Genomic DNA, 144,179 nt, shown 5'->3' with positions numbered 1-144,179 from the left:
GCAACAACAACTGTTGCATGGCACAACACTTATAAGGTCCGAAAGGCGAGTCCTATTGGCTATGCCAATGCTTGTTGCTGTTTTTGTGGTACTGCAATATATAGGGATGTTATTTGTCACAGTTTACACTTTGGATTAGATCATTGATGACACTATTGTTCATAGGATCACAATGTCTCCAGTGACAACTTCTTGCTGCCCAGGTCGTGCCGAGGGGTTCCTTTTCCGGTGGTTCTGCTGTCCTGATCGAGCCGAAGGTCCTGCTGCAGTTGTCTCCTCCCTTTGTGTGTGTGGTTGTGATTGTGTGGGTGGTTGTGTGTCTGTGTGTGTGTGTGTGTGTGATTGTGTGTGGTTGTGGGTGTGGTTGTGGGTGTGGTTGTGTGTGGTTGTGTGTGTGGTTGTGGGTGTGTGTGTGTGTGGTTGTGTGTGTGGTTGTGTATGTATGTATGTATTTACACTTATAAAGTGCACTGTAACCCTACGGGCATCCTGGCACTAAGACACAGTAAAAAGAGAAGGTAAAGAGCAAGCTGCAGAAACTAAGCTGGCCGGCTGGTTACACTCTAGGGAAGAGCTAAGTCTTAACTTTCTTACGGAACAGCAACAGATCCTGTGTTTGCCTCAATTCCGGGGGGAGACTATTCCATAGGCGAGCGGCTGCTACGCCGAACGCTCATCCCCCCCCATTGTGGATCTCTTAATCCTCGGGATTATTGCCAAATTAGCTGCCGAAGAACACAGGCTACGTACAGGTGCATACCATCCAAACCTAAGCTGGAACGGTTTGGGTCCAAGTCCATGAAGCGCTTTTAAAGGCAATACACAAGGACTTGAACATTATTCTTTGTCTCACCGGGAGCCAATGCAGCTCAGCTAATGCCTGAGATGTTGATGACCCACGAGTTCTCATTGAGACAAGCTTTGCTGCTGCCGCCTGGATACTCTGGAGCCGCAAGATCAAATAACTTGGAGACTCCAGTAGCAAAGCATTACAGTAATCCAGGCGGACAACACACCTAACCACTGTGCCTCTTACCTGAGGAGGCAATAGTGGTAACACCTTACGGGTGTGGTTGTGTGTGTGTGGTTGTGTGTGTGTGTGTGTGTGGTTGAGTGTTGAGGGTATGGTTGTGTGTGTGTGGTTGTACATGTGGTTGTGTGTGTGGTTGTGGTTGTGGTTGTGTGTGTGGTTGTGGGTGTGTGTGTGGTCGTGGTTGTGTGTGTGGTTGTGTGTGTGACAGGCAAACATGGCCGACACAGAATGGGCGCCAATGGAAGGGTTAATGGTTGTCTCCTGCAGACAACAGAGCCCTTCCTTCAGTATGTTTCTATTTCGAGAGGCGGTCTTCTTTCTGTTATTGTCTTTGTAGCAATACTCCTGCAAATACATGTGTCCAAACATGCATTAAAGTTGATGACTTCAGCACTCCCCTATACGTCTGTTGCATACCAGCCAGCCCCCTGAAAGGAGCATTTATTAGGAAATGGGGAATCAAATGTAAATATTGGATGCACGCATTATAATCTTACTTATCTCCAGACATGCTGTTGGTGTGTTATGTCCTGATTAATCATTCTGGCAAGCCTGTTTGCTACATTATGCCTGTTTATTCAATGTTGCTGTTTGCTACAGGAAGCTCTTATAACATTATTCAAGCTCGTGACAGCATTCTCGTGTGTGGCCTGATTCCGGTACATGCTGTTTGCTACCTGAACGTCTTTGTACACTGCTTGTGTTCTATCGCGCTGTTTGCTATAATAAAATAATCGTTAGCATTTAAGGTGGGCGTGATATTGCCTGACGGAGATGCACTCACTGGGAGAATCCTGAACGCTTGTAAGCGCGAAGGCAGGGGGCGGGGCGGAGGCAGGGAGCAAGCAAGAGGAAAGACAGATGGCGGTGAAGGCTGGCGGTTTGCGCGTGCACGCTCGCGTGAACGTAAGCTTGTCGCCAGCCAGCAGCACTTTGAAAACTCACGTACTAAAGTCTCTCTGAGCAGCGTAAGCGCGCTGACTCAGCGAGACCTAAAAACGGTGTCTTGGATCTCGATACAACAGGCAAAACAGAAATAAGTGGGCAGTACTTTGGGTCGAAAAGTTATCACACACACTTCCTCACTCTATTTCACTAGTGGTTTAATCTTTCCTCTAATAATATATGAAGAGTTACATTTAGGGCATCGTAAGCTGCCACATATCATTATTATTCTTTTTAGGTCTCGCCTAGTGATGCAGCGCCATGCGTTGCACGCTAGGCGAGATCTATTGTTGTCGACTTGCTCTCGATGGGGGACAGGACATGTGCACGCGTACGGCACGGCCTGGACAGGAGATGTGAACGCGTATGGTGCAAGCAGGAGTTGTCATAATGCCGCAAGCCTTACGCGTGCACATCGACTGTCTGTGCTGAAGCTTAACAGACAGGAGATGTGCACGCGTACGGCTCACGGCGTTATCACAACTCCTGCTCGCACCATACGCGTGCACATGTTCTGTCCAGGCACGGCGTGCTTTGTCAGCTGCATGTATATCAGCCGGCCGGTGGGCACGTAGAGCATGCTTCCCGCTCAACCCCACTCACCGGCTCTTGTTGAATGAGGACTTTGATGACCCTTTGCCCTGACCTGATTTTCTTTCCGAAAGCTTTAGCGCGCATGAGATAAATATAAAATTAGAAATTGACATTTGGAGACTGGAAAACGCAGATTTGAGGGTGGACTTGTTCTGGCAACGCCTACCACTGCCCCTTCCCAACTCCCCAAGCAGTGGCTGTCAGAGTTCCCGGGACCCCGCCTCACCTTCTTGATGTTGTAGAGTCGGGTCAGCATCCCGATGCCGAGGTCGTTGAGGATGGTGAGCTTCTCGGCCACCTTCTACTGACTCGGCTGCACGGTGGGGCGCGACATGTTGCCCCCGAGATCCGCCGCCGCTGCCTCCTAATGACATGGCGAGGCCGATCCGCAACTCCGTGCACCCGGCCGGCGGCTTCCCTTGGGCTTCTGCCGGCTCTGGAGCACAGACTGCGAGTGAATCTGGAGCCGCCCCAAAAGCAGTGACTGTACCGGCAGCCGCCGCCCACAGTCCTAGAACAGACCGCAGGGGGCCCGGGCCGCCCGCTGCCACTCTCGCCGACTCCCCTCTTCAGTCCTTCCTGCTGCAGGTCTCTTCCCTCGGTCGGCCTCCTCCTCCCTCCCGGAGCTGCGCTCCCAATCCCAGTTCACTCCCATCCCTGGCCAACGGTGGAGAGCAGCGATCATCACCACAGAAAGAGGACTGGCGGGCCATGGTCCAGTGAACACCATTTTCTAATGCAACTCCTGGCATTTCTGCTCCAGTACACGTTTTTTTAGACAGTGTTATTTGTAAATATGTCTTTTGGCCAGACGTTTATTTTATTTATTAAACACGGCGTGTGATTACTAGTTATCGACAGCGCCTGCGTACTCTGCTCGCGGGGATCCATTATCTGTCGTCTAAAGAGTTTTCCGGAATTTATCTTGCAGCTCCCAATCTGGGCGAGACAGGAGTCTGGGCTCCCGTTCAATAATGATAGCGGAACACAACATACATATTGGATCTGTTTCCAGTTGTCCCCCGTACACTATTCCAGCTGTAGGAATTGCGACACTTGTGCTCCCTCATATTTGCATATTTTATAGAAATCTGCCCGAGGTCAGGAGAGCTCACCCTGCAATTGGTCTCAGGCTGTCCTCTAGAGTACAAACAGGCCCACTGGAATTATGCGGCTGGAAAGGGCCAAATTATGCGGCATGGTCGAGTAAATTCTGCGGCAAGAAAAACAAGCATTACAAATGCAAAAGGTCTCGCCTTTGATTAAGTTAAAGCTTTTTGCTTTGCTAATGGTATTGTATAGCAAAGCAAATGGCTTTAACTTAATAAAAGGCGAGACCTGTTGCATTTTCAATGCTTGTTTTTTACTGTGGCATGTTTAGGTACCATCCAAGCAGAAAAAGGCGCTTGTCCTGGTCATTTTTTCAAACCTCTAGAAGAAAGGAGATATTTTACTTCAAGCATTTTCGTCATTGAGAATATATGCAGTAATTTAGGAACTCTTCGGGTCAATGCACCACCAACATGGTGAAAGGACGCCATCTAGTGGTAATGAGTGAGAGACTTTTGGTTAAGAAGCTACTTGGGCTTAGTACAAGGATTGAAGAAAAAGAGAGAATGGATTGCACCTCACACTATTAGAAAGAAATATAGTTCCCTTCTAGTTATAGATGATGTACAACAAAAGTGAACGTGAATGCTTTTACTGAGATCAAAGAAGCATCTGACTGTGTTTTTTAAAGGAGGAAATGGTTTCAAAACAACACTGGTACCAAGTTAAGAGCTGGTATCTACTCCCTCCAGTGCTCATTTCTGGAATTCCCGTAAATTTCACAGGCCAAAAAATAACTGGGACTACACACGTTTTCGGAGAGTAGCACGCGGGAATTTGACAGACCATGGGGACTGGCGCGTGCTTTATGGCAGCGTTCCACCCAGAGACGTGCAGCATGTGACACCTACGGGTGAACACCACTCACCACTGGTAATCCCGTTGAACGTTTAATCTCAAAGGCCGGTAAATGCAGTAACCGGGCACTACAGGATGAACGAGTCAGTCACTCGTAATGCGGGGCTCTGTCACGGAAACTCAGCTGCAGTCGGCGATAGTTGTTGAGACTTGAAACGGATGTTGATAATGTTTAGAAGGGATATATTTATATATATATATATATATAAAAAGCAGGAGACCTCTGAGCCCAGAGGTCGATAGTACACGCACTCACTCGGAATCCAAGGTGAATTATCAGTTCATTTTTTATTCCAAAAAGAAAGGTTCTTCAGCACAGCACTGCCAGTCAACAACAACACTGGCCCAACGCGTTTCGGTTCTCACTCGAACCTTGATCACGGGTATATATATATATATATATATATATATATATATATATATATATATATATATATATATATATATATATATATATATATATATATATAATCCTTCACATCCCACGGTTTATTAGATGGCATATTAGCCGCATTGCGAGGGACCCGGGGTGGTATCCCTTCGGGGGTGTACCAGGCCATTCCAACGTGGCCAGTGTCTCTGGGCCAGGAACTGCCCGGTCCATACCTGGTAATCCGAAACTTGCAGAGCAGTCTTAACGTCTGCTGTTGCTGCAGCCACGCACAGCGCCTGTACCCAGGCCCTTCCCTTATTTTGTACGGGGGAAGGCGGGAAAAGGGTGATAGGGGGCTGTAAATGATGTTCACCGGCCCTACAATATGCCTTCTCTCACCTGCTTCTAACCCCCTCAACCCGCACAGTCCCCAGTATCCATTTATCACCTGCTTCAATCCCTCCACTCCGCCACCACAAACTGCACAGATGTCCTTGGTTCCATTTTCCACCTACTGCAATCCCTCTGTCTCGCCACCTCAACCTGCACAGATTTATCTGGTCCAATTTACCACTTTCTGAAATCCCTCCACCACGCTATCTCAATCTGCACAGATCTCTGTTTGATTCCATTTACCACCTGCTTCAATCCATCCACCCGCTACCTCAACCTGCACAGATTTCCTTGGTTTCATTTGCCACCTGCTTCAATCCCTTCATCCCGCCACCTCAACCTGCACAGATTTCCATGGTTCCATTTACCACCTGCTTCAATCCCTCTGTCACAACACCTCAACCTGCACAGATTTCTCTGGTTCCATTTCAACCTGCTTCAATCCCTCCGCCCGCCACCTCAACCTGCACAGATTTCCTTGGTTCCATTTGCCACCTGCTTCAATCCCTTCATCCCGCCACCTCAACCTGCACAGATTTCCATGGTTCCATTTACCACCTGCTTCAATCCCTCTGTCACAACACCTCAACCTGCACAGATTTCTCTGGTTCCATTTCAACCTGCTTCAATCCCTCCGCCCGCCACCTCAACCTGCACAGATGTCCTTGGTTCCATTTACCACCTGCTTCAATACCTCTGTCACACCACTTCAACAGCACAGATTTCTCTGGTTCCATTTACCACCTGCTTCAATCCATCCACCCCACCACCTCAACCTGCACAGATTTCTCTGGTTCAATTTACCACTTGCTGCAATCCCTTCACCCCGCCACCTCAACCTGCACAGATTTCCTTGGTTCCATTTACCACCTACTGCAGCACTTCCACCCCCGCAACCTCAACCTGCACAGATTTCCATGGTTCCATTTACCACCTGCTTCAATCTCTCTGTCACACCACCTCAACGGCACAGATTTCTCTGGTTCCATTTACCACCTGCTTCAAACCCTTCACCCAGCCACCTCAACCTGCACAGATTTCCTTGGTTCCATTTACCACCTACTGCAGCACTTCCACCCCGCAACCTCAACCTGCACAGATTTCCATGGTTCCATTTACCACCTGCTTCAATCTCTCTGTCACACCACCTCAACGGCACAGATTTCTCTGGTTCCATTTACCACCTGCTTCAAACCCTCCACTCGTCACTTCAACCTGCACAGATTTCCTTGGTTCCATTTGCCACCTGCTTCAATCCCATCACCACTTCACCCCGCCACCTCAACCTGCACAGATTTCTCTGGTTCAATGTGCCACCTGCTTCAATCCATCCACCCGCCGCTTCAACCTGCACAGATTTCCTTGGATCCATTTGCCACCTGCTTCAATCCCTTCCCCCGCCACCTCAATCTGCACAGATTTCTGTACTTCAATTTCCCACTTTCTGCAATCCCTCCACCCCACCACCTCAAGCTGCACAGATTTCTCTTTTTCCATTTACCACTTGCTGCAATCCCTCCACCCCACCACCTCAACTTGCACAGATTTCTCATGTCCCATTTACCACATGCTGCTATCCCTCCACCTTGTCACCCCAACCTTCACAGATTTCCTTGGTTCCATTTGCCACCTGCTTCAATCCATCCACCCTGCTACCTCAACCTGAACAGTTTTCCTTGGTTCCATTTACCACCTGCTTCAATCCATTCACCCTGCTACCTCAACCTGCACAGTTTTCCTTGGTTCCATTTACCACCTGCTTCAATCCCTCCACCCCACCACCTCAACCTGCACAGATTTCTCTGGTTCAATTTACCACTTGCTGCAATCCCTTCATCCCGCCACCTCAACCTGAACAGATTTCCTTGATTCCATTTACCACCTGCTGCAATCCCTCCACCCCGCTACTCCAACCTGCACAGATTTCCTTGGTTCCATTTACCTCCTGCTTCAATCCCTTCACCTTGCCACCTCAACCTGCAAAGATTTATCTGGTTCCATTTACCACCTGCTTCAATCTCTCCACCCCGCTACTCCTACCTGCACAGTTCTGTCTGATTCCATTTACCACCTGCTGCAATCCCTCTGTCTCGCCACCGCAACATACACACTTCGTTCCATTTACCACCTGCTTCAATCCCTCCACTACGCTACCTCAACCTGTACAGATCTCTCTTTGATTCCATTTACCACCTGCTTCAATCCATCCACCCGCTACCTCAACCTGCAAAGATTTCATTGGTTCCATTTATTACCTGCTTCAATCCCTTCACCGGCCACCACAACCTGCACAGATGTCCTTGGTTTCATTTACCACCTGCTTCAATCCCTCCAGCCCGCCACCTCAACCTGCACAGATTTGCTTGGTTCCATTTACCACCTGTTTCAATCCCTCCACCCCGCTACCTCAACCTGCACAGATTTCCTTGGTTCCATTTAGCACCTGCTGCAATCCCTCTACCCCTGCCACTTAAATCTGCACAGATTTCTCTGGTTTCATTTACCACTTGCTGCAATCCCCTTATCCCGCCACCTCAGCCTGCACAGATTTCATTGGTTCCATTTATTACCTGCTTCAATCCCTTCACCGGCCACCACAACCTGCACAGATGTCCTTGGTTTCATTTACCACCTGCTTCAATCCCTCCAGCCCGCCACCTCAACCTGCACAGATTTGCTTGGTTCCATTTACCACCTGCTTCCATCCCTTCACCCCGCCACCTCAACCTGCACAGATTTCCTTGATTTAATTTACCACCTACAGCAGCACTTCCACCCCCGCTACCTCAGCCTGCACAGATTTCCATGGTTCCATTTACCACCTACTTCAATCCCTCTATCACACCACCTCAACGGCACAGATTTCTCTGGTTCCATTTACCACCTGCTTCAATCCATCCACCCCGCCGCTTCAACCTGCACAGATTTCCTTGGTTCCATTTGCCACCTGCTTCAATCCCTTCCCCCACCACCTCAACCTGCACAGATTTCTGTACTTTCAATTTCCCACTTGCAGCAATCCCTCCACCCCGCCACCTCAAGCTGCACAGATTTCTCTGGTTCAATTTACCACTTGCTGCAATCCCTTCATCCCGCCACCTCAACCTGCACAGATTTACTTGGTTCCATTTACCACCTACTGCAATCCCTCTACCCCTGCCACTTAAATCTGCACAGATTCCTCTGGTTTCATTTACCACCCGCTTCAAAAGATCCAACCCGCCACCTCAACCAGCACAGATTTCCTTGATTCCATTTGCCACCTGCTGCAATCCCTCCACCCTTCTACTCCAACCGGCACAGATTTCCTTGGTTCCATTTACCTCCTGCTTCAATCCCTTCACCTTGCCACCTCAACCTGCAAAGATTTATCTGGTTCCATTTACAACTTGCTTCAATCCCTCCACCCTGCACAGTTCTGTCTGATTCGATTTACCACCTGCTGCAATCCCTCTGTCTCGCCACCTCAACATACACACTTGGTCCCATTTATCACCTGCTTCAATCCCTCCACCACGCTACCTCAACCTGCACAGATCTCTCTTTGATTCCATTTACCACCTGCTTCAATCCATCCACCCGCTACCTCAACCTGCAAAGATTTCCTTGGTTCGATTTATTACCTGCTTCAATCCCTTCACATGCCACCACACCCTGCACAGATTTCCTTGGTTCCATTTACCACCTGCTTCAATCCCTCCACCTCAACCTGCACAGATTTCCTTGGTTCCTTTTACCACCTTCTTCAATCCCTTCACCCCGCCACTTCAACCTGCACAGATTTCTCTAGTTCAATTTACCACTTGCTGCAATCCCTTCACCCCGCCACCTCAACCTGTAGAGATTTCCTTGGTATATTTTACCACCTGCTTCAATCCCTTCATCGCGCCAACTCACCCTGCAGATTTGCTTGGTTCCATTTACCAGTGGCGTCACTAGGATTGGTGTCACCCGGTGCGGGTAACTCATGGCGTCACTGTAGTAAGTATATTGTATATTGTAATGGTAAATGGGTAGTGTTACGTTATGGAATGTAACTAGGTGAGCAGTAGGTAGAATGTTACTGGGGATCTAGAATCTCTGGGAGAAGTCAGATGAAGACAGGATGTTGACGGGATATGTCGTGGGTCGTTTGCTCTGAAAATAAATACTACATTTCAAGAATCATCTGTTCCTGCGATTTCATTGTACGCTCTGAAGGTGAAAAGAGCTTACTACATATTTTGGCGACGCACTGGATGGGATTGGTGAAACTCCGTAGTAAATCGAGCGTTTTGAACTTTGAAATAGTGGCATTTTGTCATAATTGGAAAAGAAGACCCACCGACGGTGTTATCCTAAGTGAAATTCAAGTTGCGAGGCTGTGAGTACATCAACAGTATTAGTACTCAGTTGATTTTTGGCTTTCTTACCCGTTATGCCTCAGCATCTTTCAAACTGCGCGTTGATTCTCTGAGGGGTCCGCGCTCGCGTCTCAACTGCCGACAGCTTTCTCAATCGGAAGTGGCAACAAGGAAGTGACGTCCATGCGCGATCGCATCATCACGTTTTGGCGGCCATTTTGTAAGGTTGGGATCGCCTGCATTGCAAAGCATTACAGCCACGTTGTTTTATTCACTGATTTCAAGAAAACATCGTTTTTCTCTCGTTTTTTTTTTTAAAAATAATCTGTTTTACTTGTCATCACCATCGGCATTGAGTACAAAACGGATTAACACTCAGGTGTGTTTCTATTTTCAAGATTGATAACGGGTTTTTTTTCTTTTTCTTTTCTTTCAATTGATTAACAAAACTGTTGTGATATGGCAAAATCTAATGAAAGTATTGTGGCTCCACCTTGTTTTTTAAAAATTGCGGGTAAGCCACCCACTCCTTGGCCAAAATGGTTAAGAGTTTTCACAAACTATTTGGAAGCTATTGATGCACTTGAATATTCTCCGTCTAGGAAAAGAGCCATTTTATTTAATCATCTTGGAGATGCCGGTCAACAAGTTTTTGATAGTCTTCCTACTGTCACGAATCCTTCAGCTGACGATTCTTGGAACGTTTATTCAGAAGCTTTAGCTCGTTTGGGTAAACAGTATAAAGATGAACCCTCAATAATGATTGAAAGACGTGTTTTTTAAACAAAAGCAGTCTGCGGAAGAATCCATTGAAGATTACTTAGCTACATTGAGGGTGTTGGCTACAAAGTGTGATTTTGGGTCCTATTTAGAGACAGCGCTTCGAGACCAGCTTGTTTTTAATTGTTACAACAAAAAAATACAGGAACGTATATTAACTTGTAAAAATCCTACCTTAGATGAAGTTGTAATTATTGCTAAGAGCATTGAATGTTCTGTCACATCATCCAAGATTTTAGCAGAGACTTCTAATGCATCTGGTAACACCAAGGTCATGAATATAGATACGGATGAGGGTAATCAAATAGGAGTCAATGCTGTTGCAAATCGTTTAAAAAACACAAAAGTGTTTGAACGTAAAAATAACATTTTTTGTTACAGGTGTGGGTCCAAGTTTCATGTTGGTAACAATCCAAAGTGTCCTGCTCATGGCAAAAGGTGTGATAGAGATCAGGGTATCTAAAATATGCCCACTACCACGGATAGAGTAATCACACAGTTACACGCACATACATTCATCATACGCTAGGGCCCATTTCACTAACATACGTTCAAATACTCTACCAGCAATAAACCTGTGGAAAGAAAACACCTAAACACCCTGCATCAATATCAGGTCGATCAGATCTGGTTTAGTGACTGTCCTAATCAATAACATAATCTACACAACATATACAATAATGATCAAAAATATAAACCCAATAATTGACAAGAAAGAAGATTCAACACCATGTTTAAAATTATATTGCTTTATCTAAAATTAGTCAAATCAATCAGAATAAATCATTTCTCATAGTTACCTATTCTAACTAAGTGTCAGAACGGGTCAGGACAAGTCTCTTGGTAAAGTCTCTCAAGACGAAGTCCTCAGCACGATCCTCAGCAACGCAATCTCCCGCAGCAAAGGTAAAATGGCAAGTGGCAAAGCCCTCCCTAGGCTAACAATTTTTATAGTAAAAATTACAATGGAAAAACTCATCAAGTTTGCAAAATACACTGAATCACTGAGCAGAGCGAGAAGGAAAGGATGCAACATTGCAACATTTGTGAACCTCCGCTCAGGAAAAATACACATAGCGAAGACTACGGAACAGGAACCAAGAAAATAAAACATGTATCACATTTAATCCGGCTTCTCCTCGGCCATCGAGCCACAGTTCAGAGTTTTCCTCTAAAGCTCCTTTGTCTTTCGAGATTGCCAAGGACACTTTCACTTCTCTTGGAGAACTCCCAAAAACTGCTGCTGTCCTCATGGAAAATTTCATAGAAGGACCATGGTCAGTCAACTTCAAGACCATTTCCAGCAGGGGTCTCCCTCGTCACGTCTTTCACATATTCACTCGAGGCCAGGCTTCAAAATTCAGCCATCTTAATACAGGCCTCCATAGGCCACAATAGACCATCTTTAATTAAAGAGACAAAATAAACGTTACTACAGCATAATGATTAAACAGTATTAACCCCACTAATACCCTTATGTGTATGCATTTATCTAGCTTTTGCGACATAAAAAAGCATTAATTCAGACAGCGTTTTGTGCTCAAAATAAACAGCACACAGCAACGTTTAAACATGAAAACTTGCACATTATTTTTTAGAAAACAGAAACAGCACACGCATGCTAACCCTCGTGTAACTTTCTCTTATGTTAAGACAAACGGATTGATTAATAAAAACACACTTGCACAAGACAAATAATTAATTTGTTATTTATTAATAATTAATAAAACGCATAGACATACTAGAGCTTCAAAAGCCCCTGAATTTTCTAAATGAAAACTCTGCTCCAGCAATCCACCCTTTGGTGATTTTATCACCAAACAAACCCAAAAAAAAAATTAGTGAAAATTTAGTCCCATTTTAGGAGAAATCAGAAATGTCTTTTCCCCTTACACAACATTAAACACCAGTCACTCTTTCATCATCTCTCTTTGTCTCTAAGTAAACACTCTCCCTCAATTCTTCTAGTTCAATTTCTTGAGGTTCTCTTTTCAACTTCTTATTTTTCTTTTTCTTTTCCTTATTCAATTTCTTTTTCCCTCCCCTGTTTTTACAACACACACACACCAATCTTATTATTAATAAAGCCACAATTATACAAGACAAGGGAAACAATATTCTACCTATAATTGTACTACCTATTTTTGCAATAAAATCCTTAACAGCTATCATTTTATTAGCTATTTTAGTCCACAAACTCCCAGCTTCAAGTGGTACTAATTCTTCATGCAAATCAGTAATATTTTTGATATAGACCTTCAGGTCTTTACTTTCGTCAGGAATGTAAGTGCAACAATGTTGAACTTTCAATATTCCACAAACTCCACCCTCCTTAGCCAATAGAATATCAAGGGCAAGTCGATTTTGCATAGACATGGCACGTACGGCACTTAATTCCGTATTCACCAAAAGAAACCCTCCTGCGGTATTTGTCGATAAGCGATCAACCACTGTGGACAGTTTCCGAATTCCATAAGCATTTAAAGAAATTCCCACTGCTGGAATCAAAACCCCAAAAATATCACCCACAATTTCAGACCAAGTTTCTCTCTTAAAACGTGTTAATAAGTTAATATCTTCTACATCCCTTATTTTATCTGTATGAAAAATCTTAGGAAAAACCAGGCCCACATAACACGTGCCATACCAATGGTCCGGCAACTTGTAATAAGCCTTGTTCCCACAAACATAGTACACTCCTGGAAAAATCGTATCTTCTCCACCTCTGAAACCCCAACCTGTCGCAATGAAGTATGTATCATGGCACTCACTAGTTCCCACAAAATATATATCATATTGGGATTTCCTTCTAGTAATGCAAAGTTTACCCTTCTGTGGCGCATCTAGAGCTAAAGTTGGACTAGCCCCATTTCTCAACTCTTTTCCCATCTCAATGTCCCAAATTGTCTCTCTCACTTCATATTTTCCCCCTTTCTCATGCATGTTCACTCTCCTTTCTTCTACCATATCCAGGAAAGCTCTCTCCTCTTCTTTCAAACTGCAAGTTAAATTATTTTAAAAAATATAATCTAATGTTAATCCTTTTTCTTCAATAAAAATCTCACCAAAAGTGTTAGCTTCTTTAGCTGGATTCAGCGCTTTGTTCATTGGCAAGTGCCCAAAAATACTATCTCTGTTAGACATCTTATAATCTATTTTCCCTAACAAATAAAAAACACTACTTAAAATACTACAGGAAATACCATATGTAGCTGGTAAATGGTGATAAGTAACACCCTCTGAGACGGATGCAGGTAATTGCATACAAACGTAGCAATCCCTTACTTCCATTGTCTTCACATATTCATATAACAGTTTAGAAAAAACATTACTAGAAAAATTATTAATTGACCTATTTTTGTGTATGTAACTACTATTTCTAATTGGAACTACTTTTTGTGAATTCTTCTCTACATTTGTCACATTCTCTATATTCATTCCAAATTCTACTCTAAAAGTAACTAATAAAATTAAAACACCCCATAGAAGCATTAATAATCCAGTACAACAGCAGCACATTCTACACCACCTCTTAAAGAAGGCACATCTATTTCTATTATCCTCTATGTTAGCCATTTTAGTTTAGCCTCTACTACTCCACTACTGTTTGAACTTCTTCAATTCTTCAGCAATTCTTCAGCTTTCAGTTTATCCAAATGATCTCTTCGTTCACTTGATCCAAGTGAATCCTTCTTTCACTCAGTTTGGATACTTGTCATTCTTTACTTCAATTTCTTCAACATCAAATTGTATCAGATCTCCAACATCAAGATCCTCAGTTCTCGACTCTTCTCCAATGTCAGTCAAGAGTACTTTCAGAATTTCACCAGTATCTTCCTCAACCACTTCTCTCAAGACCACTTCCGGATTATCTCGAGTCACTGTTTCTTCTTCTCCTCCTTCAGACAGTGCCACATAAGACCATTCCGGTGATCTGTACTTTTGGTTGGGTCTTCTTACTCTTTTTATTTCCACTGGTTCGTTTGACTCCTTTAATTCTTCTCCTTCAGCTTTTGAACTTTGACTTGAAACTTCATTCACTTGTTCAGCTTTCGATGAATTTGCTCTTATTACTCTGTATCTCAGCCTCTTAACTCTGTTGTTAGGCCAATGATCTCCTCTTAACACCTTTTTCGGCTTTGTTTCTTTATTACTCCTTTCTCCAATCCAAGTTCTCTTTCTCAGAACTCGACCCTCTGTTTGTTCATCTTCATCATCTGTTTCAAGTGCCTCTTGTTTCCGTTTTCCAGCAGCTTTCTTCTTCTCCACAGATTTTTTCACCACTGTTTGAGACTTCCCTACTCCTGTGCCTCCTCGGGTCTCCGACACGCAATCTTCTTGCTGTCTACTTGTCCCTTCACCTAGCTCCTCATGAATGTTCCCTACACCTCCTCGGGGGTCTTCCGCAATCTGTCCCTCTCTATCTTCTTCTGACCCTACTTCTTCAAGTATAATCTCAAGTGGTTCTTCAATCTCCTCCTCTTCTGATTCAGGAGTAGTCTCTGTGTGATTTATTTTTTCTTTTCTTTTTCCTTCACTGCTGTTTGAAACTTCAGGCTCTCTTACAGAATCTGATCTTCTCTCTGATACTCGCAGTGATTCTCTTGAAGCTCTCTCTGCTTCTTTTCTCACTGATTCCGTATCCTCAGTATCTTCATCATCACTGGAATCTGACTCTTCAAAATACTCTTTACCAGTCCCTTCTTTTGGATTTGGAACTCTCAGAGTATGACTTGCATGTACCCAGTGCTTCACTCCAGCACACTTTACTGCAGTCGTCGTAGTCAGAATAACTTGTCTCGGCCTTCCCCACCTTGGAATCAAGCAATTTCTTCTTCTGTGCACCTTAATCCTCACCCAGTCCCCTGGACTCAGATCATGGGCTTGCTTCTTCTCAAGTGTGGTAGCTTCTTCTCCAACCTGGTGAAACACAGAATGAACTGCGTCAGCCAGGCCTTTACAGTAATCCAAAATCATGTCATCAGTTATTGTCACCAACTTATTGACAGGCACGAATGCATGGCGCATAGCACGTCCCATGATTATCTCGTGCGGACTCAAACCAGTAGTTCTATCTGGAGTAGATCTCATTGTCATCAGAACTAGAGGCAAAACATCTGGCCATTTCATGCCAGTGGCTAAGCACATCTTTCCAATCCTATTCTTGATTGTGCCATTAATCTGCTCAACCACACCAGAAGCCTCTGGTCGGTATGCACAATGTAGCTTCTGCTGTATTTTCAATGCTTCACAAATCAAACCCATGAGCTCATTTTGAAAGTGTCTACCTCTATCAGACTCAACTGTTACTGGAAACCCGTACCTAGGAATCAACTCTCTCAACAGTAACTTTGTCACTGTTAATCCATCATTTCTTCTAGTCGGGTAAGCTTCCACCCACCTTGAAAACAAACAGACTACCACTAGAACATACCTCAGTCTGTTCACTTGGGGCATCTCAATGAAATCAATCTGCATTCTTGTAAATGGACCTCCTTCTCTGCCTATTGTTCCCAGACTCACCACTGTCTTTTTCCCAGTGTTAAATTGCTGACAAACTAAACACCTCTGACAGATGCTCTCTGCAATTGTCCTGAACTTTGCATTGTACCAGGTCTGTTTAAACGACCTAACCATCGCGTCTCTCCCCAAATGTCCCTGGCCATGATACATCCTTGCCATTGACGACAAGATAGAGTTAGGCATCACTGGTCTGCCATCTCTGTAGACCCAAACATGGTCTGTTTCTCTTGGAGCACATCCTGCCTTAATCCAATCTTGTTTCTCTTCATCTCCTGCCTCATCTTGTAACTGCTTCACTTCATCCCAGGTCTCTAGGACATTAGTAAACATCACAGAAAGAAAAGACATTTCCCTTTCTCTGTCCCTGTTAATGGACTGATTGGTCTTGGCACAGTACTGTGCAACATCATTGGCGTACCTGTTTCCAATCGTTATAAAATCCTCCCCCTGACCATGGGCAGCACACTTTACAACTGCTAACTCCTTAGGCAGCTGTATCGCCTCAAGCAATTTTCCAATCATTTCAACATTCTTTATTGGAGTTCCACTCGATGTCAAGAAACCTCTTTGTAGCCAAAGTTGGCCAAAATCATGCACCACTCCAAATCCATACTGACTATCAGTCAACACAGTCGTCCTCAAATCTTTCCCAATCTCACAAGCTTTTGTCAATGCTATTAATTCAGCAACTTGCGCAGATTTCACTCCTTTCAATGGTGATGCTTCCATGACCTCTGAAACTTTGCACACCGCATATGCTGCACATAGCACACCATCATCATTCCTCAAGCATGATCCATCCACAAACAACACATGGTCATTTTCAGGTAAGGGAATATCCCTTATGTCTGGTCTCGGTTTCGTACAGTACTCAAGCACATCCAAACAATCATGATCATCTTCCATCTTTATACCCACATTTTCAATATCCGGCAAGAGTGTCGCTGGATTCACATTCACACATCTCTCAAGAGTCACATTTGATGCACCCAGTATCACTTTTTCATACTTAGTCAACCGACTATGTGACATGTACTGAGTTCTGCTTCTTGTCAAAAGAATTGCCACATTGTGAGGTACGAATACCCTTACAGGATATCCCATTATGATTCCCTCACTCTGTTCCAGGCTCCTGCATGTTGCAGCCACAGATTTCAGACAACCTGGTAAACCCACAGCTACAGGGTCAAGTGTTGATGAGAAGTACACAATAGGCCTTCTCAATTGTCCATGTTTCTGGATTAACACTGAAAGTGCACATCCATTTCTCTCACTGCAGTACAGCTCGAATTCTTTCTCATAGTCAGGCATACCCAAAGCTGGAGCCTCACACATTTTACTTTTGAGCTCTTCAAATGCTGCCAATTGTTCTGCATCCAGATCTAATGGATCTGTCATTTCACTTTTTGTCAGCTTAATCAGTGGCTTTGCTATCAGGGAAAAATTAATTATCCACTGACGACAATAACCCACCATACCCAGGAACATTCTCACTTCTCTCTGGGTTTTTGGAGCTTTCATTTCTTTGATTATTCTGATCCTGTCAGTAGTCACTTTTCTCAGACCTTTTTCAATATTGTGTCCAAGATAATGAACCTCTTTCTTGCAAAATTGCAATTTGGCTGGAGATACCTTTAACCCTCCATCTGCCAGATGATTCAGTAAAGCTATGGTATCCACTTCACAAGCTTCACGTGTCTTTGATGCCACCAGTAGGTCATCAATGTACTGCACTAACACTGAGTTTTCGGGCATAATCAAACTCTCCAACAATTTCTTCAATAACTGATTGAATATCGAAGGACTCTCTGTATACCCCTGTGGGATTCGACACCATGCTTCTTTAGCTGGATTCAGCTCTTTGTTCATTGGCAAGTGCCCAAAAATACTATCTCTGTTAGACATCTTATAATCTATTTTCCCTAACAAATAAAAAACACTACTTAAAATACTACAGGAAATACCATATGTAGCTGGTAAATGGTGATAAGTAACACCCTCTGAGACGGATGCAGGTAATTGCATACAAACGTAGCAATCCCTTACTTCCATTGTCTTCACATATTCATATAACAGTTTAGAAAAAACATTACTAGAAAAATTATTAATTGACCTATTTTTGTGTATGTAACTACTATTTCTAATTGGAACTACTTTTTGTGAATTCTTCTCTACATTTGTCACATTCTCTATATTCATTCCAAATTCTACTCTAAAAGTAACTAATAAAATTAAAACACCCCATAGAAGCATTAATAATCCAGTACAACAGCAGCACATTCTACACCACCTCTTAAAGAAGGCACATCTATTTCTATTATCCTCTATGTTAGCCATTTTATTTTAGCCTCTACTACTCCACTACTGTTTGAACTTCTTCAATTCTTCAGCAATTCTTCAGCTTTCAGTTTATCCAAATGATCTCTTCGTTCACTTGATCCAAGTGAATCCTTCCTCTGACAAATGCTCTCTGCAATTGTCCTGAACTTTGCATTGTACCAGGTCTGCTTAAACGACCTAACCATCGCGTCTCTCCCCAAATGTCCCTGGCCATGATACATCCTTGCCATTGACGACAAAATGGAGCTAGGCATCACTGGTCTGCCATCTCTGTAGACCCAAACATGGTCTGTTTCTCTTGGAGCACATCCTGCCTTAATCCAATCTTGTTTCTCTTCATCTCCTGCCTCATCTTGTAACTGCTTCACTTCATCCAAGGTCTCTAGGACATTAGTAAACATCACAGAAAGAAAAGACATTTCCCTTTCTCTGTCCCTGTTAATGGACTGATTTGTCTTGGCACAGTACTGCACAACATCATTGGCGTACCTGTTTCCAATCGTTATAAAATCCTCCCCCTGACCATGGGCAGCACACTTTACAACTGCTAACTCCTTAGGCAGCTGTATCGCCTCAAGCAATTTTCCAATCATTTCAGCATTCTTTATTGGAGTTCCACTCGATGTCAAGAAACCTCTTTGTAGCCAAAGTTGGCCAAAATCATGCACCACTCCAAATCCATACTGACTATCAGTCAACACAGTCGTCCTCAAATCTTTCCCAATCTCACAAGCTTTTGTCAATGCTATTAATTCAGCAACTTGCGCAGATTTCACTCCTTTCAATGGTGATGCTTCCATGACCTCTGAAACTTTGCACACCGCATATGCTGCACATAGCACACCATCATATGTTGTGTAGATTATGTTATTGATTAGGACAGTCACTAAACCAGATCTGATCGACCTGATATTGATGCAGGATGTTTAGGTGTTTTCTTTCCACAGGTTTATTGCTGGTAGAGTATTTGAACGTATGTTAGTGAAATGGGCCCTAGCGTATGATGAATGTATGTGCGTGTAACTGTGTGATTACTCTATCCGTGGTAGTGGGCATATTTTAGATACCCTGATCTCTATCAATTTCCTGGTAGCAGAGGATGGTTTTAGATGGTTGTCTTGATCTGATAAGATTGCTTGTACATTAGCTTATTGATTATTGATTTTATTTTGTCAATATTGGTATATGTACTAATATTATATGTTGAAGTCGTCATGTTGAGTTATATGTAGTGCTTCTGGAATTTGGAAGCTGTTGTAGCAGTTCCGTAGTAGGGCAGAGGGAAGTATATGCTGCTCTCGGGAAAGACGGGATTGTAAGGAATAACGTGTGACAATTGAAGTTGCGCGTTCACATTGTCTGGGTTCGGAATCAGTGACATCGTCGTATGTTACTATTAGATATTTCTGGTATGTAAGGAGTGTGTATCGTAGTGAAGGTTATCTTTGAAACTCTGGTCTTAAGTCCCAGGGATCCGTAAGGATTTCCGTTAAAGCTTATCGCGGGAGGAGTAATAGGTATTCTCTGAGCTTGTTTGAGGAACTGGGCGAAGTTGCTTAGTTAATGTATGTTATAATTCTGTAGTGGGACAGATTGTGCGCTGCTTCCCGAGAACAGGATTCTGTGTGCATGTACTATATTTTTCTTGCATGAATGTGCGTGAAAGTTTGTACATTTTGTTGATTGTAAGACTCTTTGGATAAGTCCTAGAGGAAAAAGTTAATGAATGTATGTTAGTAGGGCAGAGTAGAAGAAGTGCTACTGTGTCAATGAAAGGTTTCTTATGAAAAATAGACTCTCTTTTACTATTCTGTGTTTAGCGAAGCAGACAATGGAGATGTTTTTATGTTGTAACTAACAGATTTTGTAGAAATCTTGACACGAAGTCTACTGAGAGATTTTGTAAAGGAGGGGTAGACGAGTGACAGAAGACAAGAGACAAACTGCAGCGGCTGTTGACGTCAGAAAGTCCGCGCTCTGATTGGATAGTGGATCAGAATAGGGTTCGCGCTAGGATTGGTGCGTTAGTGTGAGTCGCGCAGGGATTGGAAGAGCTGTTTAGTGACGTAGACGCTCCAGGATTGGTGCGTTAGTGTGAGTCGCGCTGCTATTGGTTGAGAAGCTCGTATTGTATATTTATAATACGGAGAGAGTAGAGAGTTTGGTAAGCGCTAAGTAGTTCTCTCAGAACTCCCTGCTGAATCATTTTCTCAATTATAGGAGTTATCCCTTCAATTATTTCTGGTGTCATTTTGTACTGAGGAATGTTAGGATATGTAATTCCCTCTTTCACTGCAATTTTCACTTGTGCCCACATTGCTTTCTCTTTCAGCTTTCTTTGTTTTGCTTCAATTTCATCACTGAAGTATTTTGCATGTCTCAGAATCTCATCTACTTTTTTACTCTGCCAATCCACTGTGTGTTCACAAATTCTCTCACCAATTTCAGGTCTTAGACCATATACAAATCTGTATACAAAGTGACTCAAATCTTTATCACCCAGGTGTTCATCTCCACTGAATTGTTTAAATGCCAGTATCAGCCTCTCGTAAAAAGCATGAACTGATTCTTTTGCTTCCTGTTGTGTTCGATCTATCTTAACCCAGTCTGTCTCTTTTGGAGGAACTTTACTCTTCAGGTATACCATCACCTGATCATACTTCCTCATTACTTCTGGATCTGGTGCCCCTGTTCTTGGATCTCTTGGATATTCCTCAGTAGGCCAACTCACAACTATTTTACACTCAGTCCACAAGTCTGCTGGAACAATTATATCAAACAGACTATTCAGGTCAACCCACAGCACTTTTGACAATTTCACAAACCTGTCTACCTGCCTATACCACTCGACGGGCTTTTCTCTCAATCGAGGGAAATCATTTGTAAATGATAAAATATCCTGTCTGGTCCATGGAACATGTACATATCCTCCTCCAGGTATTTCTCTCATAGGATAATTATCCACTGGTTTCTCTTTTTCTCTCACTGGAAATGCTGAATAAGTTGTTCTATCTACAGATTCCTCTCTTTTCTTATACTACCTATCCTTCCACTTTTCAACATCACCCCATCTTCGCAGTAATGCCACCATTTCTTTAATCTGTCCTGTTCTACCAGAAGCATTCAAATTTTCAATGTCCTTCTCTGTAAAATCCATCCTGTAAGTTCTCTGTAAAGCTTTCACTTTATCAATGTCAACTCCCTGTTCATTTGCTATTGCTCTTAGCCTGTCATGAGTATTCCTTGCTCTCCAGGTAACACTTTTACACATAAACAATAGCTCACCATCATGATGACTCTTCAGTATTTCTATTGGAACTGTTCCTGTCACAAGCTCTTCTAATTCTATACGTAACCTAGCCACATCAATAACTTGTGAATCCTTATCCTTTTTCTGAAGAACCTTCATCCAATCATTCAAATCATCAACTGTTATTTCAGCAGTTTTTCTCACTGGAACCACTCTTTTCTGCGGTTCTAAAATTGGCATCCCTGAACAACCAGGTTCACTAGTATCCAATAGTTCACTACATGTGTCATGTCTTGTTTGTCTCAGGTCACTTCTTTCTGCTCTTTTATCTGAATCTCCTGAAGGACCAACTGAATTTGTCAGATTATTCCCAACATATGGAATCACCAGTCCATTCTCACCTGCTCTCTGTTTGTCAAACACAGGCATAACCGGACCTATTGTTACAGGTACCGTAACAGCTTCCAGATTCTTCGTTAACTCCCTAATTTTCTCAGTCAGTTCTGTTGTCGTTTTTGCTAATTTTCTGGCATTTTCCTCACTACTTCGATTCTCTCTCTCCCTGAAAGAACTATTACTTCTTGATTCAGGTGTCACTTTTTCTTTCTCAATAATACAGACTGTATCTCTTATCGGAGAAACAACTGGTGTACTCTCATCTGGTTCTGGTCTATATGGAGGTGGTCTCTTGTAAATCATGTCATTTAAGACCTCATCATCATATTCATTAACTCCAACTGCTCCCTCTTCAATTGTTCTCATAGGATATAATCCCTCTGACATATTAACATCTCGCCATCTTTTCATCCGATCATGATGTGTTTCACGATCATGTCTCCTCCCAAACATGTTCCTGTAATACCCTCCAGATCTTTGCTTTTCTCGCTCATGAACTTCCTCTTCCCATTCCACTAAAGCCTCGAACTGCGTAGGTCTCGGCTTCGGGTCCAGACGTACCATTTTTTCCCGTAAATTTCTCAACACAGCCAAATTAAATGAACCATGTTCTGGAAATGCTAAAACACCATCTTCTTTAGTATACCTAACCCAATTCTGCAACCATATACAGGTATGTAATCCATATTTCGCAACCATGAAGGATGCAGGTGTTTTCGCTGGAGGTAGCAACTCACCCTCTCTCGTTTTAACCTCTTTATCCTTGGTAAACCACTTTTTAACTTTCCCAAAGAATGTTTTTTTCTTTTTCTCCTCTTAAAAATACATTTTAGCGCTTACCAAACTCTCTACTCTCTCCGTATTATAAATATACAATACGAGCTTCTCAACCAATAGCAGCGCGACTCACACTAACGCACCAATCCTGGAGCGTCTACGTCACTAAACAGCTCTTCCAATCCCTGCGCGACTCACACTAACGCACCAATCCTAGCGCGAACCCTATTCTGATCCACTATCCAATCAGAGCGCGGACTTTCTGACGTCAACAGCCGCTGCAGTTTGTCTCTTGTCTTCTGTCACTCGTCTACCCCTCCTTTACAAAATCTCTCAGTAGACTTCGTGTCAAGATTTCTACAAAATCTATTAGTTACAACATAAAAACATCTCCATTGTCTGCTTCGCTAAACACAGAATAGTAAAAGAGAGTCTATTTTTCATAAGAAACCTTTCATTGACACAGTAGCACTTCTTCTACTCTGCCCTACTAACATACATTCATTAACTGTTTCCTCTAGGACTTATCCAAAGAGTCTTACAATCAACAAAATGTACAAACTTTCACGCACATTCATGCAAGAAAAATATAGTACATGCACACAGAATCCTGTTCTCGGGAAGCAGCACACAATCTGTCCCACTACAGAATTATAACATACATTAACTAAGCAACTTCGCCCAGTTCCTCAAACAAGCTCAGAGAATACCTATTACTCCTCCCGCGATAAGCTTTAACGGAAATCCTTACGGATCCCTGGGACTTAAGACCAGAGTTTCAAAGATAACCTTCACTACGATACACACTCCTTACATACCAGAAATATCTAATAGTAACATACGACGATGTCACTGATTCCGAACCCAGACAATGTGAACGCGCAACTTCAATTGTCACACGTTATTCCTTACAATCCCGTCTTTCCCGAGAGCAGCATATACTTCCCTCTGCCCTACTACGGAACTGCTACAACAGCTTCCAAGTTCCAGAAGCACTACATATAACTCAACATGACGACTTCAACATATAATATTAGTACATATACCAATATTGACAAAATAAAATCAATAATCAATAAGCTAATGTACAAGCAATCTTATCAGATCAAGACAACCATCTAAAACCATCCTCTGCTACCAGGAAATTGATAGAGATCAGGGTATCTAAAATATGCCCACTACCACGGATAGAGTAATCACACAGTTACACGCACATACATTCATCATACGCTAGGGCCCATTTCACTAACATACGTTCAAATACTCTACCAGCAATAAACCTGTGGAAAGAAAACACCTAAACACCCTGCATCAATATCAGGTCGATCAGATCTGGTTTAGTGACTGTCCTAATCAATAACATAATCTACACAACATATACAATAATGATCAAAAATATAAACCCAATAATTGACAAGAAAGAAGATTCAACACCATGTTTAAAATTATATTGCTTTATCTAAAATTAGTCAAATCAATCAGAATAAATCATTTCTCATAGTTACCTATTCTAACTAAGTGTCAGAACGGGTCAGGACAAGTCTCTTGGTAAAGTCTCTCAAGACGAAGTCCTCAGCACGATCCTCAGCAACGCAATCTCCCGCAGCAAAGGTAAAATGGCAAGTGGCAAAGCCCTCCCTAGGCTAACAATTTTTATAGTAAAAATTACAATGGAAACACTCATCAAGTTTGCAAAATACACTGAATCACTGAGCAGAGCGAGAAGGAAAGGATGCAACATTGCAACATTTGTGAACCTCCGCTCAGGAAAAATACACATAGCGAAGACTACGGAACAGGAACCAAGAAAATAAAACATGTATCACATTTAATCCGGCTTCTCCTCGGCCATCGAGCCACAGTTCAGAGTTTTCCTCTAAAGCTCCTTTGTCTTTCGAGATTGCCAAGGACACTTTCACTTCTCTTGGAGAACTCCCAAAAACTGCTGCTGTCCTCATGGAAAATTTCATAGAAGGACCATGGTCAGTCAACTTCAAGACCATTTCCAGCAGGGGTCTCCCTCGTCACGTCTTTCACATATTCACTCGAGGCCAGGCTTCAAAATTCAGCCATCTTAATACAGGCCTCCATGGGCCACAATAGACCATCTTTAATTAAAGAGACAAAATAAACGTTACTACAGCATAATGATTAAACAGTATTAACCCCACTAATACCCTTATGTGTATGCATTTATCTAGCTTTTGCGACATAAAAAAGCATTAATTCAGACAGCGTTTTGTGCTCAAAATAAACAGCACACAGCAACGTTTAAACATGAAAACTTGCACATTATTTTTTAGAAAACAGAAACAGCACACGCATGCTAACCCTCGTGTAACTTTCTCTTATGTTAAGACAAACGGATTGATTAATAAAAACACACTTGCACAAGACAAATAATTAATTTGTTATTTATTAATAATTAATAAAACGCATAGACATACTAGAGCTTCAAAAGCCCCTGAATTTTCTAAATGAAAACTCTGCTCCAGCAGGTGCAATAATTGCAAAAAAATTGGTCATTTCTTTACTATGTGTCGGTTACCAAAAGACAAAAGTAAGGTGAACCACATTTACAATGATGATGACATATGTGATGCGTTAAATGTGTCTTCTGTATCGATTCATATTAATTCTCTTGAAGGGAATAAGGTTAAAGGGCCTAATTGTAAAGTATTAATAGGTCAAGTTGAAATGGAAGTAATGGCTGATTCGGGCTCTCCTATTACGATTTTAGATGAAAAAACATTCTACAAGCTATGGACAAACACAAAACTGATAGCTACTGATGTCAACCCGAAAGCCTTCAGGGAGTACGACATCATAATGAGAGGGTATTTCAATGACACTATTAATTTTAAAGCTAGAGTCATCAATACCAAAATTTATGTGGCCTTGGATGGTAGAGACATTTTGGGTTGGCGTGATCAAGCCAGTTTGGGTATGTTCTTGAAACCGGGTCATCCGGAACCTGTAGTTCTTGGTGACTTTCCGGTACTATTAGTTAATGATGATAAAATACATGACCCTGTTCTTAACAAATTGTTTAACAAATGTAAATCTGTGTTCAGCAATGAAATTGGGTTGGTTAAGGATTTTGAACATACCATCAAACTTAAAGAGAAAGTATGCCCGGTTGTTCAGAAAGTTCGCCCTGTTCCACTTTCCGTTAGGGATGATCTAAAAAAACACTTAGATCAATTGTGTGTGCAAAATATTATTTGCCCTGTCGAATCATCAGAGTGGGTTTCTGCTGCCGTGGTAGCTCGTAAACACTCTGGCGATATTCGTCTATGTGCGGATTTGCGGATTCTTAATCGCAATATTGTTGTAGATGCCCACCCGTTACCCAAAATTCATGATATGCTTGCCAAATTAGGTCGCAGCAAATTTTTTTTCCACCATTGACTTACGTTCGGCGTATCATCAAATCCCGCTATCTGATAAGTCTCAACCTTTGACTACGTTTGTTACACCATTTGGTGTTTTTATGTACAAGAGACTTCCTTTTGGATTAGCGTCTGCAGCTAGTATATTCCAGAGGTTAATGGATAAGATTTTTGATAATCGTGATGGTATTCAGGCCTTTCAGGATGATATCTTGGTACACTCAGAAACGTTGGAACAGCATCACACTCGTCTTGAAGAAGTTTTATTTAAATTACAAAAAAATGGTATGACTGTAAATATCAACAAATGTAAATTTCTGACACAAGATGTAGACTATTTGGGTCACAATTTATCAAAGGAAGGTATCAAGCCAAAGAATTGGTTGTTGGATGCAATCAAAAATGCACCAGCCCCATTAGATAAGGACTCACTAAGAGCATTCCTTGGTTTGAGTGAGTACTATGCTCGCTTTGTTCAAGGGTATGCTCTGGTGGTAAGTGTAAAAAGAGATTCCCAGGCACACCACTATAAACAATACCATGTGACTTGAACACATGTAGATGGAAGCCCATATGTTAGAACATGTACGCCTTCAAATTAAACAAACAACTTGCTAAAATCATTAAAAAAGTTTTTTTATTTGTATATTGTTAAAAAACACTGTAAAAATACTTTCGTGATGAAGTATACAATAACTGATCAGGGAGAACAATTACACCTAACACCGTACAGTCCTATATGTGTGGCACAATTGCATACCAAATCTAACAAATTAATCTTGTTACTATTGTGATCTAGTATACTACACAGAGAGACAAAGACAGACAGTTAATTTTTGTCATTATTTTGACACATCCGTTTAGAGATTTCGAAGTACTACTCTTTGGAACAATCAAACTGTACTGTATGTCAAAGACGAAGCCGTTGGTACGAATTGTGTCCAGTAATAGCGTCGACGCGTTTCGATGGTTACTATTTATAGTCCATCTTTATCAAGACAATAATACTGTCTCTCTTGTTGTGGGCACTGGTTGGTTGGGAACCCACTTTTTTAGGTGGGCGCCACAACAGAGGGCAACGGAACTATCGGAATTATACGAGGGAGGATCAGATGAGGAACCATCAACCTCAAAACTACCAAACCCAAGACTTTTTGAAAACCAGGAATCAGAGGTACTGGAAGTAGAAGAGATTCCTATTATCAATCTTTCAAATAGGAGATTGACAAATGAGGAACAAGAGGTACTAAAAAAAGGGTTTAGTTTTGCACCGACAGCCCCACTAAATAAATTCGAACTGGAAAAGGACATGAGGAGTTTTTTTAGAAAAATCAGATTGAATAATTTCTTTACAGACAAAACTTACGAACCAGCACCTAATGTCACTGGCCTTAAACCTAGATCCACTTTTACACCACAACTGAGTCTTCTTGACAAAAATGTGGAACTCTTTGAAAGAGTTGTAGAGATTGAGATTAAGAACAGTCTAGCAACCCGTACAATCAGAATAACAACCTGTCCCTGAATCAAAGAAAAGCTTTGAAAGCACTACAGGAATGCGACTTAATTACCATCAAACCCGCCGATAAAGGCGGCGGGGTGGTTATTTTAGACACTGTAGACTATGAAAATAAAATGAGGTCATTACTTGATGTAAAAGAACATTATGTTCGTGTCCCATTCTCTGTGATAGATGCCCTCAAGAAAGAAGTAGCCCAACTGCTTAACCAAGGCAGAGAGGAAGATTGGATATGCGATAACGAATACAGGTTTCTGTTTAATAATAATCCCATCATCCCTGCAATCTACGGTCTCCCCAAAATACATAAGAACATGGTCAATCCACCAATGAGACCAATAGTGAGTAGTTTGGGCTCACTTTTAGAACCTCTCAGCAAATATGCTGATGTTTTTTTGAGACCGATTGTCCAAAAACAAAAATCGTATCTCAAAGATACAGAACATACGATTGCGATCTTTGAAGGACTTAGCTTCGACAGTAAAACCCAATTGCTGGTGACACTAGACATCGAAGCATTATACACCAATATCCCCCAAGACGACACCATCAGTGTAATGCTATCCATTTTGGAGCAAGAAAATCTGAACGGTGGGAATTGTCAGTTCATTCTGGGTTGCATCAGAATGGTTTTGAAGAACAATATTTTTCTATTTAAGGAAGAACTCTATAAACAAATCAAAGGTACCAGTATGGGGCCACCTGTACCCCCAGTCTGGCCTGCCTTTACGTCAGCCAGTTCGAACAGAAACACATTTATAACGAGGTGGCACCGTTTTTTGAAAACGTGCTACACTGGCACCGTTTCATTGATGATATCATCTTCATCTGGAACGGTGCCAGTGAGCAATTGACTGATTTTTTGGAGTGGCTCAATAGAGGGGATGTGAACCTCAGATTTACAGCCTCCTACAGTGAGACTAGTGTGGATTTTTTGGATATAAAAATCTAAGATATATCAGGCAAATTGCAGGTAGAATTGTTCTCCAAACCCACAGACAGAAACACGCTTCTCAAGTACGACAGTAATCATCCGAAATCACAAAAAGACAATATCCCCTTCGGGGAATTTTTAAGGCTACGTCGGAATTGTTCGAGCCTTACGGATTTTTATCATCATGCTGAGAGAATGGAAAAGAAACTTAAGGCTAGAGGGTATCCCAAAAGATTGATCAAACATTCCCTCAAACGCGCCAGGTTCTATGACAGGGACCATCTCCTAAATACTAATAGAGACAAAAAGAACAAAACCTTAGACCGGATAGTTTTCGGCAGCCAATATTCAGGTTTGAGTAATAAAATTAAAAATATAATTAATAGAAATTGGAAAATTTTGAATAATGGGGTGCAAACACCGTTATCCAAACCACTCTTTTCTTTTAGACGCAACAAAACTATCAGAAACTCTCTTGTGACTACGTACAAAAACAGCCATGGTAATTTCCAAACTACTCTGCAAAACCAGAGGGCAATAGGCAACTACACTTGTGGCACCTGTTCCATCTGCCCTAACTGTATTCAGGCAAAAAGCTTTAAATTAAATGAGAAATCTGTATTTGCTAAAACGTTGAACAATTGTAGAAGTAAGAGTGTAGTGTACTTGTTGATCTGTCCGTGTGGTTTAGGCTACGTGGGCGAAACAGGCCGAGAGCTACGCACTAGACTTACAGAACATAGATCAGCCCTGAAGAACAAAAAGGAAAACGCACCAATGACAGAACATTATTTAAAAGAGAGCCACCATTTTAATGAGTTTAAATGGTTTATTCTAGAGAGAGTCACCATAAGTAGGAGAGGTGGTAATCTGGATGCACAAAGGAAGATGAGTCAAGCAATTGATAGTTAATGCTCCTGCAATAAAGCCATTTACCTATGGTGTTCAAAGCATAATTACGGTTGATGCCAGTGCAAAAGGTTTAGGGGCTGTTTTGAGTCAGATAATCAATGGACAAGAGTGTACAATAGCTTTTGCTTCTCGTACTCTAACTAGTGCTGAGATCAATTATGGCACCATTGAGCGAGAAGCCTTAGAGTGTTCTTGGTCTGTGGAAAAATTTCGCACATATATTTGGGGGACTAGATTTCAGCTATACACAGATCATAAACCTTTGATGTATATGCTTTCTGATAGTTCTTCCAATAAGGCATCTTCTCGGTTAGTCAGGTTGCTAGCTAGACTCCAAGAGTTCAACTTTGATATTAAGTATCTTCCTGGTGGCAAAAACGTGCGGGCGGATTGCCTTTCGCGTATTCCGCTTCCTCATACTCAAGAAACTTTTCATGCGGATGATGAGTTTGAATGTGTGTTCTCTGTGGAGGATGTCATACAAACTCACAAGATCACGCAAGATGATTGGGTGCAAAGCTTTCAACAAGATGATTGTTTGCAAAATGTCAAAAAGTTTCTTGTTAAAGGTTGGCCACTGGATCAGAGTTTATCATTAGAGGAAAAAAATGTTGCAAAGGTTGCTTCAGAATTATCTTGTTGTAATGAAATTTTAATGCGGCAAGATAAATTTGTTCCTCCAAGAGGTATCCGGGATAAAATTATTTTGCTTGCTCATGAGGGACATCCAGGTACTACGGCTACAGTTAACAAAATTAAACTCTCATATTGGTGGCCGGGCATTGACAATCAGGTTAAAACTCATGTGAACCAGTGTGCTCAGTGCTTGTGCTCTGACAAACATTGGAAGTCATCTAATTCCCCGTTATGCCCTGTTGAATGGAGAAAAATTGGCTTAGATTATTCCGGTCCATTTTCGGTTTTCAATTCAGAAAAGAAATATCTTATTGTAGCTGTTGATTATTGTTCAAAGTGGATTTATTTTTCTATTGTCAAAAATGCAGATTCTGACACTGCTATTTTATTTTTGCAACATTTGTTTTACACGGAAGGTACACCTGATGATATTGTAACTGACAATGGATCTCATTTTATTAGTCGTGATTTTGAATTGTTTCTAAAAAAGTTAGATATCAAGCATACTCTTGCTCCTTTATATAGTCCTTCAACAAACGGGTTGGTTGAGCGTGCCAACAGAGTGTTGAAAGATGCAGTACAAACTGCAGTCAGTAATGGGTTAAATATTCCTTCTTTCTTATTCCAGAGGATTTGGAATTACAATACCACACCACACACTACTACTGGTGTTTCACCTTTCACATTGTTAAGGGGCCGCATACCAACTTCCAAACTCAATCCTTCATGGTTGCTTGAAAAACAATCTCAGGTTCCTCTTGATTTGAATAAGATTCGAGATTGTGTTATGAAGAAACAAAGTAGTTACAAACAAAACTATGACAAAAGATTTCATGTTGTAGAGAAACCTTTGTCAGTAGGTGATTGGGTTTTGATTCGGAAACCCATTAAGGTTTCTAAAGGTCACTCAAAGTTTTCATCTCCTGTTCAAGTTGTGTGTGTGTCTCGGGGGTCTGCTATGCTGCAAGATAGAGGTTGGTGGAACAAAAATGCACTTATAAAAATTACCAACAAACAAGCAGCTATCATTTTGGAAAGTAAGACTAATCCTGTTGTTACAGATATTTCAGATCAGAATTGGTTTGGTGTTTGTGACAATATTGGTACACATTCAGAACTCTCTCATCATCCTCGTACTAATTTGTGTCAGGGTGATAGGGGAGATTCTGGGGAGATTTTACCACATCCAGTTTCTCCTTGTGTAACATCTGAGAGGGGAGAAGGTGAGGGTAGTGGTAGAAATCTTGGAGATTCAAGATTACGTACAGCACCTATTCGCTTCCGTGATTATGTCATGACTTGAGTAATCTTATTTTGCTTTATTTCTTTTATGTATCATCTGTTATGTTTTGTGAATTATTTAAATTTCTGTTTGTGTAAAAAGGGGAGGGTGTGTAGTAAGTAGATTGTATATTGTAATGGTAAATGGGTAGTGTTACTTTATGGAATGTAACTAGGTGAGCAGTAGGTAGAATGTTACTGGGGATCTAGAATCTCTGGGAGAAGTCAGATGAAGACAGGATGTTGACGGGATATGTCGTGGGTCGTTTGCTCTGAAAATAAATACTACATTTCAAGAATCATCTGTTCCTGCGATTTCATTGTACGCTCTGAAGGTGAAAAGAGCTTACTACAGTCACCCCCTCACGACTTGCCTCATGGACCTCCTCTGCTCCGAGTCCGCGGCAGGGGAACTGTGGGCGGAGAATCAGAGGGCGGGAATAACGCAAGGATTGGATCGGTGGGCGGAGCCAGAGGTGTGGCCAGAATGCGCAAACATCCCAATTTTTTGTATTTGTTTGGTTTCACTGCCCAGTTTTATCAACTAATGGATACACATGATTATTTAAGGTTATAATGAGTTATTGACAGTAAAATGTATTCACAAAGTGGGATATACTTCTAATCACAGAATGTCCCCAAATACGATAAAAAGCACAAGCCATTTGTCTCCGAGCCATGGAGTTTCTGTCATCAGCACTTCTCCCTTTTCCACAACAGCAGTTCAAACATGAATGGCTAAAAATCCTAGTTTGCAAATGTTTTCTAAATAATAATGGCTCTGCCATATTTGCCTGATAATGCAAGATCTGCAGCATGATCTGACCATTTCAACTAATAAATTGTTTGTAGCTCAAACGTATCAAAAGTTAATAAAAAATGTGACTTGTGTTGCTGCGGAGTAGATGACAGTTAATAGCTCACTGTTCTATGTTAGGATTTTAACTTATAAACTGCAAGTAACAAAAGGATCCCTCTGACAAAAGCAGTAGCCCACTGGCCTATTTACATTATGTGCACTTTGTGATCTGCATGGTACATGTTCTTTGCAGCAGGTACATTAACCCCCTGAGCTACCTTTCCATGAGTCAAATCTTCCATTAGACAAAATTCTGATCTCTCTCTACGAAGAACATTAATCACCAGAGTCATCATGACATTTTCATTGTTACCGAAAATTGCTGGAGGCCAGGAAGGAGACAGCAAGCGCTTTTAAAACCATAATATACTTGCAAAAATGATGCCTCCACCTAAAGTCAGCACCTGGTGCGGTCACACCGGTTGTACCGGCCTAGAGCTGGCCTGGCCCTTCTCAAAGGTCCTGTGATCTCAGTGACAGGGTCACTGTTGTTCTAGGGTGTACTGCTTCATAGGCCTGCCCTCAAGACTGGAGGTGAACTTCAGTATGAATAGTGGTGGACAAGCCTAGAAAGTTAACCTACACTTGCCATGCTAGGGTCCACCTGCTGGTGCTACGACACCGGGGCTTCTAATGTCTTGCAAAGCCTTCTAAGGTCTAGCATGAAATAGTGCTCTCTCAGGAGAGTGGTCTGTCGGACTGGTTATTAAGGCTGAACCTGGCTCCCCAGTTCCAAATTCAGCAGCTCTGGCCATAGTGCCACATCCTCTCCCCCACTGAACACCATACTGTCCCACTGAGGAAAAACTCAGACTGCCTTCAACTACAACCCAATTGTTGCCAGCTATAAACACCTGGATGCGGCTCAATTTAAATTACACACTACGCAAGAGCAATATGTGGCCTACATTTACAAAAAAAAGTGCCAGCATCCTGGAAAAAGCAAACAATCATAGGGGATGCAAAATTTTACAAAGCATGTGAAATGTAAGCAGGAACAACATGGTTACCTTAATGCTTTTACACTCAATGTTCAGAAATCAGTGAGTGCTTGTGTCTAAAAAGTTAAGAACATGACTACAGGGCCCTGAATGGACCCATTTCAATGGCCATTGCTTATATAAAGACAACATCCCTAGATGCAGAGCAGCAGTACACATTTTTTTTTCAATTCTCACATTGCAGTACCTCCATGATTGGTGCACTAGTTCCAAGCCCAGGGAAAACAAAGCCAAGACAACAAAAATAGCGCTTCACTGGCAAACTCTGTAAAAGTGGCACTAATGTGTTTGGGTGTGAATACAATAAATCTGGCCAGTTTGCTACCACTCTGTCTTACATTATTTAGTTATTCATTTTTCATATTTTTAAACTTTTATTCTCGATGCTGCACTTTATAATTAAATGTCAGAAAAATACGACATTGATTTCCAGTAAAAGTGATTTTCTATTTTTGATCCATTTCACAGGGGTGCAAATAAAAGAAAGGAGAGGAAAGAGAGTGAGAACCCCGTCTTGCAGGCAGCCACTGTTTTCAGTAAGAGTCAGACTCAAAGAAGAACTGCCGCGCTAGCAGGCGAGACTGAGGCCTGAAGTTATTTACAAGAAGAGATATACACAGTATAACACCCTTAGAGGTACAGACACGAGCGGAGATCTGCCTCCTCCAAGAGAAGGCACTTCCTTGGTTAAAGGTCACTTTTTTGGAGACGGATAATTAATTAATGCGGCTGCAGCAACATTACCAGATCACAGACCACCTGGGATGAAAAATGCAAATTGGGTCAGGACATTTCTGTAATTTATTTTCCATCATTTCGAGTGACGCTTGTCAAGTGTGTAGCGGCTAGTATCTGGAGTGAGCTTTAAGTTTAAACAGAGAGTTTTAACAATGCGACAGAGACCCTGGTGTTAAAGCGCCTCGGGTCCGAGCCACATTCCTGCATCCAGGGCCTCTGGGCAGGTCCAGCCAGCATGAACACAGAGCCAGAGCTGCTGTGCCTGAAACTGAAAGTCGTCTCTTCGCACTGCAGGCCTCCCGAGTCCCGACAGCTCAAAAGATGGGCCCACAGCCCACAACTCTCGAAGACGACGTGATCAGTGATCAGAGCAGAGAGGCAGTGATCAGAGAGGCAGGCAGGCCACCTCGCTACGCACTGCCCCCGCCCTCCGCCCTGCGCGCTGCCGCGCCTTGCCGCGCCCTGCTACAGAAGTCAAAAAGTCACAAAAGTGAAAACTTAAAAGTCGACACTCCCAACAACACACACAGCACACAGGCAGCATAATCATAACTGGTCCGCAGCGTCCGCGCGACCACAGTGACCTGACCCATGATGACCATTATTATTACAGCGCACAGGCAGGCAGCATAAACGCTTGTGCTTGACGGTCTTGACCACCACGCACCACCCATCCATGCAGGCAGCATAACCGCATCTTGACCGCCACCTGACCTATGACCTAAATCGGTGCCGGTCTGCCAGAGAAACTCACCTGCTGAGTTGGTGGCAGACAGGGGGGTCTACGTCGGTCGGCGGCTAGCCTTGAGCCAGGCTCCTTGGAATAAAATTAAATTATGGCGGCCCACAGGTGGTCAAACCTGAGACCTCCTCCTCATCCCTCGTGATACCAAGTCATGCGCACTTTTGGGCCCAATGCGCATGCGGGATTCCCGGATTCAAAATGACATCACTGCACCCCTCTAGTGACGACGCCACTGCTGAAGTGCGCAGACGCGGCAGAGGAGGAGACAGTGCGCACTGCACACAGGCACCTCCTCCTCCTGAAAGGTTAGGTTGCGTTGCGTGGTTGTGTTGCTCTGCACTACTGCACACCGCCCCTTTGGTGTCACCCCGTGTGAGGGTGTCACCCGGTGCGGTCCGCACCCCCCGCACCCCCATAGTGACGCCGCTGGGGTCAAGTGTAAATCCTGAAGACCTCAATTCAAATCTTGTTGGATCCAGTATTTAAGGGTAAAATTAGATAAGAAATACAATTTGCTGAGCTTAACTTGAACTTTGCGGAGTCATGTTCCTCTATATGGGAAGCATTCAAAGTTGTAATATATGTTAGGATAGTGAGGGGGGGGTTAGTTGGAGGCTGTTTTCATAAAAATGGGGAAAAATAACACAGTTATAGAAGATATGGTGAATTACTGCTGCTATGAATTATTGCAACATTTGTCATGGTCTGTATATGGTGATTCAATAAATAAAAAATACATTTTAAAAAGTTGTACTACATGGGGAATGCAGTTTCAAGGCATCAGTGATAATGAGGTAATAGCCCTTGATCAGTTAGGTGGGGACTCCTACTTAGTTTTAAAAAAAACCCTCGTCGAGTAACAATGGTTAGTGGCATGATTCATCATAACGTTCTCACCTGAGACGCCTGGCACATCTGGGTGTGCTTTGACGCCTGATTTACAGCAGGGCAGATTTTTGTCAGGGATCAGGATAATTAAAATTACCTTAAGGTGTCCCTACCAGGGAAGATGATTTTAATAATGGGAACCTTAGGTAAGGTTAAAACAAGATATGGTGTGAACGAAACTCTTATGACCTTTTAGATCTTTGGCCTACATGTTTCAGCCATGTTATTAGCTGCCCCTCAGGGTCAAATGGCTTTCTTCAGGGCTGATAGCTCCCTTTTGTCATATGTCTATCATATACTCACGTGCACATACACACTCATATTTGTGAATCCGTGCAATTTGTCATAACTTACAATCTCTGTTTCAATTCAACACTGGATAGTGTCTTGTGAGTACATCTCTAATGACCAAGGCTAGAGGACATCATTAAACAAGTAATATGACAGGGTATCATTGGTAGCCTTATACGTGAAGTGTGTAAATACATTGGTAACAGCCGCATTCAGTTAATCCAGTCTATGTCATAGTGCTTAAAAGAAAGAACAGGTTTGAGTCCCCTCGTGTTCTTGATACTAATCAGTGGCAGTGTAATACATGCGTTTCATGCAGTAAGGTTAGAAATTAGGGCCACCTGACCTACATTACATGGTGTTGTCCATAACATCATAGATACTTAAAAGGCGAGCGGACCCTGTAGTCACACACTAGGGAAGGAGGCCTGATGGTCAAAATCATATAAGTTTGGTCTGTGTCTCTCATGGAGACATCTCGTATTGTTAAAAATCTCCCCTCCCTCGAGACTTACTCCATCAAGGTGTAGGGCCCATTATCAACCTATTTGATGTCCTCCACGTTCTGCATGCTGGCGTGTTCATGCCTGCAGTAAGCACGTCGTGACACGTGACTACATCATGGCATTGTGGGCGTAGCCGCATTGTGGGCTTGCCCATGACAGCCAGTAGTCTTTGTTGTGATGCGCCTGCCCCATGTTGGTAATCAAAATAGGATGATTGTGTAACAGACCAGCGGGAAAGACCCGAATCACAATCAAAGTTCTGTAAAGTTCTGTAAGTTCTACAATTATACTAGTAATAATAATTACATAATTATCCTGTTACCAGACAAAATAACTGCTCCATAGTAAATCAGGCATCGCAGCACACCCAGACGCACTAGGCGTCTTGGGTGAGAACCGTATGATGAAGCATTTCACTAACCATTGCTTGTAGGTGAGGGATCTTTTTAAAAACTAAGGAGGAGTCCCCACTTAACTGATCAAGGGGTCTTATAGGACAAAGGTCGCAGGCTCTCTCATGTTGATTGTCTGATATAATTGGGAAGTTGAGTCAATCTTCTTTAATAAACACTGACAAGAATATATTTGCTAAAATAATGGAAGCTAGAATGCTCTCATAGCCACAAAAACTGCTATTACTGGACCAGTTCTGTTTCATACCAGAAAATAATCAAAAATATTTGTACATTGTTTGCTATGGCGCACCAAATGAACCTAGAAATACATGGCACCACTGTCTTTCTTAACACAGCTAAACCTTTTGATTCCTCAGAATGGACATTTCTATTCAACTTAACAGAATAGGCTCGGCAAATTACTTGGTGAAATACATAAAACTACTCCACATTGATTCCAAAATAAAAACCAGGAATAACACCTTACACCCGAACACAATGCAGGGTTTGGGTTTAAGGGTACCCGACAAGGGTGCCTTTGTCACCAATATTATTTGTGCTTATCCTATGCACTCGGGCCTAAGATTTGGCAACAGTAAAGTCTTACTGATGTTGTATGCTGATGGCATACTGTTCTTTATCATGAACCCAGGAACAAACCTAAACCTACTCATTAAAGAATGTACACAATTTACAGAAAATTCATGTCTAAAAATAAAAATTGGTCACCGTGCCCTGGACAGAGATGAAATTGGTACTTCCCACTGAAGTTGAAGGAGACACCAATATGCTACTCATGCTGTGGAGCCAATGCACTGGCCCCACAGCAAGGTAGACAATGTGCTCCCAATACAGCTCCACTGGGCCAGTGGTGCAGAAAAAGATAATGGCTTAAGATGAAATGTTAGTCAATAACCATAAAACCATTATGAAAAAGACGCAGTTCACATTATGTACAACAATTATTAAGCAACATAGTCAATTGGATGAGTAATAGTGTGATGAGGTGAAGCGGCACTATTGTCAGAACCGTAATTGTTGTAATTTATATTTTATATTTTAATAGAACGCTCACAGATTTGTAAAAACATATTTTTCAATAGGTGTTCCATGAAATATAACATTTCACCTGAAACAGTCATTACAGCTCAAAATGTTTTGTCCCTTCTCTTTGCTCAGTTGATTTAAAACAACTTCAGTGGCTTTCCAAGTTGACCGTCTTGTCTCCGCCTCCGAACTTCCTATAGGATGTAGTACTAGTCCTTCTTCTGCCTCCACAGCATGCATACTGAATGACAGCGACCTGTGTCGGTATCAGAAGCAGATCTGAGCCCCCCACAACTTTTCTTAAGCAAATCAGCTGTCATGACCATTGGTATAGTGCAACCCTCCTTCCCGCAAACACACTATCACCTAGTCTTAAAGTAAGCCTTGTGCTCTCTCTGCCATGCACAGTGCCATCCCTTGGTACTCCAAGCACTAAAAATAGCAATGCCCTCTGCCACTTATAAACACAGTGCTAACCATGCACTCTACCAGACATGAGCAGCGGCGGTTTCTTTATGAGAGCGAGGGTCCGAGCCACGCAAAGTGCTATAAATGCAACGGCAATTAAACAATTTAATTGCCATTTTATTTTTCAAGGTGCACCGCAGCTTGCCTCCAAGCCAGGAGGGTGTGTCCTCTGCTGCCGATTGGCAGCAGTAGGACCCGAGTAGTGGTGGCCACACTTTGGGTGGCGGCCTTGCACACTTTGAAGTGGTGAAGACCAAGCACTGGGGCTCTAGGGTCTGAAGGAGCGTTAGGCCAAACTGCTCCATCCAATCCTAGTGCTGCTCTCATGCTGGATTGGTTAGGGGGGTTCTTCATTCCACAGTATTCGGAAGGACAACGAGGAGGACGCGGAGCCCGCAGGTAAGTATAATTGAATTTTATTTAATTTATATAAAATGTGTAATGCATGTACTTTAGTTTGTGTTGGTTTTATTTGGGCTTTTGAGGGAGTTTTTTTTAGTATGGGTTTTTGTAGGGAGGGAGAATTTGTATTTGGTTTTTTTGGAGGTGGTGGGGCACTTTGTTCGCACCAACACTTTGAAAGGTCACCAGCCACAACTGGACATGAGCGGTGTCAGCTCTGAAGGCAACTTTACATACAACAAAGCATAATGTTAGCCAGCCTCAAAAGCCTTGCATACTTCCAGCCTCACTGTCTGCTCCTTCTGATGGCTTCTGGGTGTTCTGCCAGCCTAGCACACTTGACTGCTATGTGCAGCACAAGCCCTTAAGGTAGGCTTGCACTTCGATTGTCCTGTGCACTTCCACATCTGCACACTGCCAGTCCTTTGTCAAGCCATAGGCACAGTCTGCCCTGAACAATACTGGCCCTGTGTGTCCCAGCTCGGAAGGCAACCTTGTGCTCTTGACAGGCCTACGCACATTCACGATTACAGAAATACTGCCTGCCCACTGCACACACTGCTTGGCAGCCCTGCTTACCGAAAGACAGGTGCAGCTTATATCTCCTGGCCAGATGCACCATCTGCCATGAACTGACTGGCAACTTTGCACATTGTATCGCTGAAGATAGTCATCTGCATCGGTCCTACACACTGTGAGCCAGGTATATTATCTGCCAAAACTGCGCGCTGTCATCCATAGAGGTATCCTTGGGTACTAGCAGCCCTGCATACTGTCTGCCAGTCATGCACACTAGGAGCCACGAAGGCTTCCAAACACACTACCACTCCTCAAGATAGCCAGGCACACTGCTGGCACTGCACACGGTCTAATCTCCCTGAGCATTGGCACACTGAAGACATCTCTGTGCACTGCCAGCTCTACCCACTTTTTATCAGCACTGCCTGATGCAAGCTCTGTGTCCAGTTGGCATTTTGCTTAGACGGACTTCTTTATTGTAAGGGCTTTTCTCTAGATCCATGGGTAGTTGACGGATAATGTTGTTTAACAAGAAACTCACTGGCCTCATGCTTTTTTGCATTTGCACTGGATAACAAATAGATAAGTTTTACAGAGGAAACTGCCTCTTTACTGATTGAAGAGACAGGAATTGAGTGTAATAGTGCAGATGAGTGAGGGGCTTGATGCAAGAATAAGTCAATGGGTGGATAAATGGATATATAGCTAAGTAATCAAGTGCATGGATGATCAGTTACTGGGTGCACAGATGGACAGACGAGTCAGCGCAATGAAGAGGCCCTTTCAGCTACAAGACAGACCTATAGCTTCACCAATATTTGTTTATGGACAGGCACCAAGATTAAGCCCTTCCAGACATGAGTAAAGCATACCCTGGTCAATGTAACTACAATTAATGGTTTGAGCACCATGGCCCACCAGGTTGGATGTCTTTTCAGAACAACGCTAGCAAGACCGTCTGGACCAAAATCCAATATTTCTTTATATGGTTTACCATATTTTTTAAGTCCCAAGACAAATTAATAAAAAAAGAGAACATTATTGATGGGTTCCGCATGCAACTCTCGCCCAATTTCTGTATCCATGGAAACCAGGGATCTGTGAATGTAAAACCACATACATATTCACAGAGTGTCTGAAGGGTTAAAAATCCTGAAGTTAAGCTGGCTAGTATTAGCTTATTTAAAGTAGTTTTTGCTTACCCTAAGAGGGTAATACCCCTATGCCCACAAATATAAGACATATTTTTTGAGTAAGGTGGTGTAAGCAAATCTCAATAATGTAAACATGTAGTCAAATTATGGTATGGCCCAAATTTTTTTGCTGACTCGAAATGAAAGAGAGGCTGCCAATATTTTCAATTACTTCAAAACAAATGTGTTGGATATTACATAATTATTTCTACCACTGTCTCACTAATAAATAACAAACCGCAATTTTACCATATGATATGATATACAGATTTTCTTACTCCACCTTACTCACAAATATATCACATACATATTCATCCCACTTAACATGAGCAATATAAACTTTAAGGTGCTTGCCAGTTAACTTATAAGTCCTTTTAGCAACTAGCCTCACTCATTCTATGTAGAATGTGGTGCTATGCAAATAACAAAAGCATGAACACACCCACTCAATCATTTTTACATCATTGAAAAAACTGACACAAAAAGCATCCAACAACAGTTCATATTTTGATTTAAAAGTTTCATTGAAACCATCACATAAGAGTCCAGCCATCTTTGAACAATGACATCTGTTTTTGTGTTAAAAAATTATTCATTCTAACTAGTAATTAGCAGTATCTCCTTCTTCACACTGAAACACAAACCTCCTTTCCCCCTTTTGTAAGGCATTACATATTTTTTAACAGAACTATACTTCCTTAGTAAAGACAATTAAGTCTTAATGCACATGGCGTATCTGTATTCTAAGTCAGGGCTGGAGGCGAGGATTATGCCTTCTCTCTTCACTTTATTAAACAGCAGCCTTTATTTAACCATAACACAACTACGTTTCCCATGAACACTTGGGGAAAAAAGTAGTTTAAAGAAACATCCAATCAGGAAACAAGCCTGTGGCCTCCAATCAGGGCCATCTCAGCCCGACATAGTCCGTCCTCACTGGCCCCTTGTCCTCTTTCTCCGCAGCTGCGCAGCCGAGATAAGTACTTTACATCTCATGAGCATTTGCTTAGGTTACTTGTATTTGTTTGTATAGTGGAATGCTTGTCTTTATTGCGGCTCTGCCGGGCCTTTCCGATTACTTTGATGGTGGTATTGACAATGCTTCTTTTAATTATTATGGTGTAGTGCGGAGGGGCTCTGCCACGTCTTTCCAGTTATTACGATTTGGTATTGACAATGCTTTAGTTATCATTTCTGTGTAGTGTGGCTCTACCGCCTCTCTTCTATTGCTGGTTTACTTTTTCCTGACAGGTGATCGCGGCCGTGGGAGCGTTCTCACTCCTACGCAGCCTTTCTCTGGTGGGGCTCTCTTCGTCTACCTCCTGCCACCAGGGGGCGCTGGAGGCGGCGCAGGACTCCAGCACGCGTGTGTGAATCCCTCACAGAGGGGATCATTCGGCACGCTGCAGTCCTGTGAGCTACCGGCCTGAGGGAGACGCCCGTGTGGGTCTGTAAGCCGATCGCGTCGCCTCATGTAATTAAGGACATCTTGGTGGACGAGGAGGTCGCATCCCTCCTGTCCAAAGGTGCTATTTTGCCCTCAACCCCTCATCCCTAGGGGTTCATCAGCAGTCACTTTCTGGCCGACAAGACAGACAGGGGCAAAAGGCCAGTGATCAATCTCAATGAATTCAACGAGTGGCTGGTCTATCGCCACTTCAAAATGGAGAGTATGCACCTCCTCTGGGATGTCCTATGGCCCTTGGCCCTTGGACTGGATGGTACGGCTGGATTTCAAAGATGCCTACCTGGTTATTCCGATCTTCCCTCCTCACCAGCAATTACTCTAGTTCCCATGGCGGCATCAGACATATGGGTTTTCCGCTCTTCCCTTCGGCCTATCCTCGACTCCTTGGTGCTTCACCAAGGTCCTCAGGCTAGCGGTGGAGTCCCTGAGAGTTCGGGGTATAGGAATGATAGTATACTTGGACGACCTGCTCCTGATGGACGCATGCCCGCACCAACTTCTGTGACACCTCCGGACGGTGGTGGATCTTCTCCAGAGCCTGGGCTTTGTGGTGAACTAGAAGAAGTCACTCCTTACGCCTTCCCAGAGCCTAACATTTCAAGGCTTTGTAATAGACTCCACTTCCTTCCCTCCAGAAAGGTCTCAAAGATTCTGCACAAACTGAGGCATTCCCTCTACAAACAACAGGTGTCACTCAGGCAACTGGCCCGGATAGTGGGTCTCCTATCCGCCTCGATCCAAGCCATTTTCCCAGGCCCGTTCCACTATCGGGCGCTACAGCGTCTAAAAGCAGTATGCTCACGCAGAGGCTGACCCTATTCCCACAAGGTGGTAATTTCCGAGGAGGCGTGAGAAGAGATACAGTGGTGGCTAGAACACATGGCGGCCTGGAAAGGCCGGATCAGCCCCAGACTTGGTTATAGAGTCCGACACCAGCAGAGTAGGCTGGGGGACCAGATGTGACGATTTTTCTACAGGGGGGGTGGTCTCCAGAATAACGAAGATTACATATCAACTGCTTAGAACTCCTAGCAGGCTCCTTCGTTGTCCTTCACTGTCCATTGTTGGATGAGGGACTGTATCCAGTCATACATCCTTCTAAAGATGGACAACATCTCAGCAGTCTGTTATATCAACCATTTAGGGGGCACGTGGTCCAAGGCCCTCTCGGACTTAGCCCCCGGCTTTTGGCAATACTGCCTGGACCATCAAGTCTCGGTCAAGTACTTGCCCGGACAGGAGAACCTTGTGGCGTATTTCCAGTCTCGCAACTCCAGGGACTCCAGTCTCTAGAAGCTCGACACAGGGATTTTTGCAATGCTGAACGACCGTTGGGGCCCTTTCTCGGTGGACCTATTCGCCTCGAGATTGGACCACCAACTTCCCCGTTTTTTCAGCTGGAGGCCGGACCCACTAGCAGTGGCCGCAGATGCGTTCCTCCAGAACTGGAGCCAGGAGAAGGGGTACGCTTTTTTCCCATTTGCAATGATCACAAAGGCAACAGCACAGGTCAGGAGACAACGAGCGGAGGTGGTAATGGTCACCCCTCTTTGGAGATCGCAAGTTTGGTTTCCAGTTCCACTGGAACTTTCCTGGGATTCTCCAATCCTACTCCAATCCTACTCCCTCGGTTTCTAACTCTCCTCCTGAGCCCCGATCAAGTTCCCCATCCACTGATTCAAGGGAACTGGTTGTGGCTCATGGTGTGCAGATTACAAAGGGCGATGGGTGGTCCCAGGCTTTTGAAAAAGGCTGAAGCGTTCATGTCCAAGGCTTGGGCGGACAGCACTGTCAAAAGATACAGATCCGCTTGGGACAGATGGTCCTGTTGGTGCATGTGAAGGAATCTTAATCCCCTGGAGGCAGATGTGGTCCACATTCTGAATTTCCTGGCTTATTTGGCTTCCTGTGGCCTGGCTTACAGGTCCATAAATACCATCCGGTCGCATATTTCTGCTGGCCATGTGCAGCTAAATGATGTGGCGATTGGGGAGCACCCCTCGTTTGTAGGCTTTGCGAGGTATCAGACTCTCATTACCTCCGGAGCTCCGCTACTCGGCTCTTTAGGATGTGAGTCAGGTTCTAAACTTGTTCCTCTCCTGCAACCTAATCGTTTTCTTTCAAGGAAGGAGTTGTCAGCTAAGCTGGCTATGCTGCTCTCCCTCATCTCTTGCCACCGCGTTTCTGATGTGAGGGTGCTAGATATCACAGGCAGGATCTTTACCCCTAATGGAGTAACGTTCACACTCCACAGGAGGACGAAGTGGCACACAATAATATTCACTTACCCAGAGTTCCCGGACTCCCCTAATCTGTGTGTTGTCCGTTGCCTGAAGGCATATAAGGAAAAGAGCTCAAACCTCAGGGGAGCAAGAGCTCCTTATTGCATTGTGTAAGCCTTTTAGGGCGGTTTCGTCCCCCACCATAGCTAGGTGAGTCATGCCGGAGACGGGTATTAACCTTCGGATTTTTGGGGCTCATTCGGCACGAGGCGCAATAGCCTCTAAGGCATTTGGCTTGAGTGCCTGTTTGGAGGATATCCTCAACACGGCAGACTGGTCCTCAGACTCCACCTTTAAAAGGTTTTACTTCAATCCGGTGCTGGATATAGCTCATCTCATGGTGAGCAAGCTTGCAACTAGCATAATCCTCGCCTCCAGTCCTGACATAGAATGAAAAACTTCCTAGCTAATGTAACGGAAAGTTTCAATTCTATTAAGGACTCGGAGGCGAAGATTATCCCACCCCAGCGATTTCATAAGAAGATTGCCCTCCCCGTACAAAAGTAATACAATTTGTCTTCTGAAATGTTTCGTTAATGTATTCGATATGATTGTATTGCATCTACTCTCATTGCTATTTGTCCGCAGGCTTTGATGTGTCCTTGCTGGGATGGTGACAATGTCCCTTTGTCCTTGTAGGATCGGAGACAAATAAACAGCACTCATGAAAGTGATCCGACGGCTGACTTTCCTCGACGAAAGAGGACATGGGGCAAGTGAGGATGGACTACGTTGGGCTGAGATAACCCTGACTGGAGGCCACAGGACTGTTTCCTGATTGGATGTTTCTTTAAGCTACTTTTTTCCCCAAGTATTCATGGGAAACATAGTTGTGTTATGGGTAAATAATGGCTGCTGTTTAATAAAGTGAAGAGAGAAGGCATAATCATCGCCTCCGAATCCTGATACACTAACTAGCAGGTCCAGTGGTAAATGCATCTCAACTTGTACCGTATATCGATATGAATATGAAGGGAACACAAAAAACAGTTAAGACACAGTTCACTGACGTTCATCGCCCCCATATTAAACCACAAGAATTGAATGTACCAATATCAATGGCCATCTCCACTTAGGTGATTATGGGGTAGATGTCACGGCCTGGTGCGAACCTGTATGTCGTTTTCCTATAAAATACACTCCAGATTGAAAACAAAACCCAAAACCATCCTGGTTTGCATCCACTTCCCACCTTTTATCCTGTGCATTAAATGATCCAGTCCTTCCTTTTGTCTACATGCAGATGCAACAGACAGGAACCAGAGCTAGGAATCCACATATTGTTTTAGCAGTGAGTGTTCTAAAATGTTAGCTTACAGTTTGCACAACATTGATTCTAAGGTTGTAAGAAAAATCCCAGAGCTGTCACAAGCCTGTATACTGAGAAAGTGTAGGCTCATTTTGATGATTCTGGGAAATCTTCAAAGAGGGCGTGGCAGGAGCTCTCAACTGTTGGATGGAGTGTGTAGCTTGTACATCCAATCACAAAATGCCGTTTAAATACAGCAGTTAACATCAGTGTGCAAAATTAAAAACTTTTTGTAGTTCATATTAAAGCAGAATTCGGTATACTGCATCTTTCAAAGCATATTTACAAATACTTGTGAAGTGGAAGGAAATTCATCTTCCTTCAATAAAATTAAATTAATCAATTAGGAGTCTTAGCCCAACCGTCCTCATCAATATCGTACAGACTACAGAGGTAGGGACCTGAAGAAAAGTTACATAGGACTCAGAAATCGACCTGTACATAACATAAATACATCTAAATAATGAACTAAAATTCAGCATCCAGTGTGAAGACGTCGTCCTTTGATTGTGTCATAATCCGAAAACGTTGATATTCTGAGACTTGTTTTTCAAAGAAATTGGTTTTTCCTTCCAGTGAAATGTTTTCCATGAAATCAAAGGGATTTTCTACATGAAAGACCTGCAAAAAACAGAGAGAACAGGGTGAGACAAGTGGAATATCTGCTGGGAAAAATCATGTTTGCTCACATGTTTTTGTTTGTAACAAACACCCATCAAATGTTGTGAAATCCAGTTAAGTGCCTTGAATAGAATGTTTTTTCTAAACAAATATACCTCTTACCAAAATATTGATAAATCAGAATACGGACGAGGGGTGACTTGTTAACATTGCTGATACAACAGTCAAAGTGCTTTCTTCTGCTGAGGCTGTTCATAATTTTAACTAGATTGTGCCCTTGATAAAGTGCATACTATGTACAAGTCAAGCAGGCTAGTTATATCAGTGATAGCATCTAGGTTGGAAAAGTGAAAACAGAATAGTGGGTGTGATATATGTAGCAACGAAGAATAAAAATGAAGAAATATACTTACAAAGAAATATTCATTTTACAATCCATTGACAGCAACTATGAAGAATAGCAGGACAAAAAAATCCCTAAACCCAGCCTGAACCCTAAACACAGTCCTAACTGTAATCTTCGCACTAATCTCAGCCCTAAATCATCACCCCAACCTAATGCTATGCACAACTCTAACTTGTACATACACTATAACACTAAACTTAAACAAAAACTTAAACCTTATCCATATTCTAATGTAAATCTCTACCTTAACCACAAAACTAGCAATAACCATAACCACAGTATACATCCTAAACCAAATGTTTAACAGTCTTTACACTCTTGTAACCTGAACTCTTCAAACAACCCTGACCGCAAGCATCTCATTTTCTTTAACTGAACCCTAACTATACAATGCTAAAATGAATTAGTAAGAATAAAAGAAAATTGTAATTGCCTGTAACCATCAGTTGCAGCTTAGCAGTCTCTTCGAAATATTTGCATTGGTTCGAGGTATGTCTAAAATCGTACAGCTCTACTACGTTGAAAGCCCGCAATGTAATGCATTCGTACAAAGAGTGCCCTTCAAATTTGTTTTACCTCAGTTTGCCATGTGACTGCTCCCATAAAATGAATGCCTTCCTTTTCTTACAGTGTTAAGGGGGTGGGAGGTTAAATCAAGTAGAAAAAGCTAAACCCAAAGGCAATGGTAAGTAACATTTCTTCTTGTATGCCCATGTTAAATGTATTTGCTGTGCATTGACTTTAATGTAGTATCCCCACTTCCCAGAAAGGGAAGGTGAGTGTGCAGTGGAAGAGCAATATGTTTACAAACGCCTGCCTCACTGGGGCAGCCATGCAATAGGGTTTTGTGGATACCTGCACAGACGACCATGTTTAAAGGGAGCCACCTGAAGGTCTTGGGGAGCATGCGAAGGGTGTGGAAGCAGGTGGATGAGACTGCGTTGACTTGTTTCTTCATGTATAGCTTACTATCCAGGATAATGCAGAGGTTGCTGGCGTGGTCTGTAGGGGCAGGGGGGTACAGAGTTCCGTGGCAAGGTGCTGTTCCCAAAGATGAGGGCTTCTGTCTTGTCCATGTTGAGTTTGCGACAGTTGTCCTTTATACAGTCCATGACATTCATCGTGCATCTGTGGAAGTTGTCTTTTGTAGTGAACAGGTATTCAGATAGTGAGAGGATTAGCGGGGTGTTATCAGGGAAGGAGATGATGTTGAGTCGATGTGATCTAATGGCGTCGACTAGGAGGGTCACGTAGGTATTGAAGAGAGTGGGGCTGAGGGACGATCAAAGGGGGACTCAGCAGGTGATCTCCTTGATCATTAAGGTAAACAGTGGGAATGGATCCTTTGGGTTCTGCCGGTGAGGTACGAGCCAATCCATTTGAGTGCGTTTTTTTAGATCCTGATGTGGTGGAGTCTGTTAATCAGAATGCGATGGGAGATGGTGTCAAACATGGTGGACAGGTCCAGGAGGATGAGGGCTGCTGTTTCTCCACGGTCCAGGAGGGCTCTGATGTCATTGATTGCAAGGGTTGTCTCTGTGCTGTGGTTAGCTCGAAATGTGGATTGGGAGGAGTTTAGGAGGTTGTGATCTTCTTGGTGTTGGGGGAGTTACTGGTTGATTACATTCTCAAAGACATAGTTCCTGGGAGGCAGGGATGTTGTTCACGATGGCTGTGGGATTGGTGAACTCCTTCACGATGGCGAAGAGTTCATTGTTGGCTTCGTTGCGGTCTGCTACAGCATTCTACTTGGCTTCTTTCAGGAGGCGGCGGTATTAGTTGAGAGCAGTACTGAAGGCACTGTGATCTTCTGTTTTTTTGCTGATGCTCCACTTCCTTTTTTCAGCTATCAGCTGAGGATTAATGAAGATGAAATGTCCCACTAGGAAGGATAAAAAAAGCCTGGACATGTAACCTTTGTTATGTACACTATACTATCCCGTCTCTACTCTACGTATTTGCAAATATGGCTGTAATGCCTCTAACTCTCTGACTCCCTATAAAGTGAGGACAACCTTCCAGTACAGCTATCGGAGAGTGCAATAATTCATAATTCTTACACAAAACAAACTGAAATCCAATCGCAGGGTTATGGAAAGGGTTGGGCGTTGCTACAGGGTGAAGGTATTTATTGTTAAACTTAAATCCTTTGTCTTGGATATTTCTCTTTTAGCATTGTCAAAAATTGCTATGCTCGAATGTTGTTGGTATTCTCTTATTTTCAATAAAGAATTGATTCAAAAAAGAAATTCAGTTTTGGAACTCAAAATGCATCTGAGTTAGCTCTGCAAGTGCTCCAGTTCTTCTTCGCAGATGTAAGCACAATTCTAATCACCTGGTTGTGTGGTCATACCGGGTTTTGAGTTGGATGTCAGACAAAGTCATCAAAGTGTGAAACACAGTGAAAAAAGAGTATATGGTCCAATGAATATGTTATTTAAGTCTTACAAGCCTCTTCTTCAGGTGGCATTTAAAACACTATTCAATAATTAAAGAAGCAAATATGAGATTTATTTTCACGCACAAAAGCTTTAGTATTAAAACGCACTTGTCAGTGCCAGACAAAGACAATCTGTTTTCTAAAAGCTATAGTTCTTGAATTATTTCTGAAATAAATTCTGCAGGTTTGTTTGTATTGAAAAAGAACCTTAGAAAGGCAAAGAGAATGAAGAAGCAAGGTAAAATCATCATTCAATATTTTTACATTCACAGAACAAGGAAGCCTAAATATGTGTCCCACACATGTGCCCGAAGGTAGCGCAGTGCTTTAGCTTCAGGGTGACTCTTCGACCAGTCTATGCTCAGTGCTTGTGAATATCTTCATGGCGAGGGGCGTTCAGAAGCCCACCAAAATGAATGTCTGTAGATCCAATGAGTGTCAAAAAGCACAAAATGCAGTGTGTTTTTCCAAACCAAATACTATGTTATTCTACCAAATACAAAATGTAATGTATTTTTCCAATATAAGCTGGTTATCTGCATTTTGTTGTGATTTAATTTGAATATAAAGTTAAATATGAAAGTAGGAACTCATTATATGGGCAAAATGCCACGTGCATGTGTGCATATTCAAACAGCATGAGACCTACATAGGTTCTGCGGCTCATCAAACGACCAGGCCTTGTGCCCCAGGTTGTGCAGTTAATTCAAGGCATGGTAAGCTGATCTTGTGGCAAAAGAACCCTATCAAGACTCAATCGTCGAAAACATGACTAATTGCATCTGTTGTTTCCTATTGACCTATGGACCATGATCCCTGGAAAGGTCACATGAAATGGTTGTGGACTAACACATTCATATTGTGCAAGTTTTCTGTTGGTTCGTGGTGTTGTTTTAATGGCTTACATACATGATACAGGAAGATACATTTACCCTCATTAATGTTTCACATTGCTCATACCTAGCACTATTATGAGCAGTGTGCACCAACTCACAGATTACCTCATGCAAGTATAGCCTCTAACGCTGTGGCCTGATGTCAGGTGTGGGAGGTCACAAACACGCATCTCACATTTGTAGAAGGAAACAGTTTGTAGTCACAGAGGAAGGATTTTTTTTTTATTTCAAAGAGACACTATCCAAGTCAGAACAATTTGCCCTTCAAATCTGAACACTACCTCTTCGCAGGATGCCATCTACATCACTGACCAAAAAAGGTGTAAGCGGGAATTAGAAGGTTTACAATTATAGCAGATGGCCAAGGAATTAAATAAAGGGTAGTGGTAGCTCTTAAAAATGGTAAATGTTCACTAAGAGAACAAAGGGGAGATCCCATGTGAAAAAGTTTACCCTAAACAGTCTCCCACAGCTCTGAGAGAGTCTTAGTGCTGATCCATCTTTTTGCACATGGGAGGTCTGTTTCCCATCTCTACTAATCCACATAGTAGCTACAAAGTAGTGAGGTACAGTTGAAATCCAACTAGGGGGGCCAAAAATATTTTTTCACGAGTCAGAATAAAATTTTCTAAAAATAATTTCTGGGTGTTTCGTTTGCTCTGCAAGATCTGTATTGGTACAAAAGAACCTAACATCATCAGCACCAATATGTACAGAGCAAACAAACCCGTCAAAAGGTATACACTGAAAGCAGCTGAATGGTAAATGGTCCAAGGTACCCACTTTGATACTAGGCAGAGTGGTGTTTCTCAGCTCATGTGGTTTAACAAGCATGGTGTACAATGACTACTAAAATATTGCACCTACTGTATGTTGTTTATAGCTTATCACAGTTTGAAAGACCTATTGTAAGCAGGTATAGGCCACACAGATATAAACATGGTCCTTGGTGAATTTTAATGCATGCAGAATAATCTTTCTTGTTTACAAACAAGCAGTCGTTGATTTGTATTGGTTTAAAATACTGAGTAATAGTGTTTTTTTTTTTTTTAAGTATTTGTATAATCTAGGAGGTTCATACGAACTTTAGGTAATGTGGGGCAATAGCAACTACCAAATGGCAGTCTACATAATTGAATGTCAATGAGGCTGTTTAAATATCAGACATTTACATGTGTTTCCTCACTTCAGTAATGAAGTAAGTTGCACTGTTATCGAGCATGTGTAGAAAATTATGAATTTACAAATTAAACAATAAATAAAAAAACAATGTCACTTCTTATGCTTTTTCATAAGGAAGTCTGCTTCAATCAAACATTTTCATCTGATTCTTACCTTAGAGAATCCAAGTTCTACTAACAATCTGTCAGCCACAAATTCAATGTACTGTTTCATCAGCTCACAGTTCATCCCAATGAGGTTTACAGGCAAAGCTTCCGTTAAAAAGTCCTAAAACAACACACAATGATTTCACCAGAAAGAAATATAATATTGATACTTGCAGCACGCAGCACTGCTGAGTATATAAAAGAACATGTAATGTTACACAGAACAAAAAAGTGTTTTAAGACAAGACATTAAATGGTAAAGTGCAAAACAAAAGGGTAATGTGTTAGAACCGTTTACAAAGCGCTATATTGAAGCTCAAACCAATTCACCTTCAGTACAGAGGAATAAAAGAGGCCTGTCTGCTACGGCGTCCTCGGTCATCTTAAAAACATACTGACCAAAATATGCAGGGGAATCCTGCCTTTTAAAGGCGACAGTTGTAGATTTATGACCCAGAATTGATCATTGTATGTGTATTTGTGCTGCTGAGATGTCTCATGAATCGATTTCAGTTAATTCATAATTAGACTGAGATTCTGGTGGTGAGTATCATATCGCCTAAGAGAGTTTCACCGGCTGCCTACACTTAAGAGAGTTACATTTGGAGCCCGTGAAAAGTATCGCATGATAAAACTATTGCCTTATCACCCAAAATGAACTCCTCGATCCTTGTTTTTGGTGTCAGAGAATCGGGCAAAAATCTGTTTAATTCCTGGAACCCAACCTATGGGACAAGCGTCCAGCAAATTTATTTGAGGAGTTGCTGTATTTGCGCATGTAATATTTGGTGGCGACTTTGGTGTTATAAGTACCATTGATATTAGCACAGATTATTAGCACGAGCACTAATATTTCCACCAGTGCAAATATCAGACATTCAAATTCTGCTGCGCATAATGCCACAAGTAGGCTCTAAATTTTGATATCACATAACAATAACCTCAACGTGCAAGTCTAAACCCCCATACGCTAGTCAGTAGTTTTACTTACATTTTTACAGCCTGCCATTTGTACTGTGAGAAGTTAGGAGAAAACTGACTCAAAAAAACCAACAGGGTGCCGTTCATCCCAAAATTCATACACCCCACTATTTTCTTCTTTAGGGAATCGGGTTCCCAATACAAATAAACACAATAGGTAGAACTCGGGGTGTCTATGTAATTACAGACAGAGGCTGGAAGTTAATTAATTAAAAGGTGTTAGGGCAACAGGGATCACTTGGAGGGATAGGTGATATTTCATAAGTAAGACAGACGATGAAGTGGAGGAATAGCCGGATTACAGATTTCTAAATTGAGAACTGTAATGGCTGTATAATTCTTACCTGTTCAATTTTGACCGCATTCAGTACAATCTCAGTGACCCTTTCTACCGTAGGTTTGTTCACCAAATACTGAAACATTAAGCAAGCAAAATCACAGTGAAGACCCTAGGGGGGAAAATTCAAAAAGTGAAGATTAGATAAGAAAATATTACTTTATTTGTGCAAAATATAACTTGAATGATATTATATTTGATCTTTTGTCTAGCTCGGAGATTTTCTTTTTATCTAGGAGATGCTCTTACTTCCACCTTCCTTCATTATGCATGAAAAGACACTTGGGATCATAATACTAATGCTGATCTGAACTAATACTTATTTCAACAATCTCTTCCACACTTTCTACTATTGTAATATAACCCAGTTCTTCCCTTTGGTTCATGATTGTGGGACTTCGCTGCTGCAGAATGTGCTCTTTAGGAGCTTAGTACCCGGGTTTCTGCCAGGAATAAGATCTCTGTGGCATAAGCTAAAGTCTACCACTCAGTACTAGACCAATATTTGTTATAAGTACTACAGCTCTGTTCGCCTGGTTTTGGCGTGAAACAATAAATAGAGGGATGAGGTGTAGAAATGATGTAAAAGTAAGACACATCATTGGTTTTTATCTTCTCTAAGTGAGGAACTGATTCCAGTACAAGTACTGTTTAGCACTGTGCCCACACAGTGGGAATACCAGTTATTTTGTTCACTCACTATTGCACTAAAGAGAGTGGGGAGGAAATTACCCTGCAGACTTTGAAGCTCTTTTATCTATTGCAGAGTTTGCAAGACCAATGTCCAGTAAACAAACCTTCTGTGGGTGGCTTGCTGAATCCAGATCATGAATGAGTTGCATAGTATTACAGTTTGAGCAAATCTGTTCGGATGCGTAGCTTAGTCCTTTTATGCACATCATCCCTCCTCCCACGGTTCCAGTTCTTTCCATCACCAATGGTGTGGGAAGAAGCACCCCCCTTATGTGCTTGAGTGAGTTCAGAAAGAGAATTAATAAAGAAACCTTTATTTATTTGTCTTGAAGCACTTACTGTGTGTTCAAGTACAAATTATCGTATGACAGGCAACTTCCATTATACCTCACTAGACGCTGCGGTAGCCATATAGTGAGAGTCAAGACCTAAATAACTTTGGGCAATATATGAGGGAAAGTGACGCTGACAACTTGAGGTTGGGTGGAGGTGGATTCCGGGTAGTTGGGTTCTTATATAGTTATCCTAGCTGTAAAATACAAGGTGGCGTAGTGGAACGGATATATGCCTACTGTACTGTTGTTTAACAAGTGCTTGCGATTTGTTCAAGAAAATTGTAATAACTGCATACAGATATCAGAAGTGTCTATATTACTGTATGTAAGTTCCTTAAATGCCAATAGAGAAATGTAAAAAAAAAAAATGACAGGCAACTTCGATTTGATAAAGTGCTACTAATATTTTAACATCAGGAGTTGCGTTTATTATTCCTTTCTTCGACAACATGCTTAGGGTCATTTGTAATTTTAACTAGGGACACTCTTACTGGTGTACAGATGAAAGGAGGCCACAGTATTGCAAACATATGTAAAGCCATGTGGTTGCTTTAAAAAGTATAGTTTTAATACCTAAAAAATATATATCAAAAGCAATGAAAGCACATTTGATAGTCAGCACCTGCACGTTGAAAATTGTTCCAGCACCACTGCACACCACCTGCTGTCAGCGTTTGTGTTTGAAGAATTGCCAAAGATATTGTGGGATTGGAGTTGTTCTACAGGTTTTTACAATTTTCTCTAATGAAAATATGCAATTTTATGTCTAGGCCATTCATTCCATAAAAAGAGATACAGCTTACACAAAGACCTCTTGTAAATGTGTAAATGTTAGCAGGCTGCACCACCCACAAGTGTAGGGATCCATGCACATTCTCCTAAATGCATCAAATACATCTCATTACCACCTTTATCTACAACATTTATGAAAGTTGAACTAAATCTGTTGAAACTCTTGGGAGCCCAAGATAAGTTCTGGCAGTGGTTCTCATACTGTGACCAATAATCCAACATCCGACTGTACAGGAAGAATATAAGGGCAGGAAAAAGTGGGTAAAGTTAAAGAAACAACTGATATTGGAAGAACTGATAGACTCATTTGATCCCAATTGACAAAAATAAAGGTTAGTATTAATTGTCTGTCACTGTGTCACAATCTCAAGGTATTGCCCCTTATCTGCTCTAACCCATCATTATTGTGAGAGTAAAATGCTGTTGAGGAAAGCAAATATATTTTATACATATTCACATCTTTCAAATTAATTACCTCATCTCGGCTGATGAGCTCATTCGAGAAAGTGAGACCAGGCATGAGGCCCCGCTTCTTCAGCCAAAATATAGCCGCAAAGGACCCAGAGAAGAATATTCCTTCCACAGAAGCAAATGCAACCACCCGTTCTCCTGAAACAGAAGCACCTGGGGTCATGTATCGTTTTAAAGTTAAAAACTAAGTTTTACATTAACACAATTGTGTTATTTAAAGGCGTTTTTTCAGAAGACAAAAATCTAAGTACATGATTGGATAAAGTAAATCTCCCAGACAAAGCCAATTACTCTGCAACCAGCAACAGCCAACTGACTCCCTGCGCTCCCAACAGATCTGTTCCAGATAGTCTAAAGAGGTTGGTTCACAAGGGGTATATGAATACTCTCATAAAACAAAACCAGGCCTTACCTATAAAGGATATAGAATTTATAAAGGAAATAAATGTGCCCAGAAGCACTATCAGTCCGTACCTCTTTCCGGCCACTACCTTACATTATACGGGGTACGTGATGCCATTGAAAACGGACAATTGTGCTAGCGCTATGATTTCAATAAAAAATGTACTTCCTCCCTCTTGTCATGAAGACATCAGTACCTACTGTTCACGCACAAGTTCTGTTTTTTACAGTACCAGACTGTATTGGAAACTGGCTGCTACTCTATATCTACCCAAGCCCCCTTTCTTTGTTTGGCTTTCTTACTCTCAATTGTTTACTTTGTTTGCAATGTGCTGTGGAGAAGTTGTGCTTCTGTTGTGTTTGTTTGTTACCATCCTGAAATCAATTTGATGTATTTATTCCTTTGTTTATGCAGATGGGCTCAGCCTAGCATGCTGACATTATGAAGTGCTTGCGTAAATATTAACTGCTTACTTTAACACACAAAGTCTGGGCTCCTCTAGCTGTGCTTGGTCTTGTTTCAAAGTCCCAGATCCTTTAGTGCCTTTTATAAGACAGGTGATGTGCCCATCTGTTTCATTTTGTTCTGCTAGTCTCCTTCACAAAGATTAATCCTTTCTTGAGGAATGCAACTGATATAGAACTGATGACAAACCCCTGAATGGGGTGCACTAGGCCATATGTTTGTGTTTTTGTGATAAACAAACTAGGAGTAGTGTTTTACTAATACTGTATTGTACAGATTTACATGCAATCAAGTACAATAAATAAAAAAACACATTTTATAATATTTTAAGTTACCATTAAACAGAACACTGACATTCCACTTTTTTTTAAATAAAATAATGTGTTGTGGCTAACACTTTGCCTATTGGTGATTTACCATTAAATTGTAAAATAAAAAAATTGAATAAAGAGCCAATAAATCTATTAAATGATCCTTTAAAGATGTAAAGGGTATCCTTCTTCATTGTTCTGAGGTTGGCAGCCCTACAGAATGATCACAGATATATTGGTTGCAATAATTCCAGAATTTTGGATATAAACAATGTGCTGAAGTGTCTCTTCTTTCTTCTTGCAAAGGCAGTACAGTCTTTGGTCTTTCATTAGGCTCCTCAAAGCACTTGCTGTTTGTAAGAATCAGAATACAAACTAATCTTAGTCTCAGATATAGCTTCTTGGTGTTGGTCTCCATGTAGAGTCAAGATAACCTTGCATCCTCGCGGTCTCTGTGTCTTGAGTTAATGCTACGTTTCTGTATATTAATTTAGCTATGTCAATTATTTTTTTTATGTTGATAATTTAGCAATGTCAATTAGGTAGTTGATTTAATTATTGTGTCCCCAAATGATAAGCTTGGGTTGATTCCTGTTAATTAAAACACAGAGTTTCAAATAGGTGTAGCTGGTATTCATTAATTATTATTATGTCAATACTTGTCTTAGTTGAGTGCTGTGAATTGATGTTTCTGGAGGTAATATCTTGAGAGATAAGTTTTTTAAACTATCATCCTGTGCAGTTCCGCAATCACAGATATAATCAGTAAAGGCAATACTGTCTTGTGAGGATAAAGATATCAATCCAAATTCAAGTCTTAATCTGCAATGTGGAGCAGATAGTCTTAAAATACACAATTCTTGTCAATAATGACGCTTAGGTAAGGATAACTTTTTACTTGATCAATTGCCGATGTCCTCAGCTTTTAATTGAATTGTCTAGCAGATCTGCTGAAGGTCATTATTTTTGTCTTCGTTAAGTTCACAATTAAACCATTGCTTTTGTTATACATGTGTAACTAATTTAATTGACTTTGAAGGCCGATTTAAAAAACAGATCATAAAATATATGATCAAAAGTTCATCTGTGTATGCTTGATGATTCATTTTATGCTGAGCCAGGTTTAGATTGAAGCCTTCTAGTTAATCTAATAATATGCAATATACAAAAAAATAATTGTGGGATAAGGATACAGCGCCCATGTATCTTTGTGCAATTCCACCAAAGAATGCAAAAGGGTACTGTCAATTCCCATTGAGTGTGCAATTGTTGCCAGAGATGGTTTCTATTGAATTTATAATAAGCGGTAAAATGATTATCGATTGTAGAACATGCCAGCCTAAATCCTGTTGGACCGCATTTGATTTTATACTTATCAGCCCATTCAGCCCATTCATGCAATAAACACTTAGCAAAACATTTGCCATCTGTGTCTAGAAAAGCAAGGAGTTATTGGGTTCTGCTGTAGGCCCTTTTCTACAGATAGGCTATATTTCCGACTGTTTCCAGAAAGGAGGAACTTGACCTGATTATAAAACAACTGCGTAAAGTTGTTTCAATACTTTCTCAATATGTGCCTAAAAACAAAAACCGGAAATCCATTTAGCCCTGGAGCATGAGAAAAGTTGCATTTAGAGTTAAGTAACATGATTTCTTTTCTGTTGGTGGTATAGATACTTTGCAGATCTATGTTAATAAGTGAGGCAGCAAGAGGACGTACGGCTTTAACAAATGCTTCCCATTTGATGTATGACACGATAACCGCATATTGTCTTGTAAGATGTAGAATCAAGTCCAACTAAACATTCAGAATTTTCTTGAATCCTTTACTTTAATGGATTCATGTACGCTTTTTTTTAAATTAGATTTCAAATGCTAGATTTTAGTATTCTGGTTAATTGGTGTAGAAAATTTCAACAAAAACCTTAATCTTTTCGTGAGCACCTCTTCTCTTTTAAGAATAAGCCATCATATTGATTTAGAAAATAACAATGTTGTCTTGTCCTGTTGTATTTTTCACATGTAGACGAGAGAAAGGTAAATACGTTGAAGAGAAGGTTTTTCCAAGTCAACAATCAGTAAGAAGGACAAGCTTGATTTCTTATTGGTCATGTTACAAAAGTTAATTAAGAAATCTTGATAGCAAAGCGGATTCATTTACTTTGGCAAATCATTGTTCCATTTCATTCAGAGTTGTTAATAAGTAATGCTTGTTCTGTAGCTGAGGTTTTGGATTTATCATATGCTTTATATTTCAATAACAGATTGACATGCTGAGGATTATGGTAGCTTTAATTTCTTGGTGTGAAGTATGTATTGTTAGTCATGGAGGTAAATCTATTTAGGCGTACAGTTGGTTGTGATGGACAATCGTGTGTAAGTTTATCCTTTATTGGTCTATTGCCTAAAGCGTGAAAGAAGAAATAGAAGCTTTTTCCAACAAATTTTTGTCTTCCATTGGGTAACCGAGGATCAGGAGTATTATAGAAGTCCGGTGAATCTTCCTGAGAGGATACGTTTGTAATAGACAGCAAGTTTACATTAAAGTCATCAGTTATCAAAATCTAAACTTGTAAGTGGCTTTCAATACGTTTTTCTACTTCTTCAAGAGCTGAATTAAAAGCCATCTTAATATTTATACATTTTGGATTGAAGCATATGTTTATAATTAGTACTTGCCTTTTGTTGCTACTTTTTAATTTTACTGTAAGTAGATGTATCGCGTCTACCTTTATTTTTATTCCTTTCATATCTAAGATGTTACAGTCAAGTATTAATGAACTTCCATTTAGGTTACCTATAGTGTTTTTTTCTTCAAGAGCTTCAAAAGCAGTGCTGTTTTTTACTTATTTAGTCATTTGGTATCACATGCGAATCACTCCCGAAGGAGCATCTCGGCGCTGTGCTGCAAAAGAGGAGAAGGAGAAAATCTAAAATAGCCAAGTCTTAAGGCCCTCCTTGAAGGAAGGGAATTCAGGCCAAGTGCGAAGGCCAAAAGGAAGTTTGTTCCACTGGTAGGGTGAAGTGTAGGAAACAATCTGCGCCCGTACCTTGAGGTACGGATGCGAGGAATAACCAAAAGCCCCTTGTCCGCCGATCTCAGACACCTGGACGGAAGATAAGGATTTAACAGGGACAACAGATAAGCAGGCCTGGACTCAAAGAGAGCTTTGTGTGTCAAACAGCAATGTTTAAAGATGACACGCTTCCAAATTGGCAACCAATGATGCTTTCTAAGGATCGGAAAAGAAGACGAGCGTGAAGGAAGGTAACCGATTAGTCGTGCAGAGGTTTTCTGGACCACCCGCAGTTTTGACAGCAGGGTACCATTTATCGAGGTCAGCAAGGCATTCCCATAGTCCAGGCGACTGGTGATACGAGTCTGGACCAGAGTCTTCGTATCGGTGTCAGGAAGCCAGGACAGGGTTTTTTTTTTAAGAAGCCTCGAGGTAGCAAAACATGTCCCTCAAGTGAAGCTGACTTGATCTTTCATGGCGAGGGATTGACCCAGCCTCATGCCAAGATGTTTTGCTACCTGCTTAGGTGTAGGAGCCATACCAAGATGTGCAGGTCACCAATCGGCTGACCATATCTCGGTGGCCTTAACAAAAAGAATGATCTCTGTCTTGTCGCTGTTTGATTGGAGACAATTGTTACTCATCCAGACAGTGACTTCCATCGTGCAGTTTGTGAATTTACTCTTCACCGTGTCAGGATCAGGACCAAAGGAAAACAGTAGTTGTGTGTCATCTGCATATGACACGATCAGTACACCGCAGGCTCTAACGATTCGAGCTAATGGCGCCATATAGATGTTAATCAAAGGGTGCCTCAGGCATGATCCCCGAGGGACCCCCTTGTTTTAGAAAAGAACTGGACATTTTCCACGACTCCTAGAGACAGATATCATCATGGCTGTTTTTGTGGATCCTGAAACATGTATAGTTGCATTGTGGTCACAATTAAGCTTAATATTTTCAGTGGTTTCTGGAGGTTCTGCCTGCCAAAGCATTATTTTGATCATCTTGGATTGAGAAACTCTGCTGCTCTTCAGTAATTTTTTGATAAGGGATGACTTTCAGAGTTTATATCACAATAAGTTGTGTTAAGTAAAACAAACTGAGTTGTTGTACTGCTAATTTCCTCTAGCATAATGTGATGGACTGAGGTTGCAAATTCAACAATGTTTGCACTTTGACAGATGACATCACATTTTATTCTGCTTCTCTTTTGGCTGTTTTTAACAGGCAATAGCTATACTAAGTAAATAATGACACCTGTTTGAACTGCATTTTTAAAGTGGTGGTAAAGTTCACAAAAAGTGGTGGTAAAGTTCACAAAAAGTTGAAGTATCAAAGCCAGTTCAAGTGGTGTTTTACAGGTAAATTTTAAACCCTCAGAGATATCTTTTAGTAAAGTTACTTGCTCAGTTATTAGAACCGATTGATTAATCGATACATCAGATAATTTTGCTTGAGTTGACCGGACTAGATGCAGTGGAGGAATTCAATCTGGCCTATTGTCAATGTTATGTATAGGAGGCACTGCAAAATATGTAATTGCTGACTGAGTTGCTGAATGCAACACGTTTCTGTGTGAGAATCGACCAACCATAGGTCGGCGTTTCCGCACCCCCTATTACGATGCAACCGCACACGGTGCTGTCGTAGACTCCCATTTGTCTATGGGAGCTTGTGCTGCAGTCGGAAACGGTCTGCAGAACAAGCTCCCATAGAGAAATGGGAGTTCTGTGAATCCCTGCACCGCATGGCAGGCACCACATGGTTCCTGCCACCTGGTGCAGGGATTTACAGGGGGGCACATTCGATGCCCCCCAAGCCCCCAATCGGAGGCCAATGAGGGAATCCTGGTCAGAGTCAAATGAAGGAGGTAACACAGACAGACTTGTCTATTGGGCGGTAGTAGTTGTTAGATTACAAACACTGTTATCACCAAGTGTACCAGGGCAAGAAAAGGTCTGGCTGGTTGGTTTGAAACAAGCAGGTATGGTTTGTTGTTTCAGTTTTTTCTCTCTAGGGAACACAGTTTCTCCAATTGGATGATCATTAACATTACTCTTAATTTTATTGATCTTCCGAGCCATGACTAGTGCTTTCTTTGAAGCTGTGGTAATTGGCATAAAAGACTGAAGATCTGTGTTTGAGGGTTTCAGATGGCTGCTTCCGAGAGAGCGTCTGCATGCCTCAATCTTGATAGTGTTAAACAGTGAAATAACTAATTAAGTTAATTAATAGAAATAAGTTAATTCCAGAGGATAAATTACAAATCACTGGCAGTAAATTAGCAAACTATCTTAGAGTTCCACAGCCCTTGAAGCATCTCAACATTTTAGCAAAAACAAGTAGCATATAGACACGAATACAAAACAGGTTAAAATTTCACACTGAGGGAACCAGAAGGAGAAGTTGAGGGTCTACCGGTCAGCAACAAGTGATCGCTTCCCAGGGTTATCCTATTAACTGAACCAACAGCACCTGGAGCAAGACTTCTAACACTTATTTCCGCCTAGCTTCACACTTACTCAACGGACATGCCTTGATCAATCCTGGAATGCCACCTTCAATCCAGTACAGAGCATACAAACATCTGTTATTTCTAAGTGACTGATCTTTCTGCTGTGGTCTTTAGAAACTATACGTTTTGGGGACCAGTTAGCCTTGTGTACTCCTTATGTAAAAAAGGAAGTCAGTAAAGACAGAAGTGTTTTAAACTGAATCTAAAAGGCAGGTGATAAGTAAGAAGTAAAGTACGTGGTGCAACATCACCTCCCCTCCTTATGCTCCCCAATAGTGCTGCTTGCATATCCTGCATCCAAACCTCTCTTCCACTTAATTGCTTTGGTTTACCAGAGGCAACCTGTGGCTGTGGTTCACTTCGTGATACCTGCAGCTGCAATTTATTCTGGTCAGCAGTTTAATAGGCTGCAATCCATGGGCTGGGAGGGCTTAAGTAAGCCTAAACCACTAAACTGCTAACAAAGCCTGCAGCACCAGTGGACTTGACCCCTAGGTTCCACGGGGTAAATGAACTCAACGTGCTGCCAGGGATCACTAGCAGTGGCACGGCACGGAGAAGCCTGGAATGATAAGTACCCAGTGTGGTTCCAGAGGCATAGTCCAGACCCTGCTCGGTTGGTGAGATGAGGTGGACGTTATCACAGCGGAAATATAGGAAGCTTGCTTGCTTGATGGCAGAAGGCAGGGTTGCAAGTAAAGACGGTGACACGTTGAAAAGCGTCAGATGAACAGAGGGGACACGCATGAGGAGAGACACTAGCATACCACCATCAGTATGAACCTGCCAATCAGTGGCCTTCTCAGGCTCCCAGTTGCTAATCTTCCACTCCCTTGGTAGTACTGCTTATGTATCTGATCCTTTCGTATCTGTTGGCCCTTGTTGGAAGCCAAATAACCCCAGCCTTCTCAGCCTAAATACTCATTGGAATGGGATGTAAATCTCAGATGCCTATTCAAGAAGTGCTCTCAGGAGTTTGAATGACAGCCCCACAACAAGTTAAATGACCAAGAAAGAAGAATGTGTTCTTAGTGATCCTGTAACATGGGATTAGATTATGAATGCCGTCTAGACCTCAGACAACATGAAACAATACAAAAATAATAAAGCTGCTCAGATATTTCATCTATAGGGATCACCTGCAGAGGGGTTCTAAACAGACAATTGACGATTATAACCTTGCCAGACACCCTTTGAGAGTTTGTTCTGTCTCTTGGGACCATATAACAGAAAGTACCCTGGGTGCACAAAGTGTGTGTGTGCGCCTGCTTTAAGCACCCTTTATGGCACTTTTCTATTACATAAAGGGCCTTAGACGCTTGAACAGCCCCTTCGGAAATACTGATCACACAGGCGCAATCTGTCCATAGCTGCAATCAAAAGGGAGCGCGTCCTCATGTCCATGGGATGCGGCCTCCTGCAAATGAGGGAATGTGTTGCCTTTGCTCCCATGCCCCATCACAGACACTGTGGCAAGTCAAGAGACTGTTAGGAGGAGCACTAAATGTGTATTACAGAAAAGAATTTAGAGGATCTGCTAAGTAGATCCAAGCACCACAGCCCCCCAGTCTTAGAAATGAGGCATCAGGTACATCTAGAGTAGAAGACTGGAAAGCAATTCGGATGGTCCTCCTCGCAACTACTTGGTCTACTGCCAAGCCGTCCTAATGGCCAATTATGAGCTATAGAAGTGTCATACGGATAACTCCTTGTGGAAACAAAAGTGAAAGTAGCAATACAGTCGGGGTTATCTCTCAGGCACAGACAAAGAAAGACGGACTTTAGCAAGAAGGTGGAACAGGTTTTCAGGGAGATGTGTATATGCACATGCAGCAAACATTTGTGCTCAGAGCTGAAGTACATGTTGGAGATTTGCCAATTAGCCTGGATGTTTGCATGCAAGAAGCATGGTGGTTTGCAATACAGTATTAAAAAGATGAGAAGTCTTTATTTTCTACAAGTGTGTAATAAACTAAACACAGAACTTGAAAGGTTTCTTTTTATTTATTTCTTATCACTGGCAATTCGAATGTTCATGCAAAAGGATTTTAAAATAAAATTACCAAATGTTGACTTTTTGTCTGCTATCCACTGCAAGGCCCATTCTGCTTTTCTTCTAACACAAGGCATTGTTTCGATGGCGTTAAATAAAAAATCCCTACAAGTAAATTCATTAAAAAAAAAGTTAACAACTGGTTATGTACGATGGCAGTCAGGGTGAAAACATTTTAGTGAAAATGCCTTATGTTGAGCACTGAATAACACCAGGTCTAGAAATCTTTAGAAAAAGTATGGCCTAACATTATGATCATTTGCTGCATATTTAAATCGGAGTAAAGAGACGAGGCATTAACTTTATCGAATGCTTAAAATGTTTGTGATCCCCCTTCACAGTAATATGTTACGTCTGAAAAGAAGAAAACTGCACAGTTGTGAGCATCTTACATCTACCCTAACAAGACAAACATTGTAAAGTATTTCCATTTTACAAATGCCTTGAGTAACAGCCTGGACTAGAAGAGATGCCTGAACCAGTTCAGAAGCATCTTCAGGCCACTGCAGGGTTTGTGCAAGAGACCCCTGGAGGCCAGGATGGCTCGAAGACAGCTGGAATGTACTGAAGGCGTTGATCACACAGTGACTGTCTCTTTGGACTCGCACACCGTGAAACAAAACCAAAAAAAAAGACAACCAACAGGTGCCCTGCACCACTAGAATGTAGGCAGTAACGTAAGCATTGCGCCCTCATGGGTGTTCGATTTTGGGACCTGCTGAACAACGGGTTTTAATTCGGTAAATCTGAGACCGTTAAAACACTTTAAAAATTCAGAAAAGGTTATCTGAATCAGTAAATGTGTTAAATAAACTTTAATGAATAGCTATTTGGAAGGGGCGTATTAAGGGAGTCCCTTCCAAATACCTATTCCTTAAGGAATGTATGTTTTGCAACTAAACCCCGGTTACAAAACATTGATATTTTACTACCAATTTAGAACTGATTGTAAGCCATTCACAAATGAAAAGGGGTCCCCACCTTTGAAAATGTTGCCAAAAACGCTTGTTCGGAGTAGGCAGTGGTGCACCATTGCCTACTCCTAAAAAAAGTTTGTTTAAGTCCGACCCGTTTCCCATTTAGGAAAAAGGGCTGCATTAAAAAAAAATAAAAAAAAAATTGCTTTATAGAAAAATTATAGAGATGGCGGTCTTCTGACCCCCAGCAGGCCACCATGCCTACGACTGTACCCAATCGCAGTGGGTCGCAATTTGCAACCAGCCTCTTGCGTATTAATGACGTAGGTCAAATAGTGACCCATTGCGATTCTGAATTTTGTGACCCAACATATTAGTACATAGCTCGGTTCGCAAAATTTCTTTTTTAAGCACTCTGTGTGCAATTTATGACCACGTTTTGCAGATAGAAAACTTGTACATCAGGCCCCTAGTTTCTTACACTGAGGCATGCTATCGACTTTGACATTTTGTGCGATACTTCATCACCTAAATCTTGTGACATGAGGGATGATATGCCTGGAAACATAATCCAAGAGGGTGGCTCAGACCATCAAAAAAGAAAGGTAGGCTATAGGGACATCCCTGCAACTTCATGGTGTTTTCTGCAAGAATTCAGAAGCTATGAAGATTTTATAATCCATTTATGTAAGGGGCCATTCTGTGAACATGCCACTGCATCAACTAGATGACTTTGTTGAAGGTGCAGGAAGAAACAGATCCTGTGAACTCTTGGGAACTCCAAACGTGGTTCGACAGTTTAGTAGGTGAGTTGTGCAAGAAAGGCTGCAAGAAAAGAGAATAAGTCATTGAACTCAAGTTCTTCTAGAATGCATGAGAAGCAATTATTCATCCAACGTCTGTCTTCCAAGTCTACCACCTTCTTCTGAATGTTCCATAGTTTCTGTCGCAAATGCAGGCCATTGTTATGTTCCGGGCATTCTTTGACCGCAATCCTCTTGTGAGTGAAATTAAGCCTTGACTGGAAAGTCATCAGGTCTGTCCTCAGCACTTGGATCTCTGTTGTCTTTGTCATAATGTCTTGGCAGAAAGACCCCATCGTCACTCTGATTGATGTGAGTTTCCTCCTCAGTGTCTTAGGGGTGAAGAGAAGTTGTCTAGACTTTTTATCTTCAGACATGGATTATCAAGTGTCCCACCCTGTAGTGAGGTAATGTCTCTCGAAGAAGATTGATGGGTGTCAAATACTTATCTGTCGGAAGAAGACCTAAGTCATCAAACCAAGTGGAAATTACTTTATCTAGGGTTAAAATAAATTGTTACAGGTATCGAGTTTGCACCATCCTCTGATGCAAGTTGATGCGAATAACGGAAGCAGTGTACTCCATGTTCCGATCAGATACGCGCGAGATGAACTTAGATGTTGGATAGTACCAGCACAAGCATCCCTACGAAGTCTTGGATTACAAAATCCTAGCATGTTTATCTAATCTTGAGAGGCTAACGCCCCATGAAGGACGGACCTAAAACTGCATTTCAATGAACCGGTTTGGCCCGCTCAAGCGCATTTTCTTCTAACTATTGAATAATTGAGATGAGGAGGATGTTACCCTCATTAATTATCCTTGGATGATAAAAGCCACACTTAGGCTTGATTATTCGTGTTTTCAGATACCCCTACTCCTAGATTTTAATATTTCTATACAATTATACATATTGGTCCTGATGAAGGTGGTAAAAAGAATGTATGCTCCACCGAAACGTACGCTGACCATCTCCGTCCAGGGATCCGCTCAGTGAAGATATAACTAGAAAACTGTCATGAACGCATAGGATAATGAAATTATACAGGGATTTAGATATACTGTTGTAATTTAAGAAATGCATTTACAAAATGATTTTCATTCAAACAAATCTGTGATTCTTCTTTTCACAGCCGGAACCTCATGTTTTTTTGCTAAATTGTATTTTTACTTCACATTGTGTATGCTAGATGGAATGACTGGTAAGATATGGAGTGAGTATGTTGTGGTTATGTATGAGTGTGTTGGGGGTATAGTAGCAATAGTGTTTGATCCATTCTTTGGTTACATTTTGGTTAATTGTGTTATGTAAATGAATCTCATTATTCAATGATGTTACTTGAGAATCTCATGTGTTAATAAATGAATTGTCATATATAAAAAAAAAAATTGAAAATGAAAAACAACTTATTTATAAAAACTTATAAATAAAAAATCACAGTCATATAAAGCCATTGTTATTATTATATGTATTTCACTAAAATAAAGTACATTTTTCTTTTTTGTGGGGAGCTCTCAAGCCATTGGCTATACTTAAAATAAATATAGGTCAGCTAGAGGTCTTCCTTCAATTTTTGTTTTTGTTTCTGTCCCCCTCCTCTTGGACCTGAAATTAAATCAGGGGGAACCTTTTTTTGTCTTTATTGAACAGAGATAATTGTATACAGAGTCTGATATTGGTGAAGCTTTAAATTACAATAACATTTAATGAAATGGAACAAAGTCTCCATCAACATAAATTTGATTAATTGATATACGTAGGATTTTCAAGGACAGTGTTTTACCACTGTGTCTAATAAGAGGATTATACCACAAAGAGGATTCTGGGAACAGCAACATATGATAACTGGTCAAACCTGCAACTTTACTACATTCTTACAGCAATGAATAAGAACTTCGAGGTCACTGAAACAGAACATTATGTTGAGCAGAGAGAGAAAGCCTGATCATTTAGTCTAATCCAACTGGGTTCATCTGTTCGAGCAGCCAACCACAGAAAGTTGACACAAAGAGAAAGCTGATTTATACAGACACTGGCCAGGGAATCCAAATCTGCTTTTCTATGATACATTATGAAGTCAGAGTAAGTGTGCAATGTGAAAAGGCATAACACACCGATATGAAAACTAAAAATGTAAGCATCCCATGCTCACAGCTCTGATGAAAAATTGCAGGCGTTAGATAGATAGCACTATAAACTAGTTGTGGGGATACTCTAAGGTGATGCCTGTTCAAAATACCTGAGACAAAGAAGTCACGTATTCTTAATGATTCAGATTACATTTTATGAAGTCTGCTACAGGAATTGGGCCACAGATTTCTACCTGCTGACAAAATAATTGGTTATTTTCTTTCTGCGTTAAACAGTAGCTAAAATATTGCCTACCCTATTCAAGAAATACTTAATCACATGTGCCTATAATATTTATCTGAAATTCGGTTAAAACCATTGTATACCTTATTAAACAGTCTACTACAGCATGCTAAAGCTTCACTAAGGTAAATTCTGCTAAGAAATCAACAGTTGAGGCTTAATTTAACTGTCCATAGCAAACCATTTGTTGAGAACTATGGGGGTCATTAGGATGGTGGGCGGCGGTCGCATCTGCCAATTTAACCTTGTGGCGGGTTGAATTGCCATGTTGTGCATTTCGCTGCACAACGTGGCAGGCACCACGCGGTGCCTGACACCTTGTGCATGGAAATGGAGGGGGATACCGTGGGTACCTCCCTAGTGCACCACTGCCCCCCCCCCACACAGAGGGGGCCCATTACAGGCCCCCCGAAGTCAGCCTGCCCCAGCCTTTCCATGGCAGTTCTACTGCCATGGAAAGGCTGGCCTCCGCCAGCATCCTGATCGGGCGGGCGGTACCTTCGAGGCACCGCCCCCATATCCACAGCCTTTTCCGCACCGCCAGGCAATCGTTACAATTGGCTGTGGCGGAAGCGTGGCGGGCAGGCTTTGCACCCACCATGCTTGCGGAACGATTCCCCCCGCCATCCTGGTCTGGCTGGGGAAATGGGCATGCAGATGGCGGAGGGACCGCCACCGCCGGGCTGGCGGCGACAGTCCCTCCGCCATCCTAATCACCCCCTATGTTCCATTGACAATGGTACAAAGGGATAAGGCATATTGGGAAATGCTTAATAATGTAAAGGTCACATTTTTTAATGAAGTTGAGCTAACTGACTGAATCAAACACTGTGAAAAAGTTGGAAAATTGTTTGTTGAACATTTTGGTGTATGTAAAAATTTTGGTACTGAAACCACAGTGCATTTGTTTTGTTTTTCTTTGAAAATTGCTTCTCAACACAAAAGGAATTTGCTACAAGACAGTAATGTAATTTCAGAAAACATCAAAAATTCACTTAAAATCTTTGGTGAAAGAATAGGTCTGGTTACAAACTCAAACCTAAAAACCACAATAATTCACAAATTATAGTTAGCTCCACATTGCATAACGTAAAAGCCATGCAAACTATAATTGTACACCAAATGCAATGCTTATAACCTCACACTATATATGCCAGTAATTAAAAACACCCAAAATTGCAACGTAACTAATAACAAAGTATATTCAAACTACTAAATAATGCTCTAGGTATAGTTGTAACTTTCATAGAATAATGTCATCTTATCTGAAAAATGATGTACCACGTTTGTCAGTGCATCTGTCACAGATGTGTCCATGTTGTGAGCATGTACGAGTTATGGAATGCAGAGATGCAGAGCTAATCATGATTGTTGGATTTTGGGTTTAATTCATAACCATAACTGAACTTTGACTGTAATTTTTAAGAGAATACATATACACATGCATGCAAGCAGACATTTATCCCCATAACAATAGTTATCAAACAGTTGTAATTTACAACAAAAAAATCTAAGAAAACCACCAAGTAAAAACATACCAAAAAGCAAATGTTCTAAGTTGGGGAATCATTGGAAATAATAGAGCTATTTCAATACATAAAGAACAACACCAACTATATAAAAAAAAAAAATCTGTTCCTCTCTTTAAGTGGTCTTAAAATGGTTCTAATAGGGTGCACAATACTTAAAATGTGATGTTTGGCGGATCGGCACATGTGAGAAAAGTTAATCTTTGTGCATTCAATAAACACCTTTTTTGGCATTACCGTTCCTGTGGGTCCTTGATATAGGTTTCTATTAGTAAGCTATACATTTCTGAGTGAATATTCTCGATGAGAATTTGGAAGCCATAAAAACAACGAGCTTCGGCGACTTGCACCTCCTGGCTGAAGCGTTCCACCTGTGAGAGGAACAGAAGTTACACTATATGTCATATACGCAAACACAATTTCCATGAAGTGTGCCACATATGAACAAACTAAAATAAGTACATTCATCCACCAATAAGTATGTCTTTTTGGAGTTTGCTCAAAGAATTCCAAGACAGAATTTCTAAAGCCTTCCTACCTACTTTAGTTATGTTCTAAAGTAATCTCCAGGAATTGTGAAAGCTGTTTGTAGTTGTGAGGCATGGAACCTTTCCACTGAAAAATTAAGTCCTATTTAAATACGGAGTGTTCACATTCTAGTTTTAGTATCTGCTGCACCCTCTAGTCACAGTTTGACATAACAGTTATTATTTTTGTAATTTGTTACGAGAATGTCTTTAGTGCAGACCAATGGTTAAGTAGAGCGCATTACAGAGAAACTCCAGGTGGCTAGCTTAGCACACGTTCAGGTACATTAGGTATATATATTTCCATAGGATGCAGGCATTGCTGCCATGTTTGCCAGGACCATGTGTGATGTGCTACTATGGGCTAGATTTTTCTTTTAATTCTGGGACTTTCAGTCTATAGAATAAACAAGACTACAAGTTCCAGAATTCAAAGAAAAAAGCTTGACTGGAGCAGCACATCATGCATGAACCAGGGAAACGTGGCAGGGCTGTGGATGTTAGAGGCTATTCAGGGAAAATTTACAGTTCCACAGTGGTAGGAGAGGTTAGTTGTACGTTCAGGGTGGAGCAGAGGAGAAACGGTGGGGTTTTCAGGGCACAAGTGTGTCATTACAAATGAGTCTTTAGTTCCTTTCTGAATTACAATATTAAAAGTAAGGGCCTGTGCCTATATACGGAGGAAGCTTTCCCGCTAGATTTTTATAAAAAATCTTGTATGGCTTAAAATTTCGCAGACCTCTATAACTGCGTAGCCTGGCTTATTGGTGGTGACAGGAGGATCGCGGTTGCTAGGCTGGTTCTTCTAGTTTGAGAGAGGTTAACAAAATGTTTAGTTCCTTTGACTAACCAGGAAGCAACATGAAACACCATTGTTAGATCAGTTAGAGTGGGGTCAGGAAGGCCATTTCAACCATTTGTGTGCCCAGTTGCTTGAAGACTCGATACTGGAAGGAATGGTCAATTTTTCATTTCATTGTATTTAACTAAAACAAATTCCAACTGTCATGGCTGTTCACTTTTCCTAGCTGAGCCCTGTCCCACCCATACCTCCTGAAGCTTTACTTTGTGACTGCTGATGCTGTGTCAGAGGGTGGACAATAAAGGAACGTTGGGGTTCTATTGGATATAGCAAATATCGCAACACACAGCGGACTGATCGACCTGCTGTGCGTTATAAAATTTGTTGACAATGACATACTTAATTCACTTAATAATTAGGACATGTGTCCATTGTCGTACAGAAGAGTATGGCAATGCACTCTGGGATGTATTAGACAGATGACTGTTGAATCCTGATTAAACCATTTGACACATGCAATCAGGGATAAAACGTTGATAGTATGGCATTGAGCTGTTACTAGACTCAATGCCATAAGATCGAGTGAACTTAATATGGAACTGCTTGGCAGCGCATTGTTGTTTCCAATAAATCTGTTTTAATTATACGTATTCTATGTGCCATGGGCACTATTCTTACTAATTGTTGTCCTGTCATATAGCACCTGGATGCTAATACAATGTGTACTTCATGATATTTTCATATTTCAATAGGAATAGTTTGACAATTGATTTGAGGTTGAATGTATAAGCTTGTGATACACTCCCTGGGAATTAATACTACAGAACCCCTGTTTTGTTACCTTGTGTATGACTCTGGTACCGACTGGGTATAAGTGTTAGTTCTGTATCTGCTAACAGTGCCAGAAAATGGACAGGGTTGCTGAGGGATTCGAATTTTGGCCTCCAGGTTCCAATATCAACGCGTTAGACATAGAACATAAAGACAACATGCATATTCATCCATAGCAACATTTCTTATTACAATAATAACAAATAATTGGTGGCAGGACAGTTTTTTTTTTTTAGGTACCCAGTCCTTTCGGTAACTCTAAAAGACGACTCCACTCATGATGAGAGTCAAATCCATTAAATAAGATATATCTAATGACTAGCTGACAGGTAATCAGATGAGTAGAGTACACAGTCTAATGGAAACACTATAGCCTTATATCCCGCCGTAGCAGGCTATACCAGCCATTAAAGGCCCACTCCAGCGCTTAACAAGGGAGCGGGACTTTAATGGGCGGTATAGCCCAGCTACAAAGGGCTATAAGGCTATTAAAACATTTTGATACTAACTGGCAGAATGTTCTAACAAATAAAACAAAGGCCTCTTTAACAGCTGTGAACAAAAGCAACATTTGAATGTTGCTCTGCGGGCTTTTAACGGCCTGTGGAAGCAGGGAGCACTCCATTATATTTAATGGAGCTCCCAACATTCCAATGTTCTAATATACGTTATACGATAATGTCACATGGTGGACTTTCATAATAGCCTTCCATGCATCTTGTTCGCTCACACACTGAAAGACTCCCAACACATTTATACATATCACCCAAACTAGTTACCCTATACTCATTCTTTGTGTTTTTACCTACGACTTGAATCCAACCCCCTGCATCTGATAAGAACTGTTCAAAGATATAGCACATGTAACAGCAGTCAAGCTATTTCTCTCCTTATCCCGATGTAAAGTCTTTTGCAAGAACAAACTATGTTAGAGCTTAGATCATGGCCATAGTACATCACATAACCAAAAACAGCAAATCTTTTAAATTCCCATTTACCCCAATGCTACCACTAATTAACTCCATAGACTCATCTAAATCCAGAATTCTTAAGCACTTAAGTCTCTCCAATAGTTATTATCTATTTCTTTTTATTGCTATATTTATAGTGCACACCTAGTCACTGGTGTACGGGGCACTTTACACAGAACACTATAGATAAACCATCAGAACATTAAGTAACAGAAAAGTGTAGATACCAAAAAGGACTAAGAGAAGCTATCAAAAATAGAGCTTGATGAGGTGCGTTTTGAGCTTTTTGGTAAGTAGGCTGGGGGTGGTTCTTATATTCTTTGGTATTTGATTCAAGAGGATGGGTGAAAGGGATGAGAAAGGTCGTCTTGCTAAAGCTAAAATGATATTTACATGTGGTGTATAGAAGTTTTCTAAAGCTAAAAACAGTAACATTGTCTTGGGCATCGCAATCTTCCTGTGTTGTTCAGGTTTAGCTAGGTACTCTCGATCATAGATAGTGGAGAGGGAATGCCTTTGAAGTGAACATCCATCAGTAAAGTTATGACCATTAATAACAGCCATGTGCACATACCAATTTCTCTCCCATAGTTTCCAGTTTGTTCGCTGGGGCCAAAGGTTTTGTAGGAAAGCAGTAAGTGAACATATTGTCACTTATCAGATTGAAAATCAATCCCACTGCCTAACTCATCCTTTAATCTCCCTCTGCAACATTAGGAAACACATCAGTAGCAAATTCTATTTAATCCAATATACCAAGTCAAATTTAATATCACTGGGCCCAATTCATAAAGAAAGCCGTAAACCTTGATGTTGCAAAGGTATGAACACGTCTTTAAAATATATAAATCCTGCAGTTGTGGCGCATGAGTTTCTATACCAGGCACCTTAAAGCCAGGGTAGGCTGGTGAGTGGAGATCACAAGAAGTGCTGGTGGCACAGTTGAGTTCTATATCAAGGGATCTGAAGGGACAGAGGGAGGGCGGATAGGACTAAAATGGTGCAGAAATACAGCTCTCCAATAAGAAATATATTCATTTTGAACTTGAATGAGTGAGAAGTAGAGTGTGGCTGATCGTGCTGGAATATACTAGGTTATCGTGGGAAGTGGAGCCTGTCTTGTTAATGAAGTAAGATAGACATGTTTTATTGACTTTGTCAAAGTAAACACTGAAGCTCTGGGAAGGGGGGTGGGCAATGATTTTCCGGGAAATGAAATGAAGCAAAATGTGCTTTGGGCACAGCAGATTATGGAAAACATACACTTTTGAGTGTTAAGTGGGGTTTGAACCAAGCAGCAATGGGTCATCCAGCATGTTTTTTGTTTGATTGATGTTATTTATTACAATATACTTTGCATTGAATATAAACTTGAAATTTTCAATGTTGATGCTCCTTTCTGGTGATGCTTCCTACCCACATATACTTGAATTTGTTTTAAAATGTTTCTAGTATTCTTTTATTTTCTGTGAAAAATTGGCAAGATTTTTGTTCTTCTGGATATTCATTATGCAACAACAATCATTCTTGGTCGAAGCTTTTTTTTTTTTTTTTTTTTTTTTTTATAAACCTTTATTTAGCACTGTGTACAAGACAAATACGGGCCTACAACCATCCGGCCGGCCTCGACACTTCTGAAGCTTGATAGCAAAGTATACGTCCACTCGGTGGCACGGCAGCACATAAAAGCATACGACCTATGTTACAATAAATCCACGTGCACCGAGTGGCAGGAGACAGCAAGGTTAATTTTAAAAATTTTTATGTAAGGAGATACCGAAACTAGAATGGATCAGTGTACAGAACAGACGATCATATGATAAATGGGTAACAGCCAACAGGAGAGTCAACTAACAGTGAACACATCTAAAATGGCGGCACGAAACTATAATACCAGGATATAGATACGCAGCGAAGTGTGCCTCCCTGCCGCTACCCTCCTTACAGCAGTCCCCCCCACTGACCCTAGAAAAAGACGTAAGAAAAGGACGGAAGAAAGAAAGAGAAGGCCCATAGAAATAAAAAAACGTGCCGAAGAAGACCCCCCACCCTACACGCATGCCGAGGCTATGGCCTACCCCCCCCCTAGCTACGTGTCTGTCGCCCCATAGGAACCCGAAATGTAGAATTAAGAAAAGAAGAAAGGAAAAAAGACCATAGAAAAGAAGAGTGCACTACCCTATTACTCCCAGGAAAAGGAAAAGCGGGGAGGAGCCCACCCCACTGCCGAACTCCCGGACTCCCGCGCCGCCCATACCTCCTGCGCCATGTACAGCACAGTATCAAAAGACCCACGTAAACCCGGTGGTCCCGAATCAATACCACACAGCACTTCAGTACTTCACAAGTCTTCCCCCCGGCAGAAGAAGGAGACAGGGGGCGAAATCACAGCGACATGTAGCAAAAAACAGGTCATTAAAAACTACTCAGCCAATATAGCAAAACGTGTATCAGTCCAGGTCCCCGTCCGCCGATCCAACCAAAGCGACAACGAGCATGCCATCACCCCTGTCCGGACCGGCAGATGTGGTTCAGGCCCGTCCATTGCTGCGAGTCACCCCCAGCCAGGACAAAGAGACAAGATGGCCGCTCTCGAGGAAAGTGGACAATGAAGCCGTATCGCACCGCAGGGTCCCAAACGCAGCAGTAACATGCCACAGAAGCTCCAGCGATAGGTGCCTTCAGGGTAACATCTGGCAAGGGAAGTGAGAGGCTAGGTCTCAACAGGTAGTTCGTAGGCAGAGTCACAGCGTTCAAAGTGGAGGGCGTCCCTGCAACTGTATCCGTGTCGATGGGTTGACGCGTTACATTGTAGCCAGGAGGACTCCGCGCCACCGCCCCTCCGCTCTGCAACATTGTTTCACCTCCAGGAGAAAACATGGGCGGCGGGGGATCCTCCAGCCGGGAACGTCCCGTTGCAAACAGTGCCTCATCGATTCTCCGGGTCAGCGCCCAGCAAGTACTCTGCATTGCCACTTTTAACGCCACGAGGGCGGCCAATACATCCCCACAGGTCGGGTCTCTCTGTACCAAGCGTCGGTCCGCCCTATCCCGCTGCTCCTCCGATGCGACAATCAGCTCCGGGGCACATGGGCGCGCAGACCCTGCGAGTCCAGGGTCAGCCAGCGTCTCAGCAAGAAGAACAGGCGCCATTGTCATCTCCACTGCAGGCACTTAGTGGCGGGACAAAAGTGACTATGTATACCGGAGATCCGAGGATGTAGACACCGGAAAAACTTCGTGCTCCACTCGGGAACTGCACAGGGCGAGAGCGCCCCACGGTTGCCGTGAGGACCGGCCGTTCGCCGCAGGAAGACACTTCAAAATGGAGTCCGCTCGCTTTTCTTCAGGGTGGCGGAGGAGAGCTAGTATTAGGGGGCTCCAACGTCGTCCACACCACTGCCAGCGCGAGGGGGAGTCCGACCCGGACGTAAGGGTCCGACTCCAGTCGCACAGCCAGCGTTGTCACCCCCGCGACCACCCGCAGTATTCCAGATCAGCACCCCGTCCACATCCCTCGGCGTCCAGCGGCGGCCATCTACACAGGGACCAGGGGGAGCGCCGGAGGTCGAAGCAAACACCGAGTCTGCTACCAAACCCGCCGACAAAGGTGTCAGGAGAACGCCAGTCACTTCAGTGCCGGTAATCCGCGGCGGTAGGGCGGCGCAGGTCAGGAGAATTGATCAGGATTAACAAAGGAAGCCAGACGGTCCACGGAGCCGGGAGTTCAAGCGTCCGTCCCGTCGGCCATCTTGGCTCCTCCTGGTCGAAGCTTTTTAATACATTTTTCTAACCCGTGATAGCAACAATATATTCTAGGTACATAAGCAGGAATTAGACTACAAATGCTTTGTGCTGAAAACATCCCCAATAAAAGACTTCAACGTCTGAAGTGGCCTAAACATTACTTAGCAAAACCATCAATAAATTAATATTTATTTATTTTTGTACAGTGAGTACAAAACACCATGGGTGGCACAGTGCTTTACAGAGATCCTGATTAGACAGTTAAAAGAAATTGAAGATAATACATCTTTTAAAAATGCCTAGAAACAAGGAGATACCAAGAACAATCTTGGGAGGACCAGAGATTGAACAACTTGTTCAAAATGTTCTTTAGTAATGAATTAGGCATCTCTCGGGCCCGGTCCTAAATTGGTTTGCACCTTTCCTACATAAAGGATCAAAGTTCATTTTGTCTTCGACACTGCAAGTGCGGAACACCGATATTTAAGGTAGACTTTAATTTGTAAGACACTACATTATTTGCGTGTGATGGCTACCTAGATGGGAAGTATTATGTTACGTATTTTGACACACTGTAAATTTGTGCTGACGAGGGAAACCACAATAAAGTTTGTTTACAAAAAAAATAAAGGATCAAAGTTAACCATTCCCTTGCATCCAGTACACCTGTCATGATCAGAGTGCCTCAAGGATACACGCTCTCGCCTACTCTTTACAACCTTTTTATGGAACCACTTACAGTCATTCAGTACCACATGTATGCGGATGACACGCAACTGTCCTCTCAAGAGGACATAAAAACGCTAAATGCTGCACTTGCACAAACCCAACAATGGTTAGCTCAGAACCATCTTCTGTTAAATACTCTCAAAACTGAATTTCTTCTGATTGCTCCCCCTCCCCCCAATCACTCAGCACCTATCCCGGGCTGACTTAAACAACTAACTGCTCTTAACTGCACCCCTCATGTGGTAGACTCAGCTAAATCTTTAGGCATCACCTTGGACAAACACTTAAACATGCAAGCCCACATCAGTGCAGCTATTAGGGGAGCCAACTTTCAACTTAACACCCTTAAGAAAATCAAGCCTTTCCTCCAACCTGAAGACATCAGGCCGACGTTTCAATCCCTGATGATCTCTAGACTGGAATATGGTCTGGTGACTCTTGCTGGACTTCCCAAAGCTAGCTTGGCCCTGCTCATAGCCACCCTAAATGCATCTGCCAGACTCATCACGGGCTCTAGAAAGCATGACCACATCTCGCCCGACCTTCTGCAACTAAATTGACTATCTATCGAAGCCAGGATCCGCTTCAAGATAGCCTGCTTGACCCATAAAGCCATACATTACAACACCCCGATCTACCTGGCAAATAAGCTTGAACTTTCTGGCTCAGGCCGGAACCTAACAAGTGTGTCTACCCTACACTTGAAACTGCCCAGATTCAAAAAGAAAATATCTTACAATCGTGCTTTCACCGGTCTTGCTCCAAGATTCTGGAATGTCCTGCCTCCCGAGATCAGATCCAATCCTTCCACTGCATCTTTCAAGAAACTTGTCAAACGGCTATTCCTGAACGAACTTTAACTTAATTTTTAACAGCTTTGACTTGTTCTCATGCTTTGTCAAAATTCTGATTCTTATTGTACCACGTTGGTTCAATTTATTGTATGCTTTGTCTGTTAAATTGTTATTGGGCTCGTGGGCACTTCTGTTACTGTTCTGGTCAAGCCAATCCCCCATCTCACGACCAGATCTGTTTCCCCCTTTGTTTTTAACCTCTCCCTCCGTCCCATTGTATTTTGGTTACCCATGTTTTTGCCGAATTTGTACAGCGCTCCGATACCCGTAAGGATCTTGTTCACGCTTTATAAAACCTTTCAAATAAATAAAATAAAAATAAATAAATAAAGGTTTAGTTCCACATAGGGGTTTGATTGTGAATTGTGCTCTTTTTGCTATGGTGTTGATGTAGAAGCCCAGCGACTTAGTGCAATCAACTGTGGAGGGGTTATTATCAATGAAGTTGAGGGCCTTTAACCACAACTGCACTGGAGTTAAGAAATTAGGAGGAGAAATCAGTAAGGATTCAGTTTTCGAAGAATTTCGTTTGAGATGGCGGTGGGTCACCCAAGATTGAATTTTGTCTAAGATTCGAGTGAGGAATTCAAGGTCTTTTGAGGAGGATATCAGTATATATAGCCCATGTAGAAGTGATATCATTAGATAGTGAGATCAGACATGGCATGGCTGATAAGATGATAGCCGCTGTGCAAGGGGGAGAGGTGGACATTATTGGCTGACACCAATCACATGCACGTAATACATTTTAATAAAATATTTATATTTGCCTTAGTGGCATATAGGCCAGACTCAAGCCGTGTCCATAAATGTGTTGACAAGGGGGAGGTCGGGCTTTTGAGCTCTAGTCAGAACTAATGCCACAAATAAGGATTGTGCGGTTACTCCCATTTCTGATTAAGGCCTCAATTCCATTGAACAGGTGACTACAAATAACTTAACAAAACTTAGAAGCCTGATTTGTTTGAATCATACTTTTATTGTCTTTGCCATATGCCAAACAAAGTTCCAGTGTTATTTGCAGTACAGTCGACACTGTATTTGTTTTAGACTCAATGGCTAAATGACTAAACAAGTACAGAACACTATTAGCAGTTTCATGTCACCTAATCCAAAATTTGCAGATATGCACATTTTAATAATTTCATTTATGTCTTAGTTGGATTGGGCTCCCTTAGTATCTATTTGTTCAAAAGTCATATAGATTTCAAGCAGGGCACACAATTCACACAGTTTCGTAGCACAGATTGCTGTTATCGTAATATTATTATTGTCGGCTGATGCGGTTGATAATGTCAGTTTCCCACCCTCCAATGGGTACAAACTGAGTGGGAAAGGCTTATGTAGCAAGGCACCACCATCCTTCTTGTAATGTAATTAGGGTACCTGCAGAAAACTGGGATTTGGAGTAGAAGAATCAAAATAAAAATGTAATCTAATCATATGTACATGTTTGCTCATATCTCTTACCAAGTTTTCATTGACAATCCCATCACTGGCTGCAAAAAAGGCCAAGATGTGAGAAATAAAGTACTTCTCTTCTGATTTCAGTTTGTCCCAGTGAGCAAGATCTTTTGTAAGGTCAACCTAAGTAAAATGATACAAAAATAGGTATTAAGCATATATCTTTGAAATGTACACAAAACTATTACAAACGGTAAGTCTACATTTGGGGCAAGGACTATGGAATCGATGAACTTCGTGAAACCTCAATCTAAACTCCAAATGAGAGCCTTAATCCACCATGAATCTTCCCTAGTTCCTTCGAAGCTATCTATAAATGATGAGCATATGGAATGTATTTAATTTATTTATCAATAAAGTTTTATATAGCGCGAACATGACCCAAGAGGGTATCAGAGCGCTTTACATAACATTGTTCAGATACATTAGAAGGTAGAGGGTAATATACATACATTCAATTAACAGGTAGGGTGTGGTAGGTAAGATAACATATGTTGAGAGTCAGTAACGTGAGATTTAAAGTCTTAGGATGTGAGTTTGTTCATTTGAAGTATTTTCACTTCTTTTATGAAGGAGAAGGAAGGGATCCAGCGAACATCTGGTGGTAATGATTCCAAATCTTCGGTGCGATACCTGAGATGGCTCTGCAGCCTGTTCTCTTTTTGTGGAATTCTTGTGGTTTCAGAAGTAGTGAGCTAGCGCTTCGCGAATGTCTGCAACCTCCAGACAGCTCTAGCTTTTGTGCTAAGTAACTGGGGGTTTTGGTGTGAAGGGCTTTATGGGTCATGCAGGCGATCTTCAGGTGTATTCTTGCCTCGTAAGTTAGCCAGTTCAATGCTTTTAAAGTCGGGGAAATGTGGTAGTTTCTTTTTGTTCCCAAGACCAGCCTGGCCGCGGCATTAAGAGATGCCCTCAGCGGGGCCAGCTTTTATTTGGGAAGTCCGCATAGAGTGGTGCTTCCGTAATCCAATCTTGGCAACACTATGGCTTGTACTACCATTTTTAAGTCGACCTGTGGGAGGAAGGGTTTAAGTTTCCTCAGGATATTCATCTGAGTATTAGCTCCTTTGGTGGCGTTACTAATATGTGCATGCATATTCAGGTGTTTGTCTAGGGTGAATCCCAATAATTTAGCGGAATCAATGATGTGGGGTGAGCAGTTAAAGGTTGGTAGATGCTTCAGCCAGAGGTCTATTTTTGGTGTGTGGTTGGGGGGAGAGATGAGGAGGAATTCCGTTTTGTTGGTGTTGAGCATGAGGTGGTTGCCAGTGAGCCAATTTTGAGTGTTACGTAGAGTGGCGTTGAGGGAGATGAAATCCTCGGGGGGGGGGGAGATTTTCATATACAATTGTGCGTCGTCTGCATACATGTGTTATAGAATGTTTGCAGAGTTCAGCGCGTTTGCCAGGGGTACCATGATTAGATTGAAGAGGATGGTTGAAAGTGCAGAGCCCTGTGGAACTCCTTGGGTTGACCATGGAGGGTTGGGAGAGGGATTGCTTCATCTTGATTCTTTGGGTTCTGTTGTTTAGGAAAGAGGTAAACCATTGTAATACTGGACCAGTAAACCCATCCTTTGTTGTCATGTTTAACCGTGTCGAAAGCGGAGGATAAGTCAAGAAGTATCAAATTCATTGTGGTCTAGCATTTATAATATGTCATCCGTAATGTGGGTGAGTGCTGATTCAGTGCTGTGTCCTTGACGGAAGCCAGATCGGTGTTTATCTAGAAGATTGAAGTTCTCAATATGGTTGCATAGTTGAGTTTGCAGCTATTACAAATAACTAGCAACAAATATCTATTTCCCATTGAATATATGTAATCCACTGATCGTGTATCTGAGGTTTGCAGCCTTATCACAAGTAGTGATATTCTACTTCATTTGTAAAGCAACTGGCAATTTGTGTGAGTACTGGTATGGGTCTGTGAATTGGTATTTGAATGGCTGTGTGGGAGTGGGTGTACAAGATGTTGTATAGGGGTATGAGTGAGTGTGTGAGTGGTTCCGTGGATGATGTAATCAGATCATGTCATGAGTGATGTAATATATGAGGTCATAAGCTGTTCATTGCGATGGAATAAGTTATAGTTAGCTCAGGTAACTATAACGGCTGAATTTCACTGGTTTTGTATGAGTAAAATCTGAGCCTAACTATAACGTCTGTGTAACCTTTAGTTTTTTATGTAAATTTCTATGGTTTTTCAAATTTTATTTCCTAACTATAACGTCCCTGTAACCTTTGCTTTTTTAAGGTTTTTCAACTAGTAGTCGCATTTGCAGAGTGGTAGAGAAAGTGGGTGGGCATCCGACTAGCTCTCAGGAATCCCTCTGTGAGGGACTTACTGGAGGTAACAGGTGAGCTTCTTGGCCCCCAAGGTTCCTCAGCATCCAGGCGGACTTTATCCCTTAACCAGTAGTGTACCATCATTGTGGAGAAAGGTGGCGTGGCCTCTGAAGACCTCTCAGCAATGCCACTGTGTGGGAATTACTGAAGTTAACAGGAGGGGTAGTTGCCCCCAAGGACCTTCAGCAACCAAGGGGACTTTATCATCCAATCAGTTGGGCGTTAAGAGGTGCGTTGGCAGAGTGGTGGAGAAAGAGGCTGTGGCCTCCAACAACCTTTCAACAATCCAGCTGTGTGGAAAGGGGGTGTGGCCTCTGACAACCTCTCAGCAACGCCACTGTGTGGGACTTACTGGAGGTAGCAGGAGAGGTAGTTGGTCGCCAAGGATGCTCTGGAGTCAAGGGCACTTCATTCCCTAAGTAGGGTGGCGGTCCTCAGGGCCATCTATAGTTCCAGGAGTAGGGCGACACAGACTCCCTCCTTTCAAATTTGTAGGGGTGAATTGGGAGTTTCTCGATATCAGGTAGCGCTTAGGATTTTAAAAACTGATACCTCTATTAAAATTGATTAGCTGTTAGTACATTTTTAGAGGCAACTTGATATAAACGAGGAGCAATTCTGAAATGTGATGTATAATGAATCATTATACATCACCTTTCAGAATGATTTATGAATTTACCATGTCTTTATTTATGCTTCTAAACTGTGACAATGTATTTTATATTTATTTTGGTATCTGATCCTAGCAATGAGACTTTTATCCTGATCTTGTGTACCCTATTTGGGTGTCTGTTGTTGCAACTCATATTTTGCTCTGACTCTGGTAATGAATTATGGAAATATTTTATCTTTATCTTGGTATCTGACCCTAATGATGAGATATTTATCTTGCTCTTGTTGTATTTTCTGTGGGTGTCTATTGCTGCTATCCTTAGTTTGCACTGAAACTGACGCAAAGGTCACTTTAATCCTTCGTTTGATCCTAATACCGGAGGTTGTAATTAAGTATTATCGTAGGCAATCGAATGTATGTTACATGTCTTTTTCAACTTTTTTAACCCTTTTATCTTTCAAATATCGGATTCCGCCCTCATGCTTACTATGTAATTTTTACAAGTACTTTTTAGGTCTCGCCTGACCCAGCGCATGTGCTGGTCTGGCGAGACTTTTTGAGAGGGCTCCAAAAAGTGCTACCAGGCCAGCCTAGAGCTACAGTGCATGTGCGCGGGCGCGCGCGCCCGATTACTTTCACTTTCGCGGCCACACGGCCGTTTTGATGTTTGATCGCAATCACGATCACTTTCACGGCTTGGCATAGCCAATAGGTCTCGCTTTTAGGACCTTAAAAGTATTTAGTTATGCAACTGTTGCATGGCTAAACACTTATAAGGTCCCAAAGGCGAGACCTATTGGCTATGCCAATGCTTGTTATGTATGTTGTGTGTCTTAATTATTTTATAACTGATGCAGTTTTTTATGTTTTGGATGTTTACTTTGATGGTTGTAATAACGGAATAAAGTTTAAGAGTGAGCAGCTGAAGTGAGTGGCAAACTAGTTTTTAAAATTTTTTGAGTATTCATCAAACTACGCCAAAGTTATTGGCAAATGAAAAACGCTCTTCCTATGGAAACTACATCCTAACTATAGCTACCTACTGGTGATATATATCCGTCCGGTGTGAGGAATGGGTGCCAGGGACGTTAATTATATACACAGAAGATTGACAGCTTCCAGGCCCAAGGATATATGGGAACCGTTACGCAGTTATCTTCTGGCGCAAAATCAGGGGGACGATTCTGAAAGTTGAGCACTATTAACTTGTGAAATACACTGTAAGGCACACCAAATATGCAGGGACTTCGCGGATGATACGTGCAAAAATACTCTATGTAAGATCAATCACAATGTTCTGGTTGTTTTGTCTTATGTTGTGAAATGTTTGTCAACAGCATCCGCCCTGCATGGCGATGAAGCTATTTGGCTTTATGAAACTCAATAAACAAAAGTAAAAAAAAGAAAAATAATGATAATTATATACACAGAAGATATCGATATATATGACTCGCACTCCAGGATCGCAATACTCCAATTTAGATGTTCATTATCAATGACAATGCATTTCGACCTTGCAGTCTATTTCATAAAAACAATCCTGAAGTGTGAGTCATATGTATCGATATTTTCGTGGTTCATATATATATATATATATAATTATATATATTATTTTTTTCAAACGTTAAGGTGAGTAACAAAAACGTGGCGCACACTCTTCAAAAATAATTATATTTTTTTATTCTGCTCCAACGGCAGAGAACGCGTTTCGGCCATGCTGGCCTTCGTCAATGTCGATGTATGCAATGTTTACAATGACTATATGCACGTCATTCCACCCACGTCATCTTTAGTTTAGATTGAAAGAGGACCATACAACAAAATCTCTTTCAAGTAGTATAAATCTCAAAGCAGCCATCTTGAACTGAACAAGAGTATAGTAAATTCTATATCTCAGGTTCAGAAAATATACAAAGGACATGCCATGCATTATTCTATAAGGTTATTCTAATTTAATTATTTAGAATTCCCTTTTCCATTATATAAGATTTCACCCTGAATGGCCAGTTATGGCCTCAAAATCTCGAAATATATCCAATAATTTTCTCCTATGAGTTGGAATTTGACGTTAATTAAAAAAAAATCAAAAATCCTTACAAAATATCAATTTCTCAGGAGGGGAGCACATTTAAAACCAATACAATTCTACATATTAAGCAGCTGATACTTTTACTTGATGTCATATCCTCATTGACACTACTCTAATATTCATCAAATATCACTTGCTATCAAGAAGACAAACAATATTTCAAAACAGTATTTCAGTTGATTCACTCATAAGTCATTATACCCATCAAAAAACACACACACAAGTAAGATTGTTATTTCATTTCTAGAATCATTTCCTATTTTCCATCATTATATTATTTTCCACTTTTTCGTTATTCTCATCTCTTCATTTACTTTATTCTATATCTTTTCTCATATTGTATTCATTCATTTGATTACACTATAGTTAATAGTGAGAGAATTTTGTGTATATATATATATATATCTATATATACACATTTCTTCTCTCTTACTAGTCGTCATAACAGCCCTTTGATAGCGAATACATTCAGAGAAAGAATTTTCTTTTAATTCTAGACCATCACCCAGTTCTCTTCTGGAATACTTTATGTATGTATGACACTTTTATATTAGAGCACTAAATCTGTGGGTGATACCTGCAGCTCCAAAATGTATGTTAACGACAGAATTGTGCAGCAATTAAGCTACTGCACATTTCCACCAATAACACAGCAAAGCAAATAAGGGTGTGTGTTTTCAGTCGGAGCTGAAGCCTTGAAGCCTCAGAAACCATAAGACAGTGGCGCACTTTTTACAAAACGTAAATGCAGATGGCTGTGTGAGTACTGCATATACTTATTAATCCATTCACCTTTCTTTTTAAGTAAGGCTTAACCTCATGGATGCTCAGGACGGCTCTCGGCCGTCATGAGTCACGTTAGTCGTGTGCTCATAACGGCCGGGAGCCGTCCGACCGATGCCGCTCCGCCCACGCGCGGCTAATTCCCCGTCCGTGCGGGCAAATTAATTAGTGGGCGGAGTTCGGATGGCTCCTGGCCGCCATGAGCACACACCCACCGTGATTTATGACGGCCGGGAGCCGTCCTGGGTACCCGAGCGCTACGCCCAGCCCCGCCCCTCCTCGCACCGCGGCGGAATTTGTCACGCGGCGAAGGGGTTAATGAGTATCCTTTGAGGAATGCTGTGAGGATATTGGTGTATTATATGTGTGGTTGTGCAACCTCACTGTACTACACTTAAAAACCCATTTAGGTCCCATAGGTTTCATTTGTAAAATCCTCAGCTCAATGCTAGGTAGCTGTAGAACTGAGTAGCAAGGCTTACACAGAGGAACAAGTGTAAAGCATTTAAACAGCACCAAAACAATTCAAGAAGAAATCAACTCAAGAAATCCTACACCAATTTATAAAAAATAAACTGTATTTTTAATAAGAATTTAGACACTAGAACAAAACAGATCTGCTGGAGGGTTCCAGAGATATAGATTTTGCAAGCAAAAATTAATCAAAGCAATTGCACTCAACTGCGAAGAAGCCTTGGGAAAGTCAACTAATGAGATACTTAGAAACCTTTTCAAAGAAAACTTGGGTAAGTGTCAATGGGGTCGGTTAGACGTATTTGGGGTGACCACCTCAGGCAGGGAGCTAGTCAGGGGGACCAGCAAGGCCCCAAGCAGTTACCTACACAGAAGAAGCAGCCCTCCAGCACTTCTAGGCACATTATGAATATTGCAACGGAGTCCTATGGAGTGGGCCTGATGCAAGAGATTAAGGATACTGAAGATGCTCCAAGGATAGGGATTCCTTGGTCCACGAAGATGATGAGGGAGTCCTGGTTGCATGGTCAACGTCACACAAATCCTCTCTGATCTTGTTGTGCAAGCGTCCATTGTCACGGTCACAGGCCAATCATTCCTGGGTCCATAACTTCCCTTCTAAGGTTCCCAGCAACTCTCTGACAGCATGCCCGGGCTCAGCGAACTTGGGTGCAACTCTGTGCGTTGGGTCTTGTTCCTCGGTGCTGCACAGCAGCGGTGGTAGCAGCTTGATGACATTGGGCCAACAACTTGCCCAAGCAGGCTTTTTCAGCTGTTGTGTACCTGTGAAGCAAACAGGAGGTTAGTCAGCTGGCTCTTGGAGTCCTCTTGGCTTGACTGGGCTCTGGAGACTGAGCTGGACACAGCAGGCACAGTCCTTCTCTTTGCTAGCCACCAGGTGCCTTCTCATCTGCGCAGCTTCTCTTTACTGGTCCCTCGATGCAGCAGGGCAGTCCTCCTTCTGATCTTTTTCCATGTCTGTCGAAATCTGTGGTCAGGGTGCCGGGGGGCCCTATTATGCTCTAAAAGAGCCAGCAAGGCAGGATGAGGTTGGTAGCCAATGGGCCACCAGGTTCCCTCCCACCTAGTGATCACTTCCTGTGGAGGGTGGCATCTAGCTATCTCAGGATGCACAATTCTGTCCATTCCCAAGATAGCGAGACCCCTCTCTTGGTGTTTAGACCTCACTAGGTGTGACTATCTCAGGGCTACATGCCCCTGGGAAAACCAATTTGTCAACTGGTGTCCCCTCACTGCTCCCCATGCCAGCATGTTTGCCTAAACAATGGGGCAACCCTCCTCCCTAATGCGATACAGCTACCCTTTTAAGGTGGCTTCTCCTTTAAAGTTGCCTTTTCAATCAATCAATCAGGGAATTGTAAGCACGCTACTCCCACGTGAGGGTCTCAAGGCGCTGAGGGGGGGTCCGCAGATCTGTTTAGCCGATGAGCCAGGTCTTGAGGGTCTTCCTGAAGGTGTTCAGGGAGGGGGCACGTCTGATGTCTGCCGGTAGCTCGTTCCAGGTCTTGGCTGCAATGTGAGAGAAGGATCTAACGCCTGCTCTGGTTCTGTGCATGCGCGGAGTTTCGGCCAGTGCGAGGTTGGAAGATCGGAGGTTTCTTTTGAGTACGTGGAAGTTGATTCTGTTGTCGAGGTATTTGGGTCCGTTGTTGTGTAGGCATTTGTAGGCGTGAGTGAGGATTTTGAAAGTGACTCTTTTCTCCACGGGGAGCCAGTGGAGACTTTGTAGGTGTTGACTGATGTGTTTGTGTCGGGGAATGCCGCGGACGAGTCTGGCGGCAGTGTTCTGTATTGTCTGGAGTTTGCGGAGTAGGGACTTGTTGATGCCGGCGTAGAGTGCGTTTCCATAGTCCAGTCTGCTGGTGATGAGTGCTTGGGTGACTGTCTTCCTTGACTCAGGGGGGATCCACTTGAAGGTCTTACGGAGGATGCAGAGGGTGTTGAAGCAACTGGAGGTGACTGCGTTGACCTGTCGGTTCATGGTGAGTGGAGTACGATGCCGAGGTTCTTGGCGTGGCTGAGGGGGGTAGGTGGGCTTCCGAGGGCGGTCGGCCACCAGGCGCTGTCCCATGCAGAAGGGTGGTACCGAGGATGAGGACTTCTGCCTTCTCGGTGTTGAGCTTCAGGCAGCTGTTGGTCATCCAGACTGCGACGTCTTGCATTCCTTTCTGGAAGTTGAGTTTGGCAGTGGTGGGGTCTTTGGTGAGGGAAAGGATGAGCTTGGTGTCGTCGGCGTAGGATACGATGTTGAGGCCGTGTTGTTGGACGATGGCTGCGAGGAGAGCCATGTAGATGTTGAAGAGCGTAGGGCTCAGGGATGAACCCTGTGGGACTCCGCAGTTGATTTTCGTGGGGTCGGAGAGGAAGGGTGGGAGTCTGATCCTTTGGCGTCTTCCGGTGAGGAATGATCGGATCCAGTCCAGGGCTGTTCCTTGTATGCCTCCGTCCTGTAGTCTAGCGACTAGTGTGCAGTGGGAGACGGTGTTGAAGGCCACTGATAGGTCGAGTAGCATGAGGGCTGCTGAGTGGTCTTGGTCCAGGAGGGGCCGGATGTCATCTGTGGGGACGAGTAGGGCGGTCTCTGTGCTGTGGTTGCTTCGGAATCCAGATTGGGACGGGTCGAGGACTGAGGTCTCTTCAATGAATCATGTCAGTTTTCCTGTTGACTGTTTTCTCTGCAACTTTGGCTGCGAAGGGGAGGAGCGAGATGGGCAGATAGTTCTTGAGGTCAGTGGGGTTAGCTGTGGGCTTCTTGAGCAGAGGTCTGATTTCTACACAATTCCAGTCGTCTGGGAAGGTGCCTGTTTTGAAGGTGGTGTTGATGGTGCGTTGTAGTTCGGGTGCGATGGCGGCAGCGGCTCTGTGGTAGTTGTGAGGGGGCAGGGGTCGTGGGGGCCCCCGAGTGGATGCTTTTCAATGTCGAGGCGGTGTCTTTGGCCGTGATCAATGTCCAGTTGGAGATGGTGGGCTGGCTGGTGTTTCTGGGGGGCGGGGGACTGTCTGTGGTGTCTGGTGGATGGTCGATGAAGTTGTCGTAGAGGTTTTTGATCTTGAGGTGGAAACAGGTTCCAAGTTTGTCGCAGAGGTCTTGGGATGGGGTGAGGTCTGTGGCTTGACTGCGTGGGTTGGTGAATTCTTGAATGACGCTGAAAAGTTCCTTGGAGTTGGTGGAGTTGGCCAGGATTTTGTTGTGAAGTTCCTCTTGGTAGCTCTGATCTGGTTGTGGTAGTCCGTCATGGTGTCCTTGAAGGTGGTGTGGTTTTCAGTTGTCTTGGTATTTCTCCAGTTCTTCTCCAGGCATCTGTAGGTGCGTCTGGCTTCTTGGAGAGCGGTGGTGAACCAGGCGGCTTTTTTGAGGCGTTGCATGTTGGGGTTGCGTAGCGGGGCGAGCTTGTCTGCACAGTCGGAGATCCAGGTGTGGAGTTCTCTGACTGCGTCGTTTGCGTCAGGTGCCCAGGTGTGGTTGTGTCAAGTGAGGGTGGAGTTAAGTTGCTCGTCGGTAACCTTGCTCCAGTTCCTTCATGATGAGCGTGGGGCTGGTTTGGGTGCCTTGGGTTTGTTGATGGCGAAGTGTACGCAGTGGTGGTCGGTCCATTGCCGATGTGTTGTGTGGCTGAATTGGACGCTGTTTCCTGCCGCAAAGATGGGGTCGAGGGTGTGTCCTGCTCTGTGGGTCGGTGTGTTGACGAGTTGTTTAAGTCTGATGCTGGCGAGGTTGTCAGGAAGGATAGTGGAGTTGGGGGTCTATGGGGTTGTCGAGGTGGGAGATCAGGTCTCCAAAGAGTATGTAGTTTGTTGAGGCGATGGCGTGGGGTGCGATGAAGTCAGTGATGGTGGTGGCGAAGGCTGTTCGGGGGCTGGGGGGTCTGTAGATGAGGGTTTACTCGGAGTGTGGCTTTGGGGGTGGTCTGGATCTGGAAGTGCAGGTGTTCGGTAGAGGGGAAGGTTTTGTTGGAGGTTGTGAGGCAGAGGGTGCTCTTGTGGGCGATGGTGAAGCCCCCTCCTGTGTGGTTGGGGCAGTCTTTCCTCTGGAACTTGTATCCGTCTGGGATGGCGGTGCTGATGTCGGGGGCGGAGGATGCGTTAGTCCAGGTCTCTGTGAAGAAGGTGATGTCGGGCGAGAGAGAGTCGAGTAGGTTCCAGATTTCCATGGCTTGTTTGTGTACGGAGCGTACGTTGAGGAGGATGCATTTTAGGGTGTCGGTGGTGTTGGAGGTCGGGGTGGTGGTGAGGGTCTGGCGGCAGTGGAGGCAGTGGCCGTGGGTCGTGTTCGGCGAGGCCTATTGGCATTCTCTAAGTCTTCCAGGGTTGAGTGCGAGGAGGGTGGTGGTGTCGTAGCGATGGGTCGTGGGAGGTCCAGGGTTCCTGGCGCTGGCCGCTGTCGGGTTGCAGACAGGCACAGACCGGCGCAGACGGGCTTGCCTTTGGCGAGCCATCGGGCGCACCAGTGGCGCACCCGCTACACGCGTCTGCTGCACATCTGCGCAGCGCCCGCTATTAAGTAGGAGAGGTGGGAAGGGAGGAGAGGGTGTGGGGGAATTCCAGTGGGGAGGGCTGCAAGTGCAGCAACGGCGAAAGGGACAGGCAGGCACGAGAAAATAAAAACAGTGGTGGAATTAGAGCAAGACACAGATAGGCACAATAACAGTGGCACAACAGGGAAAAATTAAGAAAAAAAACGGCTGAGAAAGGTTACGGTGGTTGCAGGCAGTCTGGTCCCACTTGGAGAGGGCAGCAGGAGCGGGAAGCAGCCTCGAACCTCCCAAGGAGGAGGCTGGGGTCTGGAGGCAAGACACGGCACAGCAGAGCTGCGGGGAGAAAGTGGACCCAGACCGAGGGTCGGAGGTCTTACTCGCGCTCCCCCGTAGCGTCCGCCATTAAGTAGGGGAGGTGGGAGGGATGAGGAGGTGGGAGCGGGGAATTCCGGGGTGGAGGGGCCGCAGGGGCAGCAGCGGCGAAAAGCAAAAGGAACAGGCAGGCACGAGAAAATAAAAAAAGTGGTGGAATTAGAGCAAGACACAGATGGGCACAATAACAGTGGCGCAACAGGGAAAAATTAAGAGGAAAAAAACAGCTGAGAAAGGTTACAGTGGTTGCAGGCAGTCTGGTCCCAGTTGGAGCAGGCGAAGGAGCGGACAGCAGCCTCAAACCTCCCAAGGAGGAGGTCGGGGTATGGAGGCAAGAGACGGTACAGCAGAGCTGCGGGGAGAGAGTGGACCTATACCGAGGGTCGGAGGTCTTACTTTTGAGTCTAACACCCTAGTGGCTTCCTGCAGGAGGGAGGTAACACCTCCCTGGCCTGCAATCCCTCATTGTTCTCCTTCCTGAGAATCATTGGCATATCTCTCCAGGAGGGCAAAAAGCAGTCTTGAGGAACAGGCTCCATGTGTGCCTAAGAAGGCACAGGAGCTTTAAAGGCAACCAAGTGGCAGCTTTGTACAAGCTACAAAAAAGGGGGGGAGTAACAGAGAGCTTTTTTCTTAGGTCCTGCACAGTGCTCCAAACATATAATCAAACCGAAGGTGTGCAGTTCCTCAGGGAAGGGGAAGGGGGGGGAAGGGGAGAGACAGGTCTCTTATAGAATGCCCTCACACACCTAGCAAGGTGTCATGCTTCATCATAGGACTGTGCTCCTCGTCGGGCTGGCGCTGCAATGCCCGACGGGCTCCCGCGTAGGGGCTCTTTTTCTGAGATCTTTTTAGAGACAGCCGTATGGGTGCGTGGGGTAAGTGCAACAAGTGTAGTGAGTCAGGGTGTGGTGAATTAAAATAGGTTTGGTATTACCAACAAGGAACAATTTTATTCCAGCCTAATTATACCAGCCTAATTAAAATAAGTGGGCCCTGTCAGGATAATAATGATCCACAGGGATGTATCAAAAGGTCGACATGTTTCTTGCCCAATGCCCATACGGGTCGATGGCAATTCTTCAGGACCGTGGTGAGAGGGTGCTCAAAATAATCTCTACTACAGTGAAGGTGAAAGTAACACTTGTACATCACCAGAGGGGGTCCATGGGGTCCCAACGGGTTGGTGGACCCACAGTGAGACCTAAAGGAGAAGAAAAACACAGAACACAATACACGGAACAAAGTAAGGGCACATCATTGAGGCGTACTTGATGGCAAAGGTGAGAAACAATCCAGAGGTGAAATGCATGCAACCATGGCTATGCGTCCAGAGTGCATCTCTGGTGAGGTTCACAGTGCGAGATAACGGTTACATAAACTACAACACCAATAGTGCCATATGCTGCAAGCGACTTGTACCGGGAATAGAATTATAGAGTGTAACAATAGGGACGCTACGGAGCGTGAGGGGGGTGATTTTAGTGGTGCAGCTTGCAAGCGTAATGCGAGTGAAGGCTGCCGCCCCCAGTTCTAGGGTTGCGGGAAGCTCTCTTTGCCGTTGTGGAGAATTGCAACCATAACAGTGCAGAATTCAAAGGTGGCAACGGCTACGTGTATGCGGGACTCCAAGAGGGGTTAACTCACCCCCAAGGATAGAATCGTTGCTGTACGGGTTCGCCTGTTAAGCCAAATTATGCTCGCCCTAGTGAAAAGACGAAATGTTATTGATATCCCTGCAATTACCTTCAATGACATATTATCGAAGTACCCTGGACTTGATGGTAAATATGGTCTTCAGACCATATTTACCATCAAGTCCAGGGTACTTCGATGGGGAGTACCTTCGCTCCCAGCCTGGCATGCCTCTATATGGTCTTCAGACCATATTTACCATCAAGTCCAGGGTACTTCGATGGGGAGTACCTTCGCTCCCAGCCTGGCATGCCTCTATATGGCCCATTTTGAAGCCAACCACATTTTAACCAGGACTAACATCTACAAGGATAACGTCACCTTATGGTGACGTTACATTGATGACATTCTCATATTTTTGGAAGGGAGATCTGGATTCCATACCCCTATTCGTGTCCTGGGTCAATAGTCTCAATCCCTACCTACGATTCACGGCCAATACCTCAGTCCATGAACTCCTCTTTTTGGATCTGCTCATCCTCAATGCTCCTACTGGTCTAAACACAAAAACTTACAAAAAACCGACTGATAGCCACAGTCCACTGCTTTTCAGTAGTTTACATCCTAAAGCATTGCGCGACAATTTGCCATATGGACAATATCTAAGACTCCGACGCAATTGTAGTACTTTGGAGGATTTCAAAACACAGGCACAGGAACTTACAGGCCATCTGATAAGGAGGGAATACCCTATGGCAGCCACAAAAGCAGCCTGCAAAAGGGCCCGAAACACCAACAGAGAGGCTCTTCTCACATCTAAAGAGAAAACGAAAACCGACCAAATAACGTGTGTGACCACCTTCACGCCAGAGTCTAACTCTATTCAAAAAATCATTAAAAAAACACTGGAACATGCTGTCCGTAGGAGATTGGCAGATACCACACCCCAGATTTGCCTTCAAAAGGACTAATAACCTGAAAAACCTGTTAATCAGTACCAGACCAAGACATCAACCACCTACCAACCAGCCACTTTGGGGCTTACCGCCAGTCATAGGCTACTATCCATGTGGGCAATGCACTGCATGTCCGCTTACTAAAGCGAGTAAAAACATCAAACTCTCAGAATCTTTAACTTGGGAACAAAAAACCCATACGAATTGTAACACACAAAATTGCATTTATCTAATTCGATGCCCATGCAACCTCATGTACGTTGGCATGACGACGCGTCCGGCCAAGATCAGAATCTCTGAACACCGTAGCAACATCAGGTGCAGAAAAGTGAATAAAAAAATGTGCACGCATTTCCTTGATAGGAACCAACTCGCCAGAACCTGCGTGGCACATCCTACCTTCCTGGTGTCCCGGACCGGTGGACTTCGTTTCCTGCTCCTGCTGCCCTGCTCCCTGCACCTGTCCCGATCTCCCGCCGCCGCGCAGTCAATCATCGCGGCCGCAGTGGGGAGACGGGACCACACGCCCCAGCAGCCCCAGCAGTCACTCAGCTGACCAATAGGAGCGCGCCAGGAGGCATTCAAATCTCCGGCGCTGCTCCCGCGTCGCGGGACCGCGCGCGGGTAGCGCCGGGACAAGGGCGGGACCGTCTGTGGCCGTCCGGGGCCGCAGGAGGCCGGGCAGGGCCATCCCTTTTGGTTCACGTGTCAAGCTGGTCACCGTTCTTCAGCCATAGAAAGACTTCTGAGAACGTTAAGATAAGTCAGTGAGGGGTGTGCAGATTTAATACTGTCAGTTGTGTTAAATATTACATTTGGGGGCACAACAATTTGTTTTGCTTTGTTACACCTCACTGTAGCTATCGCCTGTGTGTTACCAGCGCAGGGTATTCTCTCACTGTAGTGGGCAAGTTAACACATTGTGGACTTTCTCTTCTGGGTCAGTTTCAATCGTCATTTTGAGAACATGGGGAAAACCAGAAAAACACCAATTAGACCAGGGACGGGAGTTAGGGGCACATTAGATGCATTCATTACACGTGCCGAATCCCTGTTGACACATGAGATACAGTTGACGGAGCGTAGATTGTCCCTTGATTCCCTATTGGCACATAAACGCTCTTCGTTGGGGACAATAGCGGAATGTGTCACGCCTGGAGCAAGTAAATCGGCATGTCAGGGTCCTCTCTTACAGAGTAAGACTCAGGGCTCTACACTAGCACAAGTTCACACAAATAGGCAAAATGACGGGGATGACGAGCTACCTACCGCTACTGGTGGGCCCCGCGGCAGATAAGGAGGTTAGCGGACCTGGGGGTGTTCAGGTGGGTGCCCAAGAACAGGATGCGATTACCCCCGGGGGTGAGAGGGATCTTAATGCTTTAGTGGAGAAGGAAAGGGTAGTAGTTACCCGATCAAAAAAAGTCTTACTAGTGCCAGACCCCTCTCCAGAAAGTGTCACCACTGAGAGTTTAAAGTCCTCAACCAGGCCACAAAGTAAGGGGACAAGCAAAACTAAAATTGATACAAAAGCAAAAAAAGGTGGTTCCAGAACAGACCCTATAAGAGTTGAGGATGAAAGTAATAGGCCTGCGTGTTTACAATGTCATTCCAGCTCCTCCGTAAACAGAACGGATTGGTCGCAGGAGATATTGAAAACACTCGAATCCAAGTTGGAAGCACTTTTTCTTAAACACTTGGCCCCCTTGGTGGAAGACATAATGAAAATAGAGGAAAAAGTCAGTAGGTTGTTGGAGATGGAAAAATGTGTTCTCCCAGCCCCCCAACAAATTATGAATTCTGATGGGCTAGATATTGTATCTTATCTGGGAAGAGCAGGGTCGAAGCAGAGGGTTGATCGCAATGTGAGCGATGATAGTGACATACCCCCTGTTCTGGCGCCTGCGAGTCTCCAACAAGAGGCTAGTACTAAAGCCCAGATAGTAGCCACCGGTTCCCAGAATGCCCAGGTGCTGAGTTCCCCGGGCCTCCAGACGTTAGATTTGCCCCCGGCATGTTGTCCCTATACAATAGTTTTAGCAGGGGTCCCTGCCCAAAATGGGGAAAGAGAAGAATCTACAGGTTCCTTGATAAACAAGGTCAGTCACTGGCTGCATAATAACGCGAAGGAATCCAAGCATTGGAGAACGCACATTCTCATGGCAAGGAGGGTAGCATGGATTGGTCCCTCAAAAAAGAAGTTTGCTGGAGATTGTGTTATTGTCAATTTTAGACACCGAGAGCTGGTAAAAGAACTGTTGGGTTACAGTTACGTGGCTTTTGATAGTGGGACGACTATAAAAATGCTCCCTCTGAACTTTTTCTATAGGGACCAGGCAAAAGCATTGCGCCAAGGGCCACGAAGTAGAGGGGAAGTTCCGTTATTAAGATCATACAGACTGGGGTCAGTCTCTAATAGGTTCAATCCATTGTCTGATGCGGCAGTGATGGATGAACTAGATTGACAGACTCAAGTCGAAATTCCGGAAAATTCATCCCCTTCAGACAATATTATGCCTGGAGAGAATGGTGGCCTTACAGGAAAAAGCCTTTTACTCGAAATCCCCCAAAATGAGGTTGTAACTACCCACTTAGCGACTAGTTCAGCAGTAGATCAGAGTAGCTCAGCAGAAGTGGGACCCCAAATTCAGCATACCCTAGTAAGGAATGCGACCACCCCGGGGATCGGGGAACTTAGGGTGGTATCGTGGAACATTGCTGGAATCTCGTCCAAATTAAGAAACAAGGAATGGTTGGAGTACAGCAAAAAGTTTCAAATTATTTGTTTACAAGAAACTTGGGAGTTGGATAGTAGTGCCCCTCATCTAGATGGGTACAAAATGTTTTTTGTGCCCGCCCAAAAATCCATGATGGGAAGAGCAAAAGGGGGATTAATAACGTATGTATCTCTGATGCTACAAGGGACATGGGAAAGCATGGGCTGGAACTCGGAATACATTCAGGGTCTTAGTTATAGTAAAAAGGGGACTAAATTTGCATTGATAAATTTTTATAATGCGGCCCAATCAATGCAGAGGCTGATTGATTTGAAGGATAGACTGGCTGACTTGTATTCTAGAGGAAAGCACCCCCCAAATGTAATTTTGGTGGGCGATTTTAATTGTCACCCATGCCCATATCTGAAATGGGGTGGGGGAACATGGAATTCTTGTCCTTCCACTAGTGATTGGCACCTTGAACACACACAGGAAGGCAGCGAATTAAGCAAGATTCTGGGGATATACAATCTCGTCCCTACAATGGACCTGATTAAGCCCAGGATCTCGAATATCATAAATCCCACTTTTAAGGGCAGGGGAAAAGAAACTATTATTGATTATATTTTTATTTCTTATGGGTTTAAAAGTAGGATCATAGATTTTAATATAGAAATTAGTATCTTTAGTGATCACAACCCACTGGTGTTGTCATTGCTGGACACGGACGATCCCGCGCAGTTAAGGCCTAGGACGACAAGGGGAAATTTGGAAGCAATTGATCAGGGCAGGCGACTACGTTGGTCTAATACTGATGGGGAAGCATTTTATAAAAAACTTCTCGCAAACCCAGAAAGAGGGATATGGTTGTGCCTAAATCAAGAAACTAGAGGCAAAGATCTGATAAATGCATTTGAAAGCATGGCAAGGGATATTGACAGGCTATTGAGGATTAAATCACAAGCACCGCCCAATCTTACACCCAAATGGTTTGACAAAGCATGCTCCAGAGCCCAAAAAGAATTAAAACGGGCACTCAAAAAGGTACCGAAGGACAGGAGCATGATAGTGAAATGTAGGGCCCAATATAAAATGGCCATAAAAAAGAGGAAAAAATCTATCCACTATGAAGCTTGGGCGAATTTAAGGGAGGCAGCTGAAATGAGAGATATGTCACGGTTTTGGAGGGTGATTAATGATCCTAGTTTCCAGCCCCCAAATAGCGTGAAGGTCTCCTGCAATATCTTGCCAGATGCGTGGGTCTCCCATTTCAAAAAATTGTATAACCAGGGCAGTACCATGACTCAATACATCTCTGATGTAGGCATGTTGCCAAGTTCATGGGCCAAGTTTACGGTGGACGAAATTAAAGTCGGAATTCAAGCCCTGACAAAGAACAAGGCCCCTGGCCCAGATGGGATTCCCCCCGATCTATTTTTATCCCAGGTTGACCTGTGGGCTCCCATACTCACTAGAGTTTTTAATACAGCAGTGGAAAGGGGAATGCCCAGGTCCTGGTCAACTGCCACCATCGTTCCCCTCTTTAAAAAGGGCAATAAAAGCGACCCCCAATGTTACCGCCCGATTTCACTAATTGATGTCTCAGCAAAGGTTTTAGGGAAGGTAATTCTAAACCGTTTGATGGACTGGGCTGAGGAAAATTAGATTATTACAGATACGGTTTTAGAACGGGTCGCTCTACATCAGATCAATGTCTCAATCTATATAATCTGGTGGCTAAGTATACTCTTGCCAATGATGGGACAGTTTATCTTGCTTTCATGGATTTAACGGCAGCTTTTGATCGGGTCAACCGGGAAAAACTATGGGAGATTTTAGAGTTGCTTGGGGTGGACCCTAGTCTGATTTTCATTTTAAAAACTCTACATAGGGACACAACTGCTCAGATTAGATATAGCAATGAGGGGAACTTAACTGATCATTTCGCTTGCACTGGGGGGGTGAGACAGGGTTGTATTTTGGCGCCCTTTTTATTCACAATATATATAAATGGTTTGGATAAAGCCCTAGGAAAACTGGGGGTGGACTGCCCTAGAGTGGCCAACAGAAGTATACCTGTTCTGTTATATGCGGACGATGCAGTACTCCTCGCACGAACAGGGAGGGGTCTGCAGGCCCTCATTGACGGCTTTTGTGGGTTTATGGCACACCTAGACTTATCTCCCAACCTAACAAAATCCTATATCATGGAAGCTGGAAAAAGACCAATGAGGAATTTCAGTTTCAAAATTGGGGGTCATAAGCTCGAGAAGGTTGACGTTTTTAATTATCTAGGAATCATTTTTGATAAACACCTCAAATTCACGCCATTAGTCATAGAAAAGTGTAAACAGCACACAAATATAATGGGTTCAATTATGTCCCGTGCCACGAGGTTAGGCCACTGGTCCCCGAACGAAGTATTGAACTTATACAATTCAATCTGCTGCTCCAAGATCATGTATGGGAGTGAGGTCTGGGGTACCAGAAACACCTCCATGATACAACTGGAGGAAGATAAGTTTCTTAGAAGGATCTTGCAAGTACCACAATGCATCCCGGCCTACATTATACATGAAGAGTTAGGGCTCCCTTACATCTCTGATAGAATAAGCCTTAAACCAATAATGTGTTGGATTAAAATTTGGACTAATCCAGATGCTAGCTTTAGCAGAGATATAATTACAGATTGTATCAGAAGGGAAAAAAGTCACAAAATACCATGGCTCAAATTCGTGAAGGATAAGTTGAAGTGGCTGGGTTATGTAAGATGTTTTGATGAACCCACTTCCATGACGTCCCAATCGAAATCACTCATAAAAGCAGAATACTTGAGGCGGGTAGCCTGCTATAGAGAAGATTGTGAATTATTGAAAGGGTCAGTGCGTGCATATATACTTACGAAATCTGTTGCTGGCATAGAACCTTACTTGGCGCTGATTTATAACAAAAATGACAGATTCTTAATGACCAGATTTAGAATGGACCTTTTACACCATATTTTAGCTGTTCCCGAGGGATTCACAAAAGATATTGGTTCAAAGGGTCCCTGTGGCTGCGATCTGGGATCTCCACAGGATACCCTTCACTTTGTATTCTTTTGTCCCCTATATGAATTCCCGCGGGACGTCTTTTTAAAACCCATCCTAAAAGCGAATAAATTCACCCACGTCAGGGTAGCTCTTTTATATTTAAAACTTTCTGCGGAACCTCTTACACTGTTTTGCACTGTGAACTTTTTAAGACTTGCTGCAAAATTGAGGAAATCGAGACGTGAGACTTAAGTTATTCCGTTGTCAGTGTATTGGAGGTGGGGTCTTGCCTCATGTTATTTGACCCGCACGATGCATATAATAGTAGTAATACCCAAAGAAGCATGTAAATGACGTATTGGATGGTTTAGCGCATTGGGGATGTTATATGGTATTTTTTAATGATAACATTTTCTTATAATATGTGTTTTAAGCATCTATGATCGTATATTTTATTCTGGACGATGGCTTTTTGCACTATATAGTTGTTTGCACCCTGCACTTTAATAAGTAATAATTGATGAACTTATAGCCTGCCAGTCGTTTTGTACAACTTAGTCGAGGCCACGGACAGGACATTCAGAATCGACCTATTTTGCTTTACCCCCATTGTGTTAATGAGTTTTAATATGTGAAGTCGTTTGTAATATTATTCTATAACATGTGTATTATTTTCTTTTCTTGGATGTTTTTATATCCGAATAAAGATATTTTGATGATGATGATGATGATAGGAACCACACGGCCAATGACATGAACTGGACAATACTGCAATCCTTTTCCATGATCAGTAAGGATGCCCTCTTCAGGAAAAAACAACAATGGATCTTCAAAATCTCGAGCCATATTAATGGCCTGAACGATAATATACCGTGGGCAACACTGAACAATACATAATCCTTTTGACTGGGGCTCTGTACGCATTATGAGACAATGCTCACAATATTGGTGGTGTGAGTACATTGACCGTATACTGGTGGTCCACCGTCCATCTCATTCTATTAGATGGAATTTGCATTCTGTAAGATGTTCTCTGACGGCGATGCTTTCAATTAACCCTTAACCCATATGGCCTCATACATTTGGTCCGCTCCCTCACATATTTACATGCATTCCACAATTGGTAACATCTCCTCCAATCAGCGAGATTTTGTTGAACAACATTCTTGATTGATCATCTCTACCTAAACGCTTTGGTTGATCCATTGGTATTAGAGAGATTACTCCCGTTTAATCTAAATACCCTTAGTCAGTTTCTGGAATGACAGCATTTTGACACTCTAACCACCACTGTGGGTTGAGCGTTTCCTTTACTCCGCGTTGATCCCAATAAAGTTTTATTCATGGTCTCGACCTCAGGGCGAGAGTATTCCCAAGATGGCTGACACCTTTGCCGCTCTAGTCTTTCAATCAGCCTGGGTAGCACTTCTGTATTTCAACTCCACGCTGGCGCCATCACCCTACGGGAGCCAGAGCCACGGTAGGAGCACGGCTAATCGCACGCCCACCACTCGTGAGTACATACCCTGAGATTCCTTCGGTAATATGTCATTGAAGTTAATTGCAGGGATATCAATAACATTTCGTCTTTTCACTAGGGCGAGCTTAATTTGGCTTAACAGGCGAACCCGTACAGCAACGATTCTATCCTAGGGGGTGAGTTAACCCCTCTTGGAGTCCCGCATACACGTAGCCGTTGGCACCTTTGAATTCTGCACTTTTATGGTTGCAATTCTCCACAACAGCAAAGAGAGCTTCCCGCAACCCTAGAACTGGGGGCGGCAGCCTTCACTCGCATTACGCTTGCAACCTGCACCACTAAAAACACCCCCCTCACGCTCCGTAGGGTCCCTATTGTTACACTCTATAATTCTATTCCCGATACAAGTCGCTTGCAGCATATGGCACTATTGGTGTTGTAGTTTATGTAACCGTTATCTCGCACTGTGAACCTCACCAGAGATGCACTCTGGACGCATAGCCATGGTTGCATGCATTTCACCTCTGGATTGTTTCTCACCTTTGCCATCAAGTACGCCTCAATGATGTGCCCTTACTTTGTCCCGTATATTGTGTTCTGTGTTTTTCTTCTCCTTTAGGTCTCGCAACTGTGGGTCCACCAACCCGTTGGGACCCCATGGACCCCCTCTGGTGATGTACAAGTGTTACTTTCACCTTCACTGTAGCAGAGATTATTTTGAGCACCCTCTCACCACGGTCCTGAAGAATTGCCATCGACCCGTATGGGCATTGGGCAAGAAACATGTCGACGTTTTGATACATCCTTGTGGATCATTATTATCCTGACAGGGCCCACTTATTTTAATTAGGCTGGTATACCACCAGAATAAAATTGTTCCTTGTTGGTAATACCAAATCTATTTTAATTCACCACACCCAGACTCACTACACTTGTTGCACTTACCCCCACGCACTCATACGGCTGTCTCTAAAAAGATCTCAGAAAAAGAGCCGGCCCGACGAGGAGCACAGCCCTATGATAAAGCATGACACCTTGCTAGGTGTGTGAGGGCATTCTATAAGAGACCTGTCTCTCCCCTTCCCCCCCTTCCCCTTCCCTGAGGAACTGCACACCTTCGGATTGAGCTTTGTACAAGCTCCACACTGCAATAAGTTACATTAATTTCGACTAGAGATACAAGTCGGGCTTAAGCAGTAACAAGTTGTTTGATACCTTGGAATGCCCGCTTTGGTTGCACCGTTCAGAAGTTAGCACAGCTGGGAGGTCAGCGTGTAATCCCTACTCGCCAATTGGGAAACCAAGTCTTTCCACAATAAAAACAGCGGTTTTGCATGTTTACTGTCAGGACATGTAAAACTGCCCATGTCATATGTTGCACCCTGCCTAAGATCTCGGTAGGCCTGCCAGAGGGGTGAGTTACACAGATATATAGGGTAAGTTGTGGCTGAGGGACTCGCATTACAAGGGGGTCCTCCAGGGTGGCATAACCAGTCCTATAAGGCCCTGAGGCACCCCTCTAACTTGCACGCCCTGGGTAACTCAGTACCATATGCCAGGGACTAACAGGTAACTTAGCCATTTCCAATTGGGTACAGCCAATTCAACATACATTTTAGGGTAGGGGCACTGGCACTGAGGTCTGATTAGCAGGACAAAGTGCACTCTGAGTCGAAAACCTAGCAGCATAAGTAAAAAAACGTGGGGGTGATCATTAAAAGAGGCATTTCCTTACAATTGGAAATAAAAGGATAAGAGAACTAGTATAGCAATTACCTGTTTTGTGATTGGTTGAGCCATGGAGAAACACAAGCACTACAATTCAAGCAGCATAGATCTTCACCCAAACACCTGAATGCACATTTCATGCCTCTTTCCCCATCTTCCTACTACCTCTAATACGATAAATGACCTCACATTTCTCAAGGCATCCTTAACTCAAGGCAGAGTGCTGACCCTTTAAATCTTAAAATTACTCTGTTCAAAAAATTAATTTTAGTTGATCTCAAAGATCTAAATATTCAGCACCAGATCTACAGTCTATATTTACCAATCAAGATACCAATTAACAACTCTCATCCTTCTAGACCTGTACACCCTACAGTGGACCAGCAGAATAATCAGCAATAATTATCTAGGTAGGTAAGGGTGTCTGGAGTACTGGTCACATATTAGAATCCTTCGACACATCAGAATCAGAGTGCCACACTGAAACAAAATAGCAGCAAGCTTCTGTGTCCTACAAGGGTAGTATCTATCAGTGATGCTGTTTTATTTGTATACGCTCCAATTAGCCCAGCTCATCAAAATGCACCACTGATGCTACTAACATCCACCGTTGGCAGGTGGTCAGGTCTAAGAATAAAGATAAAATCTCAAAATATCGGAAACACAACTATCTTCTGAAAAAAGCTGATCAGGACATATCTTTGTATGGTCATTTAACTCAGGATACAAAAATCATGTTTAATACATTAAAAAAAATAAAAACATTGGTGTCTACAAAATGATGAACTATTGTATTTGGAAGTAGGAATAAGGCTAATGTTAAGGTTAAAATCTCTCAAGCAGTGCCTCTCTCTATGACTTTCCCATTCTTCCCAGCCAATATTGCCTGAAGAAATATCTTACAAGCATATGATAACTGTCCTGGTGAGAGGTGGTAGTTTAGGTAAAAAGAAAAAGGATGTATCTAAAATGGAAGAGGATATATAGAGGGCTCACTGAGACCCGTTCTCGAGAGGACCTGCCAGGAAAACGCCAAGAAGAATCCTTGCCATCTTTAAAACGTATGCCCTTTAAGAAGAGATCCTTTCAGCCGCTCTTAAAGCGGGGTGTTACAAGAAGGGGGATTGGTCTCTGCACATTAGATCAGACATTTCCAGGGCCACACCGTTTAGGCAGTGGGAACTAGGAAAATTTATTCAGGAGCTCACAGAAATGGGAGCTACAGCACTCATCTGTATTTCTGCGTCTCTTAGAGTGATGTGGAACAATAAAATGCACAAATTTAGAGACCCTAAGGAAGTAAAAGCATTAGTCGATCAAATTAAATCACAATAGAAGTAACTGAAACACTAAAGCAGTGGAGCAAGGACGAGCTCGACTAGGTAATCTTTTAGAATATCTAAAGTAAATAGGGAGGGTTCCCCAAGGAGGTTGTGGGAGGGTCACAAGCAAGAAAAAAACATTTAGACTAATACTTTTATTAATCACTGGGTGTGGGAACATGTGGGGAAAAAAATAGGTCCTCATTATTTAAATACGTGGATAAGATAAGTGTATGGCCTTACCTAGGATTGCCCCAGACAGCCAGCTTAACTGTTGGTGGAATCAGGGGAAGGTAAACCCCTTCGGGTTTTAACTTGGAATGTTAATCGTCTTAGGGTCAGCTCGAGAAAGAGGAGAATTGTAAGAATACCTTAGGCTCTCGAATAGTGATGTCATTCTTATACAAGAATCCCACCTATTAAAAGAGGAGTGGGATAATATCTTAAAAAGCCAGAAGTGGATTGAGCATTGTCTATGTACTTTCCAGGCATGCTGTGTAAATGGGGTGGCACTCCTTTTTAAGAATGCCATTAAAGCTATACTGGGGGAATGGGTAGGGAGCTGGGCAATCGCAAAGGCTAAAACCTATGGCACTTGGATAGCCCTGGTAGATTATTACGGCCCACACTCAGACTAACCCACCCCACTCTGTGGTCTATATTACCAACTATTAGATCTTAAGCTCCCCATTATATTGGGAGGAGACTTTAACATAATAATAGATCCTGTGGTGGACAAATCCTCCACAAGAGTAAACGCAAATCTACCTAACATGAGGGGTCTCCTGAGCAACCTGATGGACGATGTAAGTCATGTGGACATTTGGAGGTTGAAGGAAAGTACAGGGGGGCCCAGGGGGAAGTTACACTTTCCATGTTAGAGAGAATGTTAGGGAGTGTGCAAATGAGGCCTGCATTTAGGGGATTTGTGAGAATACTATCATTAAATGTTTGTGATGAACATTTAATGTATATATTGATGTATTACAACTGACGAAACTGGAAAAAAGAAAGATCATGTACAGAATCTTATTTTACTGAAAAGACGTGAATTTGTACTTTTTTGTACATGAACATAAATTAAATAAAAATGTATTGAATAATTTAATAATTAAAAACAAAAAAAGGTTTGCATTGTGGAGAGAGCCGCAGAGCTGTTGTCAGCCTGCTTTAAAGAAATATAGGTTGCATGGGAGGGTCTTTGTGATTTCTTTCTTAGAACACATTAAAGGCCTATTTAAGAGGCATCTTAATGGGTCTAATGGCAGCCCAAAATAAGAGAGTAAGGAATGACATCTGTCTACTTGAAGCTTCAATTGAGAATGCCCCGGATACACCTACCTTGATTAACACTGAAGATCAACTACGGAAGACAAGGTTAGAGGCAAGAGTAAGAAGGAAATGGGAGGCTAGTAAACTCTCTCATTCTGAATACGGGGAGGGCTGTGAAAAGTTACTGGCCTGGAAAATGTAATCAGAACATACAAGGAATATGATTAAGTCCTTCAGAAGTGAGGGAACTGGTGATCTACCCTTGGGTGATGTAGAGATCCAACACACCTTTACACAGTTCTTTCAAAACCTTTATACAGAAGAATGGAGGTTGGGGGATGATCAAATTGAGGCATATCTTTAAGACTTAGATATTTAACCTATACAAGCGCTTTTAAAAATGAGTGAGGTGAAAGGTCCCATTAGCCAAGAAGAAGATAATTAACAATTTAAGCAGAGGAAAAGCAGCCGGCCCAGACACTCTTCTGAATTAAATGCATATTGTCCTAAACGAAGAACTGACTTCCATCCTGACAGAAATGTTCAATTTAGCTTTTATGAACAGACAGGATCTTCTCAATTCCTGGGATGAGTCTACCATAAGCTTGAAACAAAATAAGGACCCCACCCTCTGTGAATCTTATAGACCGATCTCCCTCTTAATCTGTGACTATAAGATCTTACACAGATTTTAACAAAGAGGCTAGGAAAGGTGGCCGATGTCCTAGTACACAAAGATCAGAAGGGTTTCATCAAGGAGAGGCAACTACATGAACTGACTCATGATCTTATAGGGGTAATAGATCTGGCTGGCAAGAAGTGTATTCCTTTTGCAGTGTTGACTTTCGACACAGCCAAAGCCTTTGACAGGGTCAGCTGGCCCTTCCGTCATAAAGTAAGGGAGCAGTTCGACCTAGGTGAAGTATTCCTAGGGGCAGTTAGGTCACTCTACAAAAACCCTATGGCCAAGATTCTAGTTAATGGTAATCTAACCAATCAGATAAAAATCAAGGGACCAGGCAGGGGTGCCCATTATCCCCACTCCTTTTTAATCTCTATATAGGGCCTCTGGCAAACAAAATAAGAGCAAATGAGAGGATAACTCCCTTTGTCTGTAAGGGGTGGGAGAAAAAAAATGGTTTGTACGCCGATGATTTGATGGTCTACACAGTAGATTTAGCTAAGTCTCTTCCAGTAATAATGACTGCTTTGGAAGTTTTTGGGAAGGTCTCTGGTTACTGCATTATTAAAAAAAAAAGCTGATATTATGGTATGGAATAGCCAATATGCTAGCAACATGATAAAGTGTGCAATAAGGTATTTAGGAATACAAGCAGTGTATGACTTAGAGAAACTGGCCCACCTTAATTACAATAAGGTTGCCTCCAGTGTTAAAAACCTGCTTAATGTATGGGGAGATCTTCCTCTCTCCTTCATAGGAAGATTTAATTTGTTGAAAATGTCCATCCTTCCTATATTTACCTTTATATTCAATGCAATTCCCCTAGAATTCAAACCAGCATGGCTCAGGAAGCTGCAGGGAGATATAAATAGTTTCATATGGAGGGCCAAAGGGGTGAGAATTGCTTGGCGGAAGCTCTGCAGGTGGAAGGAACAGGGTGGCATAGCAAGCCCCAATCTTCTTCTATATTATAGCGCCTTTCATTTAAAGAACATAAGGCGACTACGTCCTGATAGCTCCACCTTTCCCCTGCTATTTAGAGCTTTGACAGGTGATTTGGCGATAAGTGCGGCCTTCTTTCTTCTTAAATTCGGCCATCCAAAGTTTTTTAAGCAAATGAGACATAAGATCTTTGCAGACGCCTGTAAGCTCTGGCACCAAATCAGACGGCTTTTAGGAATTCCTTATTATAGTAGTTCTGCCCCGATTTGGAATTCTCCCAAGTTCACCACCCAGTCTCCAGGACAAACTTGTAACACCCTTAGTCAAAAGGGGTATAAATAAATGGGTCCAACTTATAGAAGACTTTCAATTGGTAGCCTGGGAGCGCTTAGTAGAAATTGCGGAGGTCAGTCTATCAAAATTCAAATACTATCAATTACTAAGCTGGGCAAAAGGGCTAAAGAAAGTTGGCAAAGGGAACCATTACTGGGAGTACAGGATACAGATGCACCCACTTTTGCGAAAATAAATTTCGGAGTGGTACTGGATTGCTGGTTCAGGCTGGAGAAGATGAGTTTACTCTGCCCAACAAGATCTGGTAGAAGGACATGCCTAACTAAAACATTGAAGCTTTGTGGCAAGTATCTATGTCCTTTTTGTGGCTATCTTTCAAATCTGTGCCGCTCAGGAAAAAAACATCTGTTTACAGTTCACAAGGCTATCGGACGCCAAGGAAATTGTCAAAGCTGGGTACCCGGGAGGCAAGGAAGTGCCACAAGTGCAGCAAAGAAAAAACTGACAACAACCACGTTTTCCCGATGCCCCTTCATTGAGACCTTTCAGGAAGAAGTGGGCATGGTCCTTGCAGAGATAATGGGCCAAGAGATCAAGGTAAGCCTGTCTTTAGTTATTTTTGTGGTAGTCAGTGGAGAGGGCGATTCACTGAAACTGGTGAAGTCACACAAATTGCTCATCTTTGTGCTGATTTTATTGGCACAAAGAGAGGTTTGTTTAAAGTGGATTCTCCCCCACCTCCCGGTCTGGGAATGGATGGCTACCGTACAAAGAATTTGCAATTTAAATTGAAGTGGCCCCCCAAGAGTAAATTTGGGTGGATTTGGGAAGAATGGCTTAGAGCTGGTCCCTATGACACGTAGATTTACTACTATCCAGTTCATAAATGTTAAATGTCCTATGAATATAACATCTACGCAATAGTGGTCAAAAGGGAACCAGTCTTAGTAGTCGCCGTTAGAACCCCCTACTATTGACCCTACTTGCGGTTAAGGTTTATGCTCCTGACCTAGTGAACTTCGTGCCCTGCGATGCCCCAGAGGGGTGTTTTTTTTAAAGGATGCATTCTATATGCACTAACATTAACTGGCAAGATGTGCGTTTAGAGGCCTAGATTGACCACCTGGTGAGAAGGAGATCCTCACCAAGAACAAAGATAAACCAAAATCTACAGTGCAACATTCATGTGCAAGGATATTTTTACTCTGTTTGGAAGGTGTACCTTGACAGGCTGAATTTTAAATATTTATTGTATCAATACACGCAACATTAACATGGGGAATGCTATGTTTTTGGACTTGTGGTCTTGCACAGCACTTTGTCAGAATTCTATATGATCTTACTGTACCAACAAGGTTTACACTCTGAAGGTGATATTTAGGATGCTCAAAGATGGGTTGGAGTGCACGCTATTCCCTATATATTCAAACAGTTACAAAGATAGTAAGTAAAATAATCTGACTTCAAATCATTGAATAAGATACAATTTTTAATTCTAAACTTTTAATGGCTATACAATTATCATTGTTTTGATTGCCCATAGAGCACTTCAAAGAGCTAACATGTATCATTTGTCCTTCAGGACAGAAATGTCATTGTTGTTATAAGATTCTACAGTTATTACCATGCTTATTGTAGAAAGACTTCAGATAAGTGCCACACGGTTCGACCGGGGTTGTAGTAAGCCTATAACAGATTGAGAAGTGCCTAAAATGTAATGTATTTTTATGATCTCTTCTTTAGTCTTTAAACTTTTATTCTAATGACTGGCTACGGTATCAATCAGTTGACCTAGAGGTGGACCTAAGTTAGTGCTAAGCTGACTTCTCCAGAAGAACCACAATTAAATGTAGCCACAAGTGACCCTTGACTTAAATATAGACACCTTTACAAATGCCAGCCTAAATCTCCCGCAAAAGCAAAGACACCTTAACAACTGACAGAACCACCTTAAAGCGTAACCTCTTGGCTACGGAAACTCTGATGTGTAGGAACTTAATCTCAATAGAGCAATCTTTCCTTAAGCCTAAGGAAAAGGCTGACACGCCAAGACCAGACAGCACCGTCAAAAGTGTGAAGATTCTACTCAGCACTAACGTATGTTAGGCACTGTTCTCCACTAATTGAGACTACTAGGAATAATTTTAATTTTCTTAAAGCAATGCAACATGCACAGGCGATCATCACTCTTATGTTCTCTAGAACTGTGCTAACAACTATACCTTGGGGCTCCTGTATATCTTATGCACATACTGAAATGTTTGCAAAATTCTGGTGCAATATTACTCCTGCACTTCAGCCTCAAGTTCACATCTCACCATCTTTACAAACTCCACACTGGCTCATTTTATAATATTCTTCAAAGCTCTTTGCATCACTCGTGAGGCCGTTCATGCCATAGAAAAGCACTTCCTTTAAAGAAGATTCCAGATATATTGATCCAGAAGAAGCCTTCAGCTCAGATTAATAAAGCAAGCTAATATCACAAACCACATTAAACCATGCAAGGATGATTCATCATTCCTGGTACAATGAGCTAAACTTTGGAACTCAGGGCCCGATTTATATGTTGTTTGTATGTATACTTAATCGCAATCGCCAAAATGAAGGTCTGCCTGCCCAATTTAAATTTGGATGGACCTTTGGTTTTGCTACAGCAAAGACTACTCTGTCACCACGATAGCCAAACCTCTCCAATGGAGTAAGGGCCATCGGAGAAACAGCTACATGTCCGCCAACCTAATCAGGATGGGCACACATTTTGCCATTTTCATACTGGCCGTCACAGTGAGGGACAGTATAAAAAACAAATAATGCTCCCCCCACCATGGGAGATGCCTCACATGGCAAGGGGATCATTATTTTTTTTTCTTTTCAAAAAGAAAATCCCCTTATGGGATTATCTTTTTCAAAATAAAATAAGAAAACAGTTTGGTGCAAGACTACGTCAACATGACGGAGCCTTGCACCAAACTGTTAAAAGCATTACCAGGATCCGCCATCAAGACGGTTTCTGACAATACTTTATAAAATGACTGCTTACTTGGCAGCCATTTATAAATCTAACAGGCAGGCCCTTCACCAGGGGGATGGAGCAATTTACTCCATTGCGCTAGAGGAACAACGGGCTATCCGCCAGAATATAATTCACGCCCTCAGGACCTAAAACGGAAAGCTAATTCACCAGTTGCCCATTAGAGGAGTTATCAAGACATAAATATTCCCTCCACCTTACCCACAGTATCACAGTCATTAAAGAAATTGTCCATATTACTATTTTCTTCGCATAATGAATGGCCCTGTTCAATGGCAAAAAAAGAAAAAAGAACGGAACCTGCTGCCAGATGCCCCCTTTGGGACGTTAAAATCTCAGTGTCAATATGCTGGGCTTCCTACCCACTTCTCAGATCCTTACATATCAGATCCAATTGATGTGATCAATCTTGACTTCTTCTCTCATCTTTTGGCTCCTATACCCTCAGTACAAGCAGTATCAAACACAAACAAAGAAACTATATAGGATTCTTAGAACTATCTTTTCTCATTCAATATATTAAAATTAAAATGCTCACTGCTATACACCATCACTTGATGAATGGCTTCTGTCATCTGAAATAGGGGCACCTAGGACCTAATTATAAGGAAATATGAGTACTCCTCCTCAATTTTTTGGCTAGCCAATTGGAATTTACAGTAGCTGGCACCTGCTATATCCCACTATCAGTTTGAGGGCATTCTTAAGTTGTGCCTGTAATGCTCATGTATATTAACACAATGGGGTGACCCTGTGTCCCTAGGAACCTGGGTATTTAACGTATAAAGAACAATGGTTCCCTCGGGTAGATACAATGCGTATTGTAGTTAGCCGTAGTTACTTTAGCATAACATATAATACATTTCTGAAAGCAAAAACATTTCTTGAACAAAAGGGGAAAGAGGAACAAGAACACAGAGAAAGGATTTTCATTGATTTATGTATCAGAATTGATAACATTCGATAAACAGAAACACATTGCAGAATTTTATACTTCCAAATTCATACAGTGGTACAAAATAGTGAGATAGTGGTGCTCAGTGGTGATATAAATACATAGTGCAGTGAGGTGAGGGTGGGAGGATGTGGTTTGTTTTTGAAAGGCCAGATTCAAAATGCAGTAACAAGTAAGTTAAACAAATTAAATAGTTGGTAACAACTATGTCCTGCAATCTGTGCCACAATAGATCGTCGACGTTTCAACCCTATGGGCGCTTGGTGGAGTGTCACAAGCGGGTCTTCATCAGGACTGTGGAGGAGGAGGCCATAGGATTTCAAGGGCGGTCAAGGCAAATTGATTGGAGGGGTATGGTTATTCTAACAGGATGTCAACTGTGAAATGAATTGCACAGAAGATCAAAGAATGATTGTTTTCTTGGGCTGGTAACACGGAGTCCTCACGAAACACTGCTCATGGCCATTTGCACTGGTGAACAGTTCCTGTGAGAAGGTTGCGGTGTCAACAGGTTTCATGGCGTTTGGAGTCCTCACTTACCTCCAGGCCAAGGGAGTCGAGTACTGTTCTGCTTCTGAAGTTCTGGCAGGAGATCCTTCTGTCAGCTCTCTGCCAGCTCCATCCACGGGTTCAGCTTCTCTGGGAGGCTGAGCCAATCCTTACCAGTCGTACGTGCCCTACCTGGCCAAGGAGGGCTATCACCTGCCTCAAACCTAAAGAGGCCTTTCAAAAAATTAGTATCCAAAACAGGTATTCCTTTTCTGCCTCGTGTTCCAAGATGGAGCAGTGCAGGTTTCTGTACTCTATTTTTTGTTATGGCCAGGTTCATGAGATTCACTGTGTCAGTTGCTCTTCCTGTGGTACACGATTTAAGGACAACCTTCCTGTCTTTTAAATGCATCGCAACACACCCACAGTATTTTTCGGCAGATTCTAAACCCCTTCATTCATGTTATTGTCGTTCCTGATATTTTTTACCTTGGATTAGATCAATCTACAGTCTGGGTCCATCTGCAACTTCTCTCTTCCTTTGCTCTCAAGACCATCAGTATTCAACTTCCAACTTCCTGAATGTTTTTATGCCACTGGCTTCTCCTCCAGTTTGTGACTCTTCTTGTAGACATCTGTCTTCCACATGTCATTGATATTACTTCTTTAACCTCTCTCAACGCAGATATGTCTTCTAGGCCCTTATCAATGCACATACGCCACCTTTAAAGGTCTCTACTATATCAATATACATTACCAATAAAACCCTAAATGTCCCTTCTCCTGAAAAATATACATCTTTTAGTCATACTAGCAAAATAACTCAAGATCTTAGATGCCTCTCCTTTCTTGCAGCCTAACTTTGAAAAATTCCCTTCCACCATTGGCCAGAAAGCTGAAAAACACAATGAGACTCAGAAAACCCTGACAAATGTCCTGGTTTAGTAACCAAGCATCACAGCAAGTAGATACAATTTCCTATTGCATGCGCTATAAATATCAATTTCTGTTATCCCATATTTATGGAACCATTGAAATAAATAAACAGTACTAGGAACACATGTCTACCACATATCTCAATTTAATAAGTGAATACTACCGATACATACAAACTCAAAAGAACGTTTAGCGATCAAAAATGATAGAAAATTCAATGAAACTTCAGGTAAATTTGGTTCTGTAGCAGACAATAAGTTTTTTTATGATGGACACAAACATTCAACTATTTTTTTATTATTCACAAATGATTTCAGCTAAACTTTTGTAAAACTACAAGGTAGGCACCTCACCTCTTCTGTAGTCCAAAATGAGGCCTGTGCCTTTTTATACATTTTCCATATGTCAGGGTATTGGATTGGGAAAATAACAAATCGTCGTGGATTTTTCTTGAGAAGCGGCTCTTCATTACCAATATCTCCATTTTCAGCAGCCTCTAGAACATAATGCTGGAAAAAAGAAAACATTTAACATTTAATAATTACGTCTTTAAATTGTTTTTCATAATTCAATAAATACATTATATTTCATAATACACATGCAGCAGGAAAATTCAACATAAGGCTAAAAAGATAATAAAGGAGGTGTTAAAAAATACTTTTAATTCTATATACTTTGTGCAGCACACATTACATTTTACAAATGAACTAAGGAAAACAAACTAAAGTGAACACTACATCAGAACATTGCCACTATTGGCCAATGTGCTGTAAGAGACAGCCTCTCTGACTCCTATAGTCCACCGAGTCACTACCTTTCTCTGAATTAATCCTCTAAGAAAACCATGTGCTGATCATGTAAGAGCAGGCTGACTGTTTTGCTTTGAGAAACATTAGCACCATTCTTGTGATTCACCTATTGTCAGTGCTCTGGAAAGTGTTACGTGCAAGTCAAAACAAAAAACATCCGTTCCTGTATCATAATACAAATTTGTATCCACTTTTATTAAATATTAAATTTAACTAAATGTATTAAATTAAATAATAACTGTATCCAGATGTATTACAAGTTTATATTCTGTAGCACTGAAGTGTACCGTTTCTATATTTTTATAGAAATGAAGTCCTGTGCACACGTGTGAGAATTACGTTCTGGGTGTGCCCATCAAAGATCAAATAGATATCAGAGATCTCCTGTTATGAAATCACAAAGGTCGACATCAGTTGTATCATGAGCAAAACTTCTTTATGTATGTGAGTTCAGACCAATACAAAATGAATATAAATCAGCCGACACGTGTTTCGTCACAACGTGTACCAATTGTGACTCATCAGGGCTGTTAGAGGATATGGCAACTGTGAGGAGCCGGGTAACGGCACGGGTGGCCAGATCGCGGCGTAGGGAGGTGTCTAAGACCCAGCGAGAAAACTAACAAGGCGGTAAGCCAAAGCCCGACGTATAAGTTAGGCTTCAACGAGAGTCGGTATGGTTGGGATCTCGGATGCGGGATCGGCGTGTTCTCCAAGGTGCGGGCCTTGACCCACTCATTTGCAGGGGTTATTTCCTTGGGTTTGTTCCCCCTGACCTGGTAGCACCGGGAACACTTGATCTCCGTGACACTAACTTCGCACACGCTTGAGCGCCAACCTTCCTCAAACTCAACCAAACCCTTCACCACTGTTAATAATGTATATTTTTATATTTCCTTCCCTGCAGCCCCTTCCATAATTTAACCTCCCTTCATTTGACTCCTTTGAACTTCTGTGCTTTCTACATGAGTCTGTCTAGACGGAAAGTTGCTCCTCAGGAATGCAACTCTGACAATATTGTGCCTATGGATGTCATTGCTCCCAGGCAATACATTCCGGAAGACAGCCATAGTAGATGATGGGACTTAAATGATGGCCAAAATGCACCACCATGGTCGCATCCTGTGTTGAGGTTGCTGCTGTCTTGGGAGATAGGTTTTTCGTTTAAAGGCAAACTCTACACTGTTACTCTCAACTCAATATAGTCTTCATAAAGGTCATGTGAAAGTCCCATAACTGACTTTTCTGAATTTGTTTGTCTCTTTCAGAGTTCTGAGGTATCCAGTGGCGCACTCCTCCACCATGGCAAAACAACCCATTCCACCAATCCCAAACACTGCAGTGACTATCCCTAAAAGACAAGCCACAAGCGGGTTCCCACAGCAGATTTCTCAGATTTAAAATCAGGTCCCATTACCTCCATGACCAGTTGTGCATGTACAGCATTGCCATCAACATAAGGATCAGATTAAATTCACCAAAATTAACAATCCACAAGTTTGCGCTGCTTTGGGCATGTGCTGGTTCACTTCCTACTGTTGTAATTGATTAGGGCTGATGGATCTTACAATTTATGTCCCCGTACACTCAACAGTCCTATCAAATGGATCATTTGACTGGTCCACACATTCTTGCAGGAGGATTTACTTTCCGAAGGTAAAAAAGTAAACACCCTTCAGTGTAACTGGACAAATATCTACTGACTGGCTTTATTCATTGTTTTAAGTCACGTGCTGTCCCCTGCCTATCTTTAAAAGAAACACACACAATGTACAGGAAAGGGAAGCACGGTAAATCGGAGGCTATGTACGAATATTTGTAACTTCTGTGACTCTGTTAGAGATTGACAGTGGGAAACTGCCTGTGTGATTCAGGTAATACAAGCCACAAGGTTGTTAAAGTTCTCTGTCGTCGTGTGTGCCTGATGTAACAGATCTAACTCAGATTTTTCTATATATAATTTGGTTTTGTCCCACAATCAGTTCCTTCTGGTCTAGTGTATTAGGGGGACAAAATAAAAATCATTCGGGAATGAAAGGATCCCATGGCAGATATGCTGTAGAAACTACCCACAAAGCCTGAAACATGACTGTTCTTATGGGTCTGGCTTTTCTATTGCCCAACTATAGCATTGCACTTAGGTGGAAGAGCAAGACACCCTTGTGTAACTTTTCCTAGGTTAAAAATCGAGCACACTGCAATGAAAGGGATGAGGCCTTTGGCAGACTTTTACACTCAATGCATCGATCCAAGGACATTTGGGAAGATCACCAAAACTATGTGATGCACCTAGAACGTGACATTGTCTCATCTGAAACTCATAACTCAGAAGGCTTATTTTTTAAATGGTGTCAGTGATTATGATTGGGTCATACTATTGGGAAAGTCCTAAGTTTAATGCTAGTCCGGCACACCCTCTCTCTAATCATGCATGTTCAATGAGTCATGCAAGGTAGATTGTGTAGTGTGATTATTCCACCACACTAATTCAATGTAATTATTTACTCAGGTGATCTCTTGTGCTTTGTTTTTGTTTTTCTTCGTTACTTTGAAATATTTATTGTCTTATATTAAAGAAATATAAACTAATCTTTAAAACACGTTTCAGTGGAGTCAGATAAGCTTTCTTTAATAGTAAGGTTATTTTTGACGACAGTAAGATTTCTTGGTTTGACTGTGTGAAAAAGTATGATGTTTATTTATTGTAGAACCACTCACTGCAAGTAATTTGGATCCTCAAAACAATTTTTGTCAGTTTTATGAATGAGCATTATATGTCTGGCTGTTATAATGGTGGGCAAGATCACTTATAGCAAGAACTACATAAAACAACGGCTTGTGAAAACTAGCTCAACTATATGTATATGTTATTGATCAAGTGAAAAAAATCATTGTTTTGTGCTTGTGAAGTGCATTTTACAGATTGTAAACACAGTACCATGCCATAAAGGACATCAAGCAAGAGGCACTCTCAAAATGGAACCACAACAAAAACAACTCTGCTCAACCGCCTCACAACAATTCTATAAAGTAACCATCACACTTATCTATCAGCACTTCACACCTCATCAACCACATAACCTGCCACAGTACGTACAATGCTGTGTATACCATCTTCATGTGCAACCATGAACCCATTGTCAAATACAAGACCCCATCGCACCTGATACTACACCACATGTTACAACACATCACAACCGTGACAAATCGTGACTTACACCGCTATCACATGGGACAGGTCAGCTCTCACAATCTCAAGCCTGCAGAGAACCAACCCACTGCTCAGGTCAGGAGAGGGACAACTGAGCAACACTCAACAAGCATTTGCAATGCAATAGGTGTCGCATTACTGATAGTTTGAGGTATTGATATTGCAAATAATAATGCAACGCCAATAGCTCATACTTTCAGTAATGCAAGACCTAGTGCATTGCAAATGCTTGGGTAGTGAGCCAGGAAGCAGCATTGTATGTTTCAGTGCAGTACCGCAAGCTGCTCCTAGAAGTCCCTAGTGAGCAAGGCACCAGCATTGTATGTCTCGTGCAGCACCGCAAGCTGCTTCTAGAGGTCCCTAGTGAGCAAGGCACCAGCACTTCATGTTTCTGTGCAGTACTGTAAGCTGCTCCTAGAGGTCCCTAGTGAGCAAACCACCAGCACTGCATGTCTCGGAGCAGTACCGCAGACTGCTCCTAGAGGTCCCTAATGAGCAAGGCACCAGCACTGCATGTCTAGGTGCAGTACTTCAACTATTCCTAGAGGTCCCTAGTGAGCAAGGCACCAGCACTGCATGTCTCGGTGCAGTACCGCAAGCTGCTCCCAGAGGTCCCTAGTGAGCAAGGCACCAGCACTGCATGTCTCGGTGCAGTACCGCAAGCTGCTCCCAGAGGTCCCTAGTGAGCAAGGCACCAGCACTGCAGACCTCTTTTGGTCACATATGGTACTGCACCCTGCAGAAGATCTGGTAAATCTACCCTGCCCATAATGCATTGCATGCAAGACAGCACTTCGAGTACATTCAAATAGCTATGTCCATATATACAATTAGTAGCTTTGAAACGTGACAACAGAATGATTACATGATTTTCGAATTAGGTTGTACTCTGTGTGCAGCTGATGAAGGGAAATGTATACAGTCTCATATAAATGTGAGATGTTCTAGTTAGTGAAGTAACCACTGCTAGCTTAGCTTAGGACCAAGTGCGTGTCTTGCCTAAAGCCTTTTAAGAAAATAGTGCCTTGAGACTGTAATTAAAACTTAGGGTGTAACAACATATGTAACAGGGGGTGTCCTCATGGGAGGTTATAAGAGACAAGGCGGTACTAAGGAGGGACTACTAAACCTATTGACCAATGAAAAGCCACCATTTACAGAAGACAGGGACAGGAGCCAATTAAAAAGACGGGCGAAAAGTGGTGTGGAGTTTTATGCCCATAACCTGAATACAGCATGACTCGAAGAGACAGCACAAGCGCTGCCTAGGCGAGACCTAAAAACACAGACTCCACATAACAATGCCACTCCTCACTATCTCAACACCACTCTTGTACAGAGAATGAAGGGGATTACAAGTCCCTAGCACTTACTGTAGTTTTAATCCGAGGCGGGGCAGTTGGTGACTCAAATAAAAATTCTTAAATCCCTGCTGCCAATCTGTCACACAACTTGCTCAGACTGTACTGGAAGACGGACAACACTAAGTAAGAACTTCGAAGAACAATGAACCTTAAGATTGATAAGCTTACAATAAAAGAAAGAACACAGAACCAGAAGTCTGAGCCTCTGGCCATCTATGAAGCAAAGAGAGCCAGCAAGGTGCAGGCTCAAGGACACAGGCCAGGTAGAACTTCATAAAGTGTGTAGGTCTGTCCCATATAACAACAGCAATGAACTAAGAATTTGCATGAGCTAGCCCACACGTATTATTCACTTATTCAAGAAACAGTATCGGGAGGAGCCTAGCGCGCAACCAAGATGGCCGCGTAGGTGCGAGGCTCCCGAGGACCTCCGCGACCTCCTGAATTAATCCTGGCGATATCCTGTCCTTGTTGAGGGGACTGTGTTGGGGAACCGGAGCTGAGGCGCCACCCGTTTTTTGGGCTTGAATCGGACCCCGGACGCCGGTGGGAGCAGCGATCGAAGGTTGCGGCCTTCTCCTCGCCGGCCCCCCGGATTGGAGTAGTGGGGCGATCCGGGGACAAAGTGAATAACAGTGGCGAACGGGGCTGGGCGACTGGCGTACCCCGCACTTTCACTTTCGCTTTTGCGCCCTCCTAGCTCTCAAGCGGGGTCGGACTGCGGAGCGGGGTGTGGTGGTGTGGCCTTGTCCAGGAGCCCGGCTGACCCACCGGCGGTGGGTTGACCCGCGGTTCGGTGGTCGCCCCTGCCCCCCCCCTGGCACCCGTGACTTGGCATAGCGGCCCGTTTGGGGTGCTTGGCACGACGGTGGAAGAGCCAGCATGTCCACCAAACAAGATGGCGACCGGGCGAAGGTGAGGACGACCCGCCGTGGCACGGCGCACCAGGCCAACAGTATGGACCGCTACACGCTCCAGAAGGGTTCTCCGGAGACATCGCGTGCATCCCCGGTGGGCCCGACGGAGGCATCCGCTCATCCGGTGGATCTGACCCTCCGGGACGTCATGGGCGCCATCGCAGAGATGAAGGCCTCGGTGGACCAGCGTTTCGACACCTTAGCGCAAAAAATAGACTCGGTCCTGGTGGATGTGAGCCTTGTGAGGGCAGACTTGTCCAAAACGAACGACCGAGTCGACTCCCTGGCCCACACCACAACGAGCCTCGCGACAGACGTGGTGGCCCTCCAGAAGGAGGTGCGCCGGCTTGGCCAGGCGAGCGCCCTAATGGACCGGCGACTGGAGGACTCCGAGGGTCGGGCCCGGAGGAATAATGTCCGTATTGTGGGGGTGCCGGAGGGCCGAGAGGCGGAGGCGGCGGATCTTTTCGTGGAAGAGTTGATCCTGACCCATCTCCAGCCCCGGGGGCTGAGTAAGCTTTTTGCGGTGGAGCGTGCTCACCGGGTCCCCGGGGGCAGACCTAAGACTGGTGCCCCGCCGCGGCCTCTCATTGCCCGGATTTTTAATTTTCGGGACAGAGATGCTATCCTCCAGACCTCCAGACAACAGGGACCGGTCAAGCTTGACAACATGGAGGTACATTTCTACCCAGACTTTACCCCGGCGGTCCAGAAGCAGCGGCAGAGCTTTCTTGGTGTTAAACGTCGCCTAAGGGACCTGAACCTCAAGTACTCAATGCTCTTTCCAGCTAAGCTGAGGGTAGAGGTGGATGGTCGCACGCACTTCTTCGACCGGCCCGAGGCGGCTGGGGACTGGCTGGACACTCTGCCTGGAGATCGGGGCCGGGGGGGCGGGGGGGGCGCGGCTGGCGAGGAGGGCCCGCCGGAGCAGAATTGAGGGGTGACTGTATAGGCCTTGCTCTGGACGTTGTTCCTTCACCATTTATTGATTGCGTATTTTCCCCTCCTATGGAGGTCGTGCGGGGTCTGTTGGGGGCTTCCCTCCTCCTCTGGGGGACTAGTTAGTATTTCTGCTATGGGGCGACAGGCACACTGCACTTTGGGGGGGCTGTCTGGGCTCATGCAGGGGTGCAGGGAGGGGGGAGTTTTGTTGGGACCGGGGGGTGGGGGGGGTGTGTTGTTTGTTAGCACCGCAGGGCAAACCCGCTACTATGTTACTGTTTTTAGGATGCTCGATGGGGGACGACCGATTGTTTCGACGTATGATGGGGGGTAGGGATTTGGCTGTGTTGTCATGGAACGTTAACGGCCTGGGGGATAGGATTAAGCGTGGTGTGGTCCTGCAGTACTTAAAACGTATTTCACCAGATGTTGTCTTCCTGCAGGAGACGCACCTTATAGGTAACTCCTTTCATGCAATGAACCGGCGGGGATATCGTTTGGCGGCCCATTCTGGCTTCACCTCGGGCTCGCGGGGGGTGGGGATTATGATCAAGAACTCGCTCCCGTTGGAGATTGATGAGGTGCGCCATGATGAGAGGGGACGCTACACGGTTCTGGTGGGAAGAATGGAGGGTAGAGTGTTTATCCTTATATCAGTGTACGTCCCGCCTGGGTTACAAGCCAACACATTTGCGGACCTGGGGCGCCTCCTTCTGGACCTTCCGAGTGGCCTGCTGGTGGTTGGAGGGGATTTTAATGCGGTAGCCTCTGGGTCTATGGATCGCCATCCCCCTAGGGACCTCCCCCGGGCACAGGCGTGGCTGCCCGGCCTTCTGGACACGCTGGGCCTGGTGGATTGTTGGCGATTAAAGCATCCTGCATTGCGACAGTACACCTTCCACTCGGGTGCCCATGGTAGCCTCTCGCGGCTTGATTACATCCTTGTCCCGGCGGCCCACGCAGGGAGGGTGGGGGAGGTGCGGCATCTGGCGCGGGGTATCTCAGACCACTCCCCATTGTTGTTGCATCTCGATGTCTTCCCGAGGGGGGATGGCAGGGTGGCCCCAATCAATGCATGGTATTTGCGCGACCCCACCATTCGTGCCGATTTGATCAAATCCCTACAGCGATATTTCGATGAGAATGTGGGGTCGGTCTCTTCGGCCATCTCCCTGTGGGAGGCTTTCAAGGTGGTCCTTAGAGGGGAGGCCCTCTCCTTTATCTCCCATGCCCGGCGGCGCGAGCGGGAGGAGGTGACCCGGGTAGAGGCCGAGATTGCAGAACTGGAGGGTGACCTGGGAGGAGGGGGAACAGACGACAAGTTGCATGTTCTACACCTAAAGCAGGCGGCCTATCGGGCCCTCGTCACGGAGGCGGCCAGGGGCCTCAGTAGAGAGCAGCAGGGGCGGTTGTATGATGTGGGTGATAAGGCTGGCAAATTGATTGCGTGGTTGGATAAGAGGGAGAGAGCGAGCCGTGTGGTGCCTTTGATTGAGAGTGTTGATGGTGCGTGTGTCACTGAGCCGGAAGCCATTGTCTCCTGCTTCGCGGATTATTTCCGCGAAGTCTACTCCCCGGTTTCCCCCTGCTCGGAGGCAGATTCCCATGCCCTGCTTCGGGACATCGCACTGCCCTCCCTAACGGTGGAGGACAGGGATTCGCTGGACGCCCCTCCCACCTCGGACGAAATTGCCTTGGCTATTCGCTCGGTGGCATCCGGCAAGGCCATGGGCCCCAATGGTATTCCCATCGAGCTCTATAAGCTACGCCCGGATGTGTTGGCGCCCCACCTGCGCGCGATGTTCCTGGCGGCCCACTCGCGGGGTTCCCTCCCGCCGGACCAGCGTCTGGCCACAATTGTGGTGATCCACAAGGAGGGGAGGCCCCGTGAACGGGTCACATCCTATAGGCCGATTTCGCTTTTGAACGCGGAGCCCAAAATCCTCGCCAAGGTGTTGGCCAACAGGTTGGTTGGCGTGGTGGGCGATTTGGTCCACCAAGACCAATCTGGCTTTATACCGCACCGCAACACGGCGCTCAATCTGCGGCGCTTGCACGGGGTGCTCGCGCGTGTCCCATTTGTGCGGGAGCCGGCCATCTTGGCGTCCTTGGACGCCACCATGGCGTTTGATACGCTTGAATGGCCATACATCTGGGCGATGCTGGCAAAATTCGGGTTTGGCCCGGGTTTCATTAGCTGGGTCAAGTTGCTATATTCGGGCCCATTGGCGCAGGTGGTAGTGAATGGGCGAGTCTCGGCCCCATTCGCGCTGGGGAGGGGTACGCGACAGGGCTGCCCCCTGTCGCCTCTCCTGTTTGCCCTGGCTCTGGAGCCCCTGGCGGAGTGGCTGCGGTGGCACCCTTCTATCCGTGGTCTCCGCTGGACCCCCGAGCATGAGGACCGTGTGTCCCTCTATGCTGACGATATCCTTCTGTATCTCGCCTCCCCGCGTAAATCACTGATCGTCCTGGTTGATGTTTTGCGTTCATTCGGTCGCAACTCAGGCCTGGTCATCAACTGGGCGAAATCCTGTGTATATGTGCTTTCCGGGGAGGCTCCGGCCCTACCACGGGACTGTCCGATCCAGATTGCCTCCCAAGGTTTTCGGTACCTGGGTATCTATATCACTCTTGACCCGGAGGCCCGCTATGAGCGGAATTTGCTACCCCCCCTCCGGCGTTTGAGGGAGGACGTGGTGCGCTGGCGGCGTTTGCCGCTCTCGCCGCTCGGCCGAGCGGCCTTGTTTAAAATGATGTCCCTGCCACGCTTCCTCTACGCCCTCCAGAATACTATGGACTTGGTCCCGGCACGCTATTTCCGTGAGGTGGAGGGCCTCCAGCGGCGCCTGTTCTGGGACGGGAGGCCGCGCATTGCTTTGGCTAAATTGACGCTCCCGTGGTACGATGGGGGGGTCGCCCTCCCTGACATTAAACGGTATTACTGGGCCTCCCAACTAGCTGCAATTAATCATGGCCTTTACGGGCCCGCCTTGAACCCGGCATTTGAGATGGATAAGATGCTCCTGCCCGGTGGCGATTACAATCGAGCGCCCTACGCTGGCGCGCCCGACTCCCGTTTGACGGGACCGACGCGTGTCATGGTGCGTGTCTGGCACGCGGCTAATGCAGCTATGGGGTGGAAGGACCGTTTGACCCGGGCGTCACCGCTGTATGCGTCTGAGAGGTTGGGCTCCCTGTGGACGTCGAAGGGCTTCGAGAAGTGGGACACGATCGGAATCAGCACGGTGGGAGATCTCTGGACGAGGGGGGGATTCAAAACTTTTGAGACGCTGCAGGCGGAGTTCCAGCTGCAGGGCAGTGAGTACTTTCGGTACCTACAGGTCCGCCATGCGCTGGGCTCCGTCTTCCCGGATGTCGCATCCATTCCGGAGTCTTCCCCCCTGGAGGACAGAGTCCTAGATGGCCATGTCCCGGACAGCACGATCTCCCTCATATACAAAAAACTGATCAACGATAGATCGTGCCTGCTGACCAGTCTCCGCGAAGCTTGGGTTGCCGACGGGCTGGAGCTGGACGATGAGGATTGGATTTCCGCGGTGGCCTCTCCGAAAGAGGTGGCCATCCCGGCTCGCCTTCGTTTCGTCCAGCTCAAGATCCTTCACCGGGTTTACGTGACGGGGCCAAGGCTTCTGCGTATGGGTTTTGCTGGTGACGGAATGTGTAAGCGTGGCTGTGGTGCGTTGGCGACTTTCATGCATATACTGTGGGAGTGCCCGAAGGTGGAGCGATTCTGGCGTGGTGTGCATGAGGTCCTGAGTGTGGTGACGCGTGTTGCGCTGCTGCCTGAAGCGAGGAGATGCTTGCTGAATGTATGGGAACCGAATGACTACTCGGTCCCGCAGACGCGGTGGGTGACTCTGGGATACATGATAGCCAAGCGCGACATTGCTCAATTGTGGGGATCCCAGAGGCCCCCTGCGGTGTCGGCCTGGAAAGAGCATATGGATTGGTGTATGTTTCGTGAAAAGGTGGTGTATGTGGCGAGAGGTAAGCCTGGGGCGTGGGTGAAACTCTGGGGCCCCTGGAACGCCTACCGCGGGGGTATTTGTGAGCCACCACTGCTACCGGCTGCCTCGCCTGCTCCGTCTCCCTAGACGGCCCCCCTCCCTCAGCCGCGGGCGCGCGGTCCCCCAGTCCCTGATCTATTCCCATTCCCCTCTTCAGAGTTCTGCTGCGGGTTTAGATCCCCCCACTTATGGAGCACGTGCTGTTATTTTGGATCGCGGGTTGCCTTGCGGGTGTGGTTTTTTGGTGTTGTTTTGTTTCAAGAAAAAGGAACCGTACTGTGGGCTTGGAGCTGTGTGGCCTGCACCATTGATTACTCCTGTTTCACTGCTCTGCACTGCCTAGAGACTTTTACTGTATGTGTGCAATATGTTTTTGTCATTCTAGCGGCCGGCCGGATGGTTGTAGGCCCATACCTGTAACTTTTACGAACTGCAATAAACGGTTTCAAAAAAAAAACAGTATCGGCCACCTAAGCAGCATCTTTCTTATGATACCAGAATTAGCTACATAACACCAAAACCAGTGCAGTTGACCACATACTGCCTCATGACAACTTATCATACAGTTGCTAGAAAAGGGCAGCAGCTATATAGTTGCAGAGAGATCCAAAAAGACTCCTAACAACAGATTACACCACAATAAATCACAAAATTTAGGTAGATGGCCAAGAGACCTATTTAAGGAAGTCATCCTTTTTGCCCTGATCACCCCCATTCCTTGACTGATGCTGGTGGTTACTGACTCTGAAAGTGCCCTGGGCTCTGCTAACCAGGCCCCAGGCCAGTGCTCTGTCCTCTAATAATTGGTATAATACTAATTGCCAAAGACGACCTACCCAGAAATCCCGAATATATGGTAGGTCATGTGGGTTTATAGACCCAAATGGATTTAATTCACTTAATCGTTCACTGCTGCAGAATCATTTTAAAGCCAGGCCTGCCTTGCAGGCTAGTTTTAAAATAAAACTGAGTCCAAATTCGACTGTGGAATTAAAAGTACTTCCGGAGACCCAAACTACCTTTTTATAACTTATGTCACCCCTAAGGTCTGCCCTAGGTGCCCCAAGGGTAGGGTATATTGATATACAAAGCAGACAATATAAAAGATGTTTTACATGCCCTGGTAGGAAAAAGAGCGAAAGTCGTTTTTCTCTCTTATAGTGCTCCTAGCCCCATAGGCTAACAAGGGATGAGTTTATTAAACTTGATAAAGTCTATTTTTGCTTGGGAGCTACCTAGCAAATGTATTCAAAGTATCAAAATAAGGGTTGAAAAATTTCAACAGGTCAGATGCGTCATACCCTATTACTGAAAAATAGTTTTAGAACTTACTATCCTGAAGTTACCTAAAGCAGCCCTTTGCCAGCCTCTTCTGATTGATCAGCCTTTGACAGCCTGAGCCAAGCTGCTCCCAGAGTGGCACTAAAACAATGCAGCCATTTGGTGGGAGGATATATGCTTCCTGGAGAACCCAGGGAGAAGAAATGAGCTGGGAGATAAGCTGGACTTCAAAGGCAGCAGAACAGTTGCCACAGGACCCAGGCCGCCCTTACCTCCTTGAACCCAGTCAGATGAAAGCCCCCCCCCCAATTAGATAAGGAGAGGGTATGTAAGGGGAGCGTAGTGAGTTGTTAGCCCCACCTCAGGGTTGGGTTACACAGACACACCAAAAGGAGATTTTCACCATTTTGATTTTTGGAGAACAGTGCATTCTGAGTTACAAATATGCCACACTTTGCAGGAAATGGTCATAGCAGAGGGAGGGAACATTAGCTTTATTGGCTGGGGTGTCCCCCTTCCTGCCAGCTCAGAATGAAGGATAAATATGAGAGAGCTGAAAGAGTTCCACAAAACACTATCTGGAACAAAAGAAGACCTGGCCAGCTGGACCCTTGGACTGCTCCACAGAAGGCTTGCACTCAAAAGGACTGCACCTCCTACTCTCTCATGGCTCACAAAGAAAGGACTGGGCCTGTCTCAAAGGAAAAGGAGTGGAATCCCTGATTAGCAACGGGTACAACAGAGTTAGAAGAAGTCTCCTGCAAACCCAAAAAGAGAATCACCTCTGCTGACCAGTTGCAAATGAACTTTTTCTGGACTGTGCAGGATCACTGTGGGAGACTGAGTCCTAGCCCCCAAGAGGCAATCCAGAGTCTCTGAAACCTTGGCTGGTGCTGCTGGACACTTCTCTCCCCAAAGGGACCAACAAGGAACAAGATCTGAAAGTTTGGTAACTATCTACAAGGTTTTGCTGAAAAAGCTCCAGGAGTAGACTGGCTCGACGTCGAGACTCAAGCCGTTGTCGCCGACTCACGAATTGGCCTGACCACGCTGGTTTGTCCCACTAAAAGCTCCAGAGCTATTTGCAGTTGAGGGCAAAGACTGTTCGAGACTCACCGAGTCATTGTGCTACAGCACACCTCTGCCATCGTTTAATCAAGCTTCGGATCTGAGAATACCGTGGAATCACCGACGAGCCCGTTGACGAGAGAAAGTACCTAGAAAAAGACTAAGTCCAAAGGTAAACATTTGACCGGGACCTAGTACTCAGCCTATCCGACCAACAATCAGTCTAAAACTTTGACTTTCTCCTGGTCCAGTGCGACCCAAGACCCACCTGTGGCACCTTAAGCTTTTTGACGCTATAATGCACACTTTTTAATTTAATCTTTCAAAATTCATATATCCGGTTCCCTACACTGGGTTTGTCATTTTGGTGTCAATTTAAAGATAAAAACATTTTCTATTTTTATAATTTGGTGTTGGGTTTTTATTGTGTTATGTCCTTTACATATTCACTGTTTGGGTGATATTAAACGCTTTACACATACCTGTCTCCTAAGTTAACCCCGACAGCCAGCTTGCCAAGCTACCAAGGGTTGAGCAAGGTTCATTTATTGAGACTTGACTGGATTTATTAGTGATTGTGGTATTATTACTATAACTGAAGGTGAATACCCCCACCTACTAATAATACACTTTCCTACAACCTGTACCTCCAATTTGGACCCAGACAGCTTAAAATCCACACAAACCACACAAAAACTTGGCAAGCAGGTCACAAGACCCATCCCACCTATAGAGCACAACTGTAGGAAGACCTCAAAACATTCACTCAATTGGGCAAGGGTGGTCTCCGGTCATACCATCAGCCCACTTACAAAGATGACTTTCCATGAGCACATCAACAATCACAGGCACATCCTCTGCATTGAAACAGCTAACGGGCAATGTAATTGGTGAACATATGCCATATAAAAACTACTTAACAAATATAATATGTATTCTAGGTCATTCATAATAAAAGGTTCATTGTCCACATTCCTCCCAACACTCATTTATGTTAACTCTGTCACCCTCTTGACCAACAAAGTATCTTCATAAACTTAAATTGAGTCACCTTCTTTTCAAACTTATATCACTCTCCAAAAAACTGTTGATTCTCTATTCACTTTAATGGATTCGCCCTCTCAAATGTCTGACTTCAAAGCTCTTCCAAGTGTCACCCTTAGGGATCAGAATACTACACAATGGGCAAATGCCACACACCCTTTCACTTAAATTTACTATCACACAAACTAAGCTGCTCTGTAGGAGCTCTGAATGATCACTGAAGTGCCTCAGGCAGGCAGCTACATGGCTCTTCAAGTGTTAATAAAGTTCCTGTTCTAGCTCTGCTAACCTTTACCTCCTGTGTGCAAGTTAAAGGAGAAGTGGATGTCAAGACAGCTGCTTAATGTCCAATCTCTGCTTTTTATGTCGAAGCCTACTAAACAGTGCATTTATGTCTGAAGCAAGAAATATTGTGGCTCAATAAAAACATACACAGGTTTGAAGACTGCCCATTACTTACCATTGGTTGGCTTTCCTTGTCACTCTTATTTGCCTGTTTCTTATTCGTGCCCCAGCTTGTGAGTCTTGCAGACTTAAATGTCCCCGCTATGGAATATTGTCTCTTTACATCTCTTTTGATTGGTTGTCTATGCTGCTTTCACTGCTTACTTTTCAAGAACTTCTCTTTTCTTTTGTGTTAAGCAGTCCATGGGAGTGCATGTGTTTTTGAGCTGTCTCTGTTGTGCATGTCTCCCCCCTGTACTCTGAGATCTATTGCCTTCGCCAATGGTTGTCATTTCTTATTTTGTGTTGTCATTTCTTATTTTGTGTTGTCATTTCTTATTTTGTGTTGCTATGTGGGAGTCAACGCCGTTAAATGGAATATTTAGATTTATAGATTTCTAACAATACATACAGCAACCTTATTTTTAATAATTATTTTTAAGGCTCCCAGTTTTCTGTTTTTACTGATTTTTGCAGATAATTACAGACCGAAAACAATGTGTTTCCTGTCTGTATTAATTTTTATAAGTGGAAAAATACAGATAATTGTGCTTTTTTGTGAGTAACTGTCCAAGCTGTTTTTGTGAATTCAAAGCCAGAAGCTGAGCAGATAGACAGCGTGGGGTGGTAAAAAGCAGGATGAGACTAACTTTAATACCGGCACATATCTATATTTAATGTTAATATTTACTTGTAGGGTGTAGTGTTTTGTTATATATGGCTGCTTAGTTTGCTAAAATGGGACAGGCGACGAAGTATGAGTGCACGTTTATCAGTTAAATAACATGTTTATCAATTATTAAATGTAGAAATATACCATTTGACGACTCCATTTTTTCTTAAAATACACATGGATAAATACCAATAAGATGGCTAAAAAAGAAATATGGGTAAATACAGACGGAAATATTAAAAAAATAAATACTGTAAAACCGGGAGCCCTATTTATTTTACATTGCAATAGTTTGCTTATCTATACCCTTGTTTTTAAATTGATAGCATTTTACCAGATGGTGTACCTTGTTGTTTGCTGTAATTCTAGCTAACCTCTATGTTTGCTTTTACAGATACAGAAACAAGCATTTGCAATGCAATAGGTCTCGCATTTACGCAAGTTTAAGCTATTGGCATTATAAATAACAATGCCAATAGCTTAAACTCGCGTAAATTCGAGATCTATTGCATTGCAAATGTTTGTTGAACTTTAAAACTGAGCGCAGCGCCACTTCACGGACACCGCGCTTGGTTTCTTTTTTTGCTTTTTTACTTTAACACTAAGCGCGATGTCCTTGAAGCAGGTTCTGTGCTGAGTGTTAAAGTTAAAAAATAAAGTAAGAAACAGAGCGCGGTGTCCTTGAAGCAGTGCCACGCTCAGTTTTAAAGTAAAAAAAGAAATAAACAAACAGAGCGCAGTGTCCCTGAATCGGACACCGCGCTCACTATGAGAGTTGAAGAGAAAAAAAAACAGGATTGCGGTGTCATAGAAGTGGACGCCAAGCTCAACATTAAAAATGAATAAAATTAAAATTGAAAATGATCACGGTGTCCCTAAAGCGGGCGCCGCAATCGTTATGCAAATTCCCCAGAAAGCAGCCGCCATTGTCCACTGAAATAACAAAAATAGTGCTCACCCCCTAGATAAAGCAGGCCGTGTAACCAGTCAAGTAAAGGGTCCAGTCTTTATAGGCCGTAACAAATAAAGACAAGGCGGTACCAAGGCGGGACTAACAAGCCGATTTACGAATCAGAAGCCACCATTTAAGAAGGACAATCACACAAAGCCAATGACAAATATGGGGTGAGAGTGTGAGACGCTTAAACAACATACCCTAATACAGCATGCCTCGCAGAGCGAGCAGCGCATGCTAACGCATTTCAGTGCGGTGGTCCGCATCACCGCACTGAAATGGAAAGTCGGGCATTATAGCGCCTCCTCAGCTGTCAAAGCGGGAACGCTGCTGCAATGCTACATTACTTACTGAATTTACCCTGGAGTGGAAGCATGCAGTCACAGTGCGTGCTGCAAGTGCTCCCGGCTTGGGGGCAGGCTCAGACGCTTGCAGCTTTGGCTGGTGCTACAATGTAACACATTCACTTGGCACAGCGCACCGCCGCATTAATATGGACACAATTGGGTGACTTCTTTAAAAGCGCCGTGGGTCGTGCGCCGGCGGCAGTTCAGGAGGAAGTTTTGGCTGCTGGTAATGAATGAGTGCAGCTCACACCATTAAATCTAATAAGGAATCTCGCAACCGGACACCCGTGTAGAACCCACACCGGCAGCCGAGAGAACCTTGTCGCAGAACTGTTTCCTCAGCTAAGCTTCAATCTACCCAGAGCACACCAGCAGCCCTCAAAATCAATCGTGCCACGGTCAGGCCCAGCCACAGAGTCCGAACTTGCGGGCAGCAGCTACCAGCAGGCGCGTTTCCCACAGCTCGCTGCAAGAAGTATGTGCCTGAAGTGATGTTTGTACTGACATACTATTTCATCCTTAATAAAAAAAAAAACTTTTAATGCGCGATCACGCTCATTTACGCTGCCACCACTCCTGTGCTTAACCTTACAGATTTCAGCACCTTTGTCACAGTCTAGAGTTGCATGGCACCAACTTGTTTTCGCGTAGGTGAGCTGCCGCACACTTCTAGTCACCGAGCTTTAATTTCTTGTTTACAGTGCCGACCCTAGCGTCTGCCGCCACTTCAGCAGAGCCGGCGCTGGTTGTACCAGCTCCATGACAGGCTGGCTACCTGCACCGTGCGACTCGACATCTTGTACCACCGCAGTGTGGATGTCTATTTTGGACATCCACACTGGACATATATCTGTCTCCTGGTTGAGAGAATGGACATCCACACTGGACATATATCTGTCTCCTGGTTGAGAGAATGGACATCCACACTGGACATGTATCTATCTCCTGGTTGAGAGAATGGACATCCACACTGGACATGTATCTTGTCTCCTGGTTGAGAGAATGGACATCCACACTGGACATGTATCTATCTCCTGGTTGAGAGAATGGACATCCACACTGGACATATATCTGTCTCCTGGTTGAGAGAATGGACATCCACACTGGACATGTATCTATCTCCTGGTTGAGAGAATCGGATGGGCAAGAGGCGAGTTTCTGGTGTTTCCTGATACACATGCTTATTGCAGCTGTGACTCTGCCACAACTTTACTCTGGACAATATTTATCTCATTACTAAGAGAACTAAAATAAAGTGGCCAGTTTCCATCATGGATGTGCTGCTGAATTAAAGTAATCTAAGTTTCTTAAATTAGAGTGTGTTTCCAAGTGGCTGTAAGATGAAGTGTCATATCCCGTCATGGTTATTTCGTATGTCTGTGCTTGCAGTGCTTAGGGCGAGAAGGCTGAAGGAGAAACCAGCAGATGGATGGCCTCTGTAAAAACTACAGCATCTTTAATAAGAAAATTGATAACTTTCATGATTCTGCCTGGATGACCCTGGGATAACTGTGGGAACTGGGTCTAACTGGGACTAAGGGAGGCAACATTAATAAATGATCTGCCTGCAATGTTTTCAAACGATGAATGTTGAGTGGAATGGGCCGGGTGATTAATAGAGGCCCGAGTCATCCAGGCCTTTTCTGAGCCCAGATTTTCAGGTGCAAAATGAATCACATTGTAATTATATTTTCTAATAAAAAAAGTCTTTTAAGTTTGCTTGTCGAAGACGGCTCTTCTCTATTACTAAGCAAACGCTTCTTAATATGCCTTTGACTTTCCCATGCTTCAAGTGGGGGTGCCAATGTTGAAACTGAAAGTTGATCCAGGTGGCTCTGCATTTAGGCTAAATGATTAGACATATTTTCCTTGTTAGTAACAGGGTTCTCACTCGAGCCCTTGCGGTCTGAAACAGTATTGTTTTTATTGTTATTAAATGAGACAACATCAACTTTCTTGTCCCCTGTGTCCTTGTTAATAATCCCAAAGTTAGCTGGCGTGATCACTGGTGCCGTTGTGACTGGGCAGGTAGCAGCCACTGTCTTTTTGTCCCAATTGTCAAACACCTGTGTCACTCATAGTCGTTGAAATGTCACTTCACAATTACACTGACATTATTAAAGTGTCACACACAGCAATCTGAAACATTGGCAGCTATGGGGGAGTTATTGCTGGCAGGGTAATACTGACATTACGGGGTCACATACCACGCAGACAATAAGTGCTGAGAGGCAATTCTACTTCAGAGGATCAGTGAGGGTTATCCTGCCGCATATTTCCTCTTGGGTTGCAAAAAGACAAGTGTCACTCAACAATGTCACACGAAATCCGATGTCACATGGACTGTAAACATGGCAGCCTTGCTTACCCCCAATATAGAGTCGACAGATTAATAGGAATTAAAATTTCGTTAGCCCCAAATACTCGTATTCCAGTAAAAAAGAGACAGAGAGCGTGGGGGAGGGGGCGTGTACCCCCTCCCCCAACACTTTCAATTTTTTTTAAAATCATACAATGGTAATATTGCCTCCAAGGTGAGCTCTCTCAATGGAAAATTAATATTAATGCAGCTATCGTAAAATTCTTAATATGCTGCATTGCTGCATGACTGCTCAAAACAAGAAGCAGAGCGATAAAGAACTCATCACGTCTTCTGCGTAACGTAGCTCACCGCACTCTTGTTTTTAATACTTCTATGTTATATGTATCCTCCTCCTTTCGTACAGGCTACGCTACACAAATATCACTTCCGGGTGAGGCTACTGGTCACAAAAACATTTCCTGTGCAGATCTGCCCTATAATAAGCCAGACCAAGAGTAACGTAACGCTTGCGCAGGGGGTGGGTTCTTGTCAAAAACCACTGAGCCTATAGGCAGAAAAAAAAATACATTTTTTACCTTATCTTTTTGTAATCTCGAGGTTTCTTGCAGAGCAAAGCAAGCATCTCCCATTCTGGATTCAGGAGCTGCGTTCTGTTGACAGGGTACGACTAGACAGAGCAGAACTAAAGCACCAGCTCTTGTTTAAAGGGACAGAACCGCTTCAGGGGGCAGGAGGCGGGAGTGTAGGAGGAGTAAAGGGAAAGCAGTTTCTACACAGATTGGAGGAGGCAATGTTTACAACACCCAGCAAAAACAGTCTGTTTAATACAGTCAGCGATTCACGCATGCTCAGGCACGGTGGTATTCACGGTTCAGATTGCAGTATACTTTATTTCGGGGTTGTATCTTTTTTCTTCTGAGTCCTATTGGCACCTGTCTTTCCATTGTTTCGTGTTCTTATCTAATTTTTAGCGTGTGCCACATAAGTCCACAGACTATTTTTGAATGAAAAATATGCTGAATACATTTGTTTAGCTACAGTTTTCCACGTAGCCTGTTCATTTAGAGGTTTTTGCTAATCAGAGATGTGTTAAAAAAAATTATTGTGGGTTTTTCGTACATGAATGGGGAACAGTTAGCGACATGGTATGAACTTTCTCTGCCTTGCATGCAATTCACAACAAGCATTTGCAATGCAATAGGTCTCGCATTTGCGAGAGTTTGAGCTATTAGCATTGTAAACGACAGTGCTTTTTATTTATGTTTTAAAAAAAACAAACTTAGATAAAAAGCATTGTGACTTACAATGCCAATAGCTCAAACTCGTATAAATGCGAGACCTATTGCTTTGCAAATGCTTGTTCTATATTATGTACCAGCCATACTTGCAGCTTAATTTTTCTTATGCAACAACCAAGTCAATAGTCGTGACTTTTTGTAGGTTTGATGTTACTTGTGTCATATATCTGAATGCAATGACAGAAACAGCAAAATACAGGTCGGGCGGCACACTATGCCAAGCACAGATTTTTGGGCGTAGGTGTTTCTGAGCCACGCCCCTTTGAGACCCCCCCCCCCCCCAGTTTTTTCATCCCACTTAAAGCTCTGACTACAATTCCTGAATAGTGTACTTCACCTGCATGCTCCGGGGATTGGAAGACGATATAGTATGCTCTGAGTTGTATTGTGAATAAGTTTCAAGTTGACGGTAGTTAAGGATCAATGTAATAATGGGAGATTTAGCGGCGGTGCAGTGCACCACAGCGCGGGGAGAACTGATGGTTCTTTGTGTTGGCTTGGCCATATGATTAAAAGGAGCCCGATGGTGGGAGGAGGTAGGCAGTTGCAATTCAAATTCTGGTTTGACTACAACCGCGCGGGCAGCGCTGTGACCCCGCCCCGCCTACATCACCCTTTCAACCTGCAGTACATGTTTGACCGAAACGCCAGTCCAATACTAATCAAAGGATAACATGGTATTGCCAATGAATGGGACATCAGTGAGCAGATTATCTAGTAATATATCGTTCACCCTTCTCTATTCCAAGCGCAACTAGCTAATCCTAACCAGTTTATTTTAAAAAAGAATTCGCGTACTGGTAGTCCTGGATGTAAAAACAAAGCGGAGTACGCAAAAAGATCAATGCACAAAAAAACAATTCGCCCCAGGAGCATGAACTAATCTACTATTTAACTTTATATTCTAAACAGGCTGTTTTAACGATCGACACTTTTGTAACATGCCCACTTGTAATTTTCTCTTCATGTAACACTGCTGTTCCTTTTGTGAAGCGCTCTGACACCTTCGGGTAAAGTCCGCGCTATATAACAAGTGATGCTCTGCAGAAAACACTTAAACGTTCTGGGTCATTATGATTTTGACCTGTGAGCAGAGTTTAACCACAGCCATCCGTAGCAAGTATTTAACCAGTTAAGCTATTTTCACAATATTATAACATGATATTTGCAGGATACAAGCAGACTTTGCAGGCTGCTACGTAAGCCCAGCTGAGCTACCATTAAATAGAGGTCTCGTCTGGTTTGGAACGATTACAAAGAAAACCAACACACCTGTACTATTGGCTTTCTCCTTGATCTCAAACTCTTCGGGAGCAGAGTTTTTTTTAATACTGAATATGTAACCTAAAGTTCGGTGCCTGGGGGCGAGAGGGGGAGGAGGCAGGCTGCGGGCGGCAGGCACCATTGTTGAGCATGCGCCGTGTTAATTTAAATAAATAAAAAGACTACTTTTAGGTGCACAACAAGAAAGGTGCGAGTGCGCAGTATTAAAGTCAAAGCAAAATACTAAAATGTTTAATTGTACTTGTAAAGCGTGGCACCCGGGGGTGGGAGGAGCTGCAGGGCCAGGCGCCATTGTCCCATTGTCGAGTGCACGGTATTATTCATTTAAATAGCGTGCTGGGTTGTTAATTTAAATAAAAAAAACAATGTTTGGGTGCCGAGTGCACAACAGAAAGGTGCAAGTGTGGCAGAATAAAGTTAAAGAACGTACTGAAAGCAAATTAAACAAGCACTGACGAGGGACGTCGAAAGTCAAATGAAAATGCTTTTTTCCTCACCTGTGTTGCGAGAAATGATGGCAAAAGTAAACAAGCAGGAAGGGGGTGGCAAATGGTGTGCGCAGCCGCTTTGATGTCCTCAGTTGCCGCGCGGCTCGCTGAGGACATCAAAGCAGCCGTGAAAGTGAGCAAACGAGTGCTTTTCAGGCTGCCAAATGGTGCGCGCGCCCGGCGCACATGCACTGTATTTGGAGGCCTGAAAAGCACTCGTTTGCACTTCCAGATCCCCCTTTTACAAAAGCTATCGCGAGAGCAGCGCCAAAGCGCTGTCTCAGGCGAGACCTAAAAACACTTCCCCACATTGGCCACAATGCAATCACACTTTACCGTCCATACACTAACTCTAACGCTTTAATGTCCTATCCCGTACTTCATTTTGATTCAGTTCCTTGTCCAAGCACCAAACAAATGAAAGGGGATGGGAGGAATGCTTCCAATAAATCTGATCTTTCTCGTTTATCCCTTTAGCTATACTAGGCCCCCTACAGCTAGACGGATCACATCATTACCTTTATCACAGAGGCGAATGGTCCTCTGATGGATCTTTCTCTGCCGATAGGAGGGGTGGGAATTAGGATGTCTAGTAAATCAATCATAGCATTTGTAAAGCGCACTACATACCCGTGAGGGTCTCAAGGCGCTAGGGGGGGGAAGCTGCTACTGTTCGAAGAGCCAGCTTTTGAGGAGTCTCCTGAAGGATAGAAGGTCTTCGGTCTGCCGTAGGCGGATGGGGAGGGTGTTCCAAGTCTTGGCGGCGAGGTGGGAGAATGATCTGCCGCTGGCGGTCACTCTTCGGATGCGGGGGATGGTGGCGAGGGCATGGTCTGCGGAGCGCAGATGGTGGGCAGGGGTGAAGAGGCTGAGTCGTCTGTTGAGGTATGCTGGTCCGGTGTCATGGAGTGCCTTGTGTGCGTGGGTGAGGAGCTTGAAGGCTATCCTCTTTTTGATGGGGAGCCAGTGCAGGTCTTTCAGGTGGGGTGTGATGTGGCTGCGGCGGGGGATGTCCAGGATCAGGCGAGCGGAGGCGTTCTGGATGCGTTGGAGTCGTTTCAGGAGTTTGGCCGGGGCTCCTGCGTAGAGTGCGTTGCCGTAGTCCAGTCTGCTGCTGACGAGGGCCTGGGTGACCGTCCTTCTAGTTTCGGGGGGGATCCACTTCAAGATCCTGCGATGCATGCGGAGGGTGTTGAAGCAGGAGGAGGAGACGGTGTTGACCTGCTTTGTCATGGAGAGTGTGGAGTCAAGGATGACCCCTAGGTTTCGTGCGTGGTTGGTGGGTGTAGGGGGTGCTCCTAGTGCTGTCGGCCACCAGGAGTCATCCTAGGCCGAGGGGGTGTAGCCGAGGATGAGGACCTCCGTCTTGTCCGAGTTCAGCTTCAGTCGGCTGTTCCTCTTTCAGTCGGCGACGGCCTTCATTCCTTCGTGGAGGTTGGTTTTGGCGGTGTGGGGGTCCTTGGTGAGCGAGAGGATCAGCTGGGTGTCGTCAGCATAGGAGATGATGTTTAGGTCGTGCAGTCGAGCGACGTGGGCAAGTGGTGCCATGTAGACGTTGAATAACGTTGGGTTGAGAGATGAGCCTTGGGGTACTCCACAGACGTTCTCAGTGGCTTTCGAGCGGAAGGGGGGCAGGCGGATGCTTTGGGTTCTCCCGGAGAGGAAGGAGGTGGTCCAGTCCAGGGCCTTCTCTTAGATTCCGGCGTCGTGGAGGCGTGCTCTTAGTGTGTGGTGGCAGACTGTGTCGAAGGCAGCTGACAGGTCCAGGAGGATCAGGGCCACGGTTTCTCTGTTGTCGAGCATGATCCTGATGTCGTCGGTGGCGGCGATGGGGGCAGTTTCGGTGCTGTGGTTGCTGCGGAACCCTGACTGGCATAGTCCAGGATGTTGTTCTCTTCGAGGAAGCTGGTCAGTTGTTTGTTGACGGCCTTTTCGATAACCTTCGCCGGGAACGGGAGCAGGGAGATGGGTCGGAGGTTCTTGAGGTCCTTGGGGTCCGCCTTGGGTTTCTTTAGTAAGGCGTTGATCTCTGCGTGCTTCCAGCTCTCCGGGAAGGTCGCTGTCTCGAAGGAGATGTTGATGATTTTCTGAAGGTGTGGTGCGATGGTCCTACTGGCTTTGTTGAAAATGTGGTGTGGGCAGGGGTCTTCCGGGGATCCAGAGTGGACGCTGTTCATGATCTTGATGGTGTCGTCATCGTTGGTGTTGGTCCAGGCGAGCAGGCTGTTGGTGCGGGTGGTGGTCGTGGGAGCCGGGGTGTCGGCTGTTGTCGGGGTGGTGATGGCGTCGAAGCTGTCGTGGATGTCTGCGATCTTGCGATGGAAGAAGGTGGCCAGCGAGTCGCACAGATCTTGTGACGGTGGGATGTCGTTGGTGTTGGAGCTGGGGTTGAAGAGTTCCTTCACGATGCTGAAGAGCTCTTTGCTGTTGTGTGCGTTGTTGTCGAGGCGGTCTCTGAAGGCGGTCCTTTTGGTGGATCTGATGAGTTGGTGATGTCGGTGGGTGCGTTCCTGTGGGCTGTGTAGCTTTCCGGTGTTCTTTCGCGCATCCAGTTTTTTTCTAGTTTTCGGCAGGTTCGCTTGGAGGCCTGGAGGTCTTCGGTGAACCAGCTGGCTCTCTTGCTGGTGTGGGTGTTGGGGGGTTTCTTGAGTGGGGCGAGGGTGTTGGCGCAGTCGTTGATACATTGTTTGAAGCTGCGGCGTCGGGGTCGGTTGGGTCTGTGGGTGGGCGAGGGCGGCGGTTAGCTGCGGCGAGGCATCTGCTGGGTGTGGTGGTGTGTGGCGGGTTAACAGAAGGTGAAGTGGATGCAGCGGTGGTCGGTCCAGTGGAGTGGTGGTGCGGTCGAAGAAGACGTGGGTGCTCGCTGAGAAGATGGGGTCAAGCGTGTGGCCAGCGGAGTGTGTGGGTGCTGTGACGAGTTGTCTGAGTCCGAGGTTATTTGCAACAGGTTACTTTTTAGATTACTTTTGGAATTCCAGGACTGGATCCTAGATTCAGTCCTGGGTCAGTACTCAGAATCAAGTGATGAAAGTCGACTTAATTACTGTAATGATTTTTAAACAATATTTAGCTATTTTAAAAGTTGACACTTAAAAAATATTTCAAAGAAAACAGTCAATGATTTCCTATGGAAGAAAATTCAAGTTGCAGGTACAGTATGTTCTCGTTACTTTTGTAATCCAGTACTGGGTGCCTAGACTCAGTACTGGGACCTTTATCCAAAACAGGTAAGTAATTACGTTTTCAGATATTATACGATTTTTGAAGAATATTTAAAGATTGCAGAAATCGACACTTTGAAGAAATTTTACAGAAAAACAGTCAATGATTTCCTATGGAAGAAAATTGGGTTACGGGTAAGTACAGTTGTAAGTATTTTTCAGAGTCAGTGCTGGGCACCAAGATCCAGCACTGGGAGCTCACCTAAGAGCAGGTGAGTAATTTTGTTTTCGTTACTCGGCTGATTTTTGGTGAATATATTAAGATTTTAAGTCCACACTTAGAAGAAATTTCAGGAAAAAGCCAGTCAATGTTACCCTATGAGGAAAATAGAGTTATCGGTTTAAGGGTAAGTACTCGACTGGCAGAGTTGAGGTTCTGGGCATAGACTCAGGGGTCGCCCAGGGTCAGGTAGGTACAGTTGGTTCACCCTCAGCAACTCTAGGGCGGCCGGGTGCAGAGAGAGTTAGGCCCAATGTTATCCTATGAGGGATAGGGGGGCCTTGGTTGGTGGCTGCTGACTGGCAAGCCACGCGGCTGTGGGAGCTGGGCTCCTGGTCACTTACTCAGGGCAAGTGGGAAAGTAGGAAGGTGTAGAGTTTTCAATGCCAGGGGCACTCGGGCGGCTGGGTGCAGAGTGCTTTTGAGCCTTCGGGCGCTCAATTGATTTCAATGGGAAATCTCCGGTTTAGAAAAAGACTGCAAGCTCGGGGACGAGGACTCTTCAGGTGCCACCACCACTTCGAGAGGTAAGTTGGGCAGTTGGAGGATAGGTAGGTACCCCGGGATTGGGCACAGGGGGCCGCGGGGCGCCGCGTGCAGGGGTGCCTTTTGGTGTCGGGAAATCTTACCCTCTGTTGATCGCGGTAGGGGGGGGCACCTTGTTCTGAGGCTGCAGGCTTCTTCAGGAGTGTCGAGGGAGGTACTTGGGTGCCGGACTCGGCGTCACAGTCGCCGTGGGGTCATCCTCGGGGTCTTTGTTCACTCCGGCACTGGCCAGGCTTATCTGGTGCAGAGTGTGCTGGGTTCGCGGTTCCGGGCTGCTGCCAGGGATTAGAGGTAGGTTTTGAGTAGAGCCTCTACTCATGGGAGTCCCAGGGGCTTAGAGCCAAAAGGTAGCCAGGTCCTCGGGGGTTGGTGAGGTTGCTGGCCACAAGAGATGCCGGGTTGGAGCAGGAGCAGGTTCGAGGGTTGACAGGCCGGTAGGGCTGGGGCCAAAGCAGTTGGTGTCTTCCTCTTTTTAGCAGCTGCAGGGCAGGTCTTCTTTCTATTTGCTCTTTGTAGTTTTGAATCTGGAACCTGGGGAAGGAAGGTTCAGGGTGCCTTTAAGTACTAGATTTAGGGGCGTTACAGGTAGGTGAAGGGCAGGGACCAATGGGTCCCTGTCCTGGGGTGGGTACACCCCCTATCCTGCCTCTCTCCTGTGGGAGGGGGGCAGTAGCCTAGTCCTGATAGGGTAGGGCTCCCCATCTTCAAGATGGCGAGAGCCCAGAGATGTGCTTCACCTCGCCTCCCCCACCTGAGGGGTGGGGTTGGCAGGCTGGCACATCCCCTGTCCTTATTTGGGGTTTCCGGCCAAAGCTTCCCGCCAGAGTGGGGGGTTGCAGTGGCCTGGGGAAGCTCACAGAGGCGGCTTGCCTTTGAAGCTTCCCCCTGCCCATCCTGGGGGAGGACATTTAGCACCTCGCCCAGGATGTGCATTGTTGCAGGCCCAGGAGAGCAGGGGCTCTCCTACCCAGGGGTCCAGCAACATGTCTGCTGGGTGGCAGCCTAGGCAGCCTCAGAGCAGACGTGGATTCTAGGTTAGGTTTAAGGGGGCACCTCTAAGATGCCCTCTGGGGTGCTGGGTACATTAAATCCCACACTGGCATCAGTGTGGGTTTAATGTGCTGAGAAGTTTGATACCAAACTTCTCAGTCTTCAGTGTTGCCATTATGGTGCTGTGGGGCTCGTGTTTGACGAGCTCTCAGCACCATGTACTCTTAAATGGCAGCACTGCACTTACAGAGCTCAGGAATGGACCTGGGCACTGTAGGGGGACAGGGCTCCTGCTCCTGTGCCCACACCATTGGCATAAGGCACCCAGCTAGAGGGGTGGCTGATGTATGCCATGGCAGTGTAGGTGATGGGCATGGCACACAGGGATGTGTGTCATGTCGACTTTGTTTTTGTCTTGCACCCAAACACTCAGCCTGCAAAGGCAGTGTGTGTGTTTAAGGGTACAGGGCCTCTAAGGGTGGCACAAGGAGTGCTGCAGCCCTTAGAGGCCTTCCCTGGTCACAAGGCCCTGGGTACCTAGGGTACCATTTACCAGGGGCTGACATGTGGCCAGGGTGTGCCAATTTGGGTTTGTTTTGTTTTAGGGAAGGAACATAGGCCCTGGGCACCTGATTGGCAGGAGTCCAGGGCACACTCAGTCAAAGTACATTCAGCAATTCAGCAAAAAGTGGGGGCATACCATGCAAGAAAGATGCCTCTTTTTCACAGTGACGAGTTGTCTGAGTCCGAGGTTGTCAATCAGGGTGGAGGAGTTGGGGTCGTTGTTGTTCTCGAGGTGGAAGTTCAGGTCCCCGAGGAGGATGTAGTCCGTGGAGGCGAGGGCGTGTGTGCTGACGAGATCGGTGATGGAGTCACTGATCTGCGGTCGGGGTCGGGGGGGTCTGCAGATGAGGGTGCCTCTGAGGGTGATGTTGGGGTCGGTGTGGATCTGGAAGTGCAGGTGTTCGGCGATGCTGAGGGTGTCGTCGGCGTGTGTCGAGATTTTGAAAGTGTTTCTGTGGGCGATGGCAATTCCTCCTCCTATTCCATTGGTGCGGTCCTTGCGGGTGATCTTGTAGCCTTCCGGGATGGCTATGGCGATGTCAGGTGCCGAGGAGGGGGTCAGCCAGGTCTCCGTCAGGAAGGCGACGTCTGGTGCGTTGGTGTCAAGGAGATCCCAGAGTTCGACGGCGTGTTTGTGGGCGGAGTGGGTGTTGAGCAGTATACATCTGAGGAAGTTGGTTTCCATGTTGGGCGGGTTGGCGGGCCGGATGCTGGTGAAGCTGCAGTTCCGGCAGGAGAAGGGTCCTTGGGTGTGCTTCAGGACGGCCAGGCAGCAGGTGCGTGGTCGTCCGGCATTGAGTGCGTGGAGGGTACTGGAGTCGTAGCGAAGGCGGGCGTCGTGGTGTGTGCAGGGGCCAGGGTTTCTGGCGCTGGGCACGGTCCAGGTGCGGACGGGCGCAGACGTGCTTGCCTTAGGCGCACCAGCGGCGCGGCCGCGCAGTGTCCGTTATATATGGGGAGGTGGGAGGGAAGAGCAGCTGGGAGGCGGGAGCAGCGAATGGACAATGGGCAGTCAGGGGGGTGGGGCCGCAGGGTGCACAGCGGCGGGGGAGACGAGGACACAGAAAGCAAAACGGGGCACAAAAGAGGGGTAAAACAGTGGGACAGGAGCAAAACAGCGGGGCATGGAAACAGAGGAAGCACACTTACGGGCGAGTTCTTAGCAGCGGTAGCTGGGGCAGGGGCACACAGGAGGAGTTGTGCGGAGGGGGAGCGAGCTACCAGGAGGGTCAGGGGTCTCTCTCCTCACCGCGCAGCGTCCGGCATATATGGGGAGATGGGAGGGAGGAGCAGCTGGGAGGCGGGAGCAGCGAATGGGCAGTGGGCATTCAGGGGGGCGGGGCCGCATGGTGCACAGCGGTGGGGGAGACGAGGGCACAGAAAGCAAAATGGGGCACAAAAGAGGGGGCAAACAGTGGCACGGAAGGCAAAAAAACGGGGCACAAAAGGGGGGAAAACAGTGGCACAGAAGGCAAAAACGGGGCACAAAAGAGAGGGAATGCAGGGCACAGAAGGCAAAGAAACGGGGCACAAAAGAGAGGGAATGCAGTGGCACAGAAGGCAAAAAACGGGGCACAAAAGAGAGGGAATGCAGTGGCACAGAAGGCAAAAAACGGGGCACAAAAGAGAGGGAATGCAGTGGCACAGAAGGCAAAAAACGGGGCACAAAAGAGGCGGAAAACAGTGGCACAGGAGCAAAACAAGGGGGCACAGAAACGGAGGAAGCACACTTACGGGCGAGTTCTTAGCAGTGGTAGCTGGGGCAGGGGCACACAGGCGGAGCTGTGCGGAGGGGGAGCGACCTACCAGGAGGGTCCAAAAACAAAATGCCATCCTTTGAAGACCATTAATTGGTGACTAACTCACAAGTTTGAAATAAGGTTCAAATATACTACTTTCAGCAATATCCTGTAAAAATAAAGTATCGTAATGGGGAGATCCAACCTCCTCAAGAAATTAAATCTAACTAGAATAATACACACTAGAAGCTCTGCAACACAGAATAAAAGAAGCACAACTTGATATTCTGAAAAGATTTGCTGATTCTCCCTACAACGTATTTGATAAAAAGAGTAATTTAGCTCAGTTTAAAATAAAGAACACCAGGACACAATAATAGACTCAGGCAATTTAGATAGTTTAGTTATTGTATTAATGTTCCAAAATCAATATAGATAAGCAATTTTTGAAGCATCTCAGTCAAGAATATAAAAACATGTAGTACAAGACACATTTAGTCAGATGTTCAAATCCAAAGAGGATGGTTTAAAACAAACATCAGATGCGAGGTTACAGATTCCTACCACCATTAAAGCAGAAAGATAGTTTGATTCTCTTTGACAGCATCTAAAGATTTAAAGCAAAAGAATTAAAGAATTCAATTTTAGACTACTTTCAGGGCGAGTCCATGAGCATGGGCAAATAGCGGAAATAAAATAGAAACAGTTTGGCAAAGAGGGATTCCAGGTCAACTGCATAAAAGCAGCAGCAGCAAAAAGGCAGTCCAATATAGAAATTTAAAGAATCATTATATAAACACAGGAAAAGAGTTTTGTTCTCTTCCAAAGGAAGAGAAGGATAAAACCGATGCAGTGCATCAAAAGCTAAAAAAGTATGGCATTCAGTAGATGCTTGTCCCATAGAAAGAAAAAGAATGGGGTTGCATTGCCCCTCCTTTGGGGTTTCTTCTTGTATAGTCCTTATGACACCTTAATGAGTGGTGGTGTCACTCAACTAGTCAGTCCATTGTATGATTAGTTTACATATGTAGCCACCAAATGCCTTTTAGTTACTCCTGCATTCTTTCCCAAGCACTTCATGTGAATGAGTTGTCTTTCCGGGGCTCACAGGTTTGTCAACGGTAAGAAATATACTATATAAGAGACTATGGCATTGGGTTAGAGTTGATTTTCCCATTGAGCCATCTCACAGTGAACTTCAAAAGAATGTCCTTTGTATCTAAAATGAAACATGCACAGAACAAATAATGCAACATTTGTAGAAATGCAAATTAATTATTATGCTTGTGAAGGGAAAATTTGCAACTCAAGAAAGAACGTTTAAAGCTTAAAAGGCTTACACCGGCTTTAAATGTATTAAACTTAATTGGAATCAAATTTAATGCATCGAATCATCATTTCATAATAAGAGAATAATAATAAATGTTTCACCAATGTATTATTACACAAAATGTACTAACGTTAGCTATGACCTACTGCCACGGCTACAGCCTCATCATAGAAGCATTCATTTCCCTCAGTACATGAATAGTAAAAATACTCTAATGGTACGTGTAACACACTAACTCTATTTTTTATTTTTTTATTTTAACCTACCTGATTTTTAGTATTTAGTAGTTTCTAGTACTGGGAATCTGTGTACTATGTTGGGAATTTGATTTGGGGAAAGTGAATTACAGTGTTGGGGGGAATTGAAGTTCATTTGGGCAGAAATCTTTTACAAGCGGTTAGCGCTCTAGTGTTTTGTTCTTCCTCATCTTTCCCGCCCAGCCTGCCGATTTGCAGCCATGGGTCAGACAAACAGCAGACGCGCACTGAGGACGCAATGCTGGCGTGCCTAAGGCAAGCCCGTCTGCGCTCATCCACGCCTGAATGGGTTCAGGGGCCAGGAATGCTGGTCAAGGCTATCCATGTATGATATCTTACACCGCTGCACAGCTTCAAGCCCTATGTCCTCCTAAACAAGGGTTCTGATTTTTCCATTTGGACCCTATTAAGGCAGAGACTAAGTGCCCACATTGCAACTTTGCACTTCAAGACTTTTGTCTAATGTCGCAATCTAAAGATTCACATCTGCCCCCTTAAAGCAATTCTCTGCGTGCGTCCACCGGCATGCATTTTAATTTTTTTTGCATCATCTGCCACTCATTCGGCAACCCCAGTTGCCGTCTTCCTAACAGAAACTTGGTTTAATGAGCCCCAGTACCAGACATCATAGCTGCAGAGGGGGAGGATTTGCAATTGTTTTTAGAACTCTGTATGTACGTACAATGGAAAGACTTATGAGCCGTCTTCCTAACAGGAAACTTGGTTTATTGAGCCCCAGTACAGAACATCATAGCTGCAGAGGGGAGATTTGCAATTGTTTTTAGAACTCTGTATGTACGTACAATGGAAAGACTTATGATTTTAGAAAGCAAAGTTGCATTGTTCTCACTGTTTCTTACAAACAATCTCTTTTCGTTTATTAACTAAGATAGGCATGTAAAATTGCTTCTAGTTTTATTGAGGACTGCAGGGCCCTTGACATGCAGCTTGTTAATAAGGATCCCATGCATAAGTCTGGCCACCAACTGGAACCTATCTTGTCAAATTTAAAAACTTTGAAAGTTGACCTGGGAGTTCCCCAATCTTGGTCAGATCATTTGGCAGTCCCTTTTTC

The 144,179-nt window shown here is 43.9% G+C and overlaps 1 protein-coding gene across 2 annotated transcripts; it reads right to left on the bottom strand.

Moving 5' to 3' along the window:
- Positions 1-40,935: 40,935 nt before the first annotated feature.
- Positions 40,936-131,893, bottom strand: RRM2B (ribonucleotide reductase regulatory TP53 inducible subunit M2B). Of its 2 annotated transcripts, XM_085605154.1 has the most exons (9): positions 131,743-131,893; positions 112,115-112,270; positions 79,122-79,238; positions 69,428-69,561; positions 63,578-63,672; positions 54,805-54,938; positions 52,517-52,621; positions 51,199-51,312; positions 40,936-46,121 (listed from the first exon to the last, which is right to left on the bottom strand). In XM_085605154.1, the coding sequence occupies exons 1-9, from the start codon at positions 131,794-131,796 to the stop codon at positions 45,969-45,971; spliced, it is 1,062 nt and encodes a 353-aa protein (XP_085461280.1). In that variant the 5' UTR covers positions 131,797-131,893; the 3' UTR covers positions 40,936-45,968. The 2 variants fall into 2 exon arrangements, with proteins under 2 accessions (XP_085461280.1, XP_085461281.1); XM_085605155.1 differs by lacking the exon at positions 79,122-79,238.
- Positions 131,894-144,179: the final 12,286 nt, after the last annotated feature.

Source organism: Triturus cristatus, chromosome 5_1 (genome assembly GCF_964204655.1).
Source record: "Triturus cristatus chromosome 5_1, aTriCri1.1, whole genome shotgun sequence".
NCBI lineage: Eukaryota > Metazoa > Chordata > Amphibia > Caudata > Salamandridae > Triturus > Triturus cristatus.
Note: the sequence above shows the minus strand (reverse complement) of the source record. Positions and strands in the feature narration are given on the sequence as shown.

Bases quoted from the DNA above. Each gene is read 5' to 3' on its own strand.
- RRM2B (XM_085605154.1), bottom strand. From the start codon at position 131,796: ATGGGAGATGCTTGCTTTGCTCTGCAAGAAACCTCGAGATTACAAAAA. The intron at 63,673-69,427 runs GTAATGCCAAAA...ATTTACTTGTAG, and splicing joins ATCAAGGACCCACAGGAACG to GGATTTTTTATTTAACGCCA. The intron at 54,939-63,577 runs GTAATTTTATTT...CTTCTGTTTCAG, and splicing joins AGACAAAAAGTCAACATTTG to GAGAACGGGTGGTTGCATTT.